General features: G+C 36.4%; 11 protein-coding genes across 15 annotated transcripts; 7 read left to right on the top strand and 4 right to left on the bottom strand.

Annotated features, from left to right (window-relative positions):
- The first annotated feature begins 14,162 nt into the window (after nucleotides 1-14,162).
- LOC129245052 (glutathione S-transferase 1-like) lies at nucleotides 14,163-14,831 on the top strand. The gene has a single exon (XM_054883015.1). The coding sequence runs from the start codon at nucleotides 14,163-14,165 to the stop codon at nucleotides 14,829-14,831; it is 669 nt and encodes a 222-aa protein (XP_054738990.1).
- A 15,973-nt stretch (nucleotides 14,832-30,804) lies between these two features.
- Nucleotides 30,805-37,403, top strand: LOC129244182 (eukaryotic translation initiation factor 4 gamma 2; the record flags this gene model as incomplete). Its single annotated transcript, XM_054881796.1, has 5 exons — nucleotides 30,805-32,628; nucleotides 32,872-33,815; nucleotides 33,897-35,562; nucleotides 35,866-36,052; nucleotides 36,192-37,403. Coding segments are annotated over 5 exons (4,800 nt in total), but the record flags the coding sequence as incomplete, so codon positions are not given.
- A 3,171-nt stretch (nucleotides 37,404-40,574) lies between these two features.
- LOC129245051 (glutathione S-transferase 1) lies at nucleotides 40,575-41,912 on the bottom strand. The gene has a single exon (XM_054883014.1). The coding sequence runs from the start codon at nucleotides 41,506-41,508 to the stop codon at nucleotides 40,789-40,791; it is 720 nt and encodes a 239-aa protein (XP_054738989.1). The 5' UTR covers nucleotides 41,509-41,912; the 3' UTR covers nucleotides 40,575-40,788.
- Nucleotides 41,913-50,542: 8,630 nt separating this feature from the next.
- LOC129245053 (glutathione S-transferase 1-like) lies at nucleotides 50,543-51,346 on the top strand. Its single transcript, XM_054883017.1, has one exon. It carries the CDS (start codon nucleotides 50,640-50,642, stop codon nucleotides 51,303-51,305), a length of 666 nt encoding a protein of 221 aa, XP_054738992.1. The 5' UTR covers nucleotides 50,543-50,639; the 3' UTR covers nucleotides 51,306-51,346.
- Nucleotides 51,347-55,429: 4,083 nt separating this feature from the next.
- Nucleotides 55,430-77,513, bottom strand: LOC129245409 (uncharacterized). Its single transcript, XM_054883539.1, has 3 exons — nucleotides 77,182-77,513; nucleotides 56,650-56,887; nucleotides 55,430-56,543 (listed from the first exon to the last, which is right to left on the bottom strand). Exons 2-3 carry the CDS (start codon nucleotides 56,702-56,704, stop codon nucleotides 56,395-56,397), a joined length of 204 nt encoding a protein of 67 aa, XP_054739514.1. The 5' UTR covers nucleotides 56,705-56,887; nucleotides 77,182-77,513; the 3' UTR covers nucleotides 55,430-56,394.
- LOC129245403 (cytosolic endo-beta-N-acetylglucosaminidase) lies at nucleotides 62,937-114,917 on the top strand. 4 transcript variants are annotated; one of them, XM_054883532.1, is made up of 6 exons: nucleotides 62,937-63,131; nucleotides 64,124-64,355; nucleotides 64,421-64,569; nucleotides 64,922-65,096; nucleotides 65,160-66,393; nucleotides 114,583-114,917. In XM_054883532.1, exons 1-5 carry the CDS (start codon nucleotides 63,098-63,100, stop codon nucleotides 66,382-66,384), a joined length of 1,815 nt encoding a protein of 604 aa, XP_054739507.1. In that variant the 5' UTR covers nucleotides 62,937-63,097; the 3' UTR covers nucleotides 66,385-66,393; nucleotides 114,583-114,917. The 4 variants fall into 4 exon arrangements, with proteins under 4 accessions (XP_054739507.1, XP_054739506.1, XP_054739505.1 ...); XM_054883531.1 differs by lacking the exon at nucleotides 114,583-114,917 and adding an exon at nucleotides 89,873-89,979; XM_054883530.1 differs by lacking the exon at nucleotides 114,583-114,917 and having other exon boundaries at nucleotides 65,160-66,571.
- Nucleotides 90,073-91,134, top strand: LOC129245407 (glutathione S-transferase 1-like). Its single transcript, XM_054883536.1, has one exon. The coding sequence runs from the start codon at nucleotides 90,180-90,182 to the stop codon at nucleotides 90,846-90,848; it is 669 nt and encodes a 222-aa protein (XP_054739511.1). The 5' UTR covers nucleotides 90,073-90,179; the 3' UTR covers nucleotides 90,849-91,134.
- Nucleotides 105,356-106,646, top strand: LOC129245408 (glutathione S-transferase 1-like). Its single transcript, XM_054883538.1, has one exon. It carries the CDS (start codon nucleotides 105,508-105,510, stop codon nucleotides 106,171-106,173), a length of 666 nt encoding a protein of 221 aa, XP_054739513.1. The 5' UTR covers nucleotides 105,356-105,507; the 3' UTR covers nucleotides 106,174-106,646.
- LOC129245406 (protein immune deficiency) lies at nucleotides 110,735-112,905 on the bottom strand. 2 transcript variants are annotated; one of them, XR_008582406.1, is made up of 3 exons: nucleotides 111,886-112,808; nucleotides 111,365-111,763; nucleotides 110,735-111,310 (listed from the first exon to the last, which is right to left on the bottom strand). XR_008582406.1 is itself a non-coding variant. In XM_054883535.1 (3 exons), the coding sequence occupies exons 2-3, from the start codon at nucleotides 112,660-112,662 to the stop codon at nucleotides 111,587-111,589; spliced, it is 954 nt and encodes a 317-aa protein (XP_054739510.1). In that variant the 5' UTR covers nucleotides 112,663-112,725; nucleotides 112,824-112,905; the 3' UTR covers nucleotides 110,737-111,586. The 2 variants fall into 2 exon arrangements, 1 of the variants encoding a protein (XP_054739510.1); XM_054883535.1 differs by adding an exon at nucleotides 112,824-112,905 and having other exon boundaries at nucleotides 110,737-111,763; nucleotides 111,886-112,725.
- Nucleotides 114,743-118,687, top strand: LOC129245404 (G2/mitotic-specific cyclin-B). Its single transcript, XM_054883534.1, has 5 exons — nucleotides 114,743-115,002; nucleotides 116,009-116,145; nucleotides 116,285-116,559; nucleotides 116,624-117,501; nucleotides 117,576-118,687. Exons 1-5 carry the CDS (start codon nucleotides 114,970-114,972, stop codon nucleotides 117,864-117,866), a joined length of 1,614 nt encoding a protein of 537 aa, XP_054739509.1. The 5' UTR covers nucleotides 114,743-114,969; the 3' UTR covers nucleotides 117,867-118,687.
- A 5,422-nt stretch (nucleotides 118,688-124,109) lies between these two features.
- Nucleotides 124,110-127,212, bottom strand: LOC129243952 (ATP synthase subunit alpha, mitochondrial). Its single transcript, XM_054881445.1, has 4 exons — nucleotides 126,993-127,212; nucleotides 125,542-126,122; nucleotides 124,608-125,409; nucleotides 124,110-124,540 (listed from the first exon to the last, which is right to left on the bottom strand). Exons 1-4 carry the CDS (start codon nucleotides 127,056-127,058, stop codon nucleotides 124,331-124,333), a joined length of 1,659 nt encoding a protein of 552 aa, XP_054737420.1. The 5' UTR covers nucleotides 127,059-127,212; the 3' UTR covers nucleotides 124,110-124,330.
- Nucleotides 127,213-144,179: the final 16,967 nt, after the last annotated feature.

Here is a 144,179-nt window from a genome sequence, read left to right as displayed (position 1 = left end):
CCCTCCAATAACTTCTGTTGCAGCTGCAGAAACGAGAAGAGATGGAAAGTGTTGAAGGCCTCTTCTGCCACTGTCCCGTCCTTGCCAAAACGCCATATCGCTGTCTAAACTCTTACTTTTTTGGATGTCTGGCAGACATTTTATATTTCGTTTCAGACGAAATTGTTTCACCAAATTGGGAATTAGAGGCGGATCTTTAGCCCAAATTAGTGGCATCTCAATAGCTGGAGGCCTTAGTGAGCCCCCTCTCAGCCCTTGTGGCTAGTGGCAATCACCCAAACCTAAATCTAAAAACCACGTGTTGTCCTCAAACTGAAATTTCGAATGAATTTAAATTCGTTTACAACTGTTGTAAGTCGGCTTACGGACAGCATTCGAATAAAAATCGTTAGAAATTTATATCCCGCTTTAAAAAATTTTAAATTTTTTTTTGGTCAAATACAAACAACAAAAATAAGTAATTAATTTTTTGCATTCCTGCGTTTTTGGGAATTTCATTCTCTTTACTATAATTCAAATTTTGGCTGACTCTATACAGGGTTTTATTGAAAAGTAATGAGCCTTATTTTTTTAAGCAGTTTTATTAAACCTTTTGGCTTATACAACTAATATTCTTCAAAATAGGACCCTGATCGTCAATACACCGCTGATAACGGTCTTTTCACTGCAGGAAACATTTTTTAAACTCATCCGCCGGAATCGCGTTCAATTCGGCTGTCATAGTTTTTGGGATCGCCTCGGTGGAGTCGAAACGCCTCCCTTTCAGCTTTCTTTTCAGGCGCGGGAACAAGAAGAAGTCCGGAGGGGACAGGTCTGGGCTGTAGGGAGGGTGGGGAAGCACGGAACCCCCATCTTGGCCAATGCAGAGGTGCAGAGGAAGGCGGTGTGCGCCGGCGCATTGTCGTGATGAAGGGTCTAATTATTGACGAGGTTGGGCCGAACCCGGGCGACGCGGTTTTTCAGCCAATTCCGCGTTTACACTGCTTCCTGGAGGTACAAACCCCTTCACGAACCCAGTTCACATCTTCGTCTGTTTGCGTCGTCGATGGTCTTCCAGATCGCTGTTCGTCTTGGACGTCCTCCCGGCCTTCCTTGAACGACTTGTGCCACCGTTTTACCTGGGCACTGGACAGAGATTGGTCCCCGTAAGCCTCCTTGAGTAGCCCAATGGTTTCGGTATTCGTTTTGTTTAGCTTTACGCAAAATTTGATCGAGTAACGCTGCTCCAACGATCGCTGCATTTTCGCCATTACAAAATCTTAACACACTTTTAAAGCAGCTTTCACGCGCGGAGCGATTTTGACTGCACCGCTGTTGCCAGCGAACTGGGACCAGTTTCTAGTGGAAGGGGAAGGTCCAACGATCATTTTCCCCCACCAGCCGATTCGGTTGATCGCTTGGCAGACGCTCCGCGCGGGAAGGCTCATTACTTTTCTATCAAACCCTGTATTTTCCCAGCTTGAATTTCTTGCTATTAAAAACTGGTCTATAAAAACACATTGTAGCAAATATAAGTGAAATTTTTTACTGTGCATAAAAATCTTAAACGGACCTGGCTTAAACTGTTATGCCAATGTCTTTTGCCACTTTTGCTTCGATTTTGTGCGCAGAAAACTTTCCGACCCTTGATTTTTGTAATCGTTATTATTGTTGTTGCAACCAATATAAGATTTTGAAAATGGCCGTGGAGAAATGAAAAATGACAATTGTTAATAGTCACGACCGAAGCAATGCGCTGCGTTTACCCAGCAGCAATCCAGGGATCTGAAAATTGAACGACAGAGTGATTGAGCAACTGAGCTATAGACAATATTGTGCGAGGTCACCTCATCACTGCCACGTCGTGCTGCCACTGAATGCTGTCCAATGAGGGTAGTTCGGTTGAATGATGCTCTTCCTGCTTCGGCTTACGTTGATACGTATTGCTGGTGGACAGCCAAAGCGATTTCGCATGCTGCCGGTCCTGTGCTTTACTTTTGGAAGATGGAGATGAAATGAATGAAATGTGAAATTAAATGATAAAAGATGCTATAATGCGTCCAACACACGTACAAACACATACGAAAGCAAAAACGGTTGGAGTGAAGGTAGCAGTGGGTGAGGGAGAGGGAGAGGATACGGCACATGTACACATGCGAGTATGGACCACGCCAAAGGTCGGCAAGCACCTGTTTTATTAAAAAGCAAATAAGCGTCGACGAGCGGCTGGGCTGTGCAGCGGTGCAGTCAATGTACGATAAGCTGAAGGGAAGTGCTGTGAAGACTATGAGCAAGGACATTTGTGCTTCTATTTAAGTTTAGCCAAGGGTTTGGGCTGTCAAGTGGTTGGTCGTATAGCATAATAATTGTGCATATTTGGCTTTTTAATAAAACCGAATCGTCATGGCATCGCTTCATCAACGCAGCGATCACCCGGTGTTTGGCGTGTGCTAAATGTAGTGAGATATGCATGTAACTGTGAGGGGTGGCATTTGGTCGACTCGATGAGCAATGAAATTTAATTAAATTTCTAAACACTTGATATTCCAGTCCACGCATACAGCATATGTACACACGTATGTGCACACACATACACAAGGAGATGCATACTCGTATAGACATATTATATATACTATATAAGTATGTATGTAGTAAATACTTCAATGCATTCAAACAGGTTTATTGTAAATTTTGAGTAAAGCAAATCTTTGTTTGGACTCATTTGAAATGTTTAAGGGTGCGCGAACACGTGTGCTTTCTACTTATTTATGTTTTCTTACTGCAATGAAAATTCAAAATAATTTCATTTCGAGGTCAGTTTTGGTGTAATTATTGTTGTTTTCTTTTTTAATTGGCAGTACTTATTTGGCCGTCGCAAAATTACAAAATATGCTTAGTGTATCACAGCAAATTGCATATTAGTTTGATAAGGCTTGGCACCTTCATATAAAGGGTTTTCCAATAACAGGTGTGTATTTCGGTAGATGTCACTTTTGAAGCTGCCATTTTTTGATATTTGACAAGTAGAAACTACGCCATTAATGAAAATGGAACGATGCATGCTTAAACAACGCACCGAAATTATTAAAATTCACTATAAAAATGGTGGAAATTTGGCAGAGATGGTTCGTAAAAGTCGAACATTTTTGGGTTATCGTGAAGCACCTTGTCGGACCGCAATACAGAAATTGGTGAAAAAATTCCAGCTGTTGAGACAAGTTAGTGATGTGAAGAATAAAAGCCGTGCACCTCGCTCAAGAGCAGCCGAAAATATTGCTATTGTAGCCGAAAGTGTTGAAGAAAACCCTGGTTTGTCCATTCCTCGTCGTACTTTGGAATTAGGCATTCCACAAACGTCGTTACACCGTATTTTGCATAAACATTTGGGTCTTAAGGCTTATAAAGTCCAGTTAACACAAGAACTCAAGCCGGCCGATCATCAACAACGTCGTGATTTTGCTGATAGGGTCGTTGAAATGCATGAAAATGATCCGGAGTCCCATCGAAAAATCATCTTGAGTGATGAGGCGCATTTCCACCTCCGTGGCTTTGTCAACAAGCAAAATGGTCGGATCTGGGGCTCAGAGAATCCAAGAGTTATTGTTGAAAAGCCTCTCTATCCTCAACGTGTGACTGTTTGGTGCGATTTATGGTCCGGCGGGGTCATTGGACCTTACTTTTTCGAAAATGAAGTTACGGTGAATGGATTGCGCTATCGAGAGATGATTAACGATTTTTTATGGCCGGAATTGGATGGTATTGATCTGGACAGCGTTTATTTTCAACAAGACTGCGCTACGTGCCACACAAGCAACGAAACCATTAATATTTTATCAAAATAACACCTCTTATTGGAAAACCCTTTATATCGTGAGTTTTTTAAGAGCTTGAGAACTTATTTTTCCATTCTTCTTATTTTTTATTTTGCGCAAATCGTTTAAAACTATTTTATGGTCGATCTTTAGCTCCTGGACGATGCTACGATTATTGACATGCCGGTCAACTTCGATTATATCTGTGATTTTATCGACATTTTCGACGACGGACCTGCATGTGTGAGGTGCATCTTTAACATAAAAAATGCCTGAACGGATTTGACGAAACCAAAATTGCACGCAAACAGCTGTTACAATATCGGCAACCACAATTTCCCTGTAATGGAACAAACAAAAAACAGACAACGATTTTTTTAGTGTGAAATGTCACCTTGAAAACGTGCATAAACTTTAAATTATATTTTACGAGATATCGATAACTACAGTCATCTACCGAGATAATGGATTTCTTTTTCCCCAAACTAATATTATTTGAATGACTTCATGGCACTTACTTTTTGAATATGATATCCGGCATATGTTCACCGCGACTCCGAGTTGCATGGTTTATGCGATCAGTTCAATATTTGACTACTTTTTCCAATAAATCCGAATGATAAATCTAAATGAGCCCAATCAGCAAACATGCGACGTGAGCGATGGTCATATGGCGTGAATTCTTGCACGAACTGTATTTTATAGGCACGTAAGAGGAGATCCTTAGGTAAAATTTTCCACGTAGTCGAAGGACAAAGGCCAATAGTTGAAAAGGACGACGTTTTATGAACTTCGGGAACAGATTTATCCTTTTTTTTCAAAGTAAGTTTCCACAAATTGGAAGCGTTGGTATGACGATGATGACTTACCCAATCTTACTTAACAGAACACAGTTTGCCATTTTCAGCAGTCATAGTTATCATTGTACATAATTCTCATTCAGCTAGAAAAACACCCGATAGTATGTACTTGCCCTAACTACTATTAATTCGGACCCTTACGATTTCTTCTCATATACACAAGTTGAAAAAAAAAAGTTTTTTTATAAAAATATAGTTCATACTACAACAAAAACCATGTAATGCAAAATTTCAAACTTTGTACAAAATTGTTTATACTTTCAATTGTTTAACCAGAACTTTTAGAATTTTTCCGGGTCTGCCGCTTTATTGTTCATTGAATTTTAAGGCCTCTTCTTTTCGCCACTTTTCTGGTCGCTATCTTTATGTTCGATTAACTGGACGAAAAAAATCCAAGGGGAAGCAACAACAAAGTTATCGAGCAAGATTCGCCGCTAGCAAGTATGGCCATACCTCATTATACTGGTATAATTCACAATCTTACAAACACATGTAATTTAAGGCAGCTCTATTTCTGCGTTGCCAATATACGAGGACGGTTCGGTAAATACCCGTGTTTGATAACAGAAGGCGTTACTGAGGGAAGTTGGTATTAGCATCGAGTGCTGCCGTCTATCAAACGACGGCAAAACAAATTTCAGACTGATTGATAGGTTAGTTTGGTTTTGCCAGCTATTCGAGTAAGACGCGTTAGGAGGGGGAGTTAAAAGCAGAGTTGGATGCTGTCTATGGGAACGCTTCGCCATCTATGGCCACAGTTAGATATTGGTTCTACGAGTTTAAACGTGGGCGAACATCCGTTTTTGATGAGGAACGACCAGGACGCCCAGCAGACGTGGTTACCGAGGAAATCATTCAAAAAGTCCACGACATGATTCTCGCTGAACGACGAACGACGAACGAAAGTGCGCGAAGTAACAGAGGCCATAGGTGTGTCGACCGAAATGGTAATTAATATTTTACATGATAAGTTGGCGATGGAAAAATTGTCAGCCCGATGGGTGCCGCGATTGCTCACAAGCAACAACAAGCGGATGCAACTGTTAACTTCGAAGCAGTGTTGGGCGCAATTTAAGTGAGCTCCGAAGGAATTTTGCGTCGAGTTGTCACCGTTGATGAAACCTAGATTCATCATTACACACCAGAAACTAAGCAACAATAAAAAGAATGGATTTATGCCGGAGAATCTGCTCCAAAGAAGGCGAAATCAGTCGCATCGGCCCGAAAGGTAATTTTTTTGCGATTCGAACGGCATCATCCCCATGGATTTTTTAGAAAAAGGAAGAACGATCACTGGACAATACTAGAGTTATTGGACCGCTTTACCATAAAATTGAAAGTGACACGGCTGCATTTGGCGAAAAAGAAGGTGCTGTTCTGCCACAGTAACGCACCTGCACATTCATCCGGAGTTGTCGCCGCTAAACTGCATCATCCCCGAGACAGAGGCGTACATATTTTAGAGAATTCATAAAATCCTCATTTTGGAGGGGTTAAAAAATCGGTCGGAGCTTTGGGAGAAGTAAATCTTTCTAAAAGGGTCTAATACAAACATAGTCCCTTTATGTTGAAAAACAATTTTTTTTTTTTAAATGGTGTCTTCATCTCTAACACAGTACTTATGAACGCCTGCTAACGCATGGCGAAAAGAAGAGGCCTTTAGTTTAACAAAGTGTAACTTTCAGGTGACGACAAAATGCCCTTAATTAAATTAATTTTTTTGTCGCCAAGGTGTCACACCTTTTCTTCCATACGAAGTGCGGCTCGTGTTTTTTGTATGTGGAAGAAAAAGCCTAGAACCGTCAACAAAAAAAATTTACAATGATACCACTGCGCTGGAAGGCGCATGTCAAGAACAAGCGTGAAGATCCAGAATTAAAATCAAAAATTATTCTTTACCTTATTGGTAGACACTCTATTCTGCAAATAGTCTGCTACTGCTATGTAACCCAATTCTTACACCGGTCCGGACATATATGGCATTCAGCTATGGGGATACTCAAGCGAGTCTTGCATTACTATTATCCAACAATTCCAAAATAAAGTGTTGCGCAACATCGTCAATGCTCCATACTCCGACTTCCATCGTGATCTTGATATGCTACTCGTCATTGAGGTAGCGTAAAAGTATGTCATGACTCACAGTCAACTTCTAAGTGCACATTGACAACGTTGAAGCTTTGGCTTTGCTTCAGCCAAGTACTCATCATCGGTGGCCCAAGCATAAAGCAGTTTTAGATCAGATTGGCATCTAGTAGCACCTGTACCTTAGATATTTATACATTTATTTTGACCCATACATTTTGACGCATATTAGCTTTAATTTCTTCTATTTGTTCGATGAAAATTGCTGGTTACTGTCTTTATGTTGTACTACATAGTTGTAATATCTAAACGTTATGCTGTTTATGCTTTGAGATGGGTTCATAAAAAATATGTAACATACAAAAAATTTAAACAAGCCCTTACTAAAAGTATGGACTATAGAACTGCGTATCCAGAAAAATTTTGTGAATTCTAGTTTAAAAGTTGAAAGTTTCATGAAATATTTTGTGCTGAGTTTCAGCTTTTGCATTGCACGGTTTTTGTTGTAGTATGAATTATATCTATATATATAAAAATGAAATGATGTTCGTTTGTACGCATTTTTTTGGGCCGATACGAGGCCAATTTTATTCGTTCTTTTTTCATATTATAGAGATCCACTAGGGGAAGGTTTTTAGCAAAAAAAAATTTCTTTTAAATATTTTCTTCATATAAAAAAAGAAAAAATCAAAATATTGTACAAAAAAAAACTTGCTCGATTCTTAGATTAAAGTAAGTTTCGAATCGACATTCATTTTATGTGTACAACTTTTTTTGAATTTTTCGTTATTGTATACAGAAATTTCAAATGATTCGAATGAAAATTTTTTTTTTTTTATTTCTTCCATAAAATATTACACCTGTCGTTAGACAATAAGTAATTTGATTTACAAAAAAATGGAATGAGAGTGATATTGAAGGGCCAATGCCCCCAAGCTCATTTAGAAGAAATATATACATATTATTTAAAAACAAGTGGTTAACAAACAATGACATATACGATTAGTTGACAATTGATTACAAGGATTTTGCAAGATCTGTTGGTGTTTGACGGTTAAGCCGACTTTGGGTAGATTTTTCTTTATTTGGTAGTCTTCTCATCATAGGATTTGTATGCGTTAATAGTCTATTTATGTGTCTTCTGCTAGCGCTTTGTATTGTTTCATCAATAGTATCGATGTCAAGGTCGCGATGAATATCTGCGTTAGGTATGTACCAAGGTGCATTAGTTAAGGTCCTAAGTATTTATGAAAACGATGTTTTCGGCTATGAACAAATGTTGGAATCGAATGAAAAAGGAAAGAAACGCGAAATGATAAAAAAAATTCTTGGAAAATTTAAAATGAATGGTGCTTCATTGGAAAAATTCAAAGGTAATAAGAACATACACAAGATAAAGTTAGAATTCGAATTTTTAGATTTATTTTGTTTATTTCTCATTTTTTCAGAAGTACACCACACAACAACTCATTCCAACTCTGATTTTGAAATCCTGTTGGAATTGGTGATCGATAATTTTGTCACTATAATGGTCAATGGAAATTTGCGTGTATCAGACCCTGCATATTATTTACCATATCAACTTTTTATGGAACATATGGACCAAATGAACACAAAAAAATAATTTAGTTTTGTTTTGATTTTTTGCAACATTTTGGTTTTCAATTAATACAATAAAAACAATACTGTTTTTTCGTGAACACAAAATTCTAAATTTATTACGTTGTTTGTTTAGAATTTTTTTAGAAAAAAAGTAAATTTTTTGGTTTTGAGGAAATTTGTTTATTGTTGCTATTTGTGAAAGCGTAGATATTTGTAAGTATTTGACTATAATCCTAAAAGTTAATGGAATACCACTATGTCACATAGAAAACATTTTTTCAAAGGGGTGTTTTTCGAAAATTATAAAAAAAATTGTTTTCAAAAATTTTGAAGAAATAAAGTAAAATAAAAAAATTTCGAAAGCATGAAATTTTTTCAAAACCAAATTTTCCTCAAAAAGATAAAAGAAATTTCTTCGAAGAGGTGTTTTTCTAAAATTACAAAAAAAAAATTTCAAAAATTTTAAACAAATAAAATAAAATAAAACTTTTTCAAGGGTATGAAATTTTTTCAAAACAAAATTTTCTGAAAACCAAACAAAATTTAAAAAAAAATGGTGTTTTCAAAGCATTTCATATTCCACTATTAATAGAGAATACATTTTTTCGAGGGGGTGTTTTTCAAAGCGGAAAAAAATCTTTTTTAACAAATCAATTTAAACTTTTAGAAAAGTATGAAATTTTTTCAAGAACAAAATTTTCTCAAAAACGTTAAATTAAAAAAAAATAGTTTTTTCAAAATATTTAATTTTCAGCAATTAACTGAGAAGAAATTTGTTAGAGCGAAGTGTTTTTCAAAACTTCAAAAAACACTTTTTAACCAAAAAAATAAACCTTTTTTCAAAAACAACAGGAATGATAACATTGCCTAACAATTTCTGCACTTTTGCACAGTCTAAAGAGGCATTGATACAGAGTGTATTTCCAAATATAGTTCAACATTACAAAAACCATGATTGGCTCAGCGAAAGAGCAATTTTAGCTGGGAAAAATAAGGACGTAAATGATATAAATGTAGCTATTTTGGATCAAATACCTGGTGACATAGTTGCATATAAGTAAGTCAATGGCCACTATTTACTGATCAAGATGATGTCGTAAATTATGCAACTGAATTCTTAAACTCACTCGATTTGTCAGGCCTACTACCTCATAATTTACGATTAAAAATTGGAGCACCGATTATATGCTGCGCAACATTAATGTGCCCCGACTTTGCAACGGTACCAGACTCGCTGTGAAGAAGCTAATGGGTAACGTTATCGAAGCAACAATTTTGAAAGGGAAGTACAAAGGAGAAGACATTTTGATACCCTGAATTCCACTGATTCCGGCGGATTTACCATTCGATTTCAAACGTTTGCAGTTCCCTATTCGCCTTGCCTTCGCTATGACAATTAATAAGGCGCAAGGACAGTCTCTACAAATGTGCGGTATTAATTTAGAATACCCAATTTTTTCTCATGGACAATTGTATGTAGCTTGCTCACGAGTTGGCAAACCATCGTCATTATTCACGCGAAAGATGCAAAACCAAAAACGTTGTCTACCAAAAAGTGTTACAATAAAGTTCGAATGAAATTGTATCAAAGAATTTGCTTTGTTTCGTATTAATTTTATTCTCTTTCAGCAAATCATTGAATTTATCGTCTAGCGAAGCGGGCGAGGGTACGCTAGTTTATATAAAAAAAATAGTGGTGTGTTTATAGTTTTACATTTTAGGTCTATATGAGAAGAATGGCGGCCGCCGTAGCAGAATGGGTTGATGCGTGATTACCATTCGGAATTCACAGAGAGATCGTTGGTTCGAATCTCGGTGAAAGCAAAAGTAATAAAAACATTTTTCTAATAGCGGTCGCCCCTCGGTAAGCAATAGCAAACCTCCGAGTGTATTTCTGCCATGAAAAAGCTCCTCATAAAAAACCTTTTCCCTTTCGGAATCGGCTTAAAATTGTGGAACAACATAAACAGTTCACTAGACAGGGTTAGTTTACTGGGGCGGCAGCCCTTAGTCGGGAAAAACCCGAGTCATTCCGGTAACGTAGAACCGGCTGCCATGGAAACAACATTAAGACACACGCCACAAATAGCAGGAGGAGCTCGGTCAAACACCTAACAGAAGTGGCAATTAATTTAAAAAATAACGGCAATATTTGTGTTCATAATATAGAGACTACGATCGAAAATTTTATTTTTCAGAATCCCCTTAATATTTCTTAAAAGTGTACACAAAAGTGCGTGATAATCACAAATGTAGTCGGTCGATATTACAGGGGTTTTATGCACATACATACATATATACGACATGTACAAGATAAAATATCAATTCGTCATGCTGACTTTGATAACGAAGACAGTGCGTATGTGATTTTAAACGATTAGTTTATAAATATTTCTTCGTTTATTCCTATGCGTATGTATTTGTATAGATACTCAAATTCACGCATATGTATAAGCAAGAGGCTATCGACTGTTGGGGCTAATGGGGGTCAATTGAGAGTCACATTATAAATTTCTAAAATTTCTCCGTCGGAAAAATCACATCAAAAAGCTTCTGCTATTAAACTACCATTAAAGTATGTATGTATAATAGTATATATTTCAATGAGGGTAGGGAGTTCTTATCCGACACGCTGATTTTATTTTCATTGGGAGTTTCTTTTTCACAAGGCGGGTTCCAAACCTAGCGCACATCACACGCACATCACATATGTTCAGTTTGCTCCCAAACTGGTATTCGGAAGATACCCAGAGTGGTTGCCCAGAGTGGTTGCAGCCTTCTAAATATCGCGCACAAGGTTCTATCGAGTATATTGTGCGTAAGACTGAAGTCATCGTCAACCAACAGATTGGACCTTATCAGTACGACTTTAGCCCTGGAAAGTCCTCAATTAACCAGATATTCAGAATACGCCGGTCTAGGAAAATATCCATGAAAGAAGAAGAAATACAAACCATAATTTCATCAATTTTAAAGCTGCATTGATATTGACATCATCAGAACGCGCTGTTAGTTCTGCCTTTTCTATGCTAGATAAAGAGGCAAAGCGAATGAATCTGTTGGTGAACAAGGGCAAGACGAAGTACCACCTGACATCAAACAAGAATCTCTTTTGCCAACAAGTGCAACTTTGAACTAAGTTGACAATTGAGTAGTAAAGTCCTCTTTCGACGAGCAAAACAAGCACTTTATAAGACTCTAGGCATTGTATATCGCATAAGCTTGCTTGGTATTGTATGCCGCAAAAGCTTGCACGATGGCAACATCCAATTAGGCGTTCTTTGGAGGGTTTGAGAGACAAATTTTGCGTAAAATTTTTGAACCTTTGCACAGTGGCGACGGCGAGTATCGTAGGCGATGGAACAATGAGCTGTATGAGCTTTGCGGCACATCGACATAGCGCAGCGAATAAAGAATCAGCAGCACCGCTGTCACATTGTCCGAATGAATACAAACTTTCGGTTCTGAAAGTATTCGATGTGGTAGTTGCTGGTGGTAGTAAAGGAAGAGGAAGGCCTCTTTGCGTTGGAGATATTTAGTGGAAAAGACTTGGCTTGATTTGGTGTGTCCAACTGGTGTTGGCTAGCATGCGGAAGAAACGACTGGAGCGCTTTCTTAAATTCAGCCAAAATCGACTAAGCGGTTATCGCGCCAATCAAAAACTCAGGCGAGCGAGAAAAGTTTGTGTTGATGTACTTTTACAAGGTGGTGCAAAAGTAACCTTGCGATGTTTTTTGGCTGTAATTAAAAAAAAAATGAAAAACTTTGATTCTTCTTATGGATTATTTTTATTTGGTCTTTTAATTTTTTTTACATCAAGTCGAGAATATGATGCCATGTAAATGGCCGCCGCCACAGTTGAGTGCCATTTGAGCCATTTTTATGGCATTTTCCATCACTTTGGCCAAAACTTCCGGCGATAGGTCCTCACATTCTTGACGGATATTGTCTTTAAGAGCTGCAAGAGTCTGAGACTTGTTGACATAAACCCGCGACTTCAAAAAGCCCCAGAAAAAGAAGTCTGGAGCGGTCAAATCAGGCGATCTTGCTGGCCAGTGCAAATCGCCAAAACGGGAGATTAGGCGCCCGGGAAATGCATCCTTCAGCATATCGGTTGTGGCACGTGCAGTGTGTGCCGTTGCACCGTCCTGTTGGAACCACATGTTTTCCAATCCCAATTCATCAAGTTGCGGCAAAAAGAACTCGTTGATCATTGCTCTGTAGTGCTCACCATTCACAGTAACCGTTTGGCCCGCGACGTCTTCGAAGAAAAAAGGTCCGATGACTCCTCCAGCGAAAAGAGCACACCATACAGTGACTTTGAGCGGGTGTAATGGCTCTCCATGGGTTACACGCGAATTTTCAGTGCCCCAGAAGCGTAAATTTTGCTTATTTACGTACCCGCTAAGATGGAAATGAGCCTCATCACTCATGATTATTTTTGATGAAAAATCATCTTCCTCTTGGTGGTGATTAAAGATGGCTTGAGCGTATGTTAGTATGTTGTACCAAAATTCACTGTAAAGACCGTCGACTGATACCCATTTGCGTGGCACGTCGTCTGGTCGATGTCGACGGCGCTTCCATGACATCCTCGGCTACAGCTGCAATATTCTCTGCAGAACGGCTACTCCGGGGTCTGCCACGCCTGGCAGCATCTCGTGTTGTGCCAGTGTCTTCGAGGCGAGCGGCTAAACGTCGCAGTGTTTCACCAGTAGGCGTTGGATGGCGAGGAAGTCTGCGACCTCTAACTACATATCTAACATGAGAAAGCATCTCATAAAAATAATCTGCTATTCCTCGACCAAAGGCTGCCACCGCCTGTCTAGTGCATCGTATAGACGATGGCGTTCGGTGACTACACCGCACTTACTGGGCTTGATGCACTGCTATAACAACAATAACAACACGACATCGAAGACAATTTTTGTAGGGGAGAAACATCAAGACCAGCCACAATTTGGAGGGGGAAAACGACGCTCACACATAACCAAACTGCATTCTTCGCTTTGAAAATAAATGAAAAAGTTCCACAACAGGTTAAGGAGTTAAATGTCAATACAGTTTTTTTTTTTTTTTTTTTTTTAACTTTATTTTGTATTCTGTCTATACTTACAATTCTTAGAAGACATTTTACAAATATTTGGTTACATTTAAGAGTGGGTTTGATTTTAGTATTAAAGGAATATTTCCAGTGAAATATCCTTTCTAATAAATAATTCAATAGATGGCTCTTGGACGAGCTGAATTGGTGTTTTTCTTTTCAACCTTAAAAAGACACATGATGGTGACATGAGCGTAGAGGCCAGTTCATTTGGGTGCGATTGAAGTCGATTTCGGTATTTACTGGTTACATTTTGTATTTCCTCTTTTATTGAAGGGATGTCTAAGTCCCGATGAATTTGGGCATTTGTCACGTACCACGGAGCGTTGACTAGGGTGCGTAGAGTCTTGGATTGGAAGCGCTGCAGAATTTCCAAGTTTGAATTTGACGCAGTACAGTTTGAATAAAGTTAATCCCCTTGAAAAGTTTCTGGGTCCGCCATTGCATTTATGTAGGTATTATATATGTGTAAAAGTGAGTGTGTGCTAATCGGTTAACATACATACATATCTCACCGAAAAATGGTTAAATTCTAATCGAATGTTATCTCAGTACTCCACTCACTCAGCAACAATCCAACTTTAGACACTTGCATAGATAAGTATGCTAGTTTTACAGGAGCCGCAATCAATTAGTCGTTAGTTCAACGTCAACGTACGCATATCATTTATTTACGTTCATCAATACTCGTACTCGTATTTACGGAAATCGACAATAGCAATGGGAAAAATAGTTTTGTATGCCATAGGTGGAAGCGCGCCGAGTCGGGCCGTTTTGCTTACATTGAAAGCGTTAAATGTGCCTTTTGAATACAAATTTTTAAATTTATTAACAGGAGAGAATCGTACGCCCGCATACCTTGCCATTAACCCACATGGCACTGTGCCAGCACTATCTGACGATGGTGAGATACTCACTGATTCACACGCCATTATCACATATCTAGTTGACAAGTACGGCACAGATGATTCGCTCTATCCAAAGGATCTGATCAAGCGTGCGAAAGTCAACCAGTTTTTATTCTATGAGGCTACTGTGGTATTCGATCGCACTTTCCTTAATATTAGCAGACCGATTTTTAATAAAAATAATGTGATTACACATGCCAAAATTGAAGCCATCTATCAAGTCTATGAACGACTGGAGAGTTTCTTGAAGGAACACGCTTACGTGGCTGGAGATCAACTAACAGTTGCGGATTTCTCACTTATCGCTACAATAACCACTTTGTTCAATTTTGCTCAACTTGATGGTGGCAAATACCCCAAAATTGCTGAGTGGGTGAAGCGTTTGGAAGAGTTGCCCTACTATGCCGAAGCGAATGGCGAAGGTTTAAAGCAATATAGTGATTTTATTAAGTTGATTGGCGGCTTTAAAGTATTGCGTTAAATGCGAGTAATTTTCGTGCAAATGTTAAGGAAGAAACATACTTTGCATACTTTGCGTACGTATGGATGTGTTTTCGTGTACTTGTATGTTTTCTAAAACAGCCCAATGTAAAAAGTTAATCATTCCCGAAAATATTTATTTGTTGTAGTATTCAACCTACTATAAATACTATGTACTCGCATGTATGTATATATGGATGGATGTATGTATGTATGTATTTAAATATTTTATACGTAATATGTACCAGGCAATAATATAAATGTTTGAAAATGGACTAAATAAAGTATGCAAGGATTATTGAACTAAATGCTGTTGCTGGCATTTTTAACATTATTTTCGGTTGGGAACTTGAATGAATTGTATTATATACATGTATGTACATATGTATATATATACAGTGAGTGACGCTGAAAATGTCAATCTTTACTTTTTTGATTAGAAAAAGTGTAATTCGTATTCTAACAAAAATAGTTTAAATAAAAATTCCAAAACTTAAGAAAAAACAAAAATTACATCGTGAGTTCAAAAATATAGTATTAATCCGAACTGTTTTGGGTGTGTTTTTTTTTGGGAGCGTGTCATTATTCTGTATTACAAAATTCTGGGTGACAAAATTCTGTAAATTGCAAAAAAATTCTGCTTTTTAAAATTCTGCTTTTTTAAAATTCTGCTTTTTAAAATTCTGCTTTCTAAAATTCTGCTTTCTAAAACTCTGCTTTTTCAAAATTCTGCATGTTTAATGCGAAAAATTCTGCTTTATTCAAGTTTTGTGATTTTCGTCATACAAGAAGAGAGTCAAAGTTCTCATCTCCAGGTAATATTTGATTGCAAACATATGTACATACCAATGTATAACTGTTATCAACTATAATTAATGTAGGTATGCACATATGTACGAGGGGATTCTGCTGTTTCCGTGGCGCCGCAATCTTATGGCGGATTCTTATAGAAATCGACAAAAGAAAACGAAATGAATGAGTAACTTTTTTTGATATCTCGCTTAGTTTTCGAGATATTGAATAAAAAAAAGGCTGGAAGGCCTCAATGGTTTTAACACGGAAAGGAGTTCTACGCAAAAATACGGTGGATTGCGTAGCCGGAGTTGGACTGATGAGGGTTATTTTTTTGAAGCGCGTCCGAAGGCCGCCCACGCGAAAAGAAGTTCTACGCAAAAATACTGTGGATTCTATCGAAACTGAAGAAAAAATTATTATTATTTTTTTTTTTATTTAATATCTCGAATAATAATAATAATAATAAATTAAATAACAACATTACCTCTTTAACATTGTTAACATTATATTTTAATACAGAATTTTATATAATAATACAGAATTTTGAAAGCAGAATTTTAGAAAGCAAAATTTTAAAAAAGCAGAATTTTAAAAAAGCAGAATTTTAAAAAGCAGAATTTTGTTTTTAGAATTTTGTACATACAGAATTTCGACACCAACCCATTTTTTTCTTACTCGATAAATTTTAGTTTAAAACGTTTGAGAATGAAAATTAGCTTCTCCGAGAACCTAAAGCCTTACAGCTTAAAAGCATTAGGGAAACTCTAGAGACTTCCGATTTTGGACGAAAAAACGCTATTGTTGGAAAGCTGGAGTCCTGCACTTTTCAAATATACTGTGCGTGGCCTGCCCGCATGGCCTGCCGCGCTGTCTGCCACAAATATGCCCAAGACTATAAGTCGTAATCTCTAAATAACACTGTACAGGGTCCGGAACTCGAAGTGTAACCAACTTTAGACCACTCGCGCAGCTGATGCACGGACATCAGCTGTCTGTTAGTTGGCTAAATGACAGTCCAGGGCGTTGATTACAAGCGCGCGAAAGCATTTCGCCGAGAGTAAACGCGAAAAAAAATCAGTAATGGGTTTCAAACGTAATAGTGTGATTGCATTATATTTCGCTGGAAAAGCTCAAGCACCTGAAAGTTACTGGAAGCATCGCGAAACGTCATGGAGGTGGTCACCAAAAGCTGCAATGTCACGCGAAATGGTGAAAGAACTGAAAGAAAATATTTGACCGTAGCATCCGCCGCATACTGAAAAATGATTTCAAAATCAAGCCTGACAAGATCCAAAAGGCGCATGATCTCACACCAAAGCAGCTACAAGTCAGACTTGAGAGAGCGAAGGAGTTGCTTCGCTTGGCCGAAAGCAGTCAATTTCCGAACATTTTGTTTTCTGACGAGAAAATTTCTCCCAAAACGATATGATTTATTTGACCGACCGTTCATACGAGAATTCGAGCCATCGACTGGCCACCAGGAGGCAGCATCCGCCACAGGTAATGGTTTGGAACGCTGTAACCGAAGATGGGCGCTCTTCAATCGTTTTCATCGAGCCTGGCAAGGTAAATTCGAAATATTATCGGGAAAGTATTCTAGAGGTTACTTTGAAGCCGTGAGCAGACAAATATTTGGATAGCAGACCATGGACTTTTCAACAGCACTCGACACCGTCTCACAAAGCTCGATTGAACCAAGAATGGCTAAAAAATAACGTTCCGAGCTTCATAACGTCCACACAATAGCTCCAAAATTCACCAGACGCGAATCCGGTGGATTATTCTCTTTGGGCCACCTTGGAGAGCAAGGTCCGAACTAAAAGATTCTCCAGTCTCGAGGCGCTGAAAGAAGCCTTTGTCCGCGAGTGGATCAAAATACCTGCAAGTGACATTCGGGCAGCTTCCGATTCGTTTCTGGACCGTCTCAAGGCCATATAGTCAAGGCAAAAGGTGGTCATATCGAGCAAGAGATAATTAATTCTTAATTTTGTGTTATTTTCACCCATTTTTACTTTGAATTGAATAAAATTAGTTTTCCCAATTAAATTCTAAATGCATGGCCTTTTTAATTCATTACACTTCGAGTGCCTGACCCTGTAAAATAACTTATGGTTGTGTGTTTTAATAATAAATAAATAATTAATAGAACTCCCTTTTACTGCAGTATAATAGAACACATTTTTTTCTTTTACAGCAGTTGTTGTTGTTGTAGCAGCATAAACATTCCCCATACATGAACGGAGAATGCTGCTGGAGTGACAATCCTTGGCCGGATATAAATTCGGGTTGTTCCGGTAACGTAAAACCGACTGCCGTGGAAAGTATTTTGTATTGATTTCCCTTGAATGAGGAGTCACTATTCCACGCTTGTTCTGTATTTTTTTTTCTATTATCTATGCTAGCTTTTTTGTTTTCATATTTGTGCTTGTTTTGCTTTTATTATCTATTGAGTATCTATGGAACTTGTTCGCTGTCAATTTCGACCAAATTTTACTACTTGGCATGCAAATTCAACTTATTTTATAATAGTATCTTTAAATTTTTTTATAAATAAAAATTAAAGTGAAGAGATGTTTGTTAAACTATCAATTGAAATCAGATAAAAGAAGTTTTTTCTAATAGTCGTTTGTATGAAATCCTCCGTGATCTAAAAACAAAAATAAAAAAAAAAAATACCAGTCTAACGGTTAGACGCGATAGAAGTGAAACCTTCCGTAAAACAAACTGAGAGAGAATGAGACGAAGGCAGCATTAGGAGCGGGATAATTATAGGTTCATTATAATATTGCTATAAAGTTCATATTTTATTCATCCTCAATGTTTTCAATTTCAACAAATGATATGAGTGGCTTATGATAGCTAAAATATGATACAAATGCTTTGGTTTCGATGTTGTCAACATATCTTTGAAATACCGTGTCAATTGTTGTTTTTTTCTGTCGATATTCACGACACTTTTCTGCATTATTTTTCGGCATAATTGCGGTAAACATTTAAAAATGAAAATATTTACGAATATAAAAATACGGACGCAATACAGCACACGCGGTTGCTATTATGAGCGTCGTAGCGCGTATATTACACAGACGTACTAACATACACACAAACATTCGTAGGACGCTTGGTTTGAATTTTTTATACATATGTATGTATGCTATACTATGGCCTAGCCTATGTACGTACATACATACATATTTGTGTTCTGAACTTCCAGCAAAACAATGCTTATTAATATACACATATGCATCTACATACAACCGCACACACAGGCCACTCACTTTATTCCTGTAAATGCGTATGTCGTCCAAAGCTAAAATTCTATGCCTAGCGACTACAAGAACAAAATGCAGTCATAGACGCAGGCGTAGCGGCCATCATCCTAGTTGCCATAGCGCTGAACAGTCGCGGCGGCGCCGAACAGTGTCAACTATTGTAGTGTGCAACAAAAACTCATCATCAAAAAATTGGTTTATAAATTCGAGCTCATAGTTCTAAGAGCAAGTACTTTCATTCATAAAACGAGCCGCCCATATGCTAATTTTCTCGACAATTCGAAAATAGTCAATATTGGAATATTTCGCGTAGAATTATTTGCCAATATTCAATTTTTGTCAAGTCGAGTGCCCGCGGCTCCGTAAATATGTTTGCACCCATATATGTATGTAAATATATGTTTCTAAATGCTCGACAACCGCAGCTGCCTGTTCAAGGTTACTGTACATTAGGCCGGGTCGATTTGTGGGAAGGCAAAAAAATCGCCCATTGCTCTGTGACAATCATATTCTAGGGATCAGAATAAGAAATTTTGCCGAAGGAACCATACCTCTAAAACGATTTCTGATGTCCCCCAATATGGGCCGAACTTTTTAGTTTCTTTTCTATAACTCACATTCATTCATTTACATATGTTCTGACTAAATAAATTTCTTAAGAGAAAACATAGATAATATTATAAATAAATAAAAATAAAGAAAAAACATAGCCATTTAGCTGATTTTTTCATGTAAAGGCCAAAAATGGTGATATTTTGAAATTGGGGGACATCAGAATTCGTTTTAGAGGTATGGTTCCTTCGGCAAAGTTTCTTATTTTGATCCCTAGAATACGATTTTCATAGAGCAATGAGCGATTTTTAAATCGACCCGCCCTACTGTACTTGCAATGCTGTGCCTATGAATGCGCGCTGGATTTCTTCAGAAATTTTACCGTATGTTTTGCTGTGGCGAGGCACATATGTACATACACACAACATATATACATATATCCGCATGTATACATACATATATAAATTCACAAATTTAAATTTGCTTATGCCATCCTTCTGTGTGCCTGGTAATGAAGCATTTTCTATACATACATATATATACGTATATCTTTTTTCTTCTTCTTTTTGGTGTCGCTTTTTCGTTTCACTTTTTCTCAAATCACTCCCAACGATTCTAAAGAAGTTTTCACTTCAAAAAGTTTTTTTTAATAAAAACAACTTAAACCCAAATCACAATGGAACTAATAAAGATGAAAATTAAAAAATATATATTTTGATTTCGATTTTCGAAATGAGAGATGTCCGCTTCTGAGAAGAATATAAAAAGAGTTCATAAAAATGAAGGAAAAACAAGAATATTAATACATACATACATACATACAAAAGAAAGAAATTATTTTCATCAAAATTTCTTCAGGAATTAAAAAACAAAATTTATTATACAAGATATTCAAAGTCAGCAATTTTAGCTTGACGAGTTTTTCCTTTAATTTCTCCTCATTTTCAAAATTTTAATCTCATTTTCTATTTCATCTTCAGACGATATGGCCAACGGTTCTTGGGAAACAATTAGCACACAAAGTATTAATATTTTCCAAATCTTCATCAATAATGAATATTTCATTATCTAAATTAAGATAGTCTTCCAAGTCAACTTGGATTTCGGAAGCTCATCTTCTGCGGTCCAACCGCTATCGTTATTGGGCGCATCTGTTTTACCAATCCCAGCTTTAATGAAAGAATTTTGTATTGTTTGTGGACTCACTTGCCCCCACTTGACAACTCCATAGCAGAATTTGTCTCTGTCATCCAAAACAAAATGTGTTTAAAAAATAATGATTTAAACATGAACTTACATATATTTTTTTATAACGCCTTGGTCGAGAAGCTGACAAAATGCTGTTGTGTTTGCTGGGAGAAAAATAACTTAAACATTTTTCAATTTTAGATAGCGGAAAAAATCCAAAAATTCTGGTTAAACAGTTGAAAGTTTTAAAAATGTTGTACAAAATTTAAAGTTTGTGTATGATTTTTGTTGTAGTATGAACTATATTTTTATGAAAGAGTCGTAGTGAGTTTACAATTTTGCAACATGTGTACACGAGAAGAAATTGTAGGGGTAAGAATTAATACTGGAGTGGCTTAGCGTAACTCAATATCGGCCACAAACGTGTATCAAAGTATAGTTTTTGCTTCTAAAAAAAATGTCGTTACGTTAAATCAAAAGTTCGATAGAATCTGTTCGACAGCACTTTTCTTTTCGTTTTGCGCTTGCGCTGCTATCAACCGCAACAAAACATAACAATTTTCATGTTTTTCTGATTTTAAATGTTTTTTTATTTTGTACTTAAAATATCTATATATATTCTTACATTCATATAATATTATATATAGCATTGATTCTTAACTTTCCTTTCCTATTAAAATATAGCTGGTAATTTTCTACAAGTTTTAGCAACTGCAAATGCGTACCATCGATGACAATGCCAACGCCAACTGGAATGGATTAAATTGGAATGGTTAAAAAGATTATTTATTCCACGAATTTACCTCCAGGACAATTGTATTTTTTTTATTGAGCCATCCCTTAAATGACTGGTAGCGCTTTTCATAAATAATCCAAAAATTATCTATTGGCTACCGACATATGTCAACATTCTTCCATAGATGAAAACGTGTCGCGAATGATCTTTAACAGAGTGCCTGATGTGGGCCTCCCGCTTGCTATTGGTCACCACCACTTACTAATATTTTCAGTGTTGCTGCTAGTCTCATGTTTGGTGCAATATATGTATGTACTTCTCATCTCTTCTCTTAATTTTATTTTATTAAGTTCGTACATAAATACATATTTGGCCATATTTTGTTTGAAGCTGTGATATGGAAATTAATTAATATTGGGCCTTAATTTCTACAATATTAGTTTAACTTACCAACCCCACAGAATTTGACGCGTCTGCTATTCTTATTCTATTAATTGAAGAGTTTTTCAATTTTTTTTTACATATTTTATTGTCAAAAGACTCGTTATTTTTGTTTATTTTACACAGCTTTTGGCATTTACAACACGCTTTCGAAACACTTCCTAAACTAAGAAAATGATAGACTAATATCGACATATGAAAACCAAAGCTGTCGAGAATTGGATATCAAATTGAAGTATCAAGACGATGAGTGCTAACTATCGAATATCGGAAAGCCATCCCTGGCTTAGGCAAGTATGCATACTTGCATTAACAACGTAAACTAATAATACGTCCACATATACATTAATCACTTATAAATCCACCAAATTAATCTACCCGTTCACATATGGCAGATTACCTGCAAAATTGACAATCAGCTGTCAATACTGGTTTTCTTTATAGAAATTATTTTGGTGGAATATTTCGGTGTTTTTGGTCTCTTTAATTATTATTAAGGATATGAAGAAAATATAAGGAGGAGGAATAGCTAATTTAATTGCGCAATTGGCTGCTAATAATAAACAGTTGGATGTAATTCGTATGCGACATTTACTGAGGTTGCAAAAATTATGGCAGCAATGCGCATGGAATATTTTATATTACATTTTATAATAAGTAATAAGAGAGCAAAACGTTTATGGGCACTCGCTTTTTTCAGTAAAATGATTCCATAATTAATAATATTTAACAAAAATTTTATTAGAATTATGTTTACGGACCTGTTTTCTTGTCGGCATCCATTTCATTAAGTTTTTATTTTGATGTTTCTCCTTACATTCGTAAGAATAATTATTGATAACACAGAAAACACAGGGTTGTATGTCGAAAAATATCGTTATTATCTAGGATTATTTTATAATCTCAGATTTTGGGAGAGAAATTTTGTATGGGAAATCGCGCTTTTTAAATACGGATTTTGAGTTAAGCGCGAAAAAGTAGATCATCTACTTATATGTGAACGTATTATAACGCTATGTTCCCACCGCACGTAATTCGCAATCTAAAAAATTGCTAAGTAATTCACGAATTACTCTGCTTTTGCCTCGCATTCTGCTTATTGTTCTTGTTCTCTGCTTTTTAGAAATATCTTTGCGATAAATATTGGTAAATAATCGACAAGTTAAAACTAAGATTTTACTTTATTGCATACCGAAGATTATATTGATTTATTCCTTGCATTTTCAGCTGAAAAAAAATTGGGACTTCCCAAGTACCACAACGTCAGTACAGAAAATAAAGAAACAAAAATAAGGGTAGAATAATTTCCTGTACTGACACCACTTGATTGGTAAATTCACCAAAAAATAAAGTAAATTTTCAGAAGTCGCCACCTTCTGTATTCTCTATATCGTAATTCTTTTCTGCTCTCAATGCCAAATCAAATCTGCGGTTAAAAGCAGTAATTATCGATAAGTACAATTACCATCGATAACGATAGCTCGGAATTTATAGCATAGTTACCAAACTTCCAAATTTATGAAAATTAAAGCGTGTAAACAGCTTTATATGCTAACTCGCTGAAATTGAACGAACGAGTTGCATAGTGATGCTTCTTTTTCCACCACACAGTTCTGATTGATTTTGGTATAAATTTGCCTAAGTACATTTTATTTACCTTTTTTTACGAAATTTTTAAATTCTATTATTCTGATGCTTGCTATTAGCACAATATCTACTCTTGTTTTGCCTATGAAATTCATCAAATAAATTTTAAAGTCTTGCTTGTGACGTTATTACTGAATATACGTATTAGTGAATATAATCACATATATTTTTTGTAATAAATTTTTTTGTAAATATATAAATAATATTTAATAGGTATTGATGTCTTTTGTGCCAAGTTTTCGGTATTTTCCAGTTAAAATGAAAGGCCCAATTTTACAACCTTATACTCAGCTTTAAAAATTCATTAAAGTTAAATAGCACTGAAAAATCTGGCCCAAAAAGTTTTACTCGGAGAGTTAGTTCCAGAACATTAATAGAAACTTTAATTTTGTGTAAATAAATTATTATTTTGACGAATTGTTTAAACTTTGACTTTAAGAAATTTTATTTCTTCTCTATTTTAAAATTTTATTTTCGTTCATTGTTCAATGAAGCCTGCATTCATTCAATGCTTCCTATCCTGATCTTAATTGTATATGGAAAGGAAGATTTAATTTTATACCCTATTCAACAGAGACCTCAAGAGTCTCAATTTATTGTACTTGTTTCATCTTCATGTTTTTTGTTGTTGTTAATAATACGTATATTTTCACTTGTGCCAATAATCAAATAGTTTTCGTTTTCAAAATCTCGCAGTAAATACTGAATTTTTGTTTGTTCTGTTTGTCGCCCTTTCGAATTACATTTCTTTCTAATAAATAATACATTTCATTGCAACTTGTACAATTGAAAAAAAGTAGTAAGTGTACTTGTCTTTAGACACCCCGACGCACTCGCTCGTTTCGTTTGCTTCGCCAGCAAGTTCGGTGACAAAAGTTAATTTCTTCGTTTTTGCCTTTGCCTTGGCTAGTGAGTTTCAATTTTTGTGCATCGGTTTGCAGAAAAATAAATTTTTATAAGAAACGGTAAGTTAATAAATTATATTGATTTGTTGATAAAATTCAAAATTTGTGTATATATGAAATGGTTTTCAAAATTAAAAATCAAAGTGGGCAAGATCTCAAAGGCATGAGTTTTTCGATTCGTCTGCGACATACATACATATATGTAATACACATTTGAGCAAGCGAACTGTGGAGATTGTCGGGTTTGGCAGTGTACATGAAATCGATTATCGGCAGAAATTTCCGTCTACAATGTAATGAAGTTACAGATATTGAAAATTGATTTTTTGTATAAAGATTTTTTCTTTAGAATAGAATAATTTTGGTGCATTTAATCAACGCTGCTAACGTCGCTGCTTCAGTACGTTAGCCTCGCAAAACAATGCCAATGAATCACACGAACGACGTCGCAATCAAGATGGCGACGTTTGGTTCATTTGCTTTGTCGCGCTCCCCGTCACATCTTCCATTTCTGGTATACATACATATATTCGTACCTACACATGCATACGCACGCGTGTGACTTTAGTTTTTGTTGTAATTTCATCTTTGCATTGGGACACATGTACAATAGATATACCATGTACGTATGCTGCGTTTAGCTTCATTTGTAGGATTTTCCGTTTTCAATCTTTGCAGCGCGAGACTCATCTTGTTTGTCGGATATCATAATGCGCCATTTCATATATCAAGAACTGAGACTTACACACGTTATATGTACCTATTTGTCTGTAATTCTGGTCATGTAATCGATGTTAGGGAGGGCAACAACGACAAGTGAATTTAGGCGTTGTTTGACCTTTTGTAAAATGTAACTTTTTGGTGATATATGGAAGCAATATAATTACAATTTTTTGCTTTCCATTTTTTTTTTGTAATCCTCAATTCACCGTTGATGTTGAAAAACTCGATAATTCCATAATGTACACAAGTGTTTTATAGGGGAAAGTAGGTGCTGGGGCTGAGACCGTAACAGCGAGTATGGCGGCGACGATGACGGAGGCAGCGGTAGTATCGTAGCAGCAAGTGCAAAGTGAAAATTAATCGGCGCTTTGCGCAAGTAAAAAGAAACTGCGACGACGACAGAAGTTTGAATTGAGGTCGAAATCAATTTAAAGCTTTGTAGTGACCGTCAGTTTTTATATGTATTATAAATACCTATATATGTATATAGGCAGGCATAGGCGGAACCTTCGTAATTTTAATCTATTATATTTTGTGAAGCTTTCAGCATTTTTTGTATTTTCGATGTAGAATTTACAAAGATATTAATGACTCCAAATAAGAGGTATTATCGAGAGTGAAATAACAGAAACACACACACAAATTGCCCTGAAAACGCGCATGTACACAGTGCACTGTTCTACCCGTATTTTATATGTATGTATATACTTGTCAATCGTACCTCTGCGTTTGCGTTGTTATTATTCGTCTATATATCTACATATAAACTATAGACATACATTGTATATACATCTGTGATGCATTTCTTTGTGTCGCTTCATGAACAAAGAAAGTTCATAACGAGCAATCAACTTTGAAATATCTATGTACCTCGAAAGCTACCAATTTTTGTATATGACGTCATAGTAGCAGATTTACTGATTATAAATATGTATGTACATATGTATATCATTTGGGGCAAAATTCTACACAAACCAACCAATTTCTCATTGAACAGAATGTGGTAAAAAAATGCACCTCGACCAGAAGATCCATTAAGCTCTTTATGCCATGCTTCACAATACTTCATACAGACCCTGCAACGAATGTAGTTATGTGCTTATCTTTTGGTCACACTCAACCACGATGTTCATAGTCTGGAGGATGGTGGTGTTGGGCGCATGAGGCACATGATATATTTATAATCCTCATAAGTACACGGTAGGTAGTCTTCTTGGGATTATTATCTTGCTGGATGTAGAAATTATTTCCCAAAGAAAAGTATTCTGCAAAGAGCTCCCCATGAAATTCAAATTCAGGTTACCGGATCACAGCAGTGTGTTCCAAGCAGAGGTGGCCGCAATTAAAGAAGCAGCTGACTGGCTATTTACTTGCGTAATAACTGTTAAGAAGGTAAATATTTACTTTGATAGCCAAGCGGCAATTAGGGCCATAGGCTCTATTGTGGTGCATTTGAAACTGGTCTGGGTCTCTCTCTCGATTGCATCAGAATTCTTCGATATAAAGATAAATTGGGTACTTGGGCTCAGTGACATTGCTGGAAACTGCGAAGCCGACGAGCTGGGCAGACAAGGGACCTGTGAGGTAGTGTGCCCGCGAAAGGAGAGGATCGGGATCCCCTTGACAACCTGGGCTCTACTCCTGGAAGGATGTGCTTTGTACCAACTCAGCGAGCGCTGGGCAAGTACACGAACGTGTAAGGTCGCGAAGTCCTTCTGGCCACGTTTGTATAGGAGGCGTTCAAGGGATATTCTGAGGATGACAAAAACTCATCTCAAATTTCGTGGGCATCCTCACGGATCAGAATTACTTCGATTCCTTTTTGCGTCAGCTGTATGGAGGATGAGGTGGAACTATTTTGTTGGTGTTATTGTAGCAGCATAAACATTTCCCCTACCTATATACGGGGAATGCTGCTGGAGCGACAGTCCCTGGCCGGATATAAATATGGGTCGTTTCGGTAACGTAGAACCGACTGAGGTGGAATCATCCCAGCACCTGCTTTTTAGCTGCCCAGGTCTCGCGGGACTAAGACTCTAGTATCTTGGTTCTGATAGAGCAGGTCTTGATAACAAAAATCTGATGAACTTCATCAGCAGCATAAAAAGGCTAACACAACCGCAGACTAGTCACCGTTCATAGTCCACAAACCCTCAACCCTCCCCACCCCTTTCCCTTTCGTCTTATCGTCCTTTTTCCTTCACCTCTTTTTTCCCCTCTTGCAATGGTATCACAAAGGATGAACCAAACTTTTTTCGTCCAAGTGAGCCCACTCTCTGGGCAACCATTACTACCAACTCTAACCTAATACAACTCCACCATCATGTTTCATTATACTTATTACACTTATTGCATTGCTTTGAGTTATTTAATTTTCTCTTGAACGTAGATGATGCACTGATTGCGCTTTTGTGATGATAAAACGAATCTTTTGTAGTAAATAGTATTACATATGTGGAATTTAAGGAAGTACTGTCTAAGAATAATTTTGTCTTCATCTATATATAAGAAGGTAAAACATACCTGTTTTTAACGAAGCCTGAATTTGCAAAATTGCGAATGGTTGAATAGTTTGATCTCGTTAACATGATTTGTAAAACATGAAACATTCCCCATTAATTTTCGCGAAATGCTGCTGAAGTCGGAGAGTTATTGGAGGGATATAAATCGGAGTCGTTCCAATAACGTAGAATCGTCTGTCGCGGGCACGATCTATTCGGGTTACATAAATTGATTGTTGCAATCTCACTAATTGTTGAGTGTTGAGATCAGAAATTATCGTTTGACCCAGGCCTTGTGTTGGGCTATTTTTGCGGGTTGCTCTTTAACACGCTGCATTACATGTTTATAAACCTACTCTGCATTCTTCACATTTGATCGATAACAACAAATAAAATATGAAAAAAATTACGTAAGAATTTATAATTTGTTGGGTTTTTACACTTATGTATGTACATTGGTTGTCACGAATTGAGCACTTCATTCCAAGACAACATTCTCCCTATAGTTTTTCTTTTTAGCCCACTAAATCATAACTATAATTTTTCTATGAAAGTAGAAACTCTCCTAAGATGTGATATTGCGTTCCATACATCTTCTATTTGTGTTCACTTCACTCAAGTTACTAGGTTTTACTGCCTTAATGTGCTGCTTAATATCGCACCAAATGTTCATAATGGGATTAGGATACGTTTGTTTGAGAAGTAACTCATCAATGAGCTCTTTGGCGAACAGAAGTGTGGATCTTTCATTATTTTTTGTAACAAGTGTCTTGCATTGCACTATGCATCCGCGTACATTTTTTTCATTCGATCGTCTTTTAATTGTTTTTGGATATATATGGAAACCATATATTGATGGCTCTTCAATTTTGGTAGCACTGGAGGTTTTAAATGTGCTTGCCAATGACCCTCACCTTCTTTAGGAGTGGTTTTTCGTGCTCTGTGGCGTTGTCCCATTTTTTGCGTTCCCATATTTCGGGATATGTTTAAGTGCATTATAAACCAGAATATCGCGAAATTTTAGTAATCATTTAGTTCGCTAAGAAGAAAAACTAGAAAGAATGTTGCTTGGCATAGAATGCTAGATCCTGGTCGGCATTGTATATGGCAAATTTTAAGTTTAAATAATATGTTTGTAAAGGAATAAAGAAACATTTTTTTTATTTTATTTCATGATAGAGCAAAAATAGTAATTTAATTGCGATCATTTGGTAGTTTTTTAGGGATATTTTCGAACAGTCGGCAGGAGCCGACGGTTCTATGCGATATTAAATACCTAACAAAATCAGATATAAATCTATAAAAGCTGATGAGAAATTAAATTATACAAAATTTAAATACTTGTAAAGGGTATTTCAAAACACGCGTAAAGAGTAATTGAAAAAAAAATGTAAAAATTTAGATTCTTTAAGGTCTCATTATTTCTTAATAATTAGATGTTAAAAATTACATTTAATATACATTTACATTAATATACATTTAATAAATTACATCTATAGGTAAAATCCGCCAAACAGTCAATTCATGAAAGCCTAATTGTTAGGAACGTCGAGACATCCATGTTGAAGATTGTTCAGCAACACTTTGCGCAATATTCTCAACAGAAGTTCAGTTTTTGGTCTGCCAGTCCTTTTTCTATCCTCGATAGAATCAGTTTCTCTAAATTTTTTCACCAACCTTCGAATTTCCGACCCATTCAGACGATTATTATTTCCACACACTTTGCGATATGATCGACCATTTTTGACTTGACAAATGTCGCAAATGACAAAAAAGATAGCGTCTATTCACTACTGACATCTGATTTATTCGAACTAAAATTATAAAATCACTTCTGAATAAAAGTCATCTAGTGACTGAGTAGGTATGCATGTAATCTGAAATTGGAAATAAACTGTAAAATAGTAAAATTAACGCGGAAGACTTTCAATATCGTAGATCCTTTTTGCATTTCACATGCACATTAAAGGATCAAGACTTGTTTGAATTTTAACTAAATTAAAATAGGTTTTGAAATGAAATAACTTAAGAAAACACATATTTAACTTCAGCACTTTTCTGACTCGAGCAATATTGAAAGGGATTGTTTCGATGTAGTTTGAACATTTAACCTAACCAAAATCAAACTTATATTCTGTTCCGATAAGATTTCTAGAGAAAAAAGAAAAATGTGTCTATATTTTTACCGAGAGTCTGAATATTTTAAAGATATTTATGTTGCCAATAAAGTACTCGATCTCGTAGAAATTTGGCAAGTCTGAGCAATCACAAGCATTCTTTTAACACAAAGAATATATACGAAACGTCTACGTGATGAAAATACAGTAAACAAAAACTGCAATAAACGGTGGATGTGAGAAATACATAAAAACACGTAAGTTAGGAAAATAACGCAAAAAATCGTTTAGCAGCAGCAGTAGTAGCAGTACAATCAGCTGCGACAGCATCAGCAGGAGCTGGAAGAGTAGGTAGATGTCGGACGAGCATACGAAAGCTTTCGGATAATTTTTGTATGTGGCAGGTATATTTGCAGGCATACTGGCAAAGTGCGAAGTGGAATGAGACGAATTGAATATGCATTGTTTTTGTTGGAATTTCGTCGACGAAGTTAACAACTGGAATTATAATTTTGACGGACGACCAGTTTATCATTGCTTTCCGATGTGAAAGGCGCATGGGTGTTCCGGTTTCTACAGTTATACGATAGTGAAAATATTAACATAAATGAAATTTTACATGCAAATTTCTACTGCCGTTTGACGGTTTGTTCCTCAACGATTTAAGTTATAAATATACCTAGTACCTACAATTATTTATGTGAAATATGTACATTAAAGCGTATATAATATTTTTCTTATTATTTTAAATTGATATTTTGTAACATATACTTTTTTACTCTTTATTGCAGGATATTTACAACCACAAGGCAATTGACTTTGAAGAAAACTACATTCTTTTATAAGAAAGCTAAGTTTAAATTATAATAACTTTTAAAGATATATAAATTGTGGAAATCGCATAACTGCGAAGGAAATAGTGAAACTTGTAATCATATTCAACTTGTTTGCGTCTTCATTCGTTAAAAATTTTACGTTATCGGCAACCGTGAGTGTGTGCGTGTGAGTTGAGTGTATCGTTTAAATCTCCAGTCACTCAGTTGATCAGTCAGTCAGTGAATTAGACAGACAGTCAGACTTAGCAGTACGGCTGAGCGAAATATTTTGTAAACATTCAGAGCATTTCCTTATCAAAACCAATAGCATTTTTGCCATATCAAAGCGCAACGGCGGAAAGTAACGTCAGCAACTGTCGTGGTAGCAGTAACGCGGATTTGATTCTTTGTACACGCGTCAACCAAAAAGTTTCCACCATTCCTCATTCAACGTTTGGTGCTCATTTTTCGCAGCCTTTCGACGACCCAAGGCAACGTTGGGATCCAACCAGCGATCTTTATTCAGGCACCATAGCGCACGACAGGAACGTGAAAGCAAGCACCATTGAGGGAGGCAGCAGCACCGGTGACACCAGCATCGGCGGCAGCGGTTTACACCTTGCAATAACGGCTCATCAAACTGATATTGAGCGTTTTCACGACAATTCGAGTAACCGAGGAGGAGGAGGAGGCGGCGGCGTCAGCTGCGGCGGCCAATCACCGCCCACACCAACGGTCGGTAAAACCCTTTTAAATACAAGTCCAAATCTTTTACCGATTACTACCGCATCGGACACTTTCAACAACTTGAAGAATTTAGTAAAGATTGATAAGGGTTCTAATCCAACGAACGGCAACACCAGTATTGGTGCTGGTAGCTATCGTCCGAAAGGGAATAACGTAGGTGGTTATAAAAACACCGGGAACCTTGGACATAGTATTGGTGGGTCACCAACGTCCGTAGAAGAGCGTGGTATAATCTCCAACGGAAGCGGATCATCTGGTCCAAGTATCGGTGTTGGAGGACGAACTGGAGCAGGTAGCGCTTCGGGATATATTGGTACCGCCTTTAATAGGAACTCCGCCAAAATTCGACAATACGATTCGGACGTAAGCCCACGACCTCGACGAACTTACCAGGGTGACTCGTCGTCGTCGCGTTACTATAACAAAAATAGTGACACTTTGGGACAGGGCCCCAAATCATCCATTGGATCCGGCGGTAACGGCACTCTTAGTGGTGCTGGTATTGGCCATGGCATTGGACGCGCTATCATAGGTAACGAAGGTAACAGCGGACGCGGCTCTTACAACGCCGACGGAAGCAACAACAGACGATACAACAATCAAGGGTCTACAGATGGCAGTTATAATGGTGGTAATCGTAATTTAAGCAATTCAACCACTGGCGGCGGCAGCAGCTATCGCCAACAGCAGGGCTCTCGTTACGAAAACGGAAATGGACAACAGAGGTCATATGGTACCGCATCAAACACTGGGTACAACAACAATTATTCAAGCAAGTCGGGTTACGGACCCCGTAACGGTTATAATGATGGAAATGTAAGCGTAAGATCAAATCATCGGGAAGATTACGGCAGCAGCAATAATTATCGTGATTACGACGACACACCACGTTCACGTTACAACACAGGCAATAATACAAATAGTCTAGAACGAGGTAATAAAGGGCGTTATAAGGCTTCTGAGCAAGGTAACGGCAACAGTAACATACCGTCTGCTCTCCGACAAGGCGGTATTTCAATAGAGGATCGTTACGAACGCGCACCGGCTGCCGCTGAAGGCGGTAGAGCCTATAACAACCGCACACCACCAATACGCGGCGGAAATGCATCAGGATCATCTGCAACAACAGGAACCGGACCAGTACCAGGAGCACTCTCATCAACACCATCTTCCGTAAATTCAGCTTCATCGTCGTCGCGTGGCATATCGCCAAATTCGGCTGGTGCCGCAATCGGCGCACAACATCCAACACCATCTCCCACACCACCACCACCAGCTGCGGGTCGTTGGGTACCACCCTCTTTACGTCCACAGCATGGACTTACTCAGAGTGAAAAGAATGATGCCGTCTTCAGAAAGGTGAGTCAGCTCAAATATCGATGAATTATTATATTTGAAATTATCGTGAATTCCATGTGAACAAATCGGTCTCATATATTGCAATAAAAAATTAAAAAATAAAGTGTGAAAATTCGTCCCTATATTGTTGTAATTTGGCTCACATGGTATTCACGATAAGGCCGACCATTTTTTATACTCATTTTTTGTTTAAGAGTTCTTAGTGGCAAAATAAATTTTCTCTATTTATACCTTGGTGTCTAGGTTCGTGGTATTCTCAACAAATTGACTCCAGAAAAATTTCAAGAACTTAGCGATGAATTGTTGAAGCTCGATCTAAACTCAATTCTCATTTTGAACGGTGTTATATTGTTGATTTTTGATAAAGCCCTAGATGAGCCTAAGTACTCGTCTATGTATGCACAGTTGTGCAAGCGTCTATCAGAAGAGGCCCCATCTTTCGAAAAGGATCCAAATAGTTCGTGCACTTTTCTACGTCTACTGATCGCTGTTTGCCGTGATAAATTCAATAATCGCTTAAAACGCGACAACGCCGACGGCGATAATAATAATCAATTTAACAAGGTACATCGACCACAGTCGCAAGTCAATGTTAGTGAAAATGACACCGATGAAGAAGAGCGCCGGCACTTGGCCAAGCAGCGTATGCTGGGTAATGTCAAATTCATCGGTGAACTCCACAAATTGGACATGTTGTCGAAGACTGTGTTGCATCAGTGCATCATGGAGTTGCTCGATAAGAAGAAGAAACGCTCTGCCATGCCGCAAGAAATGTGCGAGGACATGGAGTGCTTGGCACAGTTGCTCAAGACTTGCGGTAAGAACTTGGATTCAGAACAGGGCAAAGAGCTGATGAACCAGTACTTCGATACTTTGGAACGCCGATCAAAATCGACTGACTATCCGCCACGGATACGCTTCATGCTGAAGGATGTCATCGAATTACGTGAAAACAATTGGATACCCCGTAAAGTGGCAACCACTGAGGGACCCGTGCCCATCAAGCAGATTCGCACTGACGATGATACAATTATTCGTACGCCGTTCGCACAAAGGAATCGCGAAATGCGCAACAACGACCGCGACGGTGATAGCTGGATGAATCGCTTCCACATAAATCTTCAGCCGGGTTTCAACGACATGTTTAGCAGTTTGAGTGTTACAGGAGCATCGCCTATCGTTTCACCGTAAGTATTGCAAATTTACAAACCAACTAAATTAAGCCAAATGTTGCATGTCATCATATTAAAAATGTGATTCTTTCATAGATTTGGTACCAGCAACTCAAATCGACCCTACAATGGTCGTGATCGTAATCAGGGGGGACGAGATGGCAATAATTACAACAATCGTTACAATAAGCACAACAACCAAAATGGTGGTCCCGGTGGAAATCGTGAAGAGGGACGCGGTGGTGGCCGCAATGCCCATAATATGGGACGTGATGCTGATTCATCTAACTCATCACAATATGGTAGTGGCGGTGGCAATCCGCTGTTGAATAGCAAAGAATTAGCGCCAAGGTTCAAACGGAATTTAATGTCCACAAATCAAGATCCAGTCGAGAATCTCCAGATGCGACCAGCCGCAAACTCGCTTCTCTTTAAAGCGGCTTCACAAAACCATAAACTGCCAACGATGTTGCCAATATCTACACCACCAAACAGTGGCGGCAGTAATTTCGGAAGTGGAGGCTCTAACCGCAGCGGTGGACAAAACAAAGATCAGCTATCTAATACGCAATACCCGCTTCTTGGTACACCCACTTCTCATATTAATAATCCAGCTCGTCCTTCATCGACACCTTCCGCAGAGTACGATAGTGAAAAAAATTCTCAACCGGCCAATTTAGGCTTAATCATTGATAGAGGTCTGAAGACAACTTCTTCTTCTCCAAATTTCGGTGCATCGAACGCGGTGAGTGGAGAAAGAGGTATTAAGGCGGCTGGCGTTGCCGAAAACAATTCGGAATTTTTAAGCGTGGCAGATGCTGCAGATAAACGCAGCTCGACGTCCGTTGATCCGCAACAGCTAGTCACTAAGCAAGGGTCTGTGGAGAAAGCTACTGGTGCTGTAACAAACAAACAGAAAAAGGATAAAGCATTCAACAAAGAAGAGATTTTGAAAAAAACAAATGCATTCGTTAAGGATAAGTTCTTCTATGAATCTGAAGAGGAAGAGGATGTAACAATCACTGAAGACGAACACAATGACAGTGGTGTGGCCAGCTCCAATGCTAATGATAGCCCTTATAGCAAGCAATTTAATGCGCTAGTAGAAGGTTTCATGGATCTGAAAGTGCCTGAAAAATGCATGAAAGATGTTTGCATTAGTATCATTATGGATGTGCTTGAAAAGGCCGAGGACAAGTATTTGGACCGTGTAGTCGCTTTCCTATCCGCAGTGCACAAGCAATGCAATATCAAATCCAACATCATACTGGAAATTTTCAAGCAAGTAATCAATAAAATGAATGAGCGGGAAACTTTGAATCCACGCATTGCTACGCATGTTGCTGGACTATTAAGCCGAGCCGTCGCCGATGTGGGTTTACTCAAATTGACCGATATTGCTAATTACACCGATAATGGTCAGCATTATCCACTATTCCTGCTTGTGCTACAGCAGCTGCATAAGTACATTGGCAAGGATGCATTAGCTGAAAAGTTCCGCGCCAGTAAAATCGATTTAATGAATAGTTTACCAGAGGTGGATCGCAATAAGGCGCGTTTGGCCGAAATATTGGACGATCGCAACTTGGCCTTCTTGTATCCGCTACTCAAAGTGCAGGCAGAGATGTGGAAGCAATTGACTAGTGATCCAAATCCCGCAGCTTTCTACAAATGGATTAAGAGCAACGTGGATGCCAAGTTCTACAAAGATGCTGGCTTTATAAATGCACTCATGACAGTGTTGGTGAAATTTATCACAAAAGTGAGTACTGCATTTCACATATCTTGTGTCGTTCTGCTTATGCCAAAACATGAATAAATAAACATGTAAAATTTAAATGCTAGGAATTCAAGTTTGAAAATTTATTGCTCTACGAAAATTAGAATGTTTGTTTGCTTTGTACGTATGGTATTCTGGGTTTTGGTATAACAAAGAACATCCAAAGGTTAATTAAGCCATTAACTCAAAATTGGAAAATTTCTACATGCATTCTTCTGACACTAGGGCGACGATGTGCATAGTAGAAAATAAAATAAAACTACTAATTTATTTTTAATTTTGTAGGAAACCACTTTGGCCGAAGATGCCGACATTAAAAAACATCCCGATCGTGCGACCATTGAGAAGGAGGAATCACTGCTACTTAAGTATTGCCAAATTTTGCAGACATTCCTAGGTGGCAGCAACGAGCTGCAATTAATCGCTATCCATGCACTACAAGTTTTCTGCTACAATGAAAATTTCCCAAAAGGTAGGAAAAAAACAAATATGCAATAGCAAATAAATATTGGTATAAAAACAGTATTTGTTTCCTAGAATAAAATTTAGGCTTCCGTTAAACGTAATTGTTGTAGTGAAAATATTAAGGCTTTTCTTACTTACATTTTAAGGTATGCTCTGCCGCTGGTTCAAATATCTCTATGAGGCGGAAGTTATCGAAGAGGAGACCTTCATACTGTGGAAAGAGGAAATATCAGACAAATACCCTGGAAAGGGGACTGCATTATTCCAAGTTAACAACTGGCTGACTTGGTTGCAAGAGGCCGAATCAGAGGATGACGATGACTGAATTTAGCAAATCCATTCGCGCATTAAACAAAAATATATATATAAACACTAATTAATAACCTCTTAAACTGATAGATAACACACCGAAAAACAAAAAAAAATATTAAACAGTATAAAGAAAATATAAAAAAACCAAACGAAATGAATAAAGCGTTGAATAGTTCGTTTAGCACATTCTGAAAACTAACACAATTCCAAATACAAATCAAGTAAAAAAGTGAAGAGAATGATGCATAGAAGCGTCAAGAAATCGCATACACGCTAGTTTCAAAAAATATAAATTAAAATTAAAAAAATAAATATCTAGAAAACTTGAAAAAAAAAATTAAATATCAAAGCGACAAAAGATCAGACTTCTTAAACTGGAGACGAATGAAACGAAATGAATGATAATTTTTAAACGTAAATTTAAAATACTTATTCTACTCCATTTACCCTTATTTCTCGATACTGCAACAATGCATTATATACAATATATAAAAACACAAAAACGTTTAGATATTTACCAATTAAATTAATTTTCTTAAACTTGATCTTCAACGCTCAGTACTTTTTTAGCAAATTTATTTCAATATCAACTGAATTCTTCGACTTTATTTCTTATTTTTAAACTCAAAGAAAAAACACAAAAAATGTAATAAAAAAATACTAAATGGTTTAAATCGTTGATAAATAATTAATCCTTTCGATGGAACTTTGAGAGCAGTTGGTTGCGTGGCTAAATAGGCACCAAAAAATTAAATAATAATAAAAAGCAAACAAATCAATTGTAATTGAACCAATCTGCTGCCACTTTTCCCGTTGTGATCGATTTATTAATGCTTAAAATGGGCCAACATACAGGTTACTACGGGCTTGCCAAATTAGCATAAAAGTGATAAATATCGTAAAAAGAATGGCCAGTGTAAATGAAGTAATAACAGATGACATGAATGTCAAACTAATGTTGAGCAAGAATATTTAAAAAAGATTATCCGATTTGAACTTTCAAGAAAAATTTGAAATAAAGCGAAATAACAGCTGCCGCAAACAAATCTGTTGTTTATTCTTAAAGGTTTTTCAGCATGGCGGGAATAAAGTTCATTTATCGCAATAAAATATACCCAATACATTTTTAGTAGTACCGCTGAAGTGACAGTCATTGTTGCAATTGTTGTAATAGTATAACAGTAGTTCAACAGTACTTTGTAGGATATAAATCCGGGTCGTTCCGGTGACGTAGAACCGAATACTGTTGCTGCAGCAGCTTCAGATTCCTGTTTGGACAGTGAAACCATCAGTTGCCAATCTCATCTAATGGTTTGAACGCGTGTAATTTTATGGAAAGCTTTGAATTGGTCTTGAGAAAGGGTTTTATTATTATTTTTTTTTTAATATATAGGAAATAACAATAAATTATTATTTTATAATAAAAGGAGCACTAGCTGCCAGGGCTTACTTACGGCTCACTGCTCTAATAAGATTTTTTTTTGACTAGAAAAGTTAAGCTATTAGACAGTTAATTTTTGGAAAAGATTATTAAGCACTATCGACACATGAATTAATAACGAAATTAAGTAATGAGGGAAGTAAATTCAAAGGATATACGGAAGCTTATTTACATAGATATTTAAGGTATGGTTTAAATCAATTTTTATTTAAAACTACTATTTTACGAATGCGAACTAAACTTCATACGCTCCCTATTCTGCTCATTATTCTGTATTACAAAATTCTGGGTGACAAAATTCTGTAAATTGCAAAAAAATTCTGCTTTCTAAAATTCTGCTTTTTCAAAATTCTGCTTTATTCAAGTTTTGTGATTTTCGTCATACAAGAAAAGAGTCAAAGTTCTCATCTCCAGGTAATATTTGATTGCAAACATATGTACATACCAATGTATAACTGTTATCAACTATAATTAATGTAGGTATGCACATATGTACGAGGGGATTCTGCTGTTTCCGTGGCGCCGCAATCTTATGGCGGATTCTTATAGAACTCGAAAAGCAGTTCTACGCAAAAATACGGTGGATTGCGTAGCCGGAGTTATACTAATGAGGGTTATGTTTTTGAAGCGCGGCCGAAGGCCGCCCACGCAAAAAGAAGTTCTACGCAAAAATACTGTGGATTCTATCGAAACTGAAGAAAAAATTATTATTATTATTTTTTTTTTATTTAATATCTCGAATAATAATAAAAAAATAATAATAATAAATTAAATAATTACATTACCTCTTTAACATTGTTAACATTATATTTTAATACAGAATTTTGTAATACAGAATTTTGAAAGCAGAATTTTAGAAAGCAGAATTTTAAAAAAGCAGAATTTTAAAAAAGCAGAATTTTAAAAAAGCAGAATTTTAAAAAGCAGAATTTTGTACATACAGAATTTCGACACCAACCCACTTCATATCAGTTATAATTTATTTGATTATTCTTCATAACGGACTGAATCTCAATCAACCTGCTAACTTCAATCATTGTGATCAAAAATATATTAATTAGAATTGTGAGTTGTAAATATATATGGAAAACAAGAAAAATATGCTGTGAGCAATGAAAATGCAAAATAACCTGTTAATTTTTATGATTTTGCAATTTCGACGGTAGGAAGATTTTTTGCAATAAGTGTAATTTTTTTAACAAATAATGTATGAAAGGACACTTCGATATAAAAAATGCTCACAAAAGTTGGTTCTACGTTATCGGAGTGGCCCGGTTTTATATGCTGACAGTTACTGTCACTTCAGCACACATTCCGCTAACATTAATGAGGAATGTTTATGTTGTTGAAACTAAAACAATAAAATATTATATGTTAAAATATAAACTTTGCCGATTTTCCGGTTTTTTCTCTGGTGTTTTCCAAAAATTCTGTGCTTCTGAACCAACCTTGTATTGGACCTAACAAAGCAATAATCATCCAAACCAATTACGCCGTTCTCGCATTTTTAGAATGCGAGGCATCTCTTTAAACAAATTTGAAAACGGTTAAAAAAAATTGTATTGGAAGAAATAAAGCATAAAGTACTCCCCATCAACTGTTACTGGTATATGTTACGACAACGTTTGATCCAACTATGGAACTCTATTTTCGTTAAAGCCATCAGAGCCCTCTCCAATTTTTCTATTACTTCTTTTGGGCTGTTAAGGCACATTCCCCGTAGTGGTTTTTTGACTCGCTCAAATAGAAAAAAAATCGGAGGTAGTCATGTCAGGTGAATTCGATGGCTGACTCTTTTCTTTTAATGATTTTTTTGTTGAAAGTTGGGTCAGATTCAGCCTTGGAAATCATGCCTTTGGCGATATCAACGCGGCCCATTTTTTGCATAAAATTCAGATCCTTTGGGATCAAATTTGCTAAATACAATGTCCTGAACGGATCCATAAGCGATGTTCAAGTTCTCTGGTTCTCTGATGGTTAACTTTCGGTTATTTATCAACTTTTCTGTAACTTTATTGATGTTTTCATCAATTTTCATTGTGAACGGTCTGCCACTACGTTTTTCCTCCTCAATGGACTCACGAACTCTTCTGAAGCGTTCATGCCACTCGAAAGCAGTTGTTTTTTTTTAAGTATCTTCACCGATACAGTTTCCCAACATTTCGAAGAAGTTTGCGCCATTGAATCCATTTTAACGCAACATTTAATACAAACTCGCTGTTATAAATTCAAAGCATTGGCGATAATTTTGGTATGAATGTTAATCACGGAGCTCTAATCAGTTCACTTAGAGCGTCGCCTGGCGGTTGGTCCTTGAACTTTTTGGTCAAGGTGGTATTGTAAATAGAATACAGAATTGGTGATGGATAAGGGTCAAACTGGGAACATTTTTAAAAAGGAAAAAGAAAAAAGCGGTTGAAATCGAGTGGAAAAACCAGCTAAAAAAAGTAATACAGAAGTGATTTTCGGCTGCCAGCCTATAAATCTTAAAAATTTAGAAGTCAACAATAATCGTTTAGGACATTCAAGAGAGGAGTGGGGGAACAACTCAATTCGCGGGTCTACTTTATTAGGTGACCCCGATATCAGCATAGTGGAAAACCAATCTAGAAACGGCCTGCCACCGTTGAAGGCTCGTTTAACGATAGCAACAGAAGGAAGAAATGCTTCCTTATGCCTTATTGCATGTCGTCATCTTTCACAACGACAAAAGTCATTATAGTTGAATGGCACAAAGGGGCTTGGAAATGATGATGACGATATGTAAATATAAATATTTATGTGTATACATTTGCATAATTTATTTTAAGCAAAACGAGTTCATACATATGCCATACAATTTACTCGGTTAAAAATAAGCTTACAAATATTTATTTACAATTCTCAATTAAGACAAATGTATTATTGCATAATGACTACTTAACATTTTTAACGACCATCGCGAAAATCGACTTCATGATTCATTTTAGTGCATATCTCACACTTGCCACTCACTGCTTGCTACTTTTGATATCTTCCAATGCCTTCTTCCACAGCTTCTCATATTGCTTTGGCAATTTACTAAGAATTAAATCGGCATACATCTTTAGACCTGCCCCATTCGCCTCCGCATAGTATGGCAATGATTCCATGCCTTTCAGCCATTCAGCCAATTTCGGCCACTTGCTCTTATCGACTGACACAAAGGCCGCATTGAATGAACTCACCGTCGAAACGATGCTGAAATCGGCAATTGTCAAATTCTCCCCAGCTACATAGGTGCTTTTGGCGAGAAATTCCTCCAGCATAGTGTAGGCATCGCGTATTTGATCGAATTTTTCTTTTGGCACCTCAGTGACATTCTGGTAAAAGAGTGGCCCGGTAATTTGCTTAAGACAGGTGGCAAACAATGTGGCTGCTTCATAGTATAGACGCTGATCAACAATGGCGCGTGCGTGAAAATCTTTCGGATAGAGCGCATCATCCTTGCCATACTTGCGCACCAAATAGGCGGCAATAGCATGCGAGTCCACAACTATGTGTTCACCATCCTCTAGAGCAGGCACTGTATGTTGGGGATTCTTCTTTAGGAATTCCGGTTGGAACTGATCTTTGGAAAAGAGATTCAATTCGCGAAACTCAAAGTCAAGATTAAGTGCTTTGAGGGTGAGCTGCACGGCGCGAACGGGTGGACTTAGTTTGGTGCCATATAAAACTAATTTGGACGACATTATTGGATAGTTTGTATCACTTAAAAATCTTAATTAATTTCTCAGATATTGGGTTTATTTAAAAAGTTTAGCTTCTTCTGTTCACGTTACTGCTCTTTAGCGTTCTCAGCGTAATAACTGACTGCATAATCGCAATCGTGCAGTTTTATACATCTTTCCCGATAATTCTTCCAGACTATCGTATGAGCTGAGAGCGATATGAGCTTTGGGCATACATATTCTGATGATAAGATATACTCGTTGGTTTAATAATGACGTCAGATACTTGCTTTGTTAGCGACACAGTCGCAAAATGTTTCTTAATTTACTTTAACAAATGATATCTGATTGGATACGAAATACTTTGCATTTTATTTTTAAATTGACGAGACTACAGTCACCTTAGCAATTGATCACCTGTGTGCGTTATTTCTGTCATTCCTTAATTAATTTTAATTAGTAAAAAGTCTTCTACTTGACGTCGTTGTAGGCGTGTATGTAAATACCTATGTGCTTATCACCAGTTGATATGTTCGTAAAGCTGTAGATAGGTTGTTAAAAAAATTATTTAAGTGAGATAAGCAAGTATGTACATACAGTCTGTCTAATAGAAGCGTGACCGGCAAAATTCAAACTTAGAGTTCGGTTCCGCAATACGCGTTGTGCAATTTGTTAGTTTTGCGAGAAATTTAAAAATCGTACGTTGTTTTTACAAAATGCGTTCCACGTATGAAAAACGGTTTGAAGCAGTGCTTCTATGTACACAAACGTCCAAAAATATCACATACATCTGCAGATATTGCAAAATATTTGAAGAAATCGAAGACGTTCATAATAAATAGGTGCAACGGTATATATACATATGTATTATATATAATTGCCGCTTACACCCTTTAACTCTACAGTTTTATGCGACTCCGGACAGCAAATATTTTTTGTAAGGAGCTTTTTCATGGCAAAAGTCCACTCGGAGGTCTGCCAATGCCTGGTATACCGAAGCTAAAAACGTTAAAGATCACTGATTTGTTTGTAACAAATCCGAATTTGTGGTGAAGTTGAGATTCGAGAAAGTTTGCGGAGACCTCAAATTCAGAACGGATTCGGGCAAAAGAAATATTCCCGGCAGAATCTTGCATTTGGACGAATAGTTGCATAGGTCGGTCCTGGTGTACTGCTAATAACCGACAACTTCAAAGAACTGTTTAGCATCCAGTTAAGGCGCGACTGCTTTTTCGAAAAAGGATTTGACCGTTTATTTGTGTTTACCGCCAATTTTAATGCAGATTTGATGAAAAAATATACCTAAAAACATTATTACTGTCAGATGCGAAGACAACGATCCCAAGCATCGAAAACGAAGGTGTATAGAGTGGAATCGGCAAAATGGGATTGAAATGTTGGATTAGGCTTCACAGTCGCCTGGTGTGAGTTCCATTGAAAATGTTTGGGTAATAGTTAAGCAAAAACTCGAAGGAAAACCAATAAGGGCAGCCAAACAGTTATCCAGGCAAATTCGGCTGATTTGGAGCCGATTACCTCCACAACTTGCGCCGAAATTAACACAAAGTATGACTAGAAGATGTGAAGCCATTTTAGCTGATGGTGGTGACTATTTATTAGGTGCGCAACTAACTACTACAACTTTATTCTGAAAAAATGGTTACAAGTGAATCATTGAAAGTTTTGCCCATCGCTGACTACTACTTTTTTTCATCTTTCTGGTAGATCTCGTATACCGTCGCGGTAAAACAGTTCATCTTTTGAGGCTATCCACGGATCAAGCCATTTTTTGATGTCTTCTTATGAATGGAACTGCTGGTCAGCTAGACCATGTGCCGTCGATCGGAACAGGTGATAAGTGGACGGCGAAATATCTGAAGAATATGGCGTTTGGGGTAGGCTTTGCCATTTCAGTGTTTCCAGGTAGGTTTTAACAGGTTTGACAACGTGAAGCCGAGCATTGTCATACTGTAGAATCACTTTTTCATGCCTCTCCGCGTATTGCGACCGCTTCTCGCACAGTGCTCGGTTCAATCGCACCAATTGAAGTCGATACCGATCCCTAGTGATGGTTTCGCTTGGTTTTAACAGTTCATAATAAATAACACCAACTTGGTCCCACCAAATACATATAATAACCTTCGCAGCGTGAATATTCGGCCGAGACGACGACGTAGAATCATGACCAGGCAGTCCCCATGACTTTCTTTTCTTTGGATTGCTGTAATGAATCCATTTTTCATCACCCGTCACGATGCAATGAAGAAAACCCGGCCTTTTTTGCCGCTGGAGCAGTTATTCACAGGCGAAAAAACGACGTTCAACATCTCTTGGTTTTAACTCATAAAGAACCCAAGTCCCCTGTTTCTGAATCATTCCCAAAGCATGCAATCGCTTCGAAATGGGTTGGCGGGTAACTCCTAATACTGAAGCAAGCTCTTCTTGAGTTTGACAAGGATCCTCATTGAGCAATGCCTCCAATTCAGCGTCTTCGAAGGTTTTTGGCCTCCCTTCACGCGGACGGTAGTCAACATTAAAATCACCGTCTTTTAAGCGACGGAACCAATCTCGGCACGTTGTTTCACTTAAAGCTGTATCTCCATAAACTTTTTGTAGCTCTCGAGGCGCTTCAGCCGCCGTTTTTTTCGAATGAAAGAGGAAAATCAACACTTCCCGCAAATGACGATTATTCGGCACAAATTCAGACGTTTGCACAAAACCAAAATTATATGATACCAAAACAAAATCACTAATGTGTCGAAGCATTTTGTTTACCATATGTCTAAGCTTAGTTTATGACGTTTAGATTATCTTAGAATCGACTAGTACACACTGCTGGCGGCATCTATTGACAAACAGCGGGAACTTAGTTGCGCACCTAATATTTTATTGAATAATTTATAATAAATAGTATAAGTCCATATAATGCAATTTGTTAGAATCGAGTTGGTTAAATAGTTTCTAAGTTTTGGCGGTCACGTTTCTATTAGATAGACTGTATGTTTGTACATTTAAATACATCAGCTAGATTTTCTATAAATAATGATTGTGCACAATTTCTGTTTAACGCTGTGTTGTTGAGAAATTATAATAAAAAATAAATACAAAATGACTGATCAGAATCATTAGAAAAATTTTTGATTACAAAGAGAAAAAATGGTTTGCAATAAAATAGTGCGCCAAACTAAATTAATAAAATTTAATTGAATAAGTTTAAATAATAATAAATTTGTAGAGATAATAACAAAAGTTTTATAAATTTAATTAATTGAAATTTAATTTAAAAATGATCTTAATTCGATGATGATCGTGCGCATAGACGAACGCACAGATATGGCTCATCCTGAAGATTCATTCATCATCCCGTTTATTTTTATAGGTATACTTACACATACACATGTAATTACAATAATAACAGTGCAACATATAACAACATTTTGATTATTTAATTTTTATTTTAAGCTTTAAAAAATTCAACAAGTTTTTATCAAAATTCCAAACTTTTTAATCAAAAATTTTCAGAAACTTTCGCGTATGCACCTTTATTGCCTATTTAATTTTCATATATTACTGTGGGCAAAAAGTAAGGTGAATTTATTGGTTAAACTTCGCGGGATTAAAATTTCGGTCTAGTTATTTTTTCATGAGTTGGCAGCACTGTTAGTAACATCTGGGCCAACTTTCATGTGAATGTCATTATCAGTAATATATTTACGCCTCTGTTTACCAAACGACCAAGAGTGCATTTTTCGATTTTTACAATGTCTGATTTGATTGAGTAGAGAAGTGCCATCAAATTTTGTTTGCGGAATGAAATTTCCGCTGCGGAAACGTTTAGCATGCTGCAGAAGGCATTTGGTGACTCGACCATGTCGCAGAAAAATGTTTATAAGTGGTACAAAGACTTCAAAGTGGGTCGAGAACGTGTTGATGACTTGGAGCGCTCCGGACGACCATCGACGTCAACAGATGACCAACACGTCAATAAAGTGAAGGAGTTAGTGCTCAAAAATCGCCAAACTGGCCAAACTGTTAATAAGGAGTATTATTTGAGCGTTATGCGTCGTTTACGTGAAGCAATTCATCTAAAAAGACCAGAATTATGGGCCAACAACTCTTGGTTTTTGCATCACGATAATGCACCGTCTCACACTGCACTCGTTCTTCGTGACCATTTCGCCAAAAATTCCACGCATATCATTCCGCAACCACCGTATTCGCCTGATTTGGCTCCGTGTGACTTCTGGCTATTCCCAAAACTCAAGAGACCACTCCGGGGAACGCGTTTCGAGTCGATTGAGGAGATAAAAGCTGAATCAAAGAAGGTGCTGATGGCTATACCGGAAATGGGCTATTTGGCATGTTTCGGGGATTGAAAAAATCGTTGGCATAAGTGTATTTCATCGAGAGGGGATTATTTTGAAGGGGATGAAATTGATTTACAAGAATAAATAAAGATTTTTTCATTTTACAACCAAATTCACCTTACTTTTTTCCCACAGGTAAAAAAAGAAAATATTAATCCTGGCAATCCTAATAAGGATAGTGGAAAACTTTTATCAAAATATTACATTGTCATCGGTCCTTGATAGGTGTGCAAAATTCCAAGTCGATCAGATTTTTAGAAGCCAGTGAAAATTAAGCTCAAAGATTCCGTTACATACATTCATACATACATACATACAACCCGACCTAATAAAAGTGTGTTAAAAATAAAACTAAAGTCTAATGCGTACGCAGTTTAATTTAAATACATATATCAATTTTTGCTCGAATTACACTGTGGAACAAATTCAGGTTAGCAAAAGTTAGGTCCATTCTGAGAGTGGCGGGTGAAAATAGAGGCGAAATTAGAAGACCCGTATCGCGGCGTTTGTTTATGTTAGTTCGAATTTTTTTTTAATCGGCCTTCGAAGTTTGCAGTCAAATGCCGATTTTCAGTATATTGTTTATATGGTTTTTTGGCTATAACTCATCGACTAATTGATATTTTTTCAATCTGTAAAAGCCAAATTATTGCTAGAGACCTGTGCAATAATTACAATTTTTGAAAAAATTGATTTCGAAAATTTTTATGGTACTTATGAGGCAAAATGTTGGAAAAATTATTTTTTTTTCATGTTTTTTGAAAATATTTTCAACAAAACTAAGTCTTTTTTACATTTTGTGTGGTCTATAATATGCTTCTCAGTTTCTTAAATAAATGTAATTTGAAAAAAAATTGTCTTAGTCGACAATTTGCGCTTTAGGCATACAGTCATAATACAAAACTTGCGTTTTTTGAGCTTAATATTAATTTATTTCTCATTTTTTATTTACCAATTTTGTTCAGTGTTGGTTTTGAAGAAACATAGAAAAAGAAAATATAAAAATATGGAAAAAAATATAATTTTGAAATGTTAATAATGAAAAGTTTTAAGTAGAAAAATAAAATAAATTAAATTAATAATTTGGCCAGCTGCCGTTTAGCAGGCGGCTGTGGATCAACATCACTGCTCTCTCTAATGTCTTGGTCATCGTCATCATCATCAGAGAGATCGATTATTTCGTCCAACAGATATTCTGGATTTTCATCTGTGTCTTCCCCTTCTTCCTCTGTTTCCTCGTCTTCCTCTTCTTCAAAGGTGTTTTTATACCACCAACAAATTTCAGCGAGTATCGCATCTGGAGATTTCTTTCCTCTGTACCTGAAACGAAAATAGTTTTCAATCGTTAAGATGTTTAAATTGTGCACTCTGACCAAGATATTAGAAAAATCTAGGAATTCAAAATATGCACACTCTATAGTTACCTTATTTCAAATGGAAGCGCAGTTTGGTGATGACGTTCGCCTTGCTCATCAGATTCAGTTGGCAACTGTTGAGCGAGTTTTTCAAGATGCTGATGCAAGAGATGAATTTTGTATGACATATTAACCCCAATTTCAGCGAAAGCTGCCAACATGTTTGCAACAGATTGCCTGTAGTTTTCTTCACGTTCTTTACCCAAAAGTCCTTTGATGACTGCTTTCAATGCGAGCCATCCATTTAATTCTCGGTCTGTCAGAACTTGCTCAAAATCTTGACGACTCATTAGTTTCCGTATGTCGGGACCATTAACAACCCCTTCCTGAATTTTGGCCTTACTTAGTCTTGGGAAAATATCTTTCAAGCGGTTGAATACTGCTGGTCTTTTTGCGATACATTTCAAAAAATTTTTAGCAATGCCAAGTTTAATGTGGAGCAACGGCAACAAAATTTTCATTTCAGGAACAAGACTTTCGTGTAGCCTATTGTCATTAGGCCATTTTCGCCCAATTCGACTACTCCAGTTATGTTGTTTGTACTGGTTTCTTCCTTTAATACCTTCTCCGTATCGTGAATCCCAATCGCACAAAAAACACGGATATTTTGGACGGCCAGATGCTGTTAAGCCTGTAATCAAGGAAACTACTTTGAGGTCGCAGCAAATGCGCCATTGGTGTTCGTTATATTCGACTACTTCCAGAATGTCTTTCAATTTATCGAAAGTTTCACTAGTGTCAGTGCTATACGCAATCGGAACAGAAGGCATTCTATTTGTCTTGTGCAAAAGCACAACTTTTAAGCTGATTAGTGAACTATCGATAAAGAGACGCCAATCATCTTTTTTATAGGTTAACCCTATCGCCTCCATTAACTTTTCAATATCGTTGCAATAAGCGAAATTTTTTGCATCATTGACATTGAAGAACTTTTGTAACTCTTTTTGGCGTTTTCGATATGCTGTTACTTTTGTACCTTTCGTCAGCAAATTATTTCCTTTCAAAAATGACGCCAGTCGTTCTGATTTTTTCTGAGTCAAACACAAATTTGCAACAATTCCATCCAATTGGTTTTGTGTTATTAGGATTGGGTCCTTTGATGTTTTATTTGATGTACCTTCACCAGGGTTGAATTCTGAGGAGAAATCCATGGGTGTGGCAGGGGTGGTTGTAGTACTGATACCTGTTTGAAGATCAGTACTTCGGTATGTTGGTACTGGAACGAATTCTGAGTGCGGTAATGGTAATTGGACACTTGACACTGCTACATAAGTTTTATTCTTTGTTTTCCTTCTATTCAAAGTTTTATTGTAGTTGGTACATCCATAGCAATTTTCTTCTTGATGTGGGCTATTATCTGACCAAATCATTGGTACACCAAAAGGCATAGCCTTCTTCTTTTCACTTTTCCATTGCATAAGAATTGAATAGCAATTAAAGCAAACTTTTTTAGGGGCATAGTTTACGTCATTGATAAACTCTTGCGAGAAATATTGTCTATAGATTTCCAAAAAAGAATCAGTCACATTGCCGCATTTTTCATCGCTTACTATGAAACGTCCACAAATATTACAAAAATGGTTCATTTTACATGTTGGTTCCGACATTTTTAATACAATATATATTATAGAATGTTTTTTTTTGTTAATTTTATGAAACTGATACACTTAACTTAAATCACTCAATAAATGAAATAGGTTCCAAAAGAATGAATAGCAAATTTTATCACGACCGAGCGAAAATTAAAAGACATCAGCTTCGGCTGAGTTTCGAGTCTTAACTGAATCTTTATTTTTAAAATTAGTTCGCATGCAACACAAATGTTTACAAATATTATTTTAATAGCTATTGATTGTTCCTGGAAATTCCCTTTCTTAATTGTATTCTGGGAATTTCCTTTTCCTTAATTATTTTTGGAGCATGCTTTCTTCTCGGAAAATCCCTTTTTTAATCCATACTTAGCATTTCCTTTTCTTTAATTGTTTTTGGAATGTTCCTAATTCTTGAAACTTCTCTTTTTAATTACTTCTACCGAAATCGATATTTATTTAATGGTTTTGGGGATTTTTAATTACTATGTGTTTACTAGGAATTTTGGGTTTTTTTACATTAGTTTTATGTAATGAATGTGTGTATATCGCACAAATTTTCGACTGATACTATATTTTTTTCCATGATATTTATGTCATGGATTGAAAACTATATTTTAGATAAGAAAAAAAGCGAAAAAAATGAGTTGCTTGCCAGATATTAAGAAATAATAAGGAAAACGTTAATTTTTCGAACATTTTGTGACTTTCGTCAAAGTAGCTGCCAAAGTATTTAATCCCGTAATTTTCTTTTCAAATTACATTTATTTAAGAAACTGAGAAGCATATTATAGACCACACAAAATGTAAAAAAGACTTAGTTTTGTTGAAAATATTTTCAAAAAACATGAAAAAAAAATAATTTTTCCAACATTTTGCCTCATAAGTACCATAAAAATTTTCGAAATCAATTTTTTCAAAAATTGTAATTATTGCACAGGTCTCTAGCAATAATTTGGCTTTTACAGATTGAAAAAATATCAATTAGTCGACGAGTTATAGCCAAAAAACCATATAAACAATATACTGAAAATCGGCATTTGACTGCAAACTTCGAAGGCCGATTAAAAAAAAATTCGAACTAACATAAACAAACGCCGCGATACGGGTCTTCTAATTTCGCCTCTATTTTCACCCGCCACTCTCAGAATGGACCTAACTTTTGCTAACCTGAATTTGTTCCACAGTGTTATCGTGCGCACGCAGACGAACCGAAGGACGATCGGACATGGCTAAATCGCATTTTCCAATTTATAGATTTCTGGAATTGCGCGATGGAAACTGGTAAGTTTTACGTCGATGACGGCCGTGAGTTTTGCAACTTTTATGTTTCTGTTTTTTTTGGAAAGTTTTGTTTTTGCGATCAAATGCTGACTAATTCTCAGAAATTAAGTTACTGCCTATATATTACTGGAAAAGAATGTGAACAGAACTAATAAAACCGTTATGAAGTTCGTCGATGTCATCTCTACCTACATCCATACAAGTTCATATATACATAGGTATGCATGTACATACACCGCATCCCAATCGATGTGGAAGTCAAGTAAGAGTGTTACTCTACGTAACTACATATATAAGCAAGCACATACCTTACTTATATATATACCTTGTATGTACATACATACTTATGTATGCAAGTATATTAGTTTTTGTTATTCTCCCATTCCACAGTAGAAGAGTTTTAAGCTCGAATTGGTCTAACTACGCAGCCGTTTTAATTGACATTTATTAAAAACATAAGGTTTAGAATTTTTTCACTTTTAATATTGTAAAATAAAATGTCCGTCATTATTCTTTATGGCATGGACATCAGTTCACCTGTGCGTGCATGTTTGTTAACGTTGAAAGCGCTCGGGCTTAAATTCGAATTTAAGCATGTGAATGTATTGGCCGGTGAGCAATTAACTGGCGAACTAATCAAACACAATCCACAACATACAGTTCCCACGCTGAATGACAATGGCTTCTGGTTGTGGGACTCACATGCCATCTGTGCTTATCTTGTGGACAAGTATGCCAAGAATGATGCACTGTATCCGCGAGATTTGGCATTACGCGCTCGCGTCCATCAACGGCTTTTCTTCGACGCCAGTGTACTTTACATGGCGCTGCGCAGTATTAGTCAAGCCATGTTCCGTCATAATATTTCCATTGTGCCGCGAGAGAAGACACAGGGAATTATCGAGGGTTATGTTTTGATTGAGAGCTTTTTAGAAAAAAGTACCTATCTAGTGGATGATCGTTTGACTATAGCGGATTTTTGCTGTGTTGCTACCGTATCGTCATTTGCAGGCATAGTCGATTTGGATGCCAAAAAGTATCCCAAATTAAGTGCATGGATGGAACGAATGAAAAAACTGCCATACTATGAAGAGGCGAACGGCAGAGGATGTAAAAAATATGTGGATATACTAAAGTCACGTCTCACCGCCATAGTATCGTGAATAAATAAATAAATAAACAAATTTATAAAAGTTATACAGAATTTATTAAAGTGTCGTTTTTTTTTTTTGTATTTTATTAACAGAACAAATTGTAATAGTAGCTAAATTTTTCACTTTTCTCTCCCTTCTCCTACTTTTACTGAATATTAAGGCGGCAGGTTGGACGTCGACTGAAACATCAAATGATGGGCAAGCTTTTGTGAGCAAGCTTGTACAAAATTATTTTGATACGTAAAAACAACAACGTCAATCCAAAATCCAGATTTCCAAAAACATCAAAGTGCCAATAAAATAACGTATCTTTTGAGCTACTCAAGAACATTCCCATGGCAGCCGGTTCTACGTTACGGGAATGACTCGGGTTTTTCCCGACCAAGGGCTGCGCACCCCAGTAAACTAGCCCTGTCTAGTGAACCATTTATCATCCCCCAGCTACTCAAGAAAAACAGTTATTAATGCATAGCATAACTAGGGGATGAGAACCTGCCCCAGAAGTACACTCAGTGCACTTATAAGAACGCCTCGCTTCCCTATCATGATAGAGAAGGAAGCGACTCTAGCAGAACTAAAATTCAACAATATTTCTGATCAAACTGTCGTAAGGGACAAATAGATAATAAGAGCCTAGGACATAGGGAAATCGCTTCGAAATTCATAACAAATGTGTAGCATAATTGAGTGATGCAATGACTCCTGCCCTAAAGATTTCCAGAAATTTCCAGATATCTATTTTAGACCGATGCGGCTAAACCATACATGTAATCTGGTGCGGGTGTCTTTGGGCCGAATTTTAAAAGATCGATAGCGATGGCGGTTATCCCACAGTCTTTTAAGCAGATACCCATGGTATCAAAATTTATGGAAAAGAATGCCTACGGCGAGATACTACTTCGAAGCGTATCTGTATTATGTCAACAAGCCTATGTGGATGCCGTCTCACACGATAACATCTAAACTCGCAAGGAACACCGCCTCACTGGGCACGGTACTAGGACATGAGCATGACATGACACGGAATTCATACGACACTGTATGGAAAGTCCTTGACAGAAGCAGGCTAAATAATTTATCCTTCCTTCTAAAGGAACGCCAGAAGGGTCTTAACTTTGGATAGAGAGATCTTTCGAACTCTCACTGGATACTATACGGGGCAATGTAGTCTTCGTTATCATTTCAGGAAACTAGGATTAGTAAAATTACGCATTTTTTTATCAGCTCTCGCAAGATAAATACCTACTCAACTAGGTGGTGTGACTCTGAATCTATTGGTAATATGGAACAAGAAGCTTGAGGAAGGGCTCAAATTCATTAGAAGCCTACAATTATACTACGCTCGCGGTCAAGCACAATAGATCACATAAGCGGCCGAAGTGCCTAATGGATTATTCTCTGTATAGCCCCGAGTAAGCCCGGCGATTGGGTAGAAAGCGAAAAAATTCTCTTAAAAATATAAAATGTCCAGAAGTATGGATATGTAAAGAATATTTCGAGCCACAAATTTATAAACAGCTGATTCACCTATTTTTGTTGCTTTTCTTTGACTGATGTAAATAAAAACAAATACATACATACATATGTATGTATGTATGAGAAAACAGCGGAATTGAAAAATCAATATTTTCCATTTCTAGAGTTTTTTATTAAATTTACTGACATCTAATTTAACATAGGCGGCCGCCGTAGCCGAATGATTGGTGCGTGATTACCATTCGGAATTCAATTGGATATACAACCAATAAAATAAAACCGTGAAATTGTCTAAATGAAGGAGTTCTATTGCAAAAGCTTGCGTCTGAAAAATTTGTGATCTTTCGCAGATATCTTGGGAAAGATCGGATTTTAAGACGATTATTTTGTTGCGCATGATGTCATTAGCTATACATATATTAAAGAGGAAGAGATCAGTTATGAAGTATATAAATATTTACATGTTTAGTTAAAAAAAACTAAAAAATAATAAGCGGAAATTCTCAAGTTCAACATTGTAGCAGTGGCAACCTTCCATGTTTATCAACAGCCTCGGTTTATGTCAAGTTTTTGAAATTATAAAAAGGTAAGTAGCAGCAAGAAAGCTCAAACAAAGTTTCGATGAGGGAAATTATACGGTTTGAATGGAGCGGAGTCAGCCTAACAAAAAGTGATTCTAGTGAAGATTTGTCGTTTTTGGTTGACGATTCTTCAGTGAAAAGTGCAACTTCCCTTTTAAGAAGCGGTTTACTTGAACATGACTTGGGAAATTCTTCCTTCTATGAGGACTCTCTCCAGCTTTTTTTGTCCGTTCAGTACTTGAAACTCAAGTTAGTGTTGAAAGATCTTTTTCAGCATTCATCTTTGTTTTAACGGACTTACGTTCTACTCTGTCTGGCCACAATGTTGAAACAATTTGCCTTCTGAGGCTTAAAAACAAAACTTTCTCAACGAAATGAACTGTTCAAATTAATTTTTTTTTATTGAAAGTTTTTAAATACACTCGCGTTTTGTTTTTAACTAGGATTACCTTTTTAGGAATGAGCAAAGAAGTTTACCTTTCGTCCTATTTGATTTGCAAACTGCAGAGGTTAATGAGATGGGTTTTATAAATTTCCCCGATGCCGAGATTCTCAAACCATCCTGTATACTTTAAATGATTGTAGGATTGACATAAGGCATTTAAAAAAAGAGGTTGTCTGTAAAGTCGGTTTACTGACGATAGTTTAACGTGATAACGTCATAAGAAAATACTAATTGAATGGTTGCATTTTTCAAAAGAAAATTTTAATTTTATTTGTTTGATAGATATTTTGTATGGATATAGAGAATGAGTTAACATTAACATAACATAATATATATTACTTAAACATAACATAACATAACATAACATAACATAACATAACATAACATAACATAACATAACATAACATAACATAACATAACATAACATAACATAACATAACATAACATAACATAACATAACATAACATAACATAACATAACATAACATAACATAACATAACATAACATAACATAACATAACATAACATAACATAACATAACATAACATAACATAACATAACATAACATAACATAACATAACATAACATAACATAACATAACATAACATAACATAACATAACATAACATAACATAACATAACATAACATAACATAACATAACATAACATAACATAACATAACAAAACATAACATAACATAACATAACATAACATAACATAACATAACGTAACGTAACGTAACGTAACGTAACATAACATAACATAACAACATAACATATCATAACATAACATAACATAACATGCTGTTCAAGCAAGGTAACGACGCATGAGCAAGATAACGACGCATTTTTTGGTGCGTGCAGCTGGCTACATAGAATTATAAGACGTTATCACGTCAAAAAATAATAATAACATTAAAACAACAGGTATTATTAACAAACTTGGTTTTATTTTAAATTCTTCAAGTAAATCACATTAATAATAATCAATAAGAAGGCATATGCAAATACAAGTACGTGAATTTATATATGTACATATGCGCATATGTATACACATATACGCTCACTTAAGTAGGAGAGAGCAAGATGTCGAACGTTGCCGTTCGTTTGCTTTGTTTGCTTTGTCGTTCGTTCCGCGCTTTCGCTTGCAGTTCATTCAAGGTAACGGCAATGAGCAAGGTAACGACATATGAGCAAGGTAACACTAATGAGCAAGGTAACGACACATTTTTTCGTGCGTGCAGCCTGTTAAATCGAATTATAAGACGTTATCACGTCAAAAAGCTTTACGGAAATCAAATCACAGCTAGTTTTAACGCCGTTTGTGGAGTCAGTTTGGAGAGTCATAATTGCCCAATATCAACAAATTATATATTTTTGTCATTAAATCTTGATGTCAAGTCATTTCGATTGGTACCAAATTTTCTTAAACTGAAATGAAAGCTTGTTTATTTTTGCCGGAAAAAAATAAATATCATTTTAACCCTTATTATTTGACTGAAAGAGTAAAAGGAAACTTAACCAATTTTTTTTTTTCAAATAAAATAACTGTCAAAAAATAACTTTTTTCTCCAAACTTTTATTATAAAACTCATAACCAGTGGGGTTCTTTGTGTAACGGTTTCTAAAAAAATGGAAAAGGTGCAGTTGATTTAACATAAAATTAAATTTGCGTCTTATTTTTATAAAAACAGTTTAATCGGTAAATATTTTAATATGAGCATAAGTGTGTATACTCGCATGTACTTACGGTGGGGTGCCAAAATTATTAATAAAAACTATAAATTATGTTTATTAATCTAGTAAATAATTATAATAATGGCTTACACATTTAAATAATTGTTTATTATTCGCAAGGCTTAAAAGTAACCGATTTTCAATAAATACATGCAGGAGTACAACTTACATAAAATGTACATCACATAACTTGATCAATAATGCTATAGTTTTCTTGAAGTGTAAATACAAATTTCTCCATGTTTAACAATCCAATATCAATATTTATATTTTTTCTTTCCGTTTGCAAAATTCAACAACAATTAAAGTGCATAAATACCTGTTTTTCTTTTTATTTTTATTTTCATAAGGTATTTCCATATGATAAATAATGTATGTATATTGAGCAGAGATGTTCCTTGATTATATTACGTAAGGTAACATCAATAAAAAAGGCTTGTTAGAGGATCCTGGGTCTTAAATTGTATATAATATAGGGCCTAGTTTTTTTTAATTAGTATATATTTTTTTAAATTCTATTTCATAACATTACAATACAATTTTTGACACATACATATATAATATATACTCATATATGTACATACCAATATGATTAGGTATATACTTCAACTCTGTACCTGCATACATACACATGTATGTTAGTAAAATATATACCTTTTTACTTTACGGAAGTGTGAAGTGTCTTGTGCGTTGCATTTATTTTTCACACGTTAAAATATCTGCTTTTTGCAATATAATCGTTTAATTCTAAACATTTCATTTGGGATGAATAATTCTTCGGAAAGCTATGGCAAAAAGCTACATTCTTGGCGACCAACAAAATCATGTAATGGAGTAGTTAGCAGGCTGGTTACAAAAGGAACTACGCGGTCACATAATATTCTCGTTGACGTTTTTGACACTTCTCACGAGCAATATAACATAACGCGATTGTTATGAGTATTGCAATCGTTACACCCATTCCTATACTGACCCACATAATTTCTTCGTTGATGCCAACATATGATCGTCCTAGTTGAACGGGCCGAGTTTTATGAAAATACAAATTTAAAAAAATATATGTAAGTATACATAAAAACATACATACTTAAAATTCTTCAGCGTCTGAAGCACTTACCGTTGTAGTAGTGATTAGAATAGCCAGCTTTACCGGCTACTCTGCCCGCTGGCATTTTGACGGTAAACTTTTTTACCTGGCAATCACGTTTTTTTTTAATATGTAAATCGAAGACTGCTCTTCGTGCGTATTTTCTGTAAGTTCTATAAATGCTTTGTTTAAAGGAGATGGTTTAGTGAAATATTGAAAACGTTCATTCCGCAGTTTGAATAATAATTTAGACATTACAGTTTTTGCACTAAAAAAGAAAGAGAGAAGATACAGATTTATTAAGTAATTTGCATTGTTAGAATAGTTTCAGGTATATATGTATATATTTATATAAAGCTAATAAAAATGCTAAGTTAATATTTTGAATAATAATACGTTCACATATACATTAATCACTTATAAATCCACCAAATTAATCTACCCGTTCACATATGGCAGATTACCTGCAAAATTGACAATCAGCTGTCAATACTGCTTTGAGAGGTTTTTCTTCATAGAAATGGTTTTGGTGGAATATTTCGCTGTTTTTGGTTTCTTTAATTATTATTAACGATATGAAGAAAATATAAGGACAAGGAATAGCTAATTTAATTGCGCAATTGGCTGCTAATAATAAACAGTTGGACGAAATCCGTATGCGACATTTACTGGGGTTGCAAAAAATTATGGCAGCAATGCGCATGGGATATTCTATATTACATTTTATAATAAATAATAAGAGGACAAAACGTTTATGGACACTCACTTTTTTCTGTAAAATGAATCCATAATTAATTAAAAATATGTATATAACAAAAATTTTATTAGAATTATGTTCACGGACCTGTTTTCTTTACCGGCATTCATTTAATTAAGTTTTTATTTTGATGATTCTCCTTATATTCGCAATTATCGATAACACAGAAAACACAGCGTTGTATGTCAAAAAGTATCGTTTTATCTAGAATTATTTTATAATCTCTTGGGAGAGAAATTTTGTATGGGAAATCGCGCTTTTTAATTACGGATTTTGAGTTAAGCGCGAAGAAGTAGATCATCTACTTATATGTAAACGCATTATAAGTTATTGAAACTTAGAAGATTGTCGATCTTTAAGGGGTAACACCACTGTACACGCGTAAAATAAACACGATTTTTTAAGATTTTTTTTGTATAGAAGGAAAGGGAAAACAATCACTCTGATTTGGGAAGTTATTACTTATATACTAAAATACAAAACTACAAAGTTTGATCGAAAAATTTTACAAAATGGCGGCATTGGAGACATTTTTGTAATGTGGTTTCTCTTGAAGGAGCTCCGCGGCACGCAGCACAGAGGGTGCAAATTTTAATCTGGAACAAAGAAACATTTTTTTTCTTAATCTAGATAAGAATAGCTAGAGAAACACGTAGGGGATTTAAAAAATATTTATTTTTGTGGAATTAGCAAGCATTTGAAGGAAAAAACTCTATTTTGGACTAAAAAAACGGCACTTAAATAATTATAACAATCGTTTAAATTAATCGATCGAAAATCCCCTACGCTCTTCTCTTAAGAAGGTTATTACAGAGAACGTTAATGAATAGAGAAGTCTTAATGACTGGAAAGTGTTCATTTTCGAGGGGTACTCGTCTCGCGAAGACAATTCACCACTGACACATTTTTCAACAAAAATTAACAGGAAGGGGCTGAATTATGTAAATTTAGCAGCAGTCGATAAGAATTTCTTGGTGATTAGAAGCAAAGAATGTTAGGTAGCTTTTTAATATGACCTTTGTATATATTTGAATTTCTCCAAATCATCCAAATTATGTACATATGTTATGTCTGTCTGTCTGGTGTCTGTAAAACTTTGTTGAATTACCTTCAACTGAATCAAAATCCTCTATAGCAAACGCTTCATTACCAGGCGCACAGGAAGATGGCATATGCAAATGTAAATTTGTGAATTTATATACATTTGTGAATTTATATACATTTGCGCATATGTATATGCTGTGTGTATGTGTGCTCACCAGCCACAGCTCAAGATAAAACGGTAAAACTTCGCAAGAAATCCAGCGCGCACTCATGGCGCAGCGCACATTCATTGGCACAGCATTGTATGTACAGTAAGCTTGAAATGTTACAGGCATCTTCAAATGCTCTGATTTCAGAGTAAGTTTCTAGCTGCAGATATATGCATATGTTTTGTGCACTTTTTATCAATTGAAAAACTACATACGTAAAGTAATCTACTAATTAACTATTTGCCTACTATCAGTTAACATAAAATAATTCTTTCCAAATTTTATCTTAGTATTAAAATGTCCGAATCAGACCTTTTTTTTTAAGCTACTTGTTTTCTTCTGCAACTTACTGTATGCTCATGCGCGCACTTGACGCACAGCAGCTGCGGCTGTCGAGCATTTAGAAAGACATATTTACATACATATATTTTTGCATACATATGTACGATGCCGCGGGCACTCGACTTGACAAAAATTGAAGATTTATCAAATATTGGCAAATAATTCTACGCGAAATATTCCAATATTGACTATTTTCGAATTGTCGAGAAAATTGGCATATGGGCGGCTCGTTTTATGAATGAAAATTCTTGCTCTTAGAACTATGAGCTCGAATTTATCAATGAATTTTTTGAAGATGAGTTTTTGTTGCACAGTTCAATAGTTGAAACTGTTCGGCGCCGCCGCGACTGTTCAGCGCTATGGCAACTAGAATGATGACCGCTACGCCTGCGTCTATGACTGCATTTTGTTCTTGTAGTCGCTAGGCATAGAATTTTAGCTTTGAACGACATACGCATTTTGAGGAATAAAGCGAATGCCCTGTGTGTGCGCTTGTATGTACATGCATATGTGTATATTAATAAGCATTGTTTTGCTTGAATTCAATATTTATATTTGCATATGCCATCTTTCTGTGTGCCTGGTAAGGAAGCGTTTTGTATACAGAATTTTTTGATTTGTTTGAAGGGATATGGGCACCAAGTGTACATACGCACATACAAATATGTACATGAGTATTCAAAAGAAATTTGTTTTAGCTTTTGTGAGGCAGGAATTTGATCATTAGGTTATTTACATGAAATATAAGGCGATGCTCGTGAGGTAGGTCATGTTGCTTCAGTGCACACATATGCGTGCAACATATATATATTTAATAAAGATGCAATTGAATTTAGTTGTCCCATATATGCAAATACGTTTCTTTGTTTCCTTTATTTATTTTAAAGTTTTATACTATCTAGAAAATGCATACATACAAATGTCATATTATTATTCCCTGTAATAAAATGTAAATTGAAAAAGATTTGGTTTGCCAAAGGAACAAAAAATGCATATTCAAATGTAAATATGTACATACACTTAGCCCACAAAGTCTGCGTTCACCTCACTAAATATTATATGTTATATTAATATACAGCACTTATGTATTTTACAAAACAATGCTTTTCGTTTATTTATTCTCTACATATTCAGTTGCAAAACTGTGAAAAAATTGTTCAGATTCGTGCATGCATATGCGAGATAACGGCATTTGAATGTCGCGACAACTAAATACAACCGCCAAAAAGTCTGCGTTCAGTTTATTTGTTTAAATGATACCGTTAGTTTTAAGAATGCTTCTTGCTTTTTATTGCGCAGTTTTTATTATTTGCATATTAGTCAGTTGTTTAACGCACCCAATGCTGCATCTTGTTTACGGAAAGGATTAATTTTTAAGCATGGAGTCAAAAGGAAAAGAAATTAGTGTTGGAGAAAGAAAAATAATTATCAAATTATGGAAAGAAGGAAAATCCTTTCGAAAAATAGGCCAAACTGTTGGAAGAACGTATTCCTCTGTACAACGCGTTATAAATAATTTTAAAGCAACTGGGATTTTAACATCTAAGCCGAGAAATGGTCGTCCAAAAAAATTATCTTTTCGAGAAGAACGCAAAATAATATGCATGGCGAAGACAAATCCGCGAACTACGTCCACAAAAATTGTTGAAAACGTGCAACAGACGTTCAATAAAAAAATTTGTGCGGAAACTGCAAGAAAAATTTTACATAAAGCTGGGTATCATGGTAGGGTAGCCCGTAAAAAACCATACATTTCACATGTCAATCGGCGTAAACGTATTGAGTTCGCTAACGCCTATATAAATAAGTCTCCAGAGTTCTGGAAACAAGTTATATTTTCAGATGAAAGTAAGTATTGCATTTTCGGCATTAAAGGACGTCAAATTGTTTGGCGGAAACCAGGAACAGCGCTGGAAAAACAAAACCTTGTAGGCACTGTCAAGCATGGTGGTGGTGGCATTATGGTGTGGGGTTGTATGGCAGCTGCTGGTGTGGGTAAACTGAGCTTTATTGAATCCACAATGGATAGGTGGGGGTATCTTAATATTTTAAAACAAAATTTAAAGCAAAGTGCAGAAAATCTTGGATTGTCATCAACGTTTTGGTTTCAACAAGACAATGACCCAAAGCACACAGCGGAGGTTGTACGACTTTGGCTATTGTATAATGCTCCAAGACAGCTTAAAACGCCCCCCCCCAATCACCCGACCTCAACCCCATAGAGCACCTTTGGGATTTACTAGAGAAAAAAATACGACAGCATGTAATAACTAGTAAAGAGTCCTTACGAAATGTTCTGCAGACAGAATGGGAGAAAATTACAACAGAAGAGACAGAGAAGTTGGTATATTCGATGCCAAACCGATTGGCGGAAGTTTTAAAACTACGGGGCTACCCAACTAGATATTAATTTTCTTTTTAAGATAATATTTTTCATATTTTTCATACTTGATGTAAAACTGAACGCAGACTTTTTGGTTATTTATTTCTTTTGTTATGGCACTTATGTCACGTTATATCAATATCGAGAAGATTAATATAATTATTGTTTCTGTTATTTAAACTTAAGAAAATAAGGAATAAACTTATGGCAATAATTTGATTTGAATTATAGATTTATGTTTTATTTTCACATTACACGCAAAAAGTCTAAGGTGAACGCAGACTTTGTGGGCTAAGTGTATGTCGATATACCAAAACACTTGTATGCTATGAATTAATTTCGACTCAAAATATTAGTAAAAATTTTCATCAAATTTGTTTAGTTTTAAATTTACTAAAACGCACATACCAAAATGTGAGAGGTAAATTAAATCAAAATATAAAGTTACTTTGATTTGAAATGTTGGCGCATATAATAATTTCAATCATTTTTCTTCATCACCTTTGTTTGAAAATACAAATTGAATAAATTTTCGTTTACCAAGGGAACATAAAAATGCACAAGCAAATGCCTTGCAAAATGCCGTCGGCATTCGTCAATTTGATTTCATACAGAAACCAAAAACTGAGCAGAGCCAATGTACTTGTACATAATTCACTCTAATCAGCTCTGTTAAGAACTTCCCCGCTGTCGAGTTAAGCGAGGTGAAATAGTGTTCGCGGTTTCACTTCATTTTTGACAATTCACACTATTCGTAGCTCGTGAGAATTCTCTATATTTAACGTTCTCTGGTTATTATACAGACGTAGTGAAAAACCTGATTAAAAATATTTAAAATTGTTTGAGTTATGCTGCGTGTCAATTTCAGAAAACGTGTTTTGAGAAAAACGCGTTTAAAGTTTGGAAATTTGGAGAAGTCGTTAGGTAGCAGTCACTAACGCTTGGTTAAAAGCTTAAAATATTTATGAAATAAACTTCGGTAACGTATAAAACTTTTTGTTCTGTATTTTAAAAGGTTCAAAGAATTTTTTAAGCTTATAAAAAAAAAATCAATTTTTTGAAATTTCTACAGTAGTGTTACCCCTTAAGAACAACATATTGCAAAAATCGTGATTTCTCATGGTGGACATTTGAATGAAGTCTTTTTCACATACATTTGTTGAGAGCCGTATTTTGAATAAAAATAGTCAAGCCTGAAAGAATTTACTCTTATTCAAGTTTTATTTTAAAACAACATCTAAGCGCGTCTTTTGAAATACCCTTTTAAACACTTTTCAATAGACAGCGGTTGGTGTCGATTATTTCTACAATAGTTGTGTTCGATAACAAAATAAGCCATCAGCAGCCCTTGTTGATAATTGAATATAGCTTGCAAATTTCAAACCGGTGCACAAAACAGCAGATTCGACAAGAAATAATTATGTTTGCTTACAAGAATTTAAGTCATGTGCCTGTACATTTTCATGCTAATAAATTTTTCCGTTATCGAATACGACTAATATCAATAAAAGTTTGTCATGTCTCACCACTAATCACCAGTCAGCTGATGTTATTTTCATTCTGATTGTCTTCTGCTGTCACTTCATTTACCGTGTTTCTTATGGACAACTTATGGTGTTTAGTGATTAAGAGTTTTATTTTTGTTAGTTTGTTTTATTTTTATGTAAAAATTGTATAAAACCCACATTTGTTTTCTAATTGTGTAAATGAAAATAGAAATAAAATAAGAAGCGAATTGGCGAAATGAAAACATGCGATGGGAGCGCGGAATGCTGCAGTGAGTGCCAATTTGTTAATCATAATAAATTAGGTTTTCCTATAACAGCAACTAAAAAGGGCAGGCTTGGTTGAAAGTCTTATTGATGTGTTAATACACACATCAGTTATTTGGCTTTGTGGCTATTGCCGCAGGCATGTGCATAGATGTGGGTCTAAATATTTGCATGTCATTAAACTATACTGGCGTATGAAAGAAAATTCTTTCGTTCGGCTACAACATTTTCTCAACCGAATAACCAAAAGATTTAGCAAGCACGAGCATATGTAAGTAGTCTATGTCCAATTCTTATTTGTCGGTTATTCCAAAAAAATAATTATTAAAAATGTTCGTTGCTATATTTAATGTTGCTACAGATTTAGGTTATGTTGGGCTGTACCGGCTGTACGCTATGGGACTCACTCGGGCTCATAACCCCCAGACTTACCAAATATATTTTCCTCAAAGCTGTAGAAGAAATATACAAAATATTTCTTGAATTTATGACTTACCCAAAATCTATTTCCTAAAAACAAAAAAGAAAACTAAGTTATACCCAAACATTTGAGTCTACCTTCTTTAGGGCCAACTATATATGTTTTCATTATTTATTATTTAAACGTATCTTTAATACATGTTTATGGGAAAAAATTGCAAGGTCGCGATATATAGCGAAATTCCTAAAACAGTGATAAGGCAGAGCTTTTTACTCGGTTCAAACTTTCAGCAGCCGCATTACACATGGATGTACATACGTATCATATATACATTAGTATCGCGCGTGTAAGAATTACTAAATCATAAAATTTCTAGTTACACTTCCTAAGTGCAACTGAGTGTATAAACTATCTAAAGCTTCTGATAAACACTACACATATTATTGACACAAAATGCGTTTATCGCATTACAACATTTGCATTCAATGCAAAGCGTTCAGTATATGAAGAAGGGTATTTAATGTGCGCACAAATTTAAAAACTTTAGAAACAATATGCAAAATTTTTCTCTTGAAGATCAACTAGAAGCAGAGGCGATTCACTCCAACGAACAGTTATTAGCATTTGAACTGCGAAGTAAAGATATACAATGGGAGCAATATGTAACACTATTAGCGCCTCGCGCTCCACCTATATATCTGCAAAGACAGTTCCAATTGCTGAGCAATTATAGAGAACCAATTGGAAATCACAATAGGCGTGAAATTCTAGTCTGCCACGATATGATGGGTAATTACCTAGAAGATCGGTAAGTATACTTTTATATTTGAAATTAATGATTTTGCATTAACTAAGTTGTTTTTTATAATGCAGACATTTCCACTCATCAAAAAAGTATGATGACTATCGCTTCTACCACTGGGCCGGTATTGACTATTTTTGTTACTTTAGTCATAATTATATAACAATACCGCCATGTGGATGGATAAATGCCGCACACAAACACGGGGTAAGGGTTCTGGGTAAGTATCTACACGAGTATATGTACATACGCACATATATTTTTGTTTACAAATAGAGATATATGCGCTTTTGTTGAAGATCACAGACCAATTTAAATCCTCTCTTTAATCGTTAACAAAATCATATTTGAAATAGCTACTGCATGTAAAGTCGTATAAACAAAATTAGCAAATCTTATAAGTGCATACGTATACATATATGTATAATTGGCGCTACATCCTTTGTTGGTTGCTTGGCCGAGCTCCTCCTCCATGTTGTGGTATGCGTCTTGATGTGGTTCCACAAATGGAGGGGCCTACGAATGGCAGATGGGTTTTTATAGTTTAGTAATTATGACATATATTTTGATAGGCACATTCATTACCGAAAAGGCACATGCGTCATTATTGAACGAAGTTTTGGAGTCAACAGATATGGTAGATAAAATTGTCGAAGCTATGGTGAAACTATGCAAACATTATTGTTTTGAAGGTTGGCTAATTAATGTTGAAAGCGTCGTTAAGCTAGAAAATGTGAAAAACCTTTAGTGAGTATAAGTATACATATCACCTTGTGTTCAAATTGATTTTCAAATCTGCATTCATTTCAGTTACCTCGTAGATCGCTTACGTATAAGCATCGAAAAAGAAGTGAAACGTGGTGTGGTGTTCTGGTATGACAGCATTATAGATACTGGCGAATTGAAATGGCAAAATGAAGTTAATGCTAAAAATGTGCGATTTTTTCGTAATGCGCATGGTATGCTCATCAATTACGCTTGGAGTGACAAAAGTCTCGAGGTGACGACGGAAATTTGTGAGCGCGTACAATCTCAATGTCAACGCGCCTTTTTTGGCATCGATGTTTTTGGACGTGGTCAAGTTGGCAAATTTCAGAGTAAACAAACTTTGGCACGCATTGTGAGTCAACGTTTCTCTACGGGTGTTTTTGCGCCAGCTTGGACATATGAAACATTACAAATGTTTGGATACAATATAAAACAACCACTGGGAGATGATGCCGTAAACGATGCTTTTTTACGACGCAACGAAAAATTTTGGTTTTCATTATGGGAATATTTAGCCACACATCTCTACAATGTGTTGCCATTTTATACGGATTTTTGTTTGGGATCGGGAAAGTGTACATATGTGCACGGACATTCAAAGAGCAGCGTAAGCGGTAGTGGTGGTGGAGATGGTGAACAATTTTTTAATTTATCGCGTTGCTCGTTGCAACCTTCAGTGCCTCTATATTTACTCGCCGAACGCTACTATTCAGATGCTTTTAATGGCGGGTCATGCCTGCGAATATTACAGTACAATAATAGCTTTCGTATCTTCGCTTCCGATTTTAGATTGCAAAGTGGAGGTTTAGTTTTTGCATACGCTTTCAAACTTCATCCAAATGATGGGGATTTCGACTGCATTTTGCGTTTCTGCACTAGAAATAACGCACGTGATTGCTATCTATTCATGGGTGAATACTTCAACACAACCAGCCTGCAAAAGGGGCGCTGTTATGTGTCCCCATTAAAGCCAAAATACAATGATGAATTATCAAAAAATACGCTAGATACACCAAAAATACCTAAAGAATTTGCGATTCCAGAAAATGCGCCGAATGGCTGGCGTGTGCGTTATTATGTAGTGGCGTTTGATGGCGCGATTCAAGTGAAGGATATCGGCGTGCTATATCGGCGAAGTGAAGAAGCGAAAGACACTGCCTACCTCGGCGCGGTTTACCTAAATGAATGCGATGTGAATACAATTAAACTTCCACAAGATAGCAACATTGCATTGATACAAGTTTATGGCGAAGATTTTCTTAATTAAGTTTTCAAGGTAAGACAGTCCAAAGTCAATTGGTACATATGGCTTTTGGTTAGTTAGTATTGAATTTTTTATATGTACATTCAAACGATTTTGTAAGCAATTTTTATACTGTTTTTACACTAATACTATTAAAGCTTAAATAAATCAAAATTTGGTTTTGTGCCGCTGTCAATTTTTTTGGGTTAAATATATGAATCTCTAATAAGCTACTTCTCCAATTTGTGGTGTATAGCCTCCCACAAAAATAACTTATTGGAAAATTTTCTTAGAAAGGGAACGAGGTTACAATTTTAAAATTGTACAATAAAATTGGCTCTTCGTTTTTATAAATATTCAAATAAAAAATAGATAAATGTGATCTATAAATGTATATTGTTGTTGTTGTTGTTGTAGCAGCATAAACATTCCCCGTACTTACATACGGGGAATGCTGCTGGAATGATAGTCCCTGATCGGATATAAATCCGGGTCGTTTCGGTAACGTAGAACTGACTGTCGGGGAAACGGTATATTCTTCTTCTTCTTAATTGGTGCGATAACCGCTTACGTGATTTTGGTCGAGTTTAACAAAGTGCGTCCGTTGTTGTTGTTGTTGTTTTAACAGCATAGGCGGCCCTGTCAGTGTAGGCATATCATCGGTCGTCTTCGTCTAGCTCATCTAGGGGTAGGCCCAGGAAACATGCTGTTTCGACAGGTTGAGTCCAGAGGGAGAGGGGGGTTAGATGAGTCGGTTTAAGGGGGCATGTGAAGAGGTGGTTAGTGTCGCGCGGGGTACCTTCACATGCCGGACATGTGTTTGGTATGTCGGGGTCGATTCTGGATATGTAGGAGTTTAACCTGCTACAGTACCCAGAACGTAGTTGTGCCAGTGTTACACGAGTCTCACGGGGAAGCTGGAGTAGGTGGTGGTTGGACTCCGATTACGGCATTCACAGGACGGGAGTTCATGAAGGTGGTAACGGTCTCCCGGTGAATGTCGTTTATTGACTGTCTAAATACTGTCCGGTCCAGTAGGTTGCGGTAGTTTTGTCCTGGATTTCGTCAGCGTAGTCTAGGGGGTGTCTCCTGACGTGCCTGGGAGGCGGCTCAGGCTCAAGCAGGTGTCTGCAGGGGTGAAACCTGCGGTAACATCCAAGCAGGAACTGCTTGCTGAGCAGTTTGTTGTGCTCCACTACTGGGAGCATTTGTGTCTCGTTATGTAGGTGTTGGATGGGTGACATCAGGAGCCACCCGGTCGCTGTCCGAATGGCGGTATTTTGACAAGTCTGTAGCTTTGTCCACTGCGAATCACTAGTTCCAGGCGACCAGACAGGCGCAGCATAGTTTAGAACCGGCCGGCCAATTGCCTTAAATGTCGAAAGCAACAGTTCTTTATCTTTGCCCCAAGTGCTGCCGGCCAGCGATTTGAGGACCTTGTTGCGCTTTTGGACTTTAGTGGCAATTGCGGTTGTGTGCGCAGCTGTCAAAGGTTACACCCAAAATTTTGGGGTTATTTACCGTCGGAATTGGTGTATCATCGACTTTTACCTTAAGGGACAGCTTGACCTCCTTTGTCCAGGTGGTAAAGAGGGTCGCCGTGGACTTGGTGGAGGAAAGTTGGAGATTCCTCGCAGTGAAAAAGCGAGAAAGGTCGGTGAGGTAGTTGTTCACTTTGGAACACAGGCCATCAATGTCATTGCCCGACGCCATTATCGTGCAGTCGTCAGCGTATGAGATCAGGGAAACTCCCGCTGGTGGTTGGGGGAGCTTCGAGATGTAGAAATTGAACAGCAAGGGAGAAAGGACACCACCCTGCGGTACACCTTGCTTAATCTTTCTCTCCTTTGAAGTTTGATCTCGAAATATCACTGACGAGTGCCGACCGCTCAGATAGTTTGCGGACCACCTCTTCAGCCCTGGCGGGAGTGTCGACTGATAAATATCATCTAGTAGCGTGGAATGGCTGACTGTATCGAAAGCCTTCTTCAGGTCCAACACTACTAGGACAGTCCTCTCGCAGGGGCGGTTTTGGTTAAGCCCGCGATTTATCTGGGCGTTTATGGCGGTGAGTGCAGTGGTGGTGCTGTGCACTCGTCGGAAACCGTGCTGATGTGGGGCTGGGGCCAGGTGTTTCGTGTAGAGTGGGAGTAGGAGGGCTTCAAGTGTCTTCACTACTGGGGAAAGGAGAGTTATCGGCCGATAAGACTCCCCTTGGTTGGCGGGTTTCCCAGCTTTCAGTAGTGGGACCACTCTCCCTGCTTTCCACTTGTCAGGGATGATGAGAGTAGCCAGGAACAGATTGAAGACCCTTGTGAGGAATCCTACTCCCAGGGGTCCCCGATGCTTCAGCATCAGCGCATTTAAACCGTCAGGGCCAATGGCTTTCGACGATTTCGACTTGTTGATGGCCCCCTGAACCTCATCACCGGAGAAAGCAGCCTTCTGGTAGCACGACGTTTGGTTCTGTCGCTCGGAGGATGCAGTATGAAAATCCGGCTAAAATAGCTCGCGCATCTCTTCGGGTCCGACGAAGTGCAACCGTTGAAGGTGATAGCCACCTTGTCGTTGTGCTTCGTCGGGTTTGACAGGGACCTAACGGTGGACCAGAGCTTACTCACCCCAGAGGTGAGGTTGCAGGTCTTCAGGTGCTCAACCCATTTAGTCCGCTTATGCTGATTTACCAGTTGCCGGATCTCCAAATTGAGATCTCTTATGCGGGGATCACCGGGATCGGCCTGGCGTAGGTGGTGACGCTCATTTGCTAAACTGGCTGCTTCGGCTCGGAAATGAGGACGAATGTCCTTATAGCTTCCAGCTGGAATGAAGCGAGCCGCAGCAGCTGTGAGCACCTTGCAGAATGCGCGTTCGCCTACGCGCACATCAGTGGGGATGGGAAGAGCGGCGAAGGTGTCCTCGGTGAATTCCGTGAAGCCGGCCCAATTAGCTTTTTTAAAGTGAGTGAAGCCGAGTCCTTCCACACCTGATCTTTCCAACACAGAGGAAGTCTTCCTCTTCCTTTGCTACCACCAGCTAGTACTGTGTCGAATACTTTCAGAGCCGAAGCGTTTGTGTCCATTCGGACGACATGACCCAGCCAACGAAGCCGGTTAATCTTTATTCGCTGCGCTATGTCTATGTCGTCGTAAATGTCATACAGCTCACTTCAGCCGACTACGATACTCGCCATCACCAATGTGCAAAGGTCCAAAAATCTTCCGCAGAATCTTGCTCTCAAACACTCCAAGGGACGTCTCATCGAATATTGTCATTGTTCAAGCTTCTGCGCCATGCGATAGGACGGGCATGATGAGACCCTTAGTTTTGTTCATCGAGAGAGGACTTTACTATCCATCAGCCTACTTAGTCCAAACCAGCACTTGTTGGCAAGAGGGATTCTCCGTCGGATTTCAAGGCTTAAATGTATATCAGGGCGAGTCAATTAGGTCTTAAAATTCTTTTGTTTTGGCGGCGAGGTATTCTACGGGCAATTCTGAAGATAATGTTTCATGGAAGTAAACCTTTAATTTGGTTTTTGAGCTTACTTTTTTTTAAATTTTAGTTACTATTTAATTAATTTTATTTTGTTAAATTTTTTTGGAAGTAAATTTATGTTTATGGTTTTTTGTTTGTTGATGATCATTTTGATCAAAACTCTCCGCTATAAAGCGTAACATTGCGAAGTTTACTCTAATGACTATTTTTTAAAAGGAAAACATCAAATTTCCCTACTTTTTAATAAAAAAAAATTTATTGTTACTATTTTATTTCAAGTTAAAAATGTGCATATATATAAACCTTAAAGTATTTGATAAATAAAACATTTCAGAAAAAGTTCTATTTACAATTCACTATATTTGTCAATTTAATATTACACTGTGTAAGAAACAAATTTTCGAATATAGTTTTTCTTTGGCCTAGTGAAATAAAAAATAATAAATAATAATAATAAAAAAAATAAAATAATAATAATAAAAAATATATGAAAACTTAAAAGTATTTGATAGCATATTTTTTCTCAGACAAGTAGAAAACAACTGTTTACTCCGAATTTTGAATTGACTCTCAAAGTCCAGACACGAGTTGAAAAAGCCACTTTTTCATAAGTTGAAGCATGTACTTACTCGTAACTTTATGCATTTTTATTCGTTAAAGTAAAAAAGTTTTATATGTCATTCGAAATAAGCAGCTTACAATGCCATATAAAATGTGAATACTTGTACATCTTAAGGAAATCGGATTAAAAAGGTAGAATATAAGAAACATTTTAAATTTTTGTACATTCATTCATTTTGAATACGATTTTAAACGTTATTTGATTTCCTTTTTGTACATTCTTTCATTTTGAATACGATTTTAAATGATTATTTGACTTCCTACTGTATAGTATAGGGTTTTTCAGTAAGAGCGCTTCAACTTTTGAACTTTTTTGAATAAAACACAAACGGTTTGACTTTTTTAACTAATTTTTTTTTTATTATCGAGTTTGAACATATGTGTACATTTAAGTATGAAATTCGATTTCTTTTGCATGACCACCGCGTGCACGTTTTACGAAGTCCAATCGTTGAACCCAATTTTCGACCACTCTTTTGCATAAATCGGCCGAAATTCCAGCAATTTCGCGTTCAATATTGGCTCTGAGCTCACAAATCGTCGCCGGCTTGTTACTGTAGACCAATGACTTCACATAACCCCAAAACGGGACGGCTGGTTAAATGGACCGTGAAATGGCCGTAATGCTCTTAAAGTAGCAGCAACAGAACGATTATTTTCATAAAAAATTTGCACGATTTGCAATCGTTGCTCAAGTGTGTAGCGTTCCATGATGAAATGTATACTAATAAAGTTTACAAATGACAAGCGAAAAATAAAAAATATTGCGTCGTTCGCCCTCTCTATCGGAGAAAAGTTGAAGCGCACCTATTGAATAACCCTTTATTATCTTAGTCCTGCCATAAGAATTTAATTCCGTTATAAATACGAAATTATAATCCTTTTTTTAATGAAGTTAGTTTTATTTAATCATGTAACTATTTAAAAAAATAAAACATTTTTAATTTTCAATCGAAATGGTCACCATTTTTTTTACACAAGCTTTCAAACGATTAGGCATTTCAGCTATTGCAGCACGTACGGTTTCCATGGATATTGACGATGCTGCTCGAACCAAAGATTGTTTGAGACTTCACATTTCTGTGAGGTTTTCGACGACCATATTCTACAATTCTGATCACAAACTGTAATCCAATTCAGATCTGGACTTCCAGACATCCAATCTTCTGCAGCGATGAACCCAAGAATACCTTTTTTGCTACTGCTGGCTGGTGTTTGCCTTATGAACTGGAGCGGAATCTTGCTGGAAGATCCAACGCTCTCCATTGAAGAGAGTACTGCTCAACTGCTTCACCACGCCTTCCAAGACATCCTCCTGGCACACTTGGCCCGAAGACACCCGGTCTTAACCGCTTTTTCGCAGAAATGAAAAGATGTGACACCTTTACAAGACACTGCCCACCAAACCATTCTGGAGGCTGGATGGTGGTCACGCTGAACGCTTTGCGTCTTTAGAAGTTTTAGCAAAGATTTTGTCGTTTTTATTATTAAAAACTTCTTCAACATTAAAAATTTTCTTATGTGTGAAAATAATATTTTCATGGCCAGTGACCACGTATCACCTCTGTCGAGTCCAATTTTCATGTGGATTTCATGTGGAGATCATCTCTAATTCGTCTTGACATGGATCTGGTCGATACATTCATTTCTCGGACATGATTTTCTGCTTTCTAAGGGGATTTCTGCGAGTTCTTTCTCGAACGCCTTTTATGGCTACACTGGTTCGCGAGGACGACCACTTCTTTTACTGTCTGTCACTTCAGACATTTGAGAAAAACGATTGATCGTGCGGCAAATAAACATTCGCGAAATATTAAGTTTTTTCGGCAATTCGTGAATCTCACTTGCACTTTCACCACATTTACGTAATACAATCACTGCAATGCGATTTGCCTTAGCTTCCCACTCCATTGTTAACAAGCAAAATTCGCCACGAAACTGAGTATAATTTATGAGTGGACAATGCATACGAACACAAGCAGAAAGAACGCAACTTTTTTTTCGAATTTCTGCTCGCCGTATGCATTGTAGAATTTTTCAGAGAATTTATGGCAATACTAAGTATAAGATTATATGCAAAACTAAACTACTTCCAATTCTGTTTTCAACGGGTTATAAATGGTTAAAATTCACTAAGGCGTCTGGGTGACGACGAAGACATTTGACAATATAATTTAATCATTAAAAAATTAACATTTATACGCCAAAAAAACCATGGGCAAACAATACAGTACTCATTTTTAATTTACTGCGCAAAAAATACTCATAACAGAGTGACATAACGATTTAAAATGTATAAAAAAATATTTGTCCTAAAATTGTAGTTACTATAAGTCCTTAATAAATCAAAATTCAACTTAAACGCCAGAAATAAGTCAAAACAAAAGAGGGTAACGTGTAGTTGTTTTTGCGTACGATCAAAATCTATTGTCAGAATCTGTTTTTTTATGTTGTACAGTGTAATTAGACGATTCGATAAACATTTGAAAATACCATTACACTTGTTGTTGTACGTTCATTTTAATGAGCTGCCATGTCGCCATCATTGCCGTATGATGCATTGGAACTTTGGAGTGCAGAAAATATGAGCCAATAGAGAGACTGCGTTTCTTTATTAATGATATTTTTGCCTGCAAACACGCCGAGTTCCATGATCCACATTGAAACTAATCTATTTCCGCAATATTTGCATAATCTCAGAGCTCATATGTACAGTCTGTGTCAAGAAAAACACATTGAGAAACAAGAAAATGGCGTCACAGTATTGGACTGGCCTTCCCAGTCCCCAGACGCCAACCCCATTAAAAATGTGTGGAGAACTATGAAAATGCATTTTGGCGGAAGGTCCATGATTTAGAGTAACTCGTGCGTCAAGTTCACAAAATCTAGTCCTGTTTGTCGACGAGCTACGCAGACAAGCTGGTCCAAAGCATGAAAAAGATGTCCGGCTATACTCGACAACGATGAAGAATACACGGCTTATTGAGTAATTGCGACTCGTAGTTTTGTACATATTTTCATGTAAAAAAAATGTTAAATATATTTATTTTTTAAACTTCATGAATAATCGCGGTTTCTTTTTTCTGACACAGACTGTATTATGTTTTGCACTGTTTTTCTCTACCAAGTGACAGACTTCCGCATATCCTTGCTAAAGAACTTGTGCGCCTTGGCGTACACTGGGTTAAAAAATGGAAGTACTTGCCGCAAACTTTAAATATGGAGCCTCTAACTGTATTTTCTTCTACTTCCTTGAGGGAACATTTAATAGAAGAACTAAACGAAAAAATCTACATCAACTATTTCAGTGAAGACTTGTCTGCTTATGCTATGAGTTTGATCTTTCGTGCAAGGGGAGGAGGGCTCCTTAATTAAATGCAAGGCCTTTTAAAAAACTAACTTCTACTGCTTGTCTGCTTATGCTGCTTGTTACTTGGATATCCCAGAAATATTCAGCACGTTATTAGTACCTGTCCCGTCTATACAAATTTTACGATGTGCCAAAATAATCTTTTCATAATTATAATTATACCCCCGAGTGACAACTTATGTTATATATTAGTTGTACGTTCTGTTATTTATTATTATGCCATTGTAATTATTTGAATTTCATAGATAGAATCTGCGCAAGATTTTTGGACCTTTGCACGTTGGCAATGGCGAATATTGCAGGCGATGAAAGATGAGCTGTATGAGCTCTACGACGACCTAGACATAGCGCAGCGAATAAAGATCCAGCGGCTACGTTGGCTGGGTCATGTCGGCCGAATTGATACAAACGCTCCGGCTCTGAAAGTATTCGATGCGGTACCAGCTGGTGGTAGCAGATGAAGAGGAAGGCCTCCTCTGCGTTGGAAAGATCAGGTGGAGAAGGACTTGGCTTCACTTGGTATGTCCAATTGGCGCCGGTTAGCACGAGAAAGAAACGACTGGCGCGCTTAGTTAAACTCGGCCACAATCGCGTAAGCGGTTATCGCGCCAACTAAGAAGAAGAATTAATTCACAGTTCCAAAGTTCTGTTTTAAAGCTGAATAGTAAGTATGTACGATTAAGCATTTGAGTCACTGTATAGTAAATTAATTGTGTATCACATTTAACCTAGAACCGCTAAGACGTAATTTTGTATACTCATACAAATTTTTCCAGTTATATGAAGATTATTTTTGCCCTATTTTTCCTTTCCTATTTCTCATTTTCTCCAACACACCAATACGCAGCCTACGCCCATGACGTGGGCAGGGATATTTAAAAGGAATTTGTCGGCATACGCTCTTAGGTTGTTTGTCTGTGTGTGTCAGCATGCATTACCTCTCAAAAACACAAGTACTTAAGTTGACTTGTTGAGAAAGCGTCTTTGTTTCCCTTAATGCAAAACCACACAAATTTTTTGATTTTATGTGACAACATGCGCTTTGTGTATAAAATATAATATACGAGTATACTACACATACAAGTATACATATGTATGTTTGAGCACATAATGGGTTTTTACCAAACTAAATAATAATATGAGTAAGCTGCGTCCTTGTTTGGATACTGTGTGCATATTCATTACACGCCAAAAATGCATAAGTAGGGATGTGGGTACGTGGTATTTGATGGTTCCAGGACTTATGGTGCAATTGTTAATAACATTTTTTTAAGTACACTCATACACTTGCGCTTGCATATGACTTCTATACTCTGCAAATCGATAGTACGCGTATCCATGGCTCCATGCAGAGATTTACGTATGTATGCGTGCACATACATAAATTAACATCGGCGGATGCCAAGTATCAAACACTTTGTTTGTTTGTTCTCATAAAAGTTAGGTCAAATCACTTGGATGAAACTCATGTACATATGTATGTATGTAAATACAGCTCCGTACAATTAAGTTCGGACATTGAAAGAGTCGTCATTTTTTTGCTATTCTTTCAGTCGAATGTTTGAACCTTCTCTTTCTAACTTTCGATGTATTTTTGGTGCATTACCAAAGAGAATTAATGGAAAAATATTTTGTTAACATACATACATAAATACTACTCTACATTTTTTCCTAAAATATTTTTTAGTTTCAATAATAAATATTGAATTTTACACATCTTCTTGTTTCTAATATAAGAATTTCTAAAGTTACTGTACTGCAAAACTCCTTAACTTTTTATAAAAAAAAATATTTTTATCGCCATCTCTTGCAAAGTTTTTGAATGCGGTATATTAGTCTAGTATTTCCATACTGTGAAATAAGCAGACATTTGGATGTATGGATCTTTAGTTATTGCGCCATTTTAGTTAATATACGCAAAACTTAATTAAAATAATAAGAAACAGTCTAAAAATATACCTGAAATGAAAGTGCGTATCGCATTTTGACCGCATTTTCAAGTCTTCGTTAGTTGAATTTAAGATTGGTGCTACAGATGATCTAAAAATCAATCAATTGATCAAGAGTAGTGAGCGAATTTCTAGCAATAAGGTAAATTATTTTCTTGCAACATTTGCTCTATTCACCTTATTTGACACCCTGTGCTAATCGCTTTTTCCGAAACTAAAAAAAATGCTTACTCTCTTGACACAATAACTGTGCACAGAGATGTTCTGGAAAATTATGGCGTCTATTGCGAAGAGTGCACTTCAATTGAAGGTATTGCATTTTGCGTTTTTACACTTTTTAACAGTCAGTTAACCTAGGAAATCTAATTTAATCTGCTTAACCCGCTTTTGAACACACTTTTCGCTGAAACGCTTCTCGATTTTTCCTATTCAAATTCTGATCTTTGAATCACTTGAAAATATGAGTTTGTGTCAAATGACCTGAGTCTAATTTTGGTGTTCTTGGTAGATTTTGACGCATATTTGTATTAAAAAGTGGTTTTTCGACGGTTCACCGAGCATCTTGAAGTCCTCGAGACACGCTTATCAATGTATTTTTGATAACAACGTTTTGTATAAACTCTTTGCTAAGGCCCCACACAAGTTTTGAAACAATCCTACTACTCGTTTAAGCTGGTACGCTCTAATAATCGATCCTCCCATGTTATTATCCTTTTGACGGCGCCAAAGTAGGTTTTCCTCATAAGCTTTCCGGTCCTATCAGTGGTTTGCAAAAAAACTCAGCAATGGCTAAACCAAATTTTTGCAGTCATCTCCCATATACTCAATTTTTGTAAATCAAAGTAAAGTTTCCTGAGATTACATACATATCTTAACTTGTCTTAGCCTTTCCCAACTACATTCACACATAATTTTCACGAAAAGTAAGTCCAAGTATTTTATTTATGAATATTAAGCACTTTTTCCTGCCGGATCCAAATTCGCTTTGAGTACCGTCGTATACCGGCCCGGATTTCAATGTTCGCAACTGTATATATATATGTACAAACATATCTGTATGTGTGTTCTTAAGCCGAAATAGGGCATCAACGTATTGAGCTCTGACATATTTTATGAGATCATAGGCATATACACATGTACCAACATATATGTATATACGCTACATAAAATAATCACATTTTTCTTTACTGTTTTAAGTGGAAAACTTAGTCAATGTATCTCAACACAAAAATTGTATAATTTCTGCTCAAAATCCAGTTCTAAACTCAAACAATTTTCATTTCCAAACAGAAATGTATTCGCATCTTGAATTCACTATAAATTCAAATTTTTGCTTAAAAGAAGTTTATACTTATTCCTGATTTAACAAAAAACGGTTGCACTCACTTTTTAATTAATTATCGCAGTAGCTGTTTCTCTTTAGATTAGATTTTACCCGTAATTGTATTTTCTATTAGTGATAATTTAACAATGTATTAAAAAATTAAACACGAACTATGCTTCTTTTTGCATTGCACGTAAATCATTTGCCTTATATGTACAGCCTTAGAACCGAATTTGTCCCGCTTTTAGGCTGCCAAGCCCCAAAAAGCACTAAATGCGTTGCTTCGCGTGAGAGAGTACAGAGAAAGCACATTATCCACTCCCATGGAGACAATAAACTCAACTGGATGCTGCCTTCTGTTGGTACATACTTCATTTCTTTCTCTGTTGGCTTTGATGCTACTGCTGCTTCTGCTGCTGCTGCTGCTACTGCTAACATTGGTGGGGCTACTAAACATTTTGCTGACTAAACTGTTCATCTGAGGATTTTCTTTGAGAGATGTTTACACTGATTCAGAGGCGCACAGAAAATTATTGTTTCGCAAGTTTTAATGGAAATTTTCTTGCATTTACTAGGTGGGCTGTACAGAAAAGTTATAATTGCATATTCCTTCAAGGCATGTGCCAAAATGAAGAAGTCTGTTAAAAAATAAGAACAGCAAATCGAATTATTTTATTTAAGGATGCAATAGGCAGATAATTATAAATTAATGAACTTGTGCGGAAAAACCGTGCATTTATATTTAGTTTCCCGATTGTCCAGTCAAAATAAGATGCATTTTTTCAATAGAAACTTCGACCATCAATTGATATGTTTCACTTCTGTATTTCATATTTTTTCGATACTAATTTCCTTATTATTATAGTTTTAATGGAAAACTTTAAATATAAAACAAGCAAATTTAGCTGTTAAATTTAAAAACGCTTAAATAGTGCACCAAAAAGTATGCAACAACAGTGTTTTAACACGCATAACCCTTTTCCCCATATCCTATGGTGTGTTTAATGTGGTTGACAGCGTGAGAGCGGTATCCATATTCGGTACTAAAATTTCTTGGTAATAAAATATGCTGTAAGTCTATAAAATTTCATACACATACACATGCATATCTCAAACTATTACAAACATATCGCACTTGTTACGTTAAAGCGTAACAACTCAAAAAGAAAAGGAAAAGAGTAACCACTCAAAAATTTGTTATTTTAGCGCAACTACGAAACAAATAAGAATGAAACAACCGTTATATTGTTTTTAATGATATTTTCGTGCAATTACATATTTTTTCCCTTGTAATACCTATATTATTAATATTTACGGAAACAGTTTTTCGTCTCTACTGAAAATGTTCAGATTTTGAGTTGTTACGCTTTAACGTAACAAGTGCGATATATTAATCTTGTATCTAAAAAGGATACTTGCATTAAATTTCCTCCTAGCGACCTCTACGTCCGTACTCGTTGCTCACCCTTTTTCAATCTCTTATATACCGTCGCATGGCATAAAGCGAAAGCTGGAAAAATATTTGAGAGAGCGAAATATTACTGTGTTTCGTTTTACAGTTTCTCAGTGTTGTTGTGTTCATGACTTGAATTTTGACATTAGTGTGGGCTAACCCTTTTTGCCTGCGTCGGCCACTACAATCGCTCTCAAATTGAGAATAGAGAAGATAAAATGAGTGCCCATAGAGCTTATTTGTGCTTTTGACCATAGATACTGCTACTAAAATATGTTACCACATATACTAATTAACTTATGTAAAAGTACTGTTTAAAAATAGCGAAATTTACTAGATAACAGTAGCAATAATTTCAGTACAACAGAGTAATGCTTCGTCGCTTGTTCCAACATTTTCAGGCCTAGGATTCACCTTCATGTACGAGTATGTATGTATGTGTTAGGTGTTTAATAATGTATGTATGTGTATATATTTTTTATTAACAGTTTCGGATCGGCTACCGACCGTTTTCAGAGGAAACCTTTCCTATTATTTTTCATATTTTATGTGGCTTAATAGCCACAGTGGGCTTCGAATCTGGAAGCAGCCTATTTGGTGGTCACACGAAAACCCCTTCAACTACAGTGGCTGTCAAAATGAAAAAAAAAAAATAAATAAATTTGCAAGTGTATTTTAACGTGTTCAAAAGAATATCGCTCAAATACAATATAAAAATTGTGGTTGGTATGTAGAAATGATCACAAGTTTTTTTGTGCAACAATTAAGCGATATGTTTATAATATTATTTATATCATACTTTATACATACATACATACGTATGTGAAGTATATTTCTTGGTATGTACATTTAGTTCAACAAGAATATCCCTTTTTTAATTCTTAAGGCGCTTAAATGTACACCATGAAAATAAAAGTTTTCATCTTCATTTCTAAAAATTAGGTCAAGCAAGTACATAACACTTTGCAAATTTAATAATAGAGGCCACCGAAAAAGTCAATGAAGTCATAAAAAAAATGAGGAAAATCGGCTCAAAGGGAATCATAGCCGTTGCTAACGAATTAAACATCCATCATCTATTGAATCAGCCTAAATGTATTAACATACAGATCGTCGTTTGCCATTATGACAATGCCATACCACAAATACCTTTTACTATCTGGACAAACCTAGCGAATACATTTTAAAATCCCTGAGGAAAAGTACCAGATAGTCACTTTAGGCCGTGTTAGTAACTTTCGGGTTGTATAAGGTGGGCCATGTAAAATTTGCTTTTTGAATCGGCTATAAAAAAAAACTAATCAATATTTTTTGAAACTTTTTTTTTTATTATGAAGATTGAACATTGTCATTTATGAATAAAAAATAATATCGTTCAAATGACTGCCACGACTGGCTTTACAGTAGGCCATTCGATCAACCCAATTTTTAAGCACATTTTCGATTGTTTGGGCACCAATTTCATGAATGGCAACTTCGATTTCGTGTTTTAACGCATCAATCGTCTCTGGATGGTTCGCATAGCATTTGTCCTTAACGGCTCCCCACAAAAAATAGTCCAACGAGCTTAATTCACAGCTCCGAGGCGGCCAATTGATATCGGAATTTCGGCTGATTATTCGGTTTTCAATAACGGTAGCCAAAAGTTCGAGTGTAACTTTGGCAGTGTGACTAGTTGCACCGTCCTGTTGAAACCAAATGTTGTCCATGTCATCCTCTTCAATTTTTGAAAACAACTCGATGAGCATGTCACGGTGACGCTCGCTATTTACTGTAACCGCGACTCCTCGCTCATTTTCGAAAAAATGGGCTGATGATGCCGGCAGACCAAAAACCGCTTCAAACAGTGACTCGTTGTGGATGCATTTGCTTCTCTACAGTAACGTGTGGATTTTCTGAGCCCCAAATCCAACAATTTTGCTTATTGACATAGCCACCGATGTGAAAATCAGAAAAGAAGAAGAAGACTCACCACTTTGGAAATAGTTTTCAATATTTCCCAATTTTGTTCAAGCGTATAGCGTCCCATTTCGGAAATGTCAAACCTTTAAGTAAATTATGAACACATTTGACATGTCATTTGTGTTACCATTCTCAAAAAAATAGGTGGTTCAAAAAGCAAACGCTATATGGCCCATCCTGTATTAGAAACTGTGTATGTCAATTCACTTTAGTGCATAAGGTTAGAAATCTTTTTTTTCTTATGTAAGAGTAATGTTTTGGAATTCTTTTTTCGTATTCATTCATTCATTTAAATACATATTTTCGTAATAGCTCATTCATTTTTAGCAAAACTGAAAGTTTCTCCATTTCATTTGGTTTTTAGCGTGTTTTTTCATTTTTATATATTTTCGCAATGTTTTTTATTCATTAATCAAATTATAAGTTAAAAGTTAAAAATGAAAATTTAAGAATTATTAAAAAATTTTGAATTTTCAGTGCCTTTTGTCTAACCCACTTTTATGAACCCCATCATGGAACCGGGGGTCATACCAATATTGTGTATAAATTTCCAAGTGAAAACCGGGATATTTAATTGGAAAATCAAGATTAAATCTCAGTACCTAATTTTCCTATGTACTATATTTTATATGGGAAAAGAAAATAGCCGTAGAACACTCAGAATTACCCTACATATCCACTCCTTAAATTTCTGCCAGATAATAGCACCGATCACCCTAGGGTACAGACCATATGTATACCCTATGATCAGAAAGTACCCGTTTAAATAAAACAAAACAGAGTTAAATTTTAGGCAAATTTATTTGAAGCAACACACATGTGCCAATATTTAACCCAGTTCTCCATGCACCCCTGGTAGGCCGACGAAGGGATGGCCTTCGGCTCCTTCGTCCCATTCTCTTTGATCTCCTCTATCGACTGAAATCTCCTTCCACTAAGTGGTAACATCAACTTGGGAAACAAAAAGAAGTTGCACGGGGCCATATCAGGTGAATACGGTGGTATTTACTTGGGGTTTGGTCAAATAATCCAGCAAAATTTGGGTTTGGTACGATGACGCATTATCATCATGCAAAATCCAAGAATTGTTTGCCCACATTTCCGGCCGTTTGCGACGTACAACATCTCTCAAACGCTTCAAAACGTATAAATAATAATAGATATGTGTCTTACAGTCCTGCCAACACAAGAAAACAATATGGATCGGTTCCTACGTGCGCGTTTAAATTAAATATTCCCGGTACTTTTTGATCATACGGTATAAAAATGCATTCGAGAAAGAATAAATAAATCCTTTTTTCTTTATTTATAATAGCATTTAATGCAAAAATATTTGCTTTCTTAGAGGGAGCTGTTATTTATATTTTAGTTCTACTGATAATTTTGATAAATTTTTTATAGAAATCAGAGAAGACAACATTTTATTTAGTTGACAAATTTTAAGAGAAATTTACAAATTTTTACGCACTTTTAATTGCTTAGTCTGGGCATAATTCGATTACGAATTACAAATGCGAGCTTTGTGATAAATAGTTGAAGGAGTCGTAAGGTCGTGGAATAAATCTACTCGTACTGAATAATTGTCATATTCACAGTTTTAACTTAAAATTAGTTTTTCAAATTTTTAGATTATCTACCTCTTAGTACAAATTACAGTTTTTCCAAAATTTCAGATTTGAATGAAATAACATAAAATTGTCTTTAATTTTTTCATCATTGAATCTGAATTTCATTAAAAAACAAAATGTGATTTAATTATTAAAGACCGTTGTTTTCAGTGAAATACAATTTAAACTATTTATGTTATTTTATTTTAAATGAGTTGTTTTTAATTGCAAATGTTTAATGAAATTAAAAAACCTCAATTTTCTAAAAAATCCGTTCGCTGTGCAGGTTAAAATTTTTTGGTCGAAAATACTCTTCTTTGGAAGTTTACAGTTTTTTGGTAAATGAAATCTTCCAAAAATATACAAAATCTGTATAAAAATATAAAGGTACAGAGAAATTATGTGAACTCAAGTGTAATGTCCTGGCACACTAGTGCGCTGGGTATGAAATCGGGTATCGGGTCATTAATAATAATATTCTTTCATACATACGTATGGTATATACAAACATACTTGTGAAATTCGACAAAATTGTGGCAAACGATGACTTGCAACTTTCTCGCTCGAGTTAATTATATCCAAGAATGATAGAAACAAGATTGCGTCCAACAGAGAGTGCGTGACGTCACGTATGCCGAGTTGTGCAGTGTTGCCAAGCTCTTCGCAATAAATTTAGTGCTTTTTTATACTAAAAATGAGAAAAATTTTAAGTTTGGTGTTTGTTTCTTTAAAGCTGCCAATGTAAGTTAAAAAAAAACTGTATAATTAAACAAAAGAAGGTTAAAAAAGGTCACTCTGAGAAGATTTTAGTGCTAATGCAAATTTGTTGATTCTTATAAAGTTTGATATTTTGAAAGTGTAAATTTAATTTTTTGCTCTTTTTAAGTTAATGCAAGAATATTAAATGTTCTTCTCTCAACTCTTCTTAACATTGAAAACCCGTTTACACATTTTAAAAAGCGTTTGAATTTACTGAATGCGAATTAAAACCATAGAGGTGTAATCGTTTCGTCCGGTCCTCAATCCCTAGTGGGACATAGGGCATCAACAGGTGTATTCATAGTAAAAATAAGCAAAAAAATACCAGAATATACTGAAAAACCCATAACGACATTTTTACAAGAAAAGTACCTTATTTTGTTACATAACCTGAAATGTAGCAAATAAGCCGTTCCCTTAACAAAAGAGCTTCTTTTAACAAAAAAACTCATAAATTAAATTGTACATATCTATCACATTTATTTAAAAAAAAAAAAACGCACATTTTAAAGACAATTTGTCACGCACACAAGGTTCTTTAAGTAATTCAATTAAAATTTGGTATTTTATTTTCTCTAAATGGGCATTTTAGTGCGCTTTTATATCCAAAGCTAGGCAACATTGTAGTAGCGAGAGAGAGATTTGACTGCTGAAAACAGAAGAACATCAACAACAGTTGCAATCGCGGGCAATGCGATACTTTAAAAAAATTAAAGCTTAATAAAACTGAGTGAATTATTGAACTAATTTTAAAAAAATGTATATTTTACAAAATTATGAACATTACTTTTAATTAGAACAGGTTAGAAAAATGTCATGAAGAATGAACTAAAACGCCGATACTAAATAACAAAAAAAAATGCTAAATCAAGTTATGAAAATGGTAATCTGGCCATACTGGTGCTAAAACCACATAACTCATTGTCAAATTCGCTGAGAGCAAAGTAACGGTACCACGATAGGCGCCATTTCGTTATTATTTCCATCATGATTATACCTGCATACATAAAATATACAAATGTATATATACAAAAACAATACCATATAGCATAAAAGAAATAAAATGAACAAGGATAGCAAAGCAAATCTTCTGTTTAGAACTCTAGAAATATAATATAATTTTGTTAAAAGCTCCTCACTCTCCTATTACAAACCGGATTACGTATTTCATCATAAAAAGTTTAGAGATCAAATTAGCGAAACCATTTGTACGTAAAATAATTTAGTTTTAATCACTACTTGAATTACAAAAAAATCGTTATCTTACATAATTTGTATCGAAAAGTTGTCTACTGATATAAGTAAAAAAACAAGGATAAAAACTCAACAAATTACAAAAAATGAGAAACAAGTAAAAAATACAAGATTTTTGCATAATACAAAAAAAAAAAGGAAATCATATAAAAAATGTTGGCAAAGAATTTATTCCGCATTATGAAATTGATGGAGGAGACCTTCTCGGTACATATAACCGCAATTGCCACTTATGTTCAAAAACCACGTCCTCAAATCACTAGCCGGCAGCACTTGGAGCAAAGGCAAAGAAATCTTACGCGTGACATTTAAAGCTGCCGGTTCAGGAGCACAGTAAAATACTCAGCAAGCAGTTCCTGCTAGGGTGACACGCGATTCAGGAGACATCTCTTCGACTACACCGACGATATCCAGGACCAAACGCAACTGCAACTACTGGATCAGACCACCTTCCTAAACTCCCAACCCCCGAATGTCATTATCGGAGTCCAACCACCACTCATTGCAGACGGAGAGTTTCAGCTGCCTCGTGAGACCCGCGTAATTTTGACTCAATTTCTTTCGGGATATTGTAGCAGTTTAAAGTCCTACTTATCCAGAATCGACCCCGACATACTCAATATATGTCGGGCGTGTGAAGGTATTCCGCACGATACTAACCGCCTATTCACATGCCCTCTCAAACCCACTCACCTAACGATCGGTGCGTACACGGCACTGGCAGGGCTTAATGAACTGCCACAACAACAACAACCAAATTGTATTCAGAGGAATTGTTGCATCTCTAAAAATAAGAATAATCAGTTGCAACTCTTGAAGGGTGCAACTATTACTCGTTTCGGAAAGATTGATAAAACAAGAAGAAGACGAAGAACTGCCAAATCGTATTACGAATGTGTTGGGTAAAGGGGACATCTTGGAAGAACTGTAAATTAAAGCATTGCTACAAGCGTGAGAGTATTTGTGACTGTGACGTAACAAGTGGAAGAACAAGAAAGGGAACTGCGTAATATGATAAATTCGCTCGTTAATAACAATAAAAATTAAAGAACGATACTACAAAAATTTAAAACAAATGCCCACTTATTACGTAAAGTCAAATCATAATTCCATCAAATTTACTATTAGCGGAATAGCGGCTCGTATTTGTTGCAACCGCCTGTATTCCCTATCTGTCACAACCTTGTCTCTCTGGATAACTCACAATAGTAGTTGAGAGAGCAAACAATGTAATTAGCTTGAAATTTCAAAATCACTGTTACGATTTTTACTTATTAACTTAAAACCCGATATGCTGGTCGATTGAGCTGCAGGATTGAGCCTCAGAGATTCACAATACTTCCATAAGAGCAAGGTTTATAGACAAAGTTTGACTATCCGCAGCAAAATGGTTAGAGTAACTTTGGCTATTACGTCAAAGGGGTTTGACAAAGAGAGAGGGGCGAATGAAATTAGAAAAAGTATAAAGTGAGTTTAGTTAAACACAGTCTCCCAAACGGTCGTTGTTCACGCGGCAACGTAGTAATATGAGCATTGGCTGCGTTCTCAATTTTTACCGCTACCTATTGTAAACAAACCGCTGTCACATCCTCTATTGTGTTAGCAAATCAGTTAATTCCTTCAAATCGTTGAGAGCCGGTTAACGGTCTGATGTTGGTCACACCTTTTATATTCTCTCCATCTTCGCATTAGGGCAAAAACGAGCAGTCGATTGCAGACAAGCAATTTACGAGAACGATGCATAATTTTTTCATAAAAAAAAACATTTGATGCTCGAAGCGGGCATAAAGCGATGGTGGGGCACTTCGTTTGCAGAAATACACCGAGAGACATGTCATAAGTTGGAAAAGAAGCACATCGCTAACAGATAACAGGCGTTATTGGTGAATGGATTGCGCTATCGAGAGATGATTTACGATTTTTATGGCCAAGACGGCGCTACGAGCCACACAAGCAACGAGACCATTGACCTTCTACGGGAAAAGTTTCCGGACCGTGTTGTCTCTCGAAGAGTTGATCACAATTGGCCACCTTCTGACTTTTTTCTTCGGGGCCACCTGAATGAGACGATCTACGCCAACAGCCCAGAGTCGATTCAAGACCTCAAAGAGGAAATTCGTAAGGCTATCGAGGACATAGGGCAGCTACTTTGCAATTCGGTTATGGAAAATTTCATGAAAAGGATATTGTCCTGTAAGCGTGGTCGTGGTGGTCATTTATCTGATGTTATTTTCCACTATTAACGCCATACCTTCCTCTTTATAATGAAATAAACATCCGATCATTTATATTAAAAAATAGTATTTTTCTTTGAATTTCAAAATAACACCTCTTATTGGAAAGCCCTATACATACAAGCGCTTATAGCTTCCATAAAATCGATAGTTCATCCATAAAATCGATTTTTCATATAGATAATAGACAATTTATTTAGAAAATCGTTAGATACAGTTAGACATTTTATACGACCATTACACATCCATTGAAATGAAATGGCGAATCTCCCAGAGAAATCTCGGCACGGGAGAGCTTTTGTTGCCCAGCTGCGTTTCTTGTATGGCTTAGAGTGACCTGCTGTAAGGTTTTGCATTCCTGGAGTAGTTGTGAAATTGCAAATAGTCAGGCAATTTGCAATGAATTTCAGCACATACTTGTACAAATGTATATGCAAACATATGTACGGAGATACCAAAGCATTTAGAAGTGCATAAATATTTTGAGTACTTTACTGCACAAACTAGTTTGCAAAAACAATTTCTATCACCACCTTACACACTTATGGTCGTATGCGTACTCTCTTACTTGTATCTTTTTTGCTTTTGCCGTGCATGTGGCCAATATTTATAGATAAACGTTAAATAATTCTTGCTACATTATTATCATTTAATCGCCCATTCCTATTTTTAGACACGACATTGCAAAGCGTTTTTTCTATAAAATAATAGGTTAAGTTTTAGCAAACTTATAGTCATAGTTTTTATACATACATACATATACTCGTATAAATTTCAAAATAATCACATTGTTCCAATCAATTTATTTTACTCATTATTTATTTGCATTTTTCTCTTATTTATGAGATTTATTCCAGACATATTTAAATTGGCAGTGCACATTTACACAATTACCTACATACATACATGTATTTAAATATTACAATACCATATACATAAATATGATATGTGTATATGTATGCCTGCCGAGTGGGATATAGGGAAAATCTATTTGATACGCGGCACAATACTAGTGCACTTCAGTATAATTACTTGGTCACATAACTGGTGATGTACTGTAACTACTGTCAATACATGCATATAAACTTATACTCGTATTTAGTGGTACTTTTGAAAAACAAAAAAACGTCATTAGCTTGCAAAGTCTATGGCTTAAATTCTGACGGGTGGCCATCCCGACTATTCGGCCTGTGGCAAATTTTTTCAAACACAACCAACGCTATCTCGCTAATAACGTTCAGCATATGGAATAACATTGATTGCGCGTACCTTCGGAAAAAGTTGTCTATAGGAATTAAGGGTGATCAATTTAGACGTATCGTATTTTAAATTGAAGTAAAACAATAAAAATTCAAATTGATTGGGCAATCTTTATTATTTTTGTGTAAAAACATTCATGGCATTTATTTTTTTAAAGATAATTCCTTTCCTTAGATACCCCTGCAAATAAAGGTGTGATATCACACGATCTTGACGACTAATCCACTGCTCCAAGACGATTATAAATCGCTCACCGAAACAATGGCGCAGTAAAACCGTTGTTTCACGGGCTGTATGGGTTGTATGGCAAGTAGCGCCATCTTGTTGGACCCAAAAGTTGTGGAGATCAAGGGCTTCAATTTCTGGCATAAAAAAGTCGTTTATCATGGTACAATACCGGTCGCCATGCACTGTTACATTGGCGCCAGCCTCGTTTTTGAAGAAATATGGGCCGATAATTCATCCGGCCCACAGGCAGCACCAAACGATTGTTTTCAATGGATGTAATGGCTGTTCTTGAATAGTTTCAGGTTGCTCTTCAGTCAAAATACGGCAATTTTGCTTATAGACGAAGCCAGTAAGCCAAAAATGGACCTACTCGCTGTACACCATAAGTTGGCCTGAGCGCGGTGAACTTTTTTCACAGAGCGTCGATTTTCGAAATACAATTGTACGATTTGTAAACGTTGTTGAGGCGTAAGTCTTCCCATGATGAAATGTTAGTGAATACCGAAAAAAATTATGTATTTAGTTTGACAATAGTCACGCGTGATCTGTCAAAAAAACTCTATTAGAAAAAGTACCTCCAATCTGATCACCCTTTATAATGCTGTAGCTATGCACAATCCCATCAAGCAGCGAAATTTCAGCATGTAAAGGGATATCGAAAGCCTCGCAAATAATATTCTCTCTTCAAATGTGTAAATTTTGCTTATTGACAAACGCTTTAGCCAAAAATAAAACACTTCGCCGAATATTACGCTAAACTTGTAGGCCAAATTTCAACGCAAAACCTTCCTGTTTGTAGAGGGGTAGATGTCGAATGATTGAAAATGGTGCCAAATAGACAAGTTTTTGTGCTCGACGACACCCAACGCCATTTGCTTTTCCGCTAAGCAATGTTTTGAGCTGGCATTGTTTGTTTATCCCTTCCGAATAATAGAATTTGTCTAAGTCTGAAAAATAACTATTCGTTTCGGCAATCAGCTCCTTGTTTGAATAAAATATTTTTCCCGTCAGATATTTCTTCAAATTGGGGAGCAAATAGCAGTGCGAGAGGTAGTCTGGAGAATCGGGGGATCTGAAATGAGTTGGAACCCTATTTCCATTCATTTTGGGACCTGCCGTGAGCTCGTGCGTTTTCGTGATGGAAAAGGAAAATCACTCGACTTCTTCGATTCAAACGAATGCCAAACACAAAGAAATATACCGATCTGGCTCAAACTTGGTGTGTATTCTTTCATTAATCTTCCATAATTAAACATAACCTCAGTATGCGCCAGTAGTGCCCTGTTTTGGTGGTGTTCAGGTGGACGATTAGGCCAAGAACGCGAGTTTAAGTCATTGCACTGAAATATTCGTTAGTATATAAAATCCGCCCATACGTTATGATATGAGGATATTGATGATAGGATGAGGACATCAATTAAAAATTGAGATAACTTAACGAAACTTTCTTCATATGTTAGTACAGATTGAAAAAAGGCGAAATTATTCAATAACTACACCTATTTTTCATACCACGATAATAAATTAGTTAAAAATATTAATATTTTGCTATCAGTATAAGTGAGTGTCGCAATAATCATTACAATAATCCAAAAAAAGAAAAAATAGGCTCCAAAATTAACGACAGCGGACAACCGCCATTTTCACTAACAGTTTATTAAAAACCGTTAAATATATTATACTGTATCGATGCTGTATCAGGTGAGGGCGCTACTTGGTCGCTTATATGACGCCATATCGGGACTGATATTTAAGAATTTTTCTTTCACAAGTCTTTTCATTTTCGACGTCTGAGCGGAATGCTGAGTGCACCTCAACGTTTTAACCGAAAAACCGTGGTGAATTTAAATTTTGAGCTGAATGCAAACACCTAAAAAATTTTTAAGATAAGTAGAACCATATAAACATAAGGAAGTAAACTTAGTTAGATAAAAAAATCGAATTTGCTAAAAATATCAATAATAGTTAGGTGAAATTTATAAAGTTTTCTCTACAGGGAACTTGGAACCTGTTTGTATACGAGCACCTAAACACAAACGCATGCACGATTGCCAATATTTATGCATTTTGAGAATTCAACTGTACAAACCAGCTGTCCAGAGCAAAGCCGGTCTCTCTCATCCACCACATGCAATCGTGTACTCTTACTTATTTCTCCCACTCATTCAGAATCGCTCCATTTTCTGAACATATAAATAGCTTATTGACTACCGTGTCTACAAGTTGGTCGAGACACGTTGCCGCGTGAATATTTTGTTACTACATTTACAGTTTTCTGTGACAAAGAAAAAAATCTAAATAAAATGGGTAAACTCGTTTTGTACGGTATGGATCCCAGCCCACCGGTGCGCACTGTTCTGTTGGCATTAAATGCCTTGGAATTACCATATGAATATAAAACAGTGAATTTACTGGCGAAGGATAATCAATCGGAAGAATATCGTAAAATTAATCCTACAGGTACCGTACCTGCATTGGTCGATGACGGCCACGCCATCGCAGATTCACATGCTATAATTGCCTATTTGGCAAGTAAATATGGCAAAGATGATACACTATATCCGAAGGATCTCATAAAACGTTCAATTGTCGATCAGCGTTTATACTATGAGACGGGAGTGGTTTTCGAACGCTCACTACGAGGAACAACCAAACCAATTCTTTTTGATAATCAGACTGAAGTGCCTCAATCCAAGATCGACCAAATTGCATTGATCTATAAAACAGTGAATGGTTTCCTGAAGGATCATCCCTATGTTGCTGGCGACCACCTAACCATCGCTGATTTTCCACTCATATCGGCGATTAGCTCATTGCAGGTGTATTTGGAAATCGATGCTGTTAAATACCCGAATTTAGTTGCATGGTTTAAGCGTGCGGAAAAATTACCCTACTATGAAAAGGCGAATGGCAAAGGAAATAAGCAATTTGGGGATTTGATCAAATCAAAAAATATAAAAATTGTGCCGTAATGAATGCAGTGATCTACAATTTATAAAAAATGATGTTCGTTTCTACAATACAATTTCTTATGTACATATGTATGTGTGCATACAAGTATTTGTTTACATATAACATTGCGCTCTCTACTTTTGTTTAACTTCTCTGTAAGATTCCTACCAACCGGTTGCAACCACTTGATTTGTATACATATTCATGTGTACATATATTACAAAATCTATTTTCAAAATTAGAAATACTAATAAATACTTGTAAACTATTAAATATAAAATGAAAACGTTTAATTTATACATGAAATGTTCGACCGTTATTTTATTTATAAATAAATTCCTCTTCTGTATAAATCAGGTTTATGTTTATATTCGTATATTTTATGAAATAAGACGTGCATATTCGTATGGCAATAATAATTCTACGGTAGTCTGAGTAGAAATCAGGTGGAGATGAGCGAGAGCGTGAATAAGTTTCTACTGTGCCGCAGTATTGATATTACCTTACAGTTTTTGGAATTGCAGAGGTTCGAATCTCCGGGCATGAAACACCAAATGATGGAACAGTTTTTTCCATACTATAATACCCACATATATAAGAGTTAACGAATTAGAAAAAGTTGACGTAACAAGTCTGCCGAATAACAACGCTGTTTGTGCTTAACATACTTTTTTCATACGCTTCGGTATCAGTAAAACACCTGACACCCATTTTGACACTCTTGGGACCAAAAGCAAAAGCAAAATACGGGCTTGTTCGAGGTACGTAATATAGTAAAAGCGGCAATACTGCTGCACTGATGACAATTTGCAACACTGCTGCAATTGCTCAACTGACACTTTTCTGATGTTTGGCAAACAAAAAATTTTTGATGCCGATTTATTTGTATTCGCGCGCAACATTTGCCGAATTTTTGACACTTCAAACGTGATGCTTTTGATAATGTTGCCAGAATTTTACATCGAACGTGATACTTTCACAAATCATGCAACACTGCGGTTGTGATTGAAGCTCGAACAAGTCCTACATTTCTCTTACAGTTTTTGCTCTACTGGTAATGCCTATTCAATGTGCCTTGGTTTTATGAGGTAATATATTCTGTCAAAAAAATATCGGGAATTGTTCATTTAAAAAGCCCGCTTTACACGTATGTCAATTTGTTTTTTTTTTTTTTTGCTGGAATGTTGGTACAACTGTCCCCTATAGTGTCGCAGAGTTTGAGCGTGATTTGTCAATTAGCTTGTTTTTGGCATTTAATTATATCAGTCAACCGTAGGCGTCTACGAGTCTACGAGTGGTATAAGGCTTTTGCAGAGGGCCGAGAAGTCGTGGGCAATTTGCAGATCTGGTCGCCCATCAGCGTCTTCAACGGATGAAAATGTCCACAAAGTCGTCATCATTTAAGTTTGAAGGTAGCTCATGACCTTCGCGTGTCTTACGAATCAATTCGCAACATTTTATACCATTAATTGGGCATGACACGCGTGGCTGCTCGACTCGTTCCAAGAGAGTTCAATTTCTTTCAAAAAATTCATCGGAAGAAGGTGTTTGAACAAGTGAATTCGGACCCAACGTTTATCCAGCGCATCATAACAGGTGATGAGTCGTGGGTGTATGAGTTTGACATGCAAACCAGTCAACAGGCGCCTGAATGGCGCTATCCACATGAGCCGAAACCCAAAAAACCACGTCAAAGTCGGTCAAAAGTGAAAGTCATGCTAATCGTTTTCTTTGCTTAACATGGTGTTGTGCACTAGAAATCTTGGAACTCATTCCAAATGGTTCTACCGTAAATAAATAATATTATTTGGAAGTTATGCTACGTTTGAGAGAGAATGAGCGTAGGAAACGGCTAATTTGTGGAAAGAAAACTCATGGATCTTGCACCATGATAACACACCATCTCACAAGGCTCATATTGTGAACACTTTTTTGACCAAGAACTCAATAAATATCATCGAACAGCCACCGTATTCACCGAATTTAGCCCCCTGTGATTTTTTCCTTTTCCCAAAAGTTAAATTGCCCCTTTGGACGCCGAACGGATTTTGAGTCGATAGAGGCCATTAAGGGCAATTTACTGAAGGAGCTGAAGAAGATCTCTTCAAACGCGTTTAAAAAGTGTTTTGATGGCTGAACTAATCGTTAGCATATAGTATGTATATTGCTTCGAATGGAGCCTGTTTTGACGGCGATAAAATAAATTTTGATGATTAAACAATTATTTTTAACAATTCCCGGTACTTTTTTGACATATTGTATATATTTTTTTCTAAATAAGTCAAAATGTTGCATAAGAAAGATTTCAAATAAGATCTTACTACAAAAACAGCACACCTAGCACAACAGCACTTTCTACATACATACATATAGAGTTCAGTTTGTTTCGTATATACATAAATATTTACTCATGCGCTGCATTTCAGAGCGGAGTGCGTACGTGGGTATAGAAGTTGCGCTTAAGTTAAGAGTAACTACCATTTAAAGTGATTTCATATTTGCTCATTTATTTTATATGATCACAATGGGCTATTCACGGGATCCACCTAATCTACAAGGTGACGTAAGATCGGATGATTTATAAATTTTTGCAAATGTTCGTCACTTGCGAACTAGGCAGCTACAGTAACCAACTACTGGAGCACGTAAAAGTCAAAATAAAGATTTTCATCGCTTAAAAGTTTAGTAAACAAGTTATTCAAAAACAAAATTTATGATAAATTTTGCGACACATTGTATATTGGAACCATATTCCTTTAAATTTGCATGAATACAATTTTGCAAAATGTATGATTCTTTAAAATAGTAACTTCTATAAAAGTTATAAATTTTTTTATTGCTTTCAAGTATTGGAAATACATCTTATTAAAAAGCTTATAAATAAAGCTTTTTGAAAATTTGGTCAGGCTTATGTTAAAAATATGCAACAAATTTGGTAAGAGACTGCGATTTTTGTGAAAACGCTGTTAAACCAGATAATAATAAAATGGCTAATATGTCAGATCAAAGATAGAACACCCCTAATAAAAGACTTGTTACGTACATTGTATGAATAATGAAGCTTTTAAAAAACACCTCACTTAATATACTGACCATACTGGTATTTGTTTTTACTAGGTACACATATTTACCTGCATGGAAGTGGGCTTGTCGGTTCAAGCATATGCACATTTGATATATACAGGGTCGGCTAAGAAAGTCCAAGCACGGAGGTGCCACACAATTTTTTCTTAATATTTAATACGTATTCTCAACGATTTTTCTATATACACCCCACGACAACACGATAGCGCAAATCTATTCAAGGTGATAGCAGTAGTAGAAAAGCAAAATTTGCATACACCATATTTTGGTTTTGCTTTTGGCTTTCAGATAGTCAAAACTAGCAGTTTATTTCTCAGCAGACAGCAGTTGTAATGGGTTATTCAATAGGAGCGCTTCAACTTTTTTCCGATAGGGAGGGCGAACGACGCAATATTTTTTATTTTTCGCTTGTCATTTGTAAACTTCATTAGCATACATTTCGTCATGGAACGCTACACACTTGAGCAACGATTGCAAATCGTGCAAATTTTTTATGAAAATAATCGTTCTGTTGCTGCTACTTTAAGAGCATTACGGCCATTTTACGGTCCATTTAACAAGCCGTCCCGTTTTGGGGTTATGTGAAGTCATTGGTCTACAGTAACAAGCCGGCGACGATTTGTGAGCTCAGAGGCAATATTGAACGCGAAATTGCTGGAATTTCGGCCGATTTATGCATAAGAATGGTCGAAAATTGGGTTCAACGATTGAACTTCGTAAAACGTGCACGCGGTGGTCATGCAAAAGAAATCGAATTTCATACTTAAATGTATATGTTCAAACTCGATAATAAAACAAAAATTAGTTAAAAAAGTCAAACCGTTTGTGTTTTATTCAAAAAAGTTCAAAAGTTGAAGCGCTCTTACTGAAAAACTCTATACAAGTATCATAATTTGTATGGCTGCAAAGAAAACTATCCACAAAATTGCTTACAAATGCTTTTTCCCTTATAATTTGGCACGTTATGGACCAACGGAATCATTCGGGGCTAGGAAACACACTTCCCCATGTTCAAGAATATTTTTTTGATTTGCAATTATTTTTCATAAAATAAGACAATCCCAAAAAAATTATATCAGCTATTCTATTGATATCACCTTAAACAGATTCGTCTTGCGATAGCACATCAACATTTAAAAAATTTTTTTTTGATGTTCATTAATTTTTTATAAAACTAGAGCTCGTTGTAGGCTGTCGTAACCGAATGGGCTTTTGCCATTCGATAGTGCCTGGAAACTTCAGGCCGGAAACACCAAATAGTAGAACAAATTTTTTTGACAGTGGCATATCTTCGAGTGTATTTCAGCCTTGAGAAAGTTCCTTCTAAAACACAACATATAACAAACGCACACAACAAATAGGAGAAGGAGCACGTCCAAACACTCAATAAAGGGATGTAATCTTATATTTTATTTTATTTATATAAATAATACATATAAATCCAATTTTCAAATTTTATACAAAAAGTAGACGAATTTTTCACTCCTTTTCCACGGTTTTTAACTAGAATATCCAGTCAAATTTTTTGCATGCACTTTTATAGCTCATTAAATTTCAGTACAATAAAGGGGAAGCTCGAAATTGCTAAGAAATCCCATTGGCTTTTTATAAAGTTTTCCCGTGACGGCGTTGGGTATTTACTCTTTACTCATATAACAAATGCACGACATTCTTTTTATTTGGTAAGTTATAAAAAATTAAATTAGTTTTTTAGGAATCTCAAACTTACACTATATACTTAAATCTAATAAGCTATAACATTGCATACCACAATTCTTTCTTTGATTTTCTTACTAAAGGGTGATTTTTTAGCTATTGTCTTTTTAAACAGTTGGTTTAAATAGTTGACGCACGTTTCGTGATTTGTTTCACTGTCAAACATCTTCAGTTTGGTCTATAATTTAACCATGAATCGTCTTACAAACGAACAATGCTTGCAAATCATTGAATTTTGTTATAAAAATGCGTGTTCTGTTAAGAAAGTTTAAGAATTGTCGATTTAGGAGTGAAGATTAGCCAGAAGAATTGCAAGAGCTACCAATGTATCCAGAAAAGGTCACAGTTTGGTACGGTTTCTGGGCTGGAGGTATCACTGGACCGTATTTCTTCAAAGATGCTGCCAATCGTAACGTAACTGTGAATGGGGAGCACTACCGTGAAATGATATCCAATTTTTTTTTTGTCCAAAATGCAATAGCTTGACTTGCATGACATGTGGTTTCAGCAAGACGCGTAGCAATGGACTTGTTGAGAGGCGAGTTCGGTGAACATTTTATTTCACGTTCGGGAGCTCTCAATTGGCCACCCAGATCGTGCGTTATAACGCATTTAGATTACTTTTTGTGGGGCTATGTTAAAGCTCATGTCTATTCAGATAAGCCTGCTTCAATTAACGCATTGGAAGACAACATTCAAGCATTTATATGTGAGATACCGGCCGAAACATTGGAAAGAGTATGCCAAAATTGGACTAAGCGGATGGACCATTTGAAACACAGTCGCGCTCAACATTTGCATGAAATAATCTTCAAAAATTAAATTATATGGACTGTACTATCGATTTAAATAAAAATTTCATGCATTTTTCTGAATTTTACATGTGTTTTTTTGAAAAACTTTGCTATAGCTCTTAAAAAATCGCCCTTTATAAAACTTCGTTCAGGGAAATAATTACTTTGTGGCCGCTTTGTTGTGTAAAAAAGCATAGCTCGAGTGCCTTTTTCTCTTCCTTTTCATTTATTAGCCTCTTTTAGTTTAAAATTGTAGCGTCTCTACTTTTAGTCTCAAGTATGGCGTAGTATAAAACTGAACCCCTTTTCTTTATCCCATAAAAGCCGTGTCTTTATATCATAACCAGTAAAATGCCTTCGGAATCGCAACACAGCAGTGGCTATCATCTTTTAGCCGATTGTGATACTTGCTACCGTCACTTTTTCTGTGTCGCTGACTAAACTAAAGGTTGACTCAGATTCTTAGTTCCGGTTCATGTCATTCCTGTTATAAATTCACCACCTGTTTATATGAATTCTCAGTTTCTATCGTGCGTTAGCTACGCATAGCATTACAGATTATCATAAAGAGCGTTCGAAATTGTCGAATAATTTCTTGTTTCAGGTTTAAACGTGAGTCTAGAAAACGTTTCTTAACTTTTTAAATAATGTCTGGTAACGATAGAACGCCCTGGGCGCTGATCGTTTTCATTTAACTTTCTACATATCTTGAATGGTCTAGCCATAATTGGTAAAGTTCTCGTAAGCAAAATAACATACTCCTACAGACGAGTATTACATGCCATAATAAGCTATGACGTTCTTCTTTACTTAGTGATCAGCTTAATTACGAAGCTAAACTCAATTTTCTTCTTACCTGACGTTTTCTTTCCGACTAGCTTGACGTGTTTTTGTTTTTCTTTACTTTTTGTTAATGAACTGATTTGACTGAAAACTGGTATTATACTTATAGTTATAACGGGTGATCTCTTTACCATTTTTAATTTTACGAACTAACGATTTTTTACTTTAACAGCTAAAATAACTTGCGTGATGTTTCAGAAATCATAAACTAAATTTAGGCACTCACAAAATAGCTCGCTTTTTGCTTGATCAAAGTTGGGGTAGCATAAAGAAATATTTGACATTTTTGGCAATCTCTTGGAAAGACGAATAACCGCCCGAAACTGTGATGTCCATTGGCCGCGTAAAAACTGCGTTCTGACTGCGTTATTATTTGTGTGACACCGTTAAGGATAGATGTAACACCAATCATCCCGAGACAGTTCAAGAGTTGAAACATGACATAATGGTTTTTTTCGAGATTTCCGATATACGTCTTCATGCTGTCCTACAAATGGGGAGACCTAGAGTTATATGAAGCCTCAAAATGGCAGATAATTTTTATGACAAGTTTTTTCTGGCATACATTTTCTCAGAGGTTTGGCATTGATTGCCGTTGGACGCTCGCTATTGGAAAAACTTTTTTTTTTATCATGTCATATTTCATGTTCCCAGTGGGTTTCGAAACTAACTCGGCTTTGCCAAAATATTAGAGTTTGTTATGATAAAAAGTAAACAAATTTTTCCGATTTAGAGGCCAATTTAATTGAAAAAAAAAATTATGAAATGTTCTACTAACACTACTTGAACTACTACAATACGAGTACCTTGTGGTTAACTGGTGAAATTAGTAGTAGGTTCTTTAATCTTAGTTCTGTAACTAGTATCGTCTCAAATATATGTACTACATATATATATACATATATATATATGGGCATATAATTATAGATATTTTTGCTGGCAATGGTATGTTTGCAAAATCACAAGTCATTGTGTGGATAACTAAATAAATATGCCGCTTCAACTAATCCCCATACTAACCCCTTTGTATTTCGGAACCTATTTAAAGCTTTTGTGTTGTCATTCACTCTTGTTTCGTTTAATTTCCCGCAGCTTATACAAAGTTGAGTACAAATAGCTATTGATAACGATAATAGCAATGACCCTTATTATAATAAAGTTAAATACGAGAGCTTGTGTATGATAAGATAATAATTTACGCTATTCAATTTAATAATTTTCGCCACTTAATTGAAATTAAAAGGTGAATTTACATACATACAAGCATACTCTTATAATCTGAAGAAAAAGTATTTCTTACACCAATCTATATATAAATATAATATATGTATGTAGATAAATACATGAATATGTGCACATGTACATATGTTCCCTACAAATTATATCGGGTGTTCTAATGTGGAATTTAATATGAATCTCTCGTCGAAATGGTCTTAGACACCTTACGGTTCTAAACGCTGACTGTGATAGGGATTTCTTAACATCTCCCTTGTGTATATTCATATCATCCTACTCCCAGCGCCCATCAGGTGAGTCGCCAGTAGTTTCTTCTCACGCACCAGTAGTTTTTTCACACGCACCATGCCAATTAATGCCGTAATTTTGCGACATTTAAAGACAAAGCAAATGAATAGACGATTTTGTACAGGAACAGGAACATTCCAAAAGTTTCTACTGTTAAAATAAATTACTTCAAATAGATTTATTCTCATTTGACGCCTCCATTGGCAAAAAAAAAACAAAAAAAAAACTGAAATATAAAATAAAGAGGCATATGAGCTCGAATTGAGACATCCTAAATTTGTTCATTTAGCATGCAGATAAATATGTATTTCTGCTATTAAAAAATTTCTCATAAAAGCTATCGAACGTTCAGAAGCGGCAACAGTAGAACTACATAAAAACTCATATTACAATTATACCCGTATAATATGTAAGTATGTATATGCATGCTTATCATATGAATATTTATAAGATGTTATGAAATTCAAATGGCACATCTGGTGAAATTCCAACTCGTAACTACTGAAATATTAATTATATTCACTTAACTCGTCCGCTATCTTCTTTTAGGCCGATCGTTAAGTTTTGTGCACTGCTGTTAGTTGACGTGGCGTTAATGTATAAGAACTGGGATGAAGTATGAGCTTATTGAAACTAAAGGGTGATGTTTTAAGAGCTATAGGGAAGTTTTTCAAAAAAACACAAGTAAAATTCAGAAAAATGCATGAAATTTTTTTTATTTAAATCGATAGTACAGTCCATATAATTTAATATTTGAAGATTATTTCATGCAAATGTTGACCGCGACTGCGCTTCAAATTTGGATATCATTTCACGGTAGCGCTCACCATTCACAGTTACGTTACGATTCGCAGCATCTTTGAAGAAGTACGGTCCAATGATACCTCCAGCCCATAAACCGCACCAAACTGTGACCTTTTCTGGATACATTGGTAGCTCTTGCAATTCTTCTGGCTGATCTTCACTCCAAAATCGACAATTCTGCTTATTTATGTAGCCATTGATCCAAAAATAAGCTTCGTCCCTGATATTTTCGATAAAAAATAAAATTAAAAAAATTAATAATAAATAATAATAAACTATTATAATAAAATTCAATGATTTGCAAGCGTTGTTCGTTTGTAAGACGATTCATGGTTAAATTATAGACCAAACTGAAGATGTTTGACAGTGAAACAAAACACGAAACGTGCGTCAGCTGTTTAAACCAACTGTTTAAAAAGATAATATCTAAAAAATCACCCAATATACAGGGTTTGATTGAAAAGTAATGAGCCTATTTTTTAAGCAGTTTTATTAAACCTTTTCGCTAATACAACTAATATTCTTCAAAATAGGACCCTTGAGCGTCAATACACTGCTGGTAGCGGTGCTTCCACTGCAGGAAACATTTTTCAAACTCATCCGCCGGAATCGCGTTCAATTCGGCTGTCACAGTTTTTTGGATCGCCTCGATGGAGTCGGAACGCCTCCCCTTCAGCTTTCTTTTCAGGCGCGGGAACAAGAAGAAGACCGGAGGGGACAGGTCTGGGCTGTAGGGAGGGTGGAGAAGCACCGAAACCCCCATCTTGGCCAATGCAGAGGTGCAGAGGAAGGCGGTTCACATCTTCGTCTGTTTGCGTCATCGAAGGCCTTCCTGATCGCTGTTCGTCCGTCTTCCCGCCCTTCCTTGAACGACTTGTGCCACCGTTTTACCTGGGCACTGGACAGAGATTGGTCCCCCTAAGCTTCCTTGAGTAGCCTAATGGTTTCGGTACTCGTTTTGTTTAGCTTTACGCAAAATTTGATCGAGTAACGTTGCTCCAACGATCGCTGCATTTTCGCCACTGCAAAATCCTAACACACTTTTAAAACAGCTTTCACGCGCGGAGTGATGTTGACTGCACCGCCGTGGCCAGCGAACTGGGACCGGTTTCTAGTAGAAGGGGAAGGTCCAACGAACGTTTTCCCCCACCAGCCGATTCGGTTGATCGCTTGACAGACGCTCCGCGCGGGAAGGCTCATTTCTTTTCAATCAAACCCTGTATATGAATATTTAGAGGCGATCAAGCAGATTTGCTGGAACGTATGGAAGTGTAGATGAGGTGTGTGAATGAACTAATAAGATAATTTTAAACATGGATTTGTAAGACCAAACAACAAGAACAAAAAAACAGGTAATAAAATGAGAATAGAAGGAAAAAAGTTGATTGAGCTTATAAACAAAACAACCAAAAAAAATAGAACTAAACTTTTCAATTACATTAGCTCAACACCGCAGCTGCGAAGTATGAAACACATTTTTTGCAATAATTACACCTGCGTTTTCACTGTTTACATATGTAAACAATTAAAAAAAGCCTGAATAATTTAAAGGCTGGGAAATTAGTCAAGTGCAATAACAAAAAAATGTGTAATAGTTATTCCCACGGTGGAGAGAATTCAGAAGGTATGGCCAACATCACACCATTACTAAGCTCTCAGCGATTTTGAAGGATCTGATTTGCTGTCATAAAAGGGGATGTTACAGTGGTTTGTTTACAACAGAGGTCGGCAAAAGCTTAAATTGTGTTGGTAATATAAGAAAAATCAACGCAGCCATCGCTCATGCTACTTCGTTGCCATCTAAACAACGACAAATTGGAAGATGGTAGGAATATGAATGAGCAGGCACAATTTCACTGCTGAGTCCCCTATGACGTGACAGTCGAAGTTACTCTCACAATTTTGCCTCGGATATCCTAACGTTGTAGTCTATCATTCTTGATTATTCCTAATTTTTGCAAGAAGGTGTTCATTAACACCATAAAATTGCCCATCACTCAAATTTTAAGAGAGTAAAGTGGAAGTTCCAGAGAGGCGGCCCCGTAGCCGAATAGGTTGGTGCGCGACTACCATTCGGAATTCAGAGAGAACGTAGCTACGAATCTCGGCGAAAGGCCAAAACGAAGAAGGTATTTCTGCCATAAAAAAGCTCCTCATAAACAATATCTGCCGTTCGGACTGCGGTTTCAAACTGTAGGTCCCTCCATTTGTGGAACAACATCAAAGACACACGCCACAAATAGGAGAAGGAGTTCGGCCAAACACCCAAAAAGGTACATCCTTTTACACCCGCGCCAATTATATAATATATATACATATATTTATAAAGTGAGAGTTCTACTCGTATGTAAGAGAGACGCTCATTTACTAGTAAAGAAATTTTAGCCAGCAAAAATTATCAATCACCAAAATGATCTGAAAGCTTAAATGATCTCAAGGATTTCATTTTTTGTCAACAAACAAAGTTATTTATTTTGGAATCTAGTATTTTGAGCACTTTTGCCTAGCGCCGGTTTGAAATTCGCAGTTTATAGTAAGAAAGCATAAAATGGAAAATTCATTATGAAGTATATTTATGGTAATTTTTTTAGACAACTCAAAATTTTGTAAACAAACTCAGCTGTTTCTAACAGTGTTTGAACGTAATGCTTAATGTTCCATTCGTTAACCTTTTTGCTTTCTCTTCTCTGAGATTTCTCTCTTACGCTGTATATTTGCATTGCTGGGTAATTTTGTTATCTTTTAATGTATGTGTGACGTAGTGTAATATATTTATTAGAAGATCTCAGCGATGTCGAAATCAGGAATCTTCTAAATTTTTTGAAATGTTCACATTGCTTTTAGGGAGATATGGACAAGTGCCCGATGCGGCATCTCAAATGGCTATGAGTCTGAGAGTATCCCGTTGTGAACAACTTGTGAACAACCGCTACAACCTAACCTAACCTAATGTACGAGTATAGGTATTGTTACGACTACCGTAGCCGAATGGTTTTGGGCGTGACTACCATTTGGAAGGGTCCGGGCTCGAAACCTACTGCGGGCATGAAACATCAAGTGAGATACAAGATTTTCTATAACAGCGATTGTACCTCGGCAGTCAATGGCAAACCTCCGAGTGTATTTCTCCATTTATGGGATAGCATCAAGCTACACATCACAAATTGAAAGAGGAAAAAGAATATACGCGCCAAAGGACCTGCACATCAAAAGCTATAATCTTAGAAGCTTAAAATTGAAGTTTAGTATTGAAAGAAAGAACTTTTTCTCTCATTTAATATTTCATGTCGTATATTGGGCGTTGTGTTCTTAACCAACCGAATGGTATCATGCAGTCTCCCACCCGACAGTTTCGATGGCTAACATGCAATTAATTACAAACAGAAACTTATGCAATGAGAATGTTTCGAATTTAAAATTAGGGATATCCGACAAGTCTAGTACAATTTCTAGGAAGGCGAAATTTTAAGAACTGTAAAGCCTGTAGGGGAATGTGCTACGTCATAGGAACCTTGTGGAGCCAACGCAATGCAATGCTGCCTCATCGGCTTCCAGGCACGTGATCCTTTCTCAATGCCTGCGGTTCATAGATCAGCGAAATATTCTTGAGAGAATGTTTGGTGAAATCTTAATGGAGTCAAATCTTATTCCATATGTGTGCGAAAATGAAAAAAATTAGAAAACGACAGAAAATCGGCCTCGATAATTGGGTAATAATATAGTCACAACGTACGACTTTAGGGTAAGGGTCCGGGAGGATTTACCGCCAGATATGAGGGGGTTTAGTTGGGTTTAGGTCCCACCACCGGCTTCGGCACTAGTCTTTTGACACGTCCTCTTCTGCATACAAAAAAAAATGTATGTGTCCCATAAAGCGAGGCTTTTACCTCAAGCAGGAATGAAACAATTATTATCTAATCACACCTGCCAAAGATCAACCGAAACTTGTTGCCGCCTAGTTTGGGGCATCAAGGCATAAGATATTTTAGATAGTGGATATGATTCAAGTCTACGCCTATAAAAACAAATTTTCCGTGCCAATAAAGTACTGATAACTGACTTGTTTATGACTGAAACTCCATAACAATATGTCTGGGTACCCACATGTGTGTCACATTTTTAAAACTTCCTAACACATTGATTTCATTTACCTAAATGGCAGAATAATATTCAGATCCGTACTTCGCTACGCGTAGCAGCTCTGTGTGACAGCATCAGAGATTCATCCATGTACACAATAATGTCATCATATGGGACATCTTTCCATCCATCACTGTGCCCCTTTTACTATGTTAGCTTTCAGGATGGTGCATCGAACCCTTTTGTTGAGCACTAGCTTAGGTGCAGCGACTTCCCCCACTCTCCAGTGGCAGTTTGCTGATTAAAAGCATGCTGTCATCTCCCTTCTCTCTGTAGCTGTAAACAATCATCTTGCGAGCAACAAATCAAAACTTTATACTGCTAGTCCATGCAGAGACGTATCACAGTTGTCAGAGTGGTTCGCGTTACGCTTGTTAGAATAGATAGGAAGGAAGATCACACTTTGATCTTAAGGTTATTGACTCTCTTATTGCAATAACTCATCCAAACCCAGTTCGCTCAGTAAACCTAGTACACAGCTGAGTTGGGCTGAGTACTAGTACCAGGCCGAGATGTCTACTCCTCATGTCTACTCATTGTGGCATCACATTGCATTCGTGAAGTATAGGCACGTTAGTTGCTGCAGTTTGCCTATTCAGCTCTTCAGTGGTAATGCTTGCGCCGTATAGGACAAAAAGTCTGATCATAAGTGGGCATTTGTCCATGCAGTGAATCAATTGAAAACTCGGCTCTAATTTTTAAAATATTTATTTGGACTAAAAATTTGTTCGAAAGTTTGCCGCTGCCCGCTAAAAAATTTTTTTTAATAATTTACTCTTTCATATCTAGACTAGTTTCGAACTCGCGACCTACCACATATTGTCGCTTACACCCTTTATTGGGTGCGTCTGGAGTTTTTTTTCACAAATGTAGGGACCTACAGTTTTATGCCTCCACCGAGCGGCAGGAGCTGTTCCATGGCAGAAATACACTCGGAAGTTTGCCATTGCCCGCCAAGCGCTATTAGAAAAAACATTTCTTATCATTAGTGTTTCATTCCCGGGGTTTCAAACCTGGTCACTCACCAATCCACTCAGCTACGGCAACCACCGTGACCTACTATATATTACAAAAAAAAACCAGCTAAAGGAATCATATTTAATATCCATTTATCCCCCCACGACAGTCGGTTCTATGTAACCGGAACGACCCGGAATTATATCCGGCCAAGGACTGTCACTTTAGCAGCATTCCCAGTACATGTATGGGGATTGTTTATGCTGCTACAACAACAACAACATCCCGCCCAGTATCTCCTACCTACATTTAAATATAATATAGCTTTTATATTTTTTATCAATCGTGCATGTATTATTTTAACCGGTAATCTTGAAATGTAACACTTTTCATTCCTTCGAATGAAAGGTAATAACATTAACATATGCTTCTCAGCTCCAAACAACCAATCTAAATTCAAGATTATTAGCTCAGTCACTACCAGCTGTCGTTTATAAATTCATCAACTCACTGTGATGTACGAGTACATACTCGTTGTTCTATGTACATACATACCATATCTACATACACACACAGCGTGCAAATATTCACAAGCCCTATGTAAATACTAAGTAAGCGTGTGACGCCCCAATCGCGACAATATAAACAAAGTCCAAAACATTCCGCTGAAAACAAAAGTGCTCGCACCTTCGACGCTTCAGTTTCACAGTAGCACCCAACACGGTCGGCGGCGGCAACGGCAACAGTTGAATCCAATCGAGCAAATCCATCATATAAAAATCTACGAATAAAAATCGATTACACCCACAGCACTAAAATGGGCAAACTAGTTTTGTATGGTGTCGAGCCTAGTCCACCGGTGCGCGCTTGCAAGTTGACCCTGGCGGCACTGGGTCTTCAATACGAATACAAATTAGTAAAACTACTTGATGGTGAACACCGATCTGCCGAATATGTGCGCAAAAATCCACAGCATACTGTACCCATGCTCGAAGACGATGGCCACTACATTTGGGACTCGCACGCCATTATGGCATATCTCGTACGTCGATATGCTAAGGATGATTCGTTGTATCCCAAGGACTTTTTCAAGCGTGCACTTGTCGATCAACGACTTCACTTTGAATCCGGTGTGGTGTTTCAGGGTTGTTTGCGTAACATAGCAGTTCCTGTGTTCTATAAGAATGAAAGTGAGGTACCACGTGCAAAAATCAATGCCATTTATGAAGCTTATGGTTTTCTCGAGGCCTTTATTGGTGATCAATCGTACTTATGCGGCGAAACAATTACTTTAGCCGACTTCAGTATCGTGTCCACCATATCCAGCTTGGTGGAATTGGCGCCCATCGATCCGGCTAAAAATCCGAAATTGAAAACTTGGTTGGCCCGGATGAGTCAATTGCCCTACTATGACCAAGCGAATGGATATGGTGCTCAAATGCTCATCGATACGTTCAAGGAGAAGATAAAGAAAATTATATAATAAATGTCAAGGCATCATTGTTTTCAGACGGTCTACATGCATGCCAGTGATTTTAATTGCTTTAAAATAAATTTTGCGATAAGTGGAAATAATTTACAGCGATTGATTTTATAATTGCATATACATATGTATGTACAATATATGTACATACGGACATACAAAAATTAATGATTTGCAGTTTTGCGACGCAGAAATTTGATTTTAAATTAAAGTGACTATGTACACATGTTTTATTACATACATTTTATTAAAAAGAGTTGTGAAATTTTTATGCGTATACATACATACACATGTGGCTAAAGATCTATGTAAGGAAATGAACGATTGGAGTACATAGAGTATTTGTGGGTTTTCGATACAGCAATTTAAATCAACTTGGCACTTTCTACAATAAATTACTATCCTGAACTATTAATCACTCATAACTGCAGTTCAACCATCCTTATATTTTAAAATTTTAATAAATAAATAAATAATTTTAATATAATAAAATAAATTTTTTTTTATGAAGGATTAGGATTGGAAAGAGGGGAGAGTTGTTGCGGATAAAGATGCCTCTGTTTTCACTGACGGATCCAAAATGGAGTCTGGAGTGGGAGCGGGGATCTACTCTAAATCAGCCAGCATTTCGGTCTCCTATAAACTGCCGGAGACAAGCAGCGTCTTTCAAGCAGAGGTCTTCGCGATCCTGCAGGCATGCAAAATGCTTCGGGATCGCTGTTGGGAGGGAGACATTAATATTTTTTCCGATAGCCAAGCTGCAATCAAGGCACTGTCGTCGCCGTATTGCAGCTCTCTTCTCGTGAACTCTTGAAAGGAGGAACTTAAACGCCTCGAACGTGCAGGAAACATTTCCCTCATCTGGGTTCCTGGGCACAGGAATATAGAGGGAAATGAAATTGCCGATGAGCTTGCCAGGAAGGGGGCGGCAGAACCGGATCCACCTGCCCTCTCCTCAGACATCGGTATCCCCTTGGCCGTCGTTAAAGGGAAACTACACAATTTCTTTCTAAGAAAAGCGCAAGACAGATGGAGGTCTGTCTCATCGTGTGCCATTTCAAAAGCACTATGGCCTCAATACGATATAAACAGAACGCTAAAGGTGATGGGAACCCCCCGCCATTCAATTTCCAAACTCATTGCGGTGATTACTGGCCACTGGGTGATCGGCACTCACGCGGAGAAGCTTGGAATTCCGTACAACCCCCATTGCAGAAGCTGTGGGGATCCTACAGAGAAAGAGACTGTGGAACACTTTCTCTGCAGATGTCCGGCTTTGGCGGCTAGGCGCTTGAGATTCCTCGGCGTCCCCTTTGGGGATGACTTGATGAAATTCTCCAGCCTAGATCCCTTTTCTCTCCTCCGCTACATCAACAGCACTGGATGGCTGTAGACGGTTTTATCTCCTCCCTTAATCCTTTCACAGGTAGTGGTCCACTTTATGGCATCAAAACGGCACGTAAGTGCTACTTGTAGCTACCTGGGGTACTCTTGCCATCTCACCTACCTACCTACCTAGGATGCATAAACCTAAAAGCAGAAACGGCTAAAGTCAAATAAGTTGTTTTGGTATGCAATGCCATGGGCTTTTCTTGACTTTTCCTCAATGGAATGCTTTCCAAATTATTAGCTTCCAAAGCGATGTGGGTTCAGATATGCACAAAGTTTTTTTCTTTCTTTTGTTTTTTCTTTGGTTTTTGTGTCCTGTTCTTCTTCCTCATACTACTAAGTTAGTCTGTCCGGTCCTTTATTTCCAACGAAGTTACATTTCGTTGGAAAAAGGTATTAATTAGAAACTTCAACATCACTCTCCATACATGTACAACAACAATAACAAGCAATCAAGGACAGATCTATAAATGCGTTTCTGCCACATAAAGAACTCATGAAAGTGTGAGTCCCTCCATTTGTGGAACAACATCAAAACGCACACCACAAATTGGAGGAGGAGCTCGACCAAACACCCAACTAAGGATGTACGCGCCAATTACACTTATATGCATAAGTAGGTGTATATACTATATACTGGGTCGCTAAAATAAGTTTGCGTTAGGTTCAATTTTTACGAACCTAAAATCCTCTCAAAGGAAACTTTCAAACTATGGGGAGTAATTGCAAAGTTTTTTCTATCGGATGTGGGCCGACCCGGTTTAAGACACAGGTTAGCTATGGTCAACGTGGTTGAAAAAAAATCATCTGTTGTTTATTATTTTTATACTGTGATTTAACAATTTGTTATAAAAACATGTCGGAATGTCCACAGAAGCCACGCAAGACCACATACGATACATACATATCTACAAAAATTTCTGGCAAACAAATGGTTGTCTACCATACATATTTTACTGTTTCTTGTTGTTGTTGTTGTAGCAGTAGCTTTGCCCTGCCAGTTAGTGTAATCACCGGTCGTCTTCGTCTAGCTCATCTAACGGTAGGCCCAGCAAAGTAGCTGTTTCGACAGGTTGGGTCCACAGGGAGAGGGGTGTTAGATGAGTGGGTTTGATGAGGCATGTTAAAAGGTGGTTAGTGTCGTGCGGGGTGCCTTCACATGCCAGACATTTGTTTACTATGTCGGGGTCGATTCTGGATAAGTAGGAGTTAACCCTGCTACAGTATCCAGAACGTAATTGTGCCAAGGTTACGCGGGACTCTCGGTCTGCGACAGGTGGTGGTTGGACTTCGATAACGGCATTCGAAGGTCGGGAGCTTAAGAAGGTGTTAATGGTCTCCCGATGAATTTCGTTTATGGTATTTCTGTACACTCTCCGATCAAGTAGCTGTCTGTCTGTTTGTCTTGGATCTCGTCCGCGTAATTGAGGAAGTGCCTCCTGACGTGCCTGGGATGTGGCTCAGGCTGAAGCAGGTGTCTGCATGGGTGAGGCCTACGGTAACACCCCAGCAGAAAATGTTTGCTGAGCAGTTTGTTATGCTCCTTCAAAGGCAGCATGTGGGCCTCGTCGTGTAATTGTTGTATCGGAGACATCATGCGACATCCTGTCGCGGGCCTTATTGCAGTGTTTTGGCAGGTCTGAAGCTTCGTCCACTGCCAGTCACTGGTTCTAGGCGACCAGACAGGCACAGCATAGTTTAGAACCGGTCGGCCTATTGCCTTGAAAGTCGACAGCAACATTTCCTTGCCTTTGTCCCAAGTGCTGCAGGCAAGCGACTTGGGGACCTTGTTGCGATTCTGTACTTTAATTGCAATAGCGGTTCGATGCGCTGAGAAGGAGAGCAAGCTGTCAAAGGTAACTCTTAATTTTGGGGGTCATTCCCATGGCAGCCGGCTCTACGTTACCGAAATGACTCGGGTTTTTCCCGACCAAGGGCTGCCGCCCCAGTAAACTAGCCCTGTCTAGTGTACCGTGTCCCATTTACTGTTTCTCTAGTGGTACAATTGCAACATGACACTCGGAGGCGTGTCATTGCCTGCAGAGTAGCGACCGATATTAGAAAAAACTTTTACTTAATTTTGGTGTTTCTCACCAACCTATTCCGCTACGGCGGTGGAATATCCCACTATAAATTTCTGTTTTGTTTCCGACTCGGATGCATAGATCCAAGATTCGTCACCTGGTACGATGTCATCGACGTCGTTCTGAACCACCGTGGCTGAATTTCTCCAACATTTCTTTACACCAAGCGACACGAATCCTCTTTGGGACAATTGTCAAATTATGCAGTGTCCAACGAGAAATTTCTTCTTGACGATTAAATATTCATGCATTTATGAATGTATGTTAATCCCACTGATGCCCACAGTTGCCTCTAACTGACGAAATGTCATATGATGACCTTGAATTATCAATTGACGCAGAGTATTGGACGGCATTCACGAAATGCATCCTGCAAGGATCGACGGCCACATTTAAACTCGTTGTACCAGGATTTCACAGCAACTAAATATGGTGCCTTAACGCCAAAAGTCGAAATAAGTTGATCAATACACCCCTGTCTCGATATTCCTCATCGAATATTGTAATAAATCATCGCACGAGCATTTTCAAGAGTTAATTCCATCTTTTGGGCGAAATACATTTTTCAACTCACTGAAAAAAGTACAAATAAAGCTCGGGAATGAAAAAAGCTAAAAATTATCAAACTTGTCTATAAAAATATCGAATTATATCTCATCACACGTAGTGTTGCAAAAGCGCAAAACACAAAGGACAACCCTCGTATTCTTCCTTTAATGCAACTTTTTGTAGTGAAATAAAATGCCCCAAACTAGTCATACGGCATAACCGTATGCAGAATCAGTAATCGGTATTGGCGAGAAGATATTTGCAGATGCCTAAATTTAAATTTTTTTTGGTTTTCCACACAATTTTATTAATGTACATACAGATCATGTATTGCCATACCATGTTTTTAGGCTTAGTGAAATTTATCTAGAGCCTGATTGAAATTTTAGAACCTCAATGTTTCCCTATTTATGTATCTTCTTTCGTACTTTGCGATAGTTTACCATAAAAAAATATATATCACATTATTATATACGTAAATACAGACATATTTTTTAAAGCTGAGCAAACTTTATTATCAGTTGAAGTATCACAAGAAATATCTTTAAATCTAAAAACTTAGTTTTACAAATAAACCATTTTATATTCGATAGAAAATGCAGCTAATATTTTTTTCTTAACTTGGTCGTTCTTTATACAATTAAATTTACTGTCAATGTTTAATAATCAAAAGGTGTATATATATATATATACATATATATGTGTGCATAAAAACCGCGTCAGAATGTTGACAAATCATTTCAAAACTGCGATTGTCTCTGGTTGATTAAATGAGTTCAGTAAATATTAATTATATGTATATATCCATGCTAAAACATTTCAGCATATCAGTTTTTTTCCATTCGCGAAATGTTAGAAAGTTCTAAATTTTTGCTTTTACTGATAACCTGCTTAATGTCTGATAATGGGTAAAGACGAAAAAATTTGATTTAATCTAATATTAGAATAACACAAGCCGGTTTCCAAAAAAAACAGACATACTTACATATGCACATTCATATTTTATGTTTCAATTTTTTTTAGTCCTAAATAAAAAAAAAGCTTAGATTATACGACTCCTTTTTCCTAATATCAAGTATTGCACACTAAAATGCACCAGTTTTTTGTTTGTGTTTCTAAAAAAGCAAAATCAATAGACGTAAATTTTGGTGTAACACAAGGATTGTTACCCTTTAGTGATTTTGCGAAGTTCCGAAAAATAGCTCAAATTTAATACCAAGTCTTCACCACTCTACGTTCAAGGCACTGCTCCACGATATGCGAGAGCCCCTTTTGGAGCTCTTTAAAATTCTGTGTTAAACACAGCAATTTATATGCAAAGATGCATATTCACTGGATAGCAAGGCTTTGCCCATCATAACTGTAAGACGCGTTTCCCGTCTCTCTCCGTATTATTTGCTATTATTAGGAACACCTTTTCTTCTGTCGCCATCCGATTTGTATACCAACTTCATGCGTTGCACACAATCACGATGGTTCGATTCCCAAAGCAATGTAGTAATGTATCCAAGCGTTGCCACGTTATCATCTGCATCACGAATCCACTGTAGCAACAACTGATAGATAACCTGTAAATAATAAGGTATTTTGTCGTTAAATTATTTTTTGTTTGTACAAATCATTAAAAATATCCAAGAAATACATCGAAAAACTTTATAATGAAACGGTAAACTCTCATTTGCTTAGATACCTCTTTGATTCCACCATGCATTTGGTGATCAATCAGTGACTGCTCGATCTGTCCTTCTGAAAGTCCTAACTCTCGCATAACATGCTTCCAACCTTCACCCAGGTGTGTAGATATAGTTTCCAATATGCGATGGTTTGGCTCTTCACGTGACTGCATCATAGTTACAATTGTAGTCGTTTTACGTGGGTATTGTCGTCTCGTATTCTCTGGAACATTGGAACTCCTAGGTGTGGTTGCTTCATCTGTTTTGCTATTTTTACATGAACTATTAGTTGCTATGCCACTAATATTGCTATTAATATTATAAACTGAACCGAAATGCAACTGCTTTATGTTGGAGAACTGCATTACCATTTGTTGTTGAGCATTGTGCACATTCATAGTAGTCAATGTGGTAGGCGCAAGAGCGTTGGGTAGAGTTGAAGTCAAAGCATTGTTACTTGAAACCCGTTCTAGCGCACCTGTATTAGGATTCAATGGAGTTTCTTCCCGATTTTCGTTGCCATTAGATGTCACTTCGATAGAATTGTAATTTGGATCAGACAGTTCACGTACCACAGATTCAGTAAGTTCGGTCGATTGCGTTGGTGTATTATTGTTGCTGGCTAGTGCTTCTTCCTCATCAACGGGCGATGCGTCTGTTTCTAGCCTGCCTTGGACCATTTTAACTTCATCAACATTACCATCACCATTTTCGCGTTCATTCTTATTGGTCATTTTTTGGTTGTCTTTATGACTGCCGAAAAGGCCAGGCAACAGTTTTTTTAGTTTAGGCATTTGATGGATGAGCTTCACCTTGAAACTACGGCCGTAATTTTCCAACTTACTGTCTTAGCCTTGCTACGGAGGATTCCGGAAATTCCAAATAAATGAAGGAAAACAAAAAAATAATTTAATATTTTCTTTTGTCAACATATGACATACTAATTATGTATTACCGCAAGATGTCGCTGGCATCAGTTTCGTTTAGTAAAGTTGCCAATTAGTGTAAGGCCACTTGTTTGTTCAACTTGACGAAATATTTGCGTGTGAAAGCAAAAACAAAAGCCCTCTTCTATTCACCACTTCTCTACTCGACAAACTAACGAAAAATTTGCATGCGAAATCAACAACAAAACGACTCTTCCTTTCACCAAGTGGTAGCAGGGGTGCATTTATGAAGCAACTGGTATAAATGAACATATATTGGCAACGCGGGTGTTTGTACGACAATGAGTTATACCAGTCTAATGAGGGCAGATTTTGCTCGATAACTTTGTTGTTGCTTTCGCATGCAAATTTTGCGTTAAGTTAATAGAGCACAGATTGCAAGCGGAGAAATGGCGAATAGAAGAGGCCTTATTTAACAAACACATGTAATTTTAGCTTTATTTTATATTACTAGGTTCTAGCACATCTAGTTTGCTCTCAGTTAAATACGTTGCCGCAACGGATGCAATGGACCCATTATGATAGGCCTATTAGTCGCTTTTTGCATTCGTCTTTGCGTTATTCACTCATTTTGATATTTAATTTGAAAGATGTCATTCCCTATGAGTTTGAGCAAATAAAAGAAGGCAGTTCTTTAGTGCTGAGTTTGTGAATAGCATAATTGCCAGTGCAAACGACAAATATTGTAGACAAAAATAACATTTGTCGAATTGTTTAAATCGTTAATAGTTATTGAATTGCATTACTGACCTCAGAACTTATAATCTCTGAAAATTTTTAGCAATTACTTTAACCAGTTTCATGCCAAGTTGAACTATGTATGCCTTGCATATTATCATCTAGTATTACCAAAAAAAATTTCGCTGAAACTGGAAAATAAATCTCTTCATACTAAGACGTAATAGTTTTCTACGAAAGCCACGTTGAAACGTTTGATATTAAGTTTTAGCTCAAGTGCATTGAATCCGTGGAGTACAGAATATAGATATCCGAAAACCGCTATATTAATTTTCGCAACCGGATGACACCAGATATACAAACAAAATGCGGTTTTTCGCCGATGACGTCATGGCGATTACGTGTGTTTGTGTATAGACATATATACAATATATTTTATTGTTTTTGACAGTTTCCATTGCTTTCGTTTGCTCTTCTTGACAAACAACTAATTTCTATTTCTCTTTCTCTAGAGTTGCAATCATGTCAAGAATGATAGAATAAAAGATTTCGACCTCCGCTGCGACGTCATTCTCCAAAAATATACCAACAAAAGGAAGAGAAATGGCCTGTTGGTGAAGAGGAAAACTAGGCGAAAGCAATAGAAATTATAAACACACACACACTTTTTTGCAGAAAAACTGCATGGAGTCTTTATATTATTTCACAATTTAGCTCGCGGCAATTCGTTTTCATTTACGGAATTTTTACAAACATAAAATTTCGCTCCTTTTTGTGTCAGTTGTCAGTCACAAACAATTAAGCATCGGTAAACTCGCGAATTTTTGTCCCATAACTCTGGATTTGAATAGCACAATGCCGAGTTTGACGGAATTTTGACGGACAAAATCAAGTCAAAAATATATTCAATGAAATCCTTCTCGGAAGTGCATAGAAAATGTATGACGAAAACGAAAGTTTATTTGCAATATAATAAACAAATTATCATGGTGCCAGAAATCTTTATAATGAAGATTTTTTGAATATAGTTTTAATTATTTTCATGTTAAGATATTTATTATAATTTATGAAAAATTCTTTATCTTGAAGATAAATCGTCACTTCTGGCAACATCTATGGTATTCCCTACATTCAGCTTCGATAAATTGCAATTGAACGAAAAACTAAACGAAAAAGTCGTCGTGTTTTTTCATCCTCGGGTAGAGTGCGGGACTTTTTAAAAGAGCGCTTCAAACAGTAATTGCAACGGTTCGCAAACACCATAATTTTGCTTAGAAAATAATAGAGAAGTGCGACAGAAAAACTTAGCGGATAGTAAAAATTGTATTAGAGAATAGTTTGTCGACTGTTTTCTATCATACAAAAATTGCAATAAAATTAGAAAAAAGTAAGATTGAGAAATTTATATCAAGCTCAAGACAAGTTGAACCTACTAAAGGCTAGCTAGAAATTCTAATTTGAACGAATTGTGGCAAAATGGTGGGCGCAACAAAAATCCGTATTGATGAGGTAAGTGGAAATAATCATATTTTCGTATGATAGAATATGGTATGCCGTGCAAGATAATTTTTACGACTTATATTTTGTTGGTAATAAGGGTTTTTAAAAGGGGCGAGAGGAAACAAAATGGAGGCTGGTGTTTGTGCGAGACTAAAGTTGATTGACATTGGCCACCTATGATGCGTACATGTTCTTATGTATGTTGGTATCTTTTGGTTAACCCGCCATAGAAGTAATTGTATTCTTTGGCTAGGGTCCAGTAACACATGCATAGCAGTCAGTTTTGAACGATGAAAATATTTTTTTATCTATCGACAGCCCTGTACTGCTTTTTTACGTTACTTTCCGTCACTTGTTCCTCGTGTCTTATTAAAGCCTGAAATTATCCTTGCGGTGGTTGGTGTATAGTCGGCATATTTATAATCAGAAATTTTTTAATTCTGCTATGAAAAAACTCCTCATAAAATATCTGCCGTTCGTAGTCGGCTTGAAACTGGTGGTCCCTCCATTTGTGGAACAACATCATGGCGCACACCACAAATAGGAGGAGGAGGAGCTCGGCTAAACACCCAAAAATAGTGTACGCGCCAATTATATATATAATTTTTTGATTATGCCTTACGATGTTAACAATATCCGTATTAATAAATGGATTAAAAATAAAACCTGCAAACGTTTTTGTAAGGAACTAATGTTGTTCTTTTTAAAGATTATGTAAAATTATGTTTACAAACAGACTATTACTTAATTCGTTGCACGCATTTGGCAGTGCCCGCCAAATCCCTAAAACCACCTCTGAAATATTGAATTTTTTTTTAGTTTATTTTTTGTTTCTTTATCCCTAAACGTGGCTTACCTCACGTCGCAAAGCATTTTTTGTTTTATAAAATCAAAAACTAAAATTTATGAAAGTAACAAGGTACTATTTTTTTTAACTTAACTAAATTACGTGAAAATATTAATGTATTCAAATCAAGTATTTTAAAATATCCTCAATCTCTATTCCTATTTTAAGAATGAAGCCAATAATTTAGCGAAAGTTAAAAAGTTTGGTTCGAAGGCAACTGAAACTACAAAGCGTGCAGCTTTGGGAGATTTACAAAATCGGGCAGTTCTACGACTCGCTACCGCCAAGGAAGCCGCGCAGAGAGAGTAAGTACAAAAGCTTTATTTGGAAGCTTTTTTAAATATAAAAATAGAAGTAATTCTAATTTTGAAAATAATGTTATTGCATTTCTGACCAATCATTTACTATTCCGTTATATTGTTTCCTGCCTTTTCTCTACTTTAGAATTGATCTAAAATTGAAAAATGTGATTCAAAACTCAAAGCCACGCGTTGACACGCACTGGAAAAAGTCGGCGAGTACTGCCGCCGTTTCTACCAAGCCCAATACAGTGGTGGCCGCTGACCAGCCAAAAAAGATTGTCACGAGATCGAATTATTCGCGCGGTTCCAATGGGCATGCTGGCCCATCGGCTTTGCAGCGTAATGCAGTAGCCGGTCTAAATAAACCTAAGACAGTTACTACAAAAGTAGTCGAAAATAAATTACAACCGGCAAAAAGTAAGTAAAAGTTTTCTGGTTATTTGGTAAATTTCTCACATCACATATCTACGTATTGACATAGTTTGTAAATCCAAAGCTGCACAAGAGGAAAAAGTGAAAAAGATAGTACCAAACGAAGATCATGTAATATTACGGCGAGAAGACAGCAATTTATCACTCAAGTCTTTAAACAAATTAAAAGCAGCGTTATCTAAGGATGGTAGTAAGTTAACAGCGGCCAAACTATCTGCTCAGTGCATAAAAATCGACCCTAAGACGAATGTTGCAAAAAAAGACCCCTCGCCCGAAAACAATATCGGCAAGCTGTCTCAATTAAAAATCATAAGTGCGCCAAAAGTGTCATCCGAAAAACTCGAAGATGTTGAAGATATCGATTCTGGCGATTCTGACCAACTTTTACTGGTATCCGAATACGTAAATGATATATATGATTATCTCTTTAAATTGGAGGATCAGCAAGTTGTACAGAAAAATCATTTGGATGGCCAGGAAGAAGTTTATCCAAAAATGCGTGCTGTTCTCATCGATTGGATTAATGAAGTGCACTTTCAATTTCGTCTGACACCAGAAACGTTCCAAATGGCAGTAGCCCTTATAGATCGGTACTTGCAGGAAGTAAAAGACACGAAGCGCACACATTTACAATTGGTGGGTGTTACAGCACTTTTTATTGCCGCCAAGTATGACGAGCTCATACCACCATCAATTTCGGAATTTGTCTATATAACCGATGACGCTTATAATTCTAAGCAAATTGTGCAAATGGAAATGAAAATATTGAAAACACTCGATTGCAATTTGTCGCGACCTTTACCTATACATTTTTTGCGTCGCTTCTCAAAGGCGGCTAAGGTAGAAGATATACACCATTCGATGGCCAAATATTTTCTCGAACTTTCATCTGTAGAATATGAATTAGCAGCGTATAAACCGTCTGAGGTAGTAATCGCATATGAAACAAAAAATCTAAGGACGAATAAGAAATTTTAATTTAATACAAAATTATTTTACAGATCGCCGCTGCGTCTCTCTTTTTAGCTTTACATTTACTTAAAGATGACGCGAAATCGCCAACTGGGTTTAACAACAAGCACTGGACGCCGACACTGCAATGGTATTCACATTACACAGCTGAGCATTTGCGACCAATTGCGAAGAAAATTGCGGGCGTAGTGCGAAATGCAGCCACTGCCAAACTGAAGGCTGTCTACACAAAATATCATTCATCGAAATTTCATACGATTGCGGCGCGCTCTGAGTTATATGATAAACTTATTGATTCGATTATTAGTCATATTGAGTGAGCAAGTGTTAAAAAGAGCAGATATAATAATCGGAGCTGCAATGCGTTTAAATTCTGTTTATGTCGTTTAGTTTAATTGTTTTTTATTATTATTTTATTTTATAAACATTTCCCTAATTTTATTATCAAATACTTCCTTATATTTTTATTTTTAAGTATTATGGAACGATTTGAAATATATTACATATGCCAACTCACCATCGGTCCGTCGTTATCATGGGTTACACCTTTATAATGCACGACATTATATCGCCAAAAAAGGTTGGAATTGTGGAATAAGATAATTGTGTCGTCGAAAACAACACTTCAACTGATCACTTCAACGTCACTTGTATGGATAAGCACTCGGACATTTAGTCTTAAATGAATTCTTTAAGAGGTGCAACAACAAAGGCATGTATATTTTCTTAAATGTTTCCTAAATGCAAGGAAAGTACCGACTCATGCAACGTATAGTAGTGAATTAATGTACTTTAATAATAATAATTAAATAAGTTATTGAAATAGTAATTTGTGAACCAAAGGTAATTACTCTTGATGGTCCAACGGAATCTGCATATAAGCGAAATACAGCTTTTTAGTTTAAACAATGTCTAAATTTAGCAGATGATAAATTTATAAAACAATGTAATAACAAAACGTATTAACTTGAACAATGTTTGTGCTTCAAACTGAAAGAATTGCTCTGCTATTATTGTTTATAAATTAAGGTTCGCAGCATAGCTTAGGCGTCTGCTGATTTGCATGCTAATTCTGCTACGCCAGAAATGCTTGTTCTTGTAACTTCTATGTATCATTAAATGTCATTTGTATGTAAACACAGCTAAGTTTTTCATTCAAAAATGTTATTTAATATGTGAGCGAGACGATGAAAACTGTAGCAATGCATGGGCGACTTTACATTGTAATAAATAAATAGGCTTGATAATAATTTGCAGGATTTTAAGGGTGATTTTTTAAGAGCTATAGGAAAGTTTTTCAAAAAAACACAAGTAAAATTCAGAAAAACGCATGAAATTTTTATTTAAATCGATAGTACAGTCTATATAATTTAATGTTTGTAGATTATTTCATGCAAATGTTGACCGCGACTGCGCTTCAAATGGTCCATCCGCTTAGTCCAATTTTGGCATCCTCTTTCCAATGTTTCGGTCGGTATCTCACATATAAATGCTTGAATGTTGTCTTCCAATGCGTTAATTGAAGCAGGCTTATCTGAATAGATATGAGCTTTAACATAGCCCCACAAAAAGTAATCTAAAGGCGTTATATCGCACGATCTGGGTGGCTAATTGAGAGGTCCCGAACGTGAAATAAAATGGTCACCGAACTCGCCTCTCAACAAGTCCATTGTTACGCGTCTTGCTGAAACCACATGTCATGCAAGTCAAGCTCTTGCATTTTGGGCAAAAAAAAGTTGGATATCATTTCACGATAGCGCTCACCATTCACAGTTACGTTACGATTCGCAGCATCTTTGAAGAAGTACGGCCCAATGATACCTCCAGCCCAGAAACCGCACCAAACTGTGACCTTTTCTGGATACATTGGTAGCTCTTGCAATTCTTCTGGCTGATCTTCACTCCAAAATCGACAATTCTGCTTATTTACGTACCCATTGATACAAAAATGAGCTTCGTCGCTGAACACAATTTTTTCGATAAAAAAGTGGATCTTAAAGTTTCTTAACAGAGCACGCATTTTTATAATAAAATTCAATGATTTGCAAGCGTTGTTCGTTTGTAAGACGATTCATGGTTAAATTATAGACCAAACTGAAGATGTTTGACAGTGAAACAAAACACGAAATGTGCGTCAGCTGTTTAAACCAACTGTTTAAAAAGATAATACCTAAAAAATAACCCTTCGTAGTACCAGTTCCATTTCATCAATCATTAAAATGATTAAATTTCCCATTTCAATTAAATCCCCATTGCCACATACATTTCGTACGTACGTGTGCGCTTCTAGCGTCGCAACAGCCAACCCGCACAAAGGTCGTTAAGCCACGCATATTTCGGTAGCAGTAGCTCAGCAGTAAAGCAAAGCATCCAATGCGCTTGAACAATGCAAAAATGGTCACAAAAAATTCAACAATTTTGTTATACTTGAATGAAATGGCGGTGAAGTATTTGACATGCCAATAGCGCACGTACGTGCTGCTACGGTGCTTTGTGGAGGTATTTGGACAGTAATGACTACTTTTCGTAACTGAGGCCCTGTAACTGTTGACAACAGTTTTTTCAGCCAGTTGATGTAGCAGCATTGCGTCTGCCCACCTATCTCCACGTAATTCAAGAAAAACGTACTGTATGATATACATACATACCTAACACACTAAATGGGTGTTGCTGATAAGGTGAAATGGGCAACGTCGAAAATGCGCATAAAAATGTTTGTTTGCTTTGTTGATGGTTTTTCTGCTCTATGCTCACCATGTGCTACTTTTATTGTTGTATTTTATGCAGCATTTACTACAAATAATAACCGCCCCAAGTTCGCAGTTACTACGTGCTTGTGTGCGTGGCGCCGCTGCGTTCACCCCTACCGTTGTTGGCTGTGTAAAGAAAGAAAAAAAAAGTGTCGTCGGAAATAATGACGCTCATAAAACCGTCAAACTCGGATTTCGAATAGGCGCACAGCCAGCGCTAGAAAGTGGCGCTTTTAGGTCGCACCAATACAATTGAAAATGTAAACATAAACCTGCGCAACAGAAGAATAACAGAGTTAATGCGAAAATTCTGTTAAGCATAACAGTGGAGCTTACAGTGGTGAATTGACCTTGCGCAAAAATATATATGTATATACGTGTATAATATACACTTAGTGTCAAAAGTAACACGAAAAAAAATTAAAAAATTTTTGAAATAATTTTTTTTATTTTTAACTATATAACAACACTAAACTTATAAAATGGAATGTATAATTAATTTTACAACGCTCCGTTTGAGAAATAAATGATGGATTTTATTATATTGCTCATTTAAATATAAAAATTTTAAAATATTCCAAAAAACTCGCGAAAAATATACACGTTTTTAGGAGCGTCTATTGGGCATACAGTTTACTAATATGGTAGTATCTTCGACAGTGATCTTTTCCACTGGTGTTTGGGTCGTTGTCTTGTTGAAAGCGGTATTCATTTACTAACAACATCATCTCAGCGTCTTGCTTTAAATTTGGCTTTAAAATATCCAAAAAGCAAACTTATCCATTGTTGAATCAATAAATTCCAACTTTTTCATCCTAGCAGCTGCAGTTGGTAATACATTTTTTTATTCAGCGCTGTGCCAGATTTCCACAACACAAATTTTATTCTTTTAATACTAAAAATACAATGCTTGCTTTTCTTCGAAAAATAACATTTTTCCCAAATTCTGGCGGCTTTACTTATTTGTTAGGGAGATTCCTAGCGACTTTCTCATTATAGCCGGATTTTCTCAAAACTCTTCTGGCAGTTGGAGCACTAATATATTTTTTTTTTGTAAACTTATTTCATCTTTCACTTTTGAAGCAGTTATCTTTGCATCTTTCTTCACAAACCCTGTGTGTTTCCCTCTCTGTTAATTTACAAGTGCGCTCTACTCTTGGCCTTGGTACTTTCGTAGTTTTGAATTACTGACCAAACTGCTGCCCAGTACATTCCAGTTCTTCCTATTTGTCGATAGTTTTGGACTTTTTCCACTAATTTAACTATGACTTTTATGTCACCGATGCCAATTTCTTTTCTTGTTGCTTCCATTGTAAGGCTCCGCACATAACTCTATTGGAAACCGATAAACTTAAAGCTTATAAAATAAAAATAATAATTTTCCTTACCAAAAACATAGTTCATACCAAAAAGTCGCCTAACAACACGAAAAGCCGATACGCAAATCATGAGCGTGCACTTTTGACATTCACCTCACTGTGCATTACAAAAATAAGCACCGTAGAATCGATGGCGATGCATTGTATGCACATTACGTACACACACATACATATGTATGTACATACTTATACATATTTATTTAGCAGTTAGCTAAGAGTTTTGATAAAAGGAAAGTAAACGTATTAGGAGCATATAAGCGCACTTATGTAATTTATTTGGGGGGCACAAGTGCATACCCAAGAATGAGGTAGCTTATGCAGTAGCTAGAAGAGCTGTAGTTACGAAACAAAATCGACTTTTCTGCCATTGGGACAACACATCATCAAGGAAAACTCCGAGGAGAGAATAGCTAAGGCTTCGTAATTCAAGCCGACACCAAAGCGTGAGGCTAAACTAAGTAAAGTCCTTACAAAGAGGATATAATCAGAAGAGTTTTAAAAGATCATAAACACCTTCAATGCTACCAGGCATTCTTATCAGTCACTGCGGACTGCGTAGTCAACTGCATAAGTTCAAAATATGGTATAAAGACTCCTTATGATTCTGCTACTTGTCTCCATAAACACCATCACTCTGGCTTCTCGAATGCCATGCCATATACAGAAGTAAATATCTCGGTCTGGTATGACCAGAAAAGTATAAACGCTTAGGCTAATCCAGCATCATCCTAACATTAATGAAATAACTGCACCTGAATGAAGTGTAATGTAGTGTTGGGGGCACAAAAGGTCATTAGGTCGGAGTGTAAACTTCTATCTAACTACTTAGTGCCCCATATCTCAAATTTTTACAAAAGGTATCGCATCTTTGAATTTAAGCATTGGCTTTATTATACAACCCGAATTTGTATCCAGCCAAGGATTGCCACTGCAGAAGCACTGGACGGGCAATGTTTATGCTGCTAGAACAACAATAGCAACATGCATCAATACCGGAAGGTGGTAAAACTACTTTAGGTGTTTTTTGTTGCTTATTTAAAAAGAAAAATTGTTAATGTGTACACATTCAATATTTAATTTCTATTTATGTACACTAATAGGAAAAATTTAATTTGTTTAAATTTTTTATGGGAATTATGCAACTCAATTGAAGAGGCGGAACTTATGGGATTAATTTTTATGTGTACGTTTCAGCACTCTATTCTTGGTGTGCAGAAAATATTTTTGGACAATTTTATTTATCGGAAGCTCACTTATAATAGCCAATATTTCATCGCTTGCTTCATTTTTCTAGCTTTTTCTGGGCAGAAATGTACACAGAGGTTTGATATGACCTGCCGAGGAGCAACTGCTATTAGCAAAAACTTTTCTATCATTTGGTTTTAAATGTCCTTATTGAGTATTGAACCCGGGCCTACCGAACGGTAGTTACGTATAAACTGATTCGGCTACGTCCGCCTAATATTCAGTAATATTTCCCACAAATTGTCTTCCTTGTGCACGCTAAGAAGTACGCGATAGTTATTTCTTTTTCTAAAACATACTTCTTCAAATAACTTTTGGAAATGCCTTAGACGTTACTTCTTTCAGATAGACGGGCAAACGATCTTCTAAAAGATAGCAGGGATCTCACTTAACTGAATTTGAATGGGGTAGTTATAAATTAGCTTAGTCGAAAACGGATATCAAACATTTCATTCGGGTATTTTTTATAAAATAGAAATTAAAATTGGTAAACATATTGTTTTTAGACACCTATCATCTAAATAATTTTTTTTTTTTTCAAATTGATTCTCTTTGTTTTACCATAATCCTTTCACTTATCCTATTTTCTGCATCCTGGCTATCAGCAAATGAATTTGCAAATTGAACGCATCCAAAATGTAGCAGTTGCTAGGGATGGTAAAACAATTTCTCAAACAACTAAATAAACAAAAACATTTCGAAAATGTTTAGTCCAAGACGGAATTTCCCCCATTTCAAAAATAAAAGCATGTTGCGGTTTTTAGGCTTCCGGTCGAACTTTTGGAGAAATTTCGTTAACGGTTTCTTATAATCACAAAATGTACTCCGTTTATTAACTTTTCTCTTCACAATAATTTGTTTTTACTTGACTGTACGAGTATTACCTTAGCATAATTTTAGTACAATATATTTACTATTATAATTACTTCAGTGAAGTTGCAAATCGAAACATAAGCATTAACGCAGTCATGCGCGAATTTGTGCAACAATTAAAACATAATTTTTTTTGGCGCTCTCGTAAAATGTATTAAATGTGCACATAAACAGCACGTGACCTCATCGAATTTGGCTTCTTTGTTGGAATAAGACCTACAGACGATTGACAACCGCATACTTTCCGAATTGAGTCCCTCTATTTAGTTTGATATAGAGTTTAAGATTGTATATAATAAAAAGGAAACATGAATGGTATTTTTCTATTTTTTGTAATTATTTAATTTCGTTTTTTCTTCGAATTATCTTGTTTTGTATCTTAATGTTTGTAGTGTATAGTTTATGGTAAGTGTTTTTAGATGCAACCTGCATTTGCATTTTTAGTTGGTATTGTTCGCGTAACCATTAAGTAATGTAGCTGTTTGTGTTGTCGCTACTGTACTAATTCAGTTAGGCTTTGTCCAGCATAATCATCACTTAAGCCTGGAAGGTTGACAAGAATTTCGTGACAACATCCTTCAGTTTGGCATCAGAGGCCTCAGAGATTTGACCATCCTTCGCGATTTGGGCGAGCAGTCCTTGTTCGTTGGTCTTAATGTGTTGTAAGAATTCCTTTTCGAACTTGGTGATCTTGGCGGGATCCATCTTGTCCAAGTAACCGCGCACACCGCAGTAGATGACAGCAACCTAAGCAAAGTGAAAACATATACGCTTGAAAATATTAGAGGCTTTTTCATTTTTGCTTTTCACTCACTTGATCTTCAATGGACATGGGCACATATTGACCTTGTTTTAACAATTCAGTTAGACGTACACCACGGTTCAACAGTTGTTGAGTTGCGGCATCCAAGTCAGAGCCGAATTGAGCGAAAGCAGCTACTTCACGGTACTGAGCCAATTCCAGCTTCATGGAACCAGCGACCTGTTTCATGGCCTTTGTCTGGGCAGCTGAACCGACACGCGATACAGACAAACCTACGTTAATGGCTGGGCGGATACCCTTGTAGAACAACTCAGTTTCCAAGAAAATCTGACCGTCAGTGATAGAGATGACATTGGTTGGAATGTAAGCAGACACATCACCAGCCTGTGTCTCAATGACGGGCAAAGCAGTCAAGGAGCCACCACCCATAGCGGGCGACATTTTGGCAGCACGCTCCAATAGACGGGAGTGCAAGTAGAACACATCACCAGGGTAGGCCTCACGACCTGGGGGACGACGCAGCAACAGTGACATTTGACGGTAGGCAACAGCCTGTTTTGACAAATCGTCGTAGATGATTAGAGCGTGTTTGCCCTTGTCACGGAAGTATTCACCCATGGCGCAGCCAGAGTAAGGAGCCAAGTACTGCAGAGGGGCGGCATCGGAAGCAGTAGCTGACACAATGATGGAGTACTTCATGGCACCAGCATCGGTTAAACGTTTCACGATCTGGGCGACTGTCGAACGCTTCTGACCAATGGCAACGTAGATACAATACAATTTCTTGCTCTCATCTTGACCGTCATTGAAGCGTTGCTGGTTGATGATGGTATCGATGGCCAAAGCAGTTTTGCTGGAATAAATTAAATATATATATAAGTAAAACTAATAGATTTGAATATTAAAGCAGCCATTTATCTATACATGTGTATATGCATTTATCTGTGTTATACATTTGTTATACATATGTTTACATTTTTCTTACCCAGTCTGTCTGTCACCAATGATCAACTCACGTTGACCACGACCAATTGGTACCAAAGAATCGACGGCTTTAATACCAGTCTGCATAGGTTCGCGTACAGATACACGGGGAATGATGCCAGGGGCCTTAATACCAACACGGAAACGGTCCTTGGTGTTAACGGGTCCCTTACCGTCAATGGTGTTACCCAAAGCGTCAACAACGCGGCCCAAAAGTTGATCACCGACTGGCACATCGACAATAGCGCCGGTACGTTTGACAATATCACCTTGTTTAATCAGTTTGTCGTTACCGAAGACGACAACACCAACGTTGTCGGGTTCCAAATTCAGAGCCATACCCTTCAGACCGGAAGAAAATTCCACCATCTCATCGGCTTGGATGTTGTTCAAGCCATAGACGCGAGCAATACCATCACCAATGCTCAACACACGACCGGTCTCTTCCAAATCGGCCTTGGGGGCAACACCCAAGATGCGTTCCTCCAAAATGGAAGAGATCTCGGCGCTACGCTGAGTGGCCGAGACATGAAGTTTACGTGCAGCCAAGGAAGCAGCTGGGTAAGCTGCTTTGCAGGCAACCTATAAAAATTAATATTAGTTAGTAAACGTTATTGTTTAATTTAGTACTATTGGGGCAATCGCATGCAACTTATGTTGGCATCAAGCCAAGTTCGTCAGTGAATATAAAATTGCCTCTTTGGATGAATGTTCTGCCAATAATTTGTAAATTGTGCCACACCGTTATACAAATTATTTGATCCAGAGTGCGCTGACCATTAGTTTGTCAGATATTTTAGGATCACACAATGTGCTGATAGGTGCTTATGTAAGACATCAGAGTGATGGATTGCAGAACCGACCTGCGCATTTTGTTACAGAAGCAACAAAACTTATCCTTCTTTTTAAGTCAAATTAAGCAGAATACCAGTGATATGCTAATTTTTCTTGTTCCAATTTCGCATTTGGTAGTTTTACTATTTTTTAACCATTTGACTAACATAACCTTAAAATCGATATCACAATGGTTGCCTTCGTTCAGTGTTCATACAAAGACGAGTGCTGTTCGGCGATTGGGTTGACAAGCCGTATGTGTATAAAATTATGTAACAAGAAAATTTTAAATTTCACATAAAAACTTTTTCACGTTTTTTAATATATTATTCTTGGTATTTCAGAAGATTATAGCGCCACCATAACAATATTATGTAACACTTTGTCCCAACCTGCAATACTTTAATACACTCGTAAACAGCGGTACCAGCACATTGCGTAACTTTTCTCTATCGAACAGGCTATGAATTCTTATTTCAATGCGAAAGAATAAATTTTAGAATTTATAAACACATTTCCAATCTGTACAAACATTACATTTCTTCATAGGCATCAACTTCAAATTTTGGCTGATTATCCATTGCTTTTTGATTTCTATGTGAAATAACCGGTGCATACCTGTGTAGCAGCTTTTGGCAAACTACGTGCCACAGACGAGGCCAAACGTGCAGAAATCATCGACATCTTATTTTAATTTTCCTCTAATTTCTCCACTTGGATAAAAAAATAACTTTGCACCAACGACAATTCTCTCGCCTTAATTTCCTAAAGATGGTTAGCTGATGGCTGCCGATTTCACGTTCACTCTATTAGCAAAGTGGTACGAATTGCCGACGTTCGACGTTTAGTAGTTTCGTTAAATTGTAATGAACTCTTGCTGAATGAAAATGAATTGACGAGTATTCTTTGACGAAGCGACGTTAGGTTGCCAATAAGAATATTTTGATGGGGATATTAAGCCTTATACCAATTTTATTTAAAATTAAGTTTTGTATTAATAGAGAAAATATTTTCTTATCCCTACTAATATTATAAATGTGAATGTAAGTTTGTTTGTTACGCTTTCACGCCAAAACTACTTAACCGATTATTACGAAACTTTGTACACATGTTTTTGGAGGTGATAGAAGTAACATAGGATACCTATTGATTTGTGTAAGAAATAAAAAAGAAAAATTCAGCCTACGAAAAGCGAAATATTTCGAGTTAATACACATACTGAACCAAAACTTAGTAATGTTCTTTCTCCTGCTCACTCAGTGATATATGAACATTATATTATATTTGGTTATTGGAATCTGTGCAGAAGGTGTTTAATCACCTTTCCAATGGTGTACTATGTTTTGTAAAAGGTCAAGTATTTTTAGAGATATTAACGGGTTTAAAATGCGTTAAATTACCTTTCGCCTTCGATATTTTCTCTATTTTTCATTTCCGAAGTTTTGGTAGCGCTTTAATCAACAAAAAAAGTTCTATCGAACCTCACATTGGCGTTTTTAAGGAAGCAATGCGTATTCCTTCCTTATACAGAAAATGGAGACAATAAGTACTGACTATCATAATGTATATTTATTTCGGATAGGATTTTAAGCATATAAACATACTAGCTTCAACCCGCGGCCCCGCTCGCGTAGGAGTAGTTTTGAGGGATTTAGGATATGTATGTATATAAAAGAATTACAAACAATAATTTCATAGAAAATAATTTTTTATTAATAACCATAATATTACAATACCCGGCATCCATTGCTATGCCTCGTTGAATAAAATGAAAACAACCAATCAGAAAAATATCAAGCAAAATTATTTTTATTAATTTTCTATCTCAAACCGAATGAGAGTGGTGGCGCGGCCTGGGGGTTGTGGGAAGGGAGTTCTATCATAAAAACATGCCTATAACCTTCATTGCCGCCGTAGCCGAATGGATTGGTGCGCGACTACCATTCGGAATTCACAGAGAGAACGTCGGGTCGAATCTCGGTGAAAACAGCAAAATTAAGAAAAACATTTTTCTAATAGCGGTCGCCCCTCGGCAGGCAATAGAAAACCTCCGAGTGTATTTCTGCCATGAAAAAGCTCCTTATAAAAAATATCTGCCGTTCGGAGTCGGCTTGAAACTGTAGGTCCCTACATTTGTGTAACAACATCAAGGCGCACACCACAAATAGGTAGCTCGGCTAAACACCCAAAAAAGGGTGTACGCGCCAATTATATATATGTATATAACCTTCATTGGGTGAAAATGTCAATGTATAAAAATTTTTACCTCATTTGGTGTTGTCGTTTCGTAGTGATGCGCGGACAACGTACAGACATTCACCTTTATAAAGGGTGTTTTTTTTAGAGGTTAGGTTTTCAAGTTGGCACTGCTTTTTTCGTAGATGGTCTTTTTGACAGCTGTCACTTGATTTATGCTCAGTTTGGTTTGCCATTTCATAATGAATAGACTTACACCTGAACAACGTTTGCAAATCGTGCAAATTTATTACGAAAATAATGGTTCGGTTCGCGCGACGCATCACAAGAAAATTTTGTTCAGCGATGAAGCACACTTTTGGTTGAATGGGTATGTCAATAAGCAAAATTGTCGCATTTGGAGTGAATATAATCCACAAGCCATTGCTGAGACGCCGTTACATCCTCAAAAAGTCACTGTTTGGTGTGCTCTATGGGCAGAGGGAATCATTGGTTCATATTTCTTTAAAAATGAAGCCGGCCATAATGTTACAGTCAATGGAGAGCGCTATAAAGCCATGATTAATGACTTTTTCGTGCCTGAATTGGACGATGTTGATGTGGACGACCTTTGGTTCCAACAAGACGGCGCTACATGCCATACAGCCAACGCAACAATCGATTTATTGAAGGAAACTTTTGGTGAGTGCATTATCTCGCGCCGTGGACCTGCGGCGTGGCCTCCAAGATCGTGCGATATAACACCGCTGGACTATTTCTTGTGGGGCTATGTGAAGTCGCTTGTCTACGCAGATAAGCCCGAGACGATTGACGTCTTGGAAGAGAATATTCGGCGCGTTATTGCTGACATACGGCCCCAATTGCTGCAAAAAGTGGTCGAAAATTGGGCCTCTCGGCTGGAATTTATTCGAGCCAGCCGCGGCGGCCACTTGCCCGAAATCATTTTTAAAACATAATGGCAAACCCTTATCTTTATAATAAAGCTAAATTCTTGGCCATAACATTAAATTATATACGTTTTATTTCATCTTGAAAACCTAACCTCTAAAAAAACACCCTTTAGTATAGAAGATATAACTTTCAGCAATTTCGTGAGCTTCGTTAAGTTTTGGAGTGGGCTCCAGCAACATATGAATGGGTGGCTACACTCAAGTTGCTGACATTGCCAGCACCAAAGAATGAAATGTAGTGGTTTTCATTTTATTTGTGCGACATTACCGCTTCTGCATTGATTTCTGTTAAAATATTAAATTGTGAAATTAAATAGTTTATAATTGTGTATTCGAAGAGTTTTTATCACAATAGTTTTTAATTGAACAACGCTTTAAGATATTCTTCATCGCGGTCAACAAACTTTCTGCGTTTTTCGTTTCCTCCACAATAAATTTGACATGGCGGTTCCGTTTCCGGTAATATTTATTGTGCGACTACGGCAACCATTCGAAATGCCAAAATAATTTTGCAATGATGTGCTTCTCAATCAAATGAACTGGGTTCGAGAATGCCATTATCGCTCCAACAATTTCTTCAACATCACTAGTTGGGCATTTGCCGTAAGCTGTTGGTACTTCGAATAATGTGACATACAGGTTCTGCACCAATTTGTAGTAATCAACGCTCATCCTAATCAAATGTCATCACATTACTTTTCATTTTACTTCTTTTCCTGAGATATGCCAGCATGTGCGCAAGGATAATGTGGAAAAGTGTCTGGAAGGCGCATTGGAAATGAAATCTCTGAACATATGCTCTTCCTCTCCCCAATTCTCATTCACTTAGTGGAGAGGCTGAGCTGTGAACATGGACCACTGTCACATAAGTGCCAAGCACGAACGTATTGTGCGTGTGGACACAGATGATTTCGCGTTGTGCTTTGCTTTGCGCCGGATGTGTTGTGCGGAATGTGAGTTGCTTGCGCCAAGTGCATATGCATGTGTGTGCGTGTGCTGATAGCGCTAGCTAGGTTGTGACTGAATGGCTTTAGGCCCGTTGAAAATTTGTGTTTGTCAGTTGGATGAATGGACAAATGACTGGATTGATGATTGGACTATAATTCACACGGCAAACGTCTGTACATAGATACATATGAACACGTTCCTTCGTTTGTTTCCGAAATTCTTGCTGATTTAGAGTCTCCAAGCATCCACCAAGTTAAAGAGAACAGCGCGATGACGACGGTAATTCGCTAGCGAAGATATGTGCACATTCAGTAGTTAAAATTTGTGTGGTCTTGCGAACGCAACTAGAAACGTAAAAATATTTTGAAGTGAAGAGCCGTTTTATTTTAATTCAGCGGATGATCAATGACATAAAAAGTCAAAACTAAAAGGAAAAACAAAGTATTTCAAATATTAAATTAAAGTAAAATGTGAAAAACTTTAGTAACTTCAGTTTACAGGTGCAAATAATATGTTTGTACTCCGCTGACGTAAAATGTGCCCTATGTTAATAAAATATCGGGCTGCCCTAGCTAAAGTGCGATAAAATAAACGAAGATGTGCAAGTGGTAAAATGGTAATTAAGATGAAAACAACATCAATAAGAGTTTGGTCTCTCGCCCTAGTTATGTACACCTATGCATTGATCAAATAAAAAGTGTTCAATTAAGCAATTACATTATATGTGGCATACTTTACGGTGCTTGAGCATGGGCATGTCCATATTATATGTAGTTGAAAAAGGCGTAAAGTTATAAAGACATAAAGTCGGGAATATGTATGAAAGAATAAGTAAAAAATGCTACTAAATTCACGTAGATAAGTGTGTACGTAAAAACGATTTATAGAGGCAATACTGAGCTTCTGTATGCCTCTAAAGTATTAAATGAATTAAACATACATTGAAGAAGTGAAAATTAAGAAAATATGTGTCGAATCATGCTTATAAGCAGATGTTGAATTATGCTACAAACCTGTCGCCGCATGTTTAAGGAGTAGACGGCTGTGAGTATGTGTTAAATAATCAATTTTCGTATATAAAAAAGTGGGCACACATAATATGTATGTACGTGCATATGCATGTGGTACCATAAAATATACCATAAAAACAACTAATTTTGTTGATGTTGTATTTAAACTCAAAATTTAGCTGATTATGAATTCATAAAGCAAAACAAAATTATTAAGCATATTGTTAGGCGCTAACGCCGCGAGTGTGAACTATAAGTAATTGGTGCATGGCAATTAAATATTGTATGAATGATATGAAGTGTCAATTGGACGCGAATGAAACGAGAAAGAAATATAGCTAAATAGCTAAGCGCCGTTTCATCGTAAGGTACAAATGTAAGTAAATGTGGAAATTTTGTGCTATGCGCTACTTAGTTTAAAAAATAATGACAATAAACTAAACTCGGATAGGAATATCACTGTTTGTGCTGAGGAGTTTGAAAATTGCTAAAATTGGCACGCGTGTGACGACATAGGAATTTTGCCTACCGGAATACTAAGTCACATTCGTATACATACCTACAGATACTTAGTTGTATATACATACTATATGCAGCATGCCAGCAATGAAAACGAAAGCAAAAACAAAAAAAGTCAAATATGAAGATTCCTGCAAATAAACGGATATAGCTATATATGTACACATACATGCATAAGCATCGGCTGCTACCGAAGTGCGATGTGTAAAATCGCGGTGCCGTGAAAAATGTGCGAAAAATATTGAATAATGAAAACTTGTAAATATGTAACATGCTAAAAATAATAATTAATTGAAATAAAAGTGTATTGAACCAGTTTTATAAAATTCGTTTGAAAGCAACACCAAATTCCTTTCAAAATAGCATTTACAGCGTGCAACAAGAAGAAAATTTTAGCAGCAAAAAAAAAAAAAAATTCAAGTACGAAAAAAGTAAGCGAGAACTACAAAGAAGGAAAAAAGAGTAGCAAAAACATTGCAGGGAAAAGTCCAAACCAAAACACCGACCAATAGAGCAACCACAAGCAATCAACAGTAGCAGCAGAAGAGAAGAAGCTGTAGCAGCAGTAACAGCAGCAACGCAGCATCCAATCTCCAAAATTGCAAATGTACATGGAGAGTCAAAGCACACGGAAAGGAAAAACACCGCGGATAGCAAAGCAAACGAGAGAAAATGTAAAGTAAAACAAAAAGTTAAAACTAGCAGCAACAGCACTTGCAGCAGCCAGTCGCCACTGAGCGTTGGAAGTGAATTTTGGGGCAACAGAAGGGAAGAAAAGAAGTGAAGCGAGCAGATATTCATTTGGAGCGGCGAACGTTAGAAAAATAATATAAAAATACAGATGAGTGGCGAACGCGAGTGTTATACGGTGGTGTTAAGTGAGTGAATGGAAGAGGGCGGGTGGTGTTAGCACAAGGAGGCATCGATTCGGTTGACACGCGACTGTGCAGGCGGCGTTTGTGTGCGGTGCTCGTGCAACCTAAAACACATACATATACAAAATAATATCCATACATACATAGGAGTTTCGTACGCTTTTGCATTCATAACGCAAATCACACGATGTGACGATAAGACGCGTACAGCTGCCGGCCATATGAATTACACTAACGCAATTTCAGCTACCCACAAGTGTTGCAAAACGCGGGTAGCTATGTAAAAGTGAATATAAAGTATGTATGTACGTAGGAAAAAGCATACATACCAAAGTATACATAGAACAAGAACAGCATGTATAAAGCTACAGTTCATTGCTTTTCATGTGCCTAGAAATAGTCCAACGGGACTGCTGTGCGCCTAGAAATAGACTAAAAAATCTATGTGTATATGTACATATGTGCAAAAGAGAGCGAAAAACAGTGGCAATTTTGCCGCCAACTACGCTACGCCTACATACCGGGTGACACTAAAGTGCACATGCATGCATACATATGTACAATGCATGTACATGTATGCATACTCACATATAGGTAATACGTTGACAATGCGTTCTTTGTTTGCTGCGTTTGTGTTTCCGAGTATAACAGTGATTGAAATAAAAGAAATAATGGGAGTGAAATAAAACAAAAATACAATCAAATACACACATACACACACTTGAACGAAGACAAAGATTTGCGTGTTTTTCGGGTAAAGAACGCAATCGCCGAATACAAATCAAAAACTCAGCTCAAGGTCAACAAAAATCGAAACTCACACCAACTCAAGTCAAGTGTAGTGAAAGCGAAAAGCTAAGAGTGAATAGCAACAATGTACTGCACTAGCATACATAAATACATATGTACATATTGTTGCATGCCTAATGCAACATCGTTAGTGTTACCCAAATCTTAGCATATAAATTGTATTTTAAGAGCCCCAGAGCCGCTATTGTGCGCGTGAAAAAATAAAGCTACCGAAAATTTAACATATTCGAAAATTGTGAAGTCGCCATAAAAGTGTGGAAAGTTCAAATGTGTTTAAAATAAAGTGTTTATAGTGAAAAGTGAAATATTATTACACATTTGCGCTAAATATATGTAAATTAAAAAATATATATATTAATTTGTGCATACGTTGAAAATAGTTTAAGTGTAAAAACGTAAAAATCAACAAAAATAAAAACGAGGCCGCGCTGTAATGCAGTTTTAAGCGAATTGTGGATGCTAAATTAAGGTAAATTGAGCGCATAAAAATATGCAACAAATAGTTACACTTGCGTTAATGTATAGAAATTACATATAATCAGAATAGTAACATATACATATATGTATGTACATGTATACATACATATCTCTGCTCATAATTTATGGCACTAATTCCTGGTTAATTGCTCAATTGCCTAATTACATGCTATTAAATTTTACTGGACATTTAGGCACATTTGACGCGTTTTAGTTATGTAGTTGTGCTCAGTTTTTAATTACATTCGAAAACTTTTTATTTCACAAAACTTAGGTACAACGGTGATGATATTGGACTACGGCAACAACTCTGTACAACAATTAATACCACAAATAGAAACAACAATAACAGTCACACAGCAGATTACAAAATTTAATTACGTGTAAACTACATAGTTGAAGCTGAGTGACTGTGGCTGTGGTTATTTGAGTGCGAGTAACACGCTTTGCAGTGACGCCTCAATGCAGCTATAGGGGCTGTTATTGTTGATGGTTGCCGTTGTTGCTGATGCGAAATGAAAGTTGGTTACGTTAACTTTTGTAATGCAATTTGCTAAGCGTTAGTAATGGCGAGCAACAGAACATGGCTTTTGTTACAGTCGTGGGAAATACATATGTACAGTATTGTGCATAAGTATTGATACTATTTTCCTATAGTTGAAAACTAGCTTCTTTCTTCACACACAATCATAATCTTCGCCTTATATTGAGTATTTACTACACGTTAAAAATTAAATAAACGGTTGTCAATATAATTTAGTAGACTAATTCTAAAATTAGGTTTGGACGCCTCTCATTATTATTGCAATCCAAAAAAAATGAAATTTTCGTGCTATTTTTTATTTTTTTTTTTTGGAAAATAGGTGCAAAGAAAACTTTAATACTTTAGCTAAGCCGATTTAACCCATTCCGTTTTTCGTATACACCACTATTTTGATTTTGATCCCTTAAGGGGGGCCTCTTATCAGTCGGCTCCAAAAAAAACGATTTTTTTACTGCAATCAATAGATATATTATAGGAGAATATGCCCTCAAAATTTTATAGCGGAATTCAAAGTGATTTCGGAGTTACAGGCCTGTGTACCGTCCCTCGTGTGAGCATACTGTCTACCTTCTGAAAACTTTGAAACACGTTTTCTCAAAACCATGTTTTTGAAAATGGCATGTAAGATTTAAAAAAACGACGAAAGTTATCATTTCAAACCGATAATCTATATAAAGATAATTAAAATGCGCAACTAATTAACTAAAAAATACAAAAAACAAAATCATTTTTTAATGTTATTTAAACCTTTATTGAAAAAAATAGCGAAAAAAGCACTTTTTTTCAATAATTAATTGTGTGCTCATTTTTTCATACTTTTATACAAGAGTAGTCTATTATATGCGGGAAAGCCTTCTGAATAAGACAATATTTTTCCTTTGTGTTTCAGGTGAAAACTACGACCGCAATCTTACACGCCGTTTTACTAGCGCGCAACGAGAAGCTGTGCGAGATCCCTCATATGTCCGCCATTTTGTTTTTTTTATTTATATTAAAAAATTGTTTATTACTCTTCAATCATGCCTTCAAATAAATGCAAAAGTTTATTCCTGTGTGTCGCTTTTTTCGCCTCGAAAAAAAAAATTGAGAAAAAACACTTTTTTTGAAGCCACTGATAAGAGGCCTCCCTAAGCTTAAGCCTTTCTATCATCTGAGGTGATTTTTTGGAAAATTAACTTTATTACAAAAAATCGAGTTTTGTATTAATGAATACAAGAATTTATCAAATGTTCAAAGAAAAAAGTTTTTGATGCTATTAGTAACGTACCAAAAACTGAAACGCGAGGAAGAAAATGTAAAATTCTGGCAAGAGAAAACAAAAAACTCATACGCTATAGCAAATTTGAACATTTTTTGTCATCAAATGAGCTTAAAACTGAGCTAAATTCGCAAGTTACAAGTCGGATAGTTCGATACAGGTTGGTAGAAGCCGGATTAATAACAAGAATCCCCAGAAGAGCACCGTCGTTGAGTTTACAGAACCAAACAAAAGGTTTCAATTCGCAAGAAAACATCTCTTTCGTTGAAACTGGACAAATGTGTTATGCTAACAAAAATAAATATGTTTAGATCTGACAGAAAATTATATGTTCAACAATCATCAAGTACAACATTTGATTTCAGATATACGAAAAAACAGTAAAGCAAGGTGGAAAATCAATTCGGGTAAGGGGATGTTCTTCGGAGGACGTACTCGTAGCAGGTCCAATATTTTGGATAAAAGATAAAATGTGCGTAGTGGACTATGTGAGAATATTGGATACGATTATGCTTCCTTATGTAAGAGAAGAAATGCCACTAAGATGGGAGTTTATGCCGGATAACGATCCCAAGGATTCGTCGAAATTAGCAAAGGAGTGACTTAAAAAAATAAAATGTGATGGCTTTTGAATGGCCGTCACAGTCTCCTGACTTAAATCTAATTGAAGATCTACGGGCAGAACTAATTCTCCAGATAAATACGGGATTTAGTCAATTCAATGCATCGAAGATGTGAAGCAAAACAAGCAGGAAATGCGAAATATTAAATTAATTTTCCACAAGGCGGAATTTTTGTGGCCAAACTTTTTGCTTTTATTAATATAATTTTGAAGTGAAACTTTTTAGGCGTTGATGGACGTGCGAGAATGGAGAGTAAAATTTCAAGGCCATGCAACGTTTTGGTCATTTTCGTTCCGCGAGAGAGAAAAAAGATATAACGTAGAGGAAAAGGAGAGAGGGAGCTATCTTATATCTTAGATACAATTTAGGCTATTTTTCCTGAGTTTTTGCTTGTGGTTGCTTAATTCTAGTGAGATATAACACTGCCTACTTTTTGACGCTTGTTTGTTAGTGCAAACTTTTAGGAAATTTATTTTTGGTGCCTACTTTTTGCCGTATATTTCCTTGGTGCCTACTGTTTGGTGCGTTTTTTGGTCCCTTTTTTCGCGCTTTAGCCGTCATTAGTTTTGCTGTAAGAGTAACAACCTCAATAAGGAGACTGTGTGTGACAGTATCCGCTTGATGTGCTTTGTGCTTGCGTAACGTATTACTTCTTCAACAGTACCAGTTTTTAAGTCACTATCTATTGTCGGTATTGGTCATATATGTACATACCATGGAGCATCATTAGATATTTTTATTAGGATTTTAAACTAGGTCTTTTGAAAAATATGCAGGTTAGATTTGGAGACAGTTGCTCAAACTTTTATGCCGTATTTCTATATTGGCATAATTACAGAACGAGATCTTTAACAAAATTTGGGAGTAGCAGAATAAAATTTAAATTCCATTGAATAAAAAAAAATCCGATTCGGCACAAAAAAGATTTCAATTTCACTGTATTATGCAATAGAAAACGTTCTTATATTCTTCTATTGTATTATTCCGTGAAATGCGCCTGATCTGACTAATATTTTAGGTATATGATTGTTCAATTTGCGGTAATCGATGAAAACCAACAGAAAATCCACTAGAAGAAATTAAGAAGTAAAGTGTATCACACTTTTTGGCCGAATGAGCATATAAGACTTTGAAGTAAAAGTATATTAACATTTTGCTTTTCTAGGTTAAAATTTTGTTACAACTAAATATTCTAAATTTGTTGTTGATGCTATTTAGCAACAGTAAATACTGAATAATAGCAGGATCTTTCTCATGTATTTCATTAGAAAAAATCGGAGCAGTTGAAAATTAATTTGTTCCACTGTCTCTGTAAGAGGATGCATTTGATTGAGGGGACGAGTGTTTCGTGACACTTTTGCTCCCTTCGCTTCTGTTGGGTAGCTCATGTCAGCAAAGCTCGTGCTCCAGTCTCAATTTAGCGTCATGGGTTGACAGTGCTCCGTGAATTCAGCGCTTAGTTTGGCTGAAGAACATTTAACGTTGTCTTCTACATTTTGAGTAAAGCGTCCTTCAAAAGATGCGCCAAGATATTGTCTTAAAATAAAAAGTGTAAGAATTTACTGTTTCACTTGTTCACTAGTTTCATTCAAAACACAGCTTTTTAAAATTATATGTGAAAAATTACATCATTTCATTATATCATCTAGCATGAGCACGTCTATAGAGAAAATCCGCCAAACAGTCGACTCATGAATGTCTAATTGTTGAGAATGTCGAGATATCGGTCGGCCAGCCCTTTTTCTATCTTCGAAATAACCAGTTTCTTGAAGTTTTTTCAACAACCTTGAATTGTCGACTTATTCGGGTGATTATTTTCACCAAAAAAATCACGAATTTTGCGATATGTTTTTTAAAGATCGACTATGCTCACAATAAATTGCAATAATTTTAACCCTTTGTTCTATCGTGAAAAATTGTACATCCGTCTGCTTGGCAAATGCAAAAGATGATACAAAAAAAGGTACCCTCTAGAAATTATTTACTACTGGCATCTAGGCGTCACTTTTGAAAGGCCTCATACGTTTAGTACACATCACAACTGATGTAAATAACTCCCACTCTCCCAAAAGCTTAATACAGCTGTTCAGGGTAAGATAAAGCACGGGATTCGCGTGTATTAGAAACCCTAGCGAGGACATATCCGACCGTTGATAATAAATGGACTGAAAAGTCCCGGGCCTAACAAAGAAAACTCGTTTTTTTGTAATCAAAAACAATGCAATCATTCCATCGTTCCTCTAACATTTCAATATCACTTTTATAGAACGATTAATCTGTTGCCTCAAAATGGGCCTCAGTTTCAGTGATAACCTCTTTGTTAGGTCTGTGCCTGGTAGTCGCTGGGATTGGTTCTGGCGAATACATCCACAGTAGGAGCAATTCGAAGTTCAATGCATGTATTTTTGCTATTGTTTTGATTGACTTCAACGTACCGTGTCTTGAAAGTGAAACGCGTTACCCACTTTGAACAGAGCTTTCTCATAGACAAATGCTCATGCATTCTTTTGACATCTTTACGATGTTAGCTAACTCACGCAACTTCACTTTTCGATCATTTAAAACAATTTTGTGGATTTTTTTGATATTTCCTGGTGTTACTGCCTCATTTGGACGCCCACTGCGTTGTGCATCATTGATGTCTCTACGAGCACGTTTGAAGTCAGAGTCGTTTTATTGTTGTTTCTGATGGAGCGAAGTCTCTATAACAAGAAATTCTTTTTGATCCATTGTTTTGAAAATAACAAAAGTAGCGCCACTCTTACCACAATAACTCACGAACAAATGAATATAATACCATACAATTTCAACAGCTGTCTTTTTAAGATTAGCACTAACTGAAAAATAGGAGAAATGCATTAGTATCATCTATGTGTTAGGCCTGGGACTTTTCAGCCCATGTGTTAAATGACTATGGTGTAAACTTATTTCGTACACTTCACAAGACTTGGAGTTACCATTACGAAACCAAGAGGTTTTAATTCTGCCCAACTGTTTGAAAAGATAGCTATTTTAGTCCTGAATAGAACTATTTTAAAAATTTTGGCGATAGCGAAACATGCGTTGTACGGACCTCTTGAAATAGACAGCAATTTTGCAAAGGGAATCCCCAACATACAACAACTTTAAACTGATTGAAGTCAGGCATAAGCCTTTTGTTAGACATTGTAGAAAAGCCTAAATAGCTTAAAGAGTTTTCTTTGCTTTTTTTTGACTGTCAGTTTCCTTTTCCAGTAAAATAGCTCAAGTTTAAGAGTCTGATTGCTTCAAGAATGTGCCAGTAATGAAATATCTCTTTTCTCGACCAGAGCAAATAACATTTTCTTCCATAATAATAACTGATAGGACGTCAAACTTAAGGGCTGAACCTAAGGCGTTTTTGAAAAGCATATCTCCTTTTTTTATTTTTATCTCGTTGCGTGCGTTAAGTTTTGAGAAAATTGTTTATATAAATTTTGTTTCTCAATTTGAAGAATGAATAAACGCTTAAATCTAATTTTTTAGTATAATTTTAGTTTTTTTAGTATTCTGACGAAGTTTTTGATGAAACAAAAGTAAACTCGCCTTTAAATTTTCCATCACACCACTTCATCAGCATTTTTATATGCTGACCTCTATAGGCTCACTGTTTTGCTTTTTTTCTTCTGTGCAAATATCGTTGCAACGAAAGCATTAATGCCTTGCGTCCAGGCATTGCATTGCAAAGAAACATCAATCGATTCATAGTACATATACTTGCATAAACTAAAGAAACCAGTAAGAAAGAAAATTTAATGATCGGCGTTGAGAAAGAAAAATTGAAATTTGTCACGTCTATAATGAAATTGTGGTTGCAACAATGCGTGGATGCGACCACACAAATCCATTAGAGAACGTGTCAAACGTGGAATGGTAAGTGACAGGGAGAGGCAACTTGCAATTTACAAGTTATGACAAATGGGCATGTATTTTAAATAAAAAAGAAGTACTTGCAGACAAAGACTTGCTATTTGGATTCATTAGTAACACCGTGCGGCAGCAACTAACTTCTCGCCAGGACAAATATAATACAATAAACGCTTTCAAAAAATCTATCCTTAGATAGGTATGTATGCTTGAAAATTCTGAACGATTTAGTTTGAAGAAATAAATGTCAAAGGTATATAAAATAAATCATTCAGTTTTGGTTGTTGGGTTTAAATGACTTTTCAACTAAATTGAAATAAACGATTTTTTTGAGTGATGGAAATCTTTAATTTGACCTTTACGCACTACATTGCTTGTCTCTTTGTATACTGCAGTTGTCTAGCTTACAAGTGTCAAATGTAATTGACGTATGACGTCATTTGTAAAAATAATAAACCTTCCGAAAGGGTGATTAATTTTGCGCCATCTTGTAAAGTGTGTGTTTTAGCCGCATGAGAACTCTGAATATCGATAACTAAATTTGACAACTGAGAATAGCAAATCGTATTGACATTTCTGTAAAGGGTGTGTTTTAGCCGCATGAGAACTCTGAATATCGATAACTAAATTTGACAACTGAGAATAGCAAATCGTGTTGACATGTAAGGTTTAGCAAGCCATCGCGATTCCTTTAACGCCAGAAGAACGCTTCCAATTTATGGAAATTTACTTTGAAAAAAAAAAAAACTTTTCGCAAAGTTCCTAGAGTACTGGCGGCATCACCGGTCTTTATTTTTTTTGAAATGAGCGAGCGCTATCGCGCTAAAACTTTTCATATTCAAAAAAATACCATGAAATTATCTACCAGTTTATTAAAAAAAATTCATCCAAGCAATATTTCTGTTTTGTATTATAATTTTTCCAAGCTCTTAAAAAAACCGATATATGCAGTAAAATTTATCTCAACTTCGTTCTTTTTGCTGTCTCATAAAAATGTAAACAAAATAATTGAACTTTCTTCTTATGACATAAAGTATACGCAGTGGATCCCTTTGTTTACGGAGAAATAAATGTGAGGCACAAACAAAAGTGTTATATGGGGGTCAGAATTACTTTTTGTGTTCTTCTTTACAAGGGAAATCAGTAAAATTTTGCCATAATTGTAAATTAATTTCATTACTAATTCAATGCGCTCTGAAATTGTCTGTGGATACGAATGGCAGTCAATTTATAGTTATTTGAATCTTTTTATTGGTGGAAATGGACTCAGAATACTTACCATTTCTCACTTATCACTGATATGTCACACCCGAATTGAGACCAAACTTCAAATCGTCGGCCCAAATGAGGATAACTTTTAATCTGCGACAACGATCGTTTAAGGTTTATTTTGAGATACTTTAAAATAAGAAAAAAAAATTAAAAATTCATTGAAAATAGACAAATACAAAAGTTTTGATATCAAAAGGGCCAAAAGTCGCATAATTTTGAAAAAAGTGTCAAATTGACGCAATTTCTAAAAAGTTACGGTCGCAAATGCTACACTCAGTATTCTGTGCGGTAGCGTTTTCGTGTCGGCTTTTCTGTGCCACTAACTTAAGGTTATATAGTTCGTACTTTTAATTATAAAGCTTGTTTATAAGACGAAAAATCTAGAGACAAAGAATTTGAAATATTATCAAATTCATTCTATGTCCTATGTAGTGAAGCATAAGAGGCATAAACCGTTCTAATCCGCTCCAAAATGAATAAATCCTTACTACGCAGGTTTTATTGTGAAACGAAAAATTAAATGCGCTCTAAAAAAGGACAGTCAATTACACCACTGCTGATATCAAAGATGCAATAGAGTGAAAGAATACTCCTTCTATTTGGTTTTTTAAAGCGCATCTTGCAAAAAATAAAGGAATCGGATCAATAAAATTAAGCGATCTGTGAGCGAAACGAAGAAAATCCTTTTAAATTTATTTGAGTCTATTCAAATGGCAAAGGCCATATGTTCTCCATAGAAAGACGGCATATTCCAACTTTTATCCTACAAGTGAGGTAAATATTAACTTTAGCGTATATGGATTTGTAAACTCTTAACCAAAGCGTCGAATAAAAGAAAGTGTAGAATATTATTTAGAAATTACATAATCTAGACTTGAACCACTGAACTTTGAACCAACAAAAACACCCAAATCAGACACTTCATTCGTAGTGGTGAGGCGCGACTGCGTAGATTTAGAAAATGATATCTGAAAACATTTCTTGAAATATGGTATAAGCGGTTTTCATCACACCAAGTCGCGACGTTATTGAGATTTGATTGGAGTTTGCATATAAAATAATTTTGGAAAAATTAAATTTTAAGAATTAAAATACTCAGATGTTGTTCACGGAACATCAGCCAGGTGACGCTCTAAGTCAACTGATTAGAGTTTTGTTTCTTTTGTTAGGTGGCTATATCTGTGATTAACATTCCTACCAAAAATTGTATCACCATTCCTGGCATTTGCAAAAGTTACTTTGTCTTGAGTAAATCTACTTCTGCACGACTTTTCGTTTTCTTATAGCTTTAAAAATGGATTTGAATTTGGAACGAGTTTGTATTAAATTTTGCGTTAAAAATGGATGTAATGGTGCGAAAACTTTAAAAATGTTGAGAAACGGTTTCGGTAATGATACTCAAAAGAAAACAGCCGGCCATGAATTTCATGCAAAAACGGGACTGCGTGGATATCGCCAAATAGATGATTTCTAAGGCTGAATCCGACCTAGCATTCATCAAACTGGGAGACGCGTCATCACTGGGAGACGTGCGTCTATAAGTACGGTACACAAACGCCAGACAACAGGCTAGTGAGTGGGGAAACCAAGACCAAAAAAACCACGTAATTTTTTGTCAAAAAAGAATTTTTGCCAGGAAGTCAGACAGTTAACCGGGACTATGATTTGGGCGTTATAAGTCGTTTATGTGAAGCAATTGGCAAAAAAGGGAAAATCTGTGGGAAAACTACTTGTGGATTTTGTACCATAATAACGCATAAATCTTCAATTTTTCCATTACTTCCTTTCAGCGTTCCCCGTACTTGTTTTTTGACTCGAACAAAGAGGAAAACGTCACAGGGAGCGAGTATATACATATATATATATTTACATACATATATATACTAGCTGTACCCGGCGCGCGTTGCTACGCCAACAACTAAAATAAATTTAAGAAAAATATATTACCTTTAAAGAAAAATCAGTACAGAAATATTCAGTTCAATTTAAACCATTTTATTGATTTTGTTTATTTCGAAAAAAAATGTGACATTACAAAGTTTAGCTGTGGGATACACAATATTTCCATCTGGTGCGTAGACGAATAAATCAGAAGGTTTTCCGATAGAAGGTTCCCGATAGAGCTGTCCATGTGAGAAGCATGAATTCTCAGAATCCATGGAGCAGAAGTTGCTACTCTGCAGCGCCACCTGGTGGTGCGTGGCTTCAATGAGCATATTCTACAAACCTTCTCCGTGGAAAAATACATATATCAGGTCAGTCCATAAGTTCGTGCGTTTTTTTAAGATGGTTTTAAGCTTAATAAAAAGATGTTTAAAGCATTTATTAATCAATAATATATTTTCCTTCATTATTTACAATGTCTTCCCAACGTTTAGGCAAATTTTTAATTCCCTGCTCAAAAAAATGTTTGTCCTTGTAGCCAAAATACGCTTCGA

The sequence above is a fragment of the Anastrepha obliqua genome, chromosome 4 (genome assembly GCF_027943255.1).
Source record: "Anastrepha obliqua isolate idAnaObli1 chromosome 4, idAnaObli1_1.0, whole genome shotgun sequence".
Classification (NCBI taxonomy): Eukaryota; Metazoa; Arthropoda; class Insecta; order Diptera; family Tephritidae; genus Anastrepha; species Anastrepha obliqua.
Note: the sequence above shows the minus strand (reverse complement) of the source record. Positions and strands in the feature narration are given on the sequence as shown.

Excerpts from the sequence above, each read along its gene's own strand:
- LOC129245403 (XM_054883532.1), top strand. The coding sequence starts at position 63,098 with ATGAAAACATGCGATGGGAGCGCGGAATGCTGCA. Across the intron at positions 64,570-64,921 it reads ACACGGGGTAAGGGTTCTGG|GCACATTCATTACCGAAAAG; the intron begins GTAAGTATCTAC and ends ATATTTTGATAG. Across the intron at positions 65,097-65,159 it reads GAAAATGTGAAAAACCTTTA|TTACCTCGTAGATCGCTTAC; the intron begins GTGAGTATAAGT and ends CATTCATTTCAG.
- LOC129245404 (XM_054883534.1), top strand. The coding sequence starts at position 114,970 with ATGGTGGGCGCAACAAAAATCCGTATTGATGAG. Across the intron at positions 116,560-116,623 it reads TAAATTACAACCGGCAAAAA|TTTGTAAATCCAAAGCTGCA; the intron begins GTAAGTAAAAGT and ends GTATTGACATAG. Across the intron at positions 117,502-117,575 it reads CAGCGTATAAACCGTCTGAG|ATCGCCGCTGCGTCTCTCTT; the intron begins GTAGTAATCGCA and ends ATTATTTTACAG.
- LOC129245407 (XM_054883536.1), top strand. The coding sequence starts at position 90,180 with ATGGGTAAACTCGTTTTGTACGGTATGGATCCCAGCCCACCGGTGCGC.
- LOC129245052 (XM_054883015.1), top strand. The coding sequence starts at position 14,163 with ATGGGAAAAATAGTTTTGTATGCCATAGGTGGAAGCGCGCCGAGTCGG.
- LOC129245408 (XM_054883538.1), top strand. The coding sequence starts at position 105,508 with ATGGGCAAACTAGTTTTGTATGGTGTCGAGCCTAGTCCACCGGTGCGC.
- LOC129243952 (XM_054881445.1), bottom strand. The coding sequence starts at position 127,058 with ATGTCGATGATTTCTGCACGTTTGGCCTCGTCTGTGGCACGTAGTTTG. Across the intron at positions 126,123-126,992 it reads TGCCAAAAGCTGCTACACAG|GTTGCCTGCAAAGCAGCTTA; the intron begins GTATGCACCGGT and ends TAATTTTTATAG. Across the intron at positions 124,541-124,607 it reads CCATGTCCATTGAAGATCAA|GTTGCTGTCATCTACTGCGG; the intron begins GTGAGTGAAAAG and ends CACTTTGCTTAG.
- LOC129245053 (XM_054883017.1), top strand. The coding sequence starts at position 50,640 with ATGTCCGTCATTATTCTTTATGGCATGGACATCAGTTCACCTGTGCGT.
- LOC129245406 (XM_054883535.1), bottom strand. The coding sequence starts at position 112,662 with ATGCCTAAACTAAAAAAACTGTTGCCTGGCCTTTTCGGCAGTCATAAA. Across the intron at positions 111,764-111,885 it reads TGCATGGTGGAATCAAAGAG|GTTATCTATCAGTTGTTGCT; the intron begins GTATCTAAGCAA and ends TATTATTTACAG.
- LOC129245409 (XM_054883539.1), bottom strand. The coding sequence starts at position 56,704 with ATGCCAGCGGGCAGAGTAGCCGGTAAAGCTGGCTATTCTAATCACTAC. Across the intron at positions 56,544-56,649 it reads TTCTAATCACTACTACAACG|GACGATCATATGTTGGCATC; the intron begins GTAAGTGCTTCA and ends CCGTTCAACTAG.
- LOC129245051 (XM_054883014.1), bottom strand. The coding sequence starts at position 41,508 with ATGTCGTCCAAATTAGTTTTATATGGCACCAAACTAAGTCCACCCGTT.